The sequence below is a fragment of the Populus alba genome, chromosome 2, assembly GCF_005239225.2.
Source record: "Populus alba chromosome 2, ASM523922v2, whole genome shotgun sequence".
Taxonomy (NCBI): Eukaryota; Viridiplantae; Streptophyta; class Magnoliopsida; order Malpighiales; family Salicaceae; genus Populus; species Populus alba.
This window is the reverse complement of record NC_133285.1, coordinates 2092422-2220462: the sequence shown is the minus strand read 5'-3', so window position 1 is coordinate 2220462 and position 128041 is coordinate 2092422. Positions and strand designations below refer to the sequence as shown.

General features: G+C 36.1%; 17 protein-coding genes and 1 non-coding gene across 32 annotated transcripts; 9 read left to right on the top strand and 9 right to left on the bottom strand.

Moving 5' to 3' along the window:
* The first annotated feature begins 1756 nt into the window (after positions 1 to 1756).
* On the top strand, positions 1757 to 6450 carry LOC118052775 (BEL1-like homeodomain protein 7). The gene is made up of 5 exons (XM_073407291.1): positions 1757 to 2258; positions 2987 to 4120; positions 4677 to 5046; positions 5140 to 5200; positions 5392 to 6450. Exons 2-5 carry the CDS (start codon positions 3127 to 3129, stop codon positions 6070 to 6072), a joined length of 2106 nt encoding a protein of 701 aa, XP_073263392.1. The 5' UTR covers positions 1757 to 2258; positions 2987 to 3126; the 3' UTR covers positions 6073 to 6450.
* Positions 6451 to 8363: 1913 nt separating this feature from the next.
* On the top strand, positions 8364 to 11932 carry LOC118052773 (BEL1-like homeodomain protein 11). Of its 2 annotated transcripts, XM_035063820.2 has the most exons (5): positions 8364 to 10356; positions 10464 to 10843; positions 10921 to 10981; positions 11072 to 11175; positions 11681 to 11932. In XM_035063820.2, exons 1-4 carry the CDS (start codon positions 9556 to 9558, stop codon positions 11165 to 11167), a joined length of 1338 nt encoding a protein of 445 aa, XP_034919711.1. In that variant the 5' UTR covers positions 8364 to 9555; the 3' UTR covers positions 11168 to 11175; positions 11681 to 11932. The 2 variants fall into 2 exon arrangements, with proteins under 2 accessions (XP_034919711.1, XP_034919709.1); XM_035063818.2 differs by lacking the exon at positions 11681 to 11932 and having other exon boundaries at positions 11072 to 11176.
* A 153-nt stretch (positions 11933 to 12085) lies between these two features.
* LOC118052774 (probable ubiquitin-conjugating enzyme E2 18) lies at positions 12086 to 14229 on the top strand. The gene is made up of 6 exons (XM_035063821.2): positions 12086 to 12282; positions 12410 to 12513; positions 12601 to 12703; positions 12843 to 12906; positions 13705 to 13793; positions 13899 to 14229. The coding sequence occupies exons 1-6, from the start codon at positions 12253 to 12255 to the stop codon at positions 13992 to 13994; spliced, it is 486 nt and encodes a 161-aa protein (XP_034919712.1). The 5' UTR covers positions 12086 to 12252; the 3' UTR covers positions 13995 to 14229.
* Positions 14230 to 16086: 1857 nt separating this feature from the next.
* TRNAE-UUC (transfer RNA glutamic acid (anticodon UUC)) lies at positions 16087 to 16158 on the top strand. Its single transcript has one exon. It is a non-coding gene; the product is annotated as a tRNA-Glu (tRNA).
* Positions 16159 to 18534: 2376 nt separating this feature from the next.
* LOC118052772 (cytokinin dehydrogenase 5) lies at positions 18535 to 24374 on the bottom strand. The gene is made up of 5 exons (XM_035063817.2): positions 23260 to 24374; positions 22817 to 22944; positions 22241 to 22516; positions 20422 to 20687; positions 18535 to 19397 (listed from the first exon to the last, which is right to left on the bottom strand). Exons 1-5 carry the CDS (start codon positions 23852 to 23854, stop codon positions 19052 to 19054), a joined length of 1611 nt encoding a protein of 536 aa, XP_034919708.1. The 5' UTR covers positions 23855 to 24374; the 3' UTR covers positions 18535 to 19051.
* Positions 24375 to 58568: 34194 nt separating this feature from the next.
* LOC118052770 (jacalin-related lectin 3) lies at positions 58569 to 65981 on the bottom strand. Of its 4 annotated transcripts, XM_035063815.2 has the most exons (9): positions 63025 to 63173; positions 62758 to 62879; positions 61305 to 62649; positions 61007 to 61216; positions 60243 to 60842; positions 59909 to 60136; positions 59436 to 59804; positions 59123 to 59341; positions 58569 to 59033 (listed from the first exon to the last, which is right to left on the bottom strand). In XM_035063815.2, exons 3-9 carry the CDS (start codon positions 61311 to 61313, stop codon positions 58731 to 58733), a joined length of 1938 nt encoding a protein of 645 aa, XP_034919706.1. In that variant the 5' UTR covers positions 61314 to 62649; positions 62758 to 62879; positions 63025 to 63173; the 3' UTR covers positions 58569 to 58730. The 4 variants fall into 4 exon arrangements, 2 of the variants coding, with proteins under 2 accessions (XP_034919706.1, XP_034919707.1); XM_035063816.2 differs by lacking the exons at positions 61305 to 62649; positions 62758 to 62879; positions 63025 to 63173 and adding an exon at positions 63936 to 65973 and having other exon boundaries at positions 61007 to 61207; XR_004688260.2 differs by lacking the exons at positions 58569 to 59033; positions 59123 to 59341; positions 59436 to 59804; ... (1 more) ...; positions 60243 to 60842; positions 61007 to 61216 and having other exon boundaries at positions 62352 to 62649; positions 62758 to 62886; positions 63025 to 65981.
* Positions 65982 to 66753: 772 nt separating this feature from the next.
* On the bottom strand, positions 66754 to 68718 carry LOC118052631 (jacalin-related lectin 3). The gene is made up of 5 exons (XM_035063628.1): positions 68707 to 68718; positions 67922 to 68596; positions 67498 to 67818; positions 67243 to 67418; positions 66754 to 67126 (listed from the first exon to the last, which is right to left on the bottom strand). The coding sequence occupies exons 1-5, from the start codon at positions 68716 to 68718 to the stop codon at positions 66754 to 66756; spliced, it is 1557 nt and encodes a 518-aa protein (XP_034919519.1).
* A 2956-nt stretch (positions 68719 to 71674) lies between these two features.
* On the bottom strand, positions 71675 to 72983 carry LOC118052769 (thioredoxin H1). The gene is made up of 3 exons (XM_035063814.2): positions 72699 to 72983; positions 72179 to 72301; positions 71675 to 72069 (listed from the first exon to the last, which is right to left on the bottom strand). The coding sequence occupies exons 1-3, from the start codon at positions 72783 to 72785 to the stop codon at positions 71929 to 71931; spliced, it is 351 nt and encodes a 116-aa protein (XP_034919705.1). The 5' UTR covers positions 72786 to 72983; the 3' UTR covers positions 71675 to 71928.
* Positions 72984 to 77477: 4494 nt separating this feature from the next.
* LOC118052768 (uncharacterized) lies at positions 77478 to 78621 on the top strand. The gene has a single exon (XM_035063813.2). It carries the CDS (start codon positions 77643 to 77645, stop codon positions 78495 to 78497), a length of 855 nt encoding a protein of 284 aa, XP_034919704.1. The 5' UTR covers positions 77478 to 77642; the 3' UTR covers positions 78498 to 78621.
* Positions 78622 to 79350: 729 nt separating this feature from the next.
* On the bottom strand, positions 79351 to 80817 carry LOC140955282 (cysteine proteinase COT44-like). The gene is made up of 6 exons (XM_073407530.1): positions 80757 to 80817; positions 80194 to 80280; positions 80046 to 80112; positions 79769 to 79901; positions 79578 to 79677; positions 79351 to 79430 (listed from the first exon to the last, which is right to left on the bottom strand). Exons 1-6 carry the CDS (start codon positions 80815 to 80817, stop codon positions 79351 to 79353), a joined length of 528 nt encoding a protein of 175 aa, XP_073263631.1.
* Positions 80818 to 81811: 994 nt separating this feature from the next.
* Positions 81812 to 84173, top strand: LOC118052767 (uncharacterized). 2 transcript variants are annotated; one of them, XM_035063811.2, is made up of 7 exons: positions 81812 to 81978; positions 82258 to 82399; positions 82688 to 82835; positions 82917 to 82992; positions 83091 to 83202; positions 83346 to 83432; positions 83573 to 84173. In XM_035063811.2, the coding sequence occupies exons 1-7, from the start codon at positions 81946 to 81948 to the stop codon at positions 83632 to 83634; spliced, it is 660 nt and encodes a 219-aa protein (XP_034919702.1). In that variant the 5' UTR covers positions 81812 to 81945; the 3' UTR covers positions 83635 to 84173. The 2 variants fall into 2 exon arrangements, with proteins under 2 accessions (XP_034919702.1, XP_034919703.1); XM_035063812.2 differs by having other exon boundaries at positions 81813 to 81978; positions 83346 to 83437.
* Positions 84174 to 85160: 987 nt separating this feature from the next.
* On the top strand, positions 85161 to 89563 carry LOC118052766 (probable GTP-binding protein OBGC2). 2 transcript variants are annotated; one of them, XM_035063808.2, is made up of 9 exons: positions 85161 to 85792; positions 85887 to 85978; positions 86068 to 86151; positions 86569 to 86646; positions 86979 to 87179; positions 87257 to 87364; positions 87972 to 88046; positions 88164 to 88384; positions 89121 to 89563. In XM_035063808.2, the coding sequence occupies exons 1-9, from the start codon at positions 85204 to 85206 to the stop codon at positions 89230 to 89232; spliced, it is 1560 nt and encodes a 519-aa protein (XP_034919699.1). In that variant the 5' UTR covers positions 85161 to 85203; the 3' UTR covers positions 89233 to 89563. The 2 variants fall into 2 exon arrangements, with proteins under 2 accessions (XP_034919699.1, XP_034919701.1); XM_035063810.2 differs by having other exon boundaries at positions 85650 to 85788.
* A 1038-nt stretch (positions 89564 to 90601) lies between these two features.
* Positions 90602 to 92034, top strand: LOC118052765 (dehydration-responsive element-binding protein 2D). Its single transcript, XM_035063807.2, has one exon. The coding sequence runs from the start codon at positions 91128 to 91130 to the stop codon at positions 91836 to 91838; it is 711 nt and encodes a 236-aa protein (XP_034919698.1). The 5' UTR covers positions 90602 to 91127; the 3' UTR covers positions 91839 to 92034.
* A 2100-nt stretch (positions 92035 to 94134) lies between these two features.
* LOC118052764 (purple acid phosphatase 2) lies at positions 94135 to 97356 on the bottom strand. 3 transcript variants are annotated; one of them, XM_035063805.2, is made up of 8 exons: positions 96930 to 97352; positions 96644 to 96844; positions 96450 to 96561; positions 96100 to 96329; positions 95822 to 95960; positions 95464 to 95684; positions 94652 to 94773; positions 94135 to 94529 (listed from the first exon to the last, which is right to left on the bottom strand). In XM_035063805.2, exons 1-8 carry the CDS (start codon positions 97170 to 97172, stop codon positions 94331 to 94333), a joined length of 1467 nt encoding a protein of 488 aa, XP_034919696.1. In that variant the 5' UTR covers positions 97173 to 97352; the 3' UTR covers positions 94135 to 94330. The 3 variants fall into 3 exon arrangements, with proteins under 3 accessions (XP_034919696.1, XP_034919697.1, XP_073263438.1); XM_035063806.2 differs by lacking the exon at positions 94652 to 94773 and having other exon boundaries at positions 94348 to 94529; positions 96930 to 97355; XM_073407337.1 differs by lacking the exon at positions 94135 to 94529 and having other exon boundaries at positions 94652 to 95220; positions 96930 to 97356.
* Positions 97357 to 101328: 3972 nt separating this feature from the next.
* On the top strand, positions 101329 to 105983 carry LOC118052763 (protein NRT1/ PTR FAMILY 8.1). Of its 2 annotated transcripts, none has more exons than XM_035063804.2 (6): positions 101329 to 101457; positions 101562 to 101670; positions 101823 to 102040; positions 102704 to 103263; positions 103646 to 104517; positions 105584 to 105982. In XM_035063804.2, exons 1-6 carry the CDS (start codon positions 101404 to 101406, stop codon positions 105598 to 105600), a joined length of 1830 nt encoding a protein of 609 aa, XP_034919695.2. In that variant the 5' UTR covers positions 101329 to 101403; the 3' UTR covers positions 105601 to 105982. The 2 variants fall into 2 exon arrangements, with proteins under 2 accessions (XP_034919695.2, XP_034919694.2); XM_035063803.2 differs by having other exon boundaries at positions 101389 to 101457; positions 101559 to 101670; positions 105584 to 105983.
* Positions 105984 to 106104: 121 nt separating this feature from the next.
* Positions 106105 to 109149, bottom strand: LOC118052762 (protein WALLS ARE THIN 1). Its single transcript, XM_035063802.2, has 6 exons — positions 108843 to 109149; positions 108680 to 108742; positions 108454 to 108570; positions 107945 to 108350; positions 106967 to 107118; positions 106105 to 106636 (listed from the first exon to the last, which is right to left on the bottom strand). The coding sequence occupies exons 1-6, from the start codon at positions 109064 to 109066 to the stop codon at positions 106444 to 106446; spliced, it is 1155 nt and encodes a 384-aa protein (XP_034919693.1). The 5' UTR covers positions 109067 to 109149; the 3' UTR covers positions 106105 to 106443.
* A 7024-nt stretch (positions 109150 to 116173) lies between these two features.
* Positions 116174 to 123600, bottom strand: LOC118052758 (transcription initiation factor IIF subunit beta). Of its 6 annotated transcripts, XM_073407444.1 has the most exons (10): positions 123117 to 123600; positions 122738 to 122846; positions 121629 to 121759; positions 121475 to 121549; positions 121062 to 121211; positions 120786 to 120894; positions 118852 to 118937; positions 117887 to 117949; positions 117001 to 117221; positions 116174 to 116656 (listed from the first exon to the last, which is right to left on the bottom strand). In XM_073407444.1, the coding sequence occupies exons 1-7, from the start codon at positions 123327 to 123329 to the stop codon at positions 118915 to 118917; spliced, it is 810 nt and encodes a 269-aa protein (XP_073263545.1). In that variant the 5' UTR covers positions 123330 to 123600; the 3' UTR covers positions 116174 to 116656; positions 117001 to 117221; positions 117887 to 117949; positions 118852 to 118914. The 6 variants fall into 6 exon arrangements, with proteins under 6 accessions (XP_073263545.1, XP_073263543.1, XP_073263542.1 ...); XM_073407442.1 differs by having other exon boundaries at positions 117887 to 118937; XM_073407441.1 differs by having other exon boundaries at positions 117001 to 117949.
* Positions 123601 to 123912: 312 nt separating this feature from the next.
* Positions 123913 to 124594, bottom strand: LOC118052760 (histone H3.2). The gene has a single exon (XM_035063799.2). It carries the CDS (start codon positions 124505 to 124507, stop codon positions 124097 to 124099), a length of 411 nt encoding a protein of 136 aa, XP_034919690.1. The 5' UTR covers positions 124508 to 124594; the 3' UTR covers positions 123913 to 124096.
* Positions 124595 to 128041: the final 3447 nt, after the last annotated feature.

Sequence of the window (128041 nt, the reverse complement as noted above, 5' to 3'; positions counted from 1 at the left end):
TATATTTTTTTTTAATATAAAGTATATATATTAAAAAGTTTTAATTATAAACCAGTCCCTTTAGTTCATCAAAAACAAATAAATTAATCCGTAAACATGCAACAGTCCTTTCACCGTTAAATTACTAACAAATTAATATGTCGGTTTTAACATTTACACACAAGATACCATTTGATGCATGAACAGTGACTGACTGACTGACAGCAGTTATTTATGAATAGTATTGAAAATATAAGGACTTGATTGCAAAATATATGTTATGAAAATCATAAGGACTTAATTGAAACATTTGTGAAACTATGGAGATTGAATATAACTTTTGCTAAAAATTTCAACAGCTAATAAGATCAAAGCACCAACCCTTAAACCTTAAAAACACCCTTAATCATCATCAAACCAATCGTTTTTATCTTTTAAGACAACACCACAACATTAAAAAAAATCTTAAAACTTAATTTAAATACAAAAATTCAAAATTTCAATGTCCATTTCCAAAAATTTCTATGTCTTAAAACATGAAGTAGTATTAGGTCCAAATTTAGTATTAATAAACTCTTGAAGACTAGGAGTTTCATTTCATTGTGATTTTGACTCTGGTTATGGTTGTACAACGAAGTACTAATAATCTCTCTCTTCTCCTTCTTTTATCTTTTCGATTTTTTTGATGGATTGTTGTTATAATGGTAGAGCGAAGAGAAGAGTGAGGAAGAGGGGTGGAAGGGAAGGAGAGAGAGAGGATGAGGAAAAGCAGGAGAGATGAGGGGAGACAAGGAGGCAAGAAGAGAAATCTGATGAAATATAAAAAGTATTTTTGAAAAATAAATTACTAAACTAATAATATTTTATCGGTTTATTAGTAAGGAATTGACAAAGAAACTAGAGGTCCATTTAGAAAAACTGTGATCGTGGCTTTTAAAAAATGATAAATTATAAATTTTGAAAATAACATACGGAAAAAAATTTGATGTTAGCTTTTAAAATATTATCAAACATTTAAAATATTTAGTTGATGATTTCTAAACTAGCACTAAGTGATCGAAACTATAAGTATTATTTAATAATTTTATATAGCACAGGGATTAAATAATTTATTTCTACAGGGACTAATTTACCAAAAACTTCTTTCATTTTCCCGTCTTCTTGATTTCGAGAACTATAAAGTACTCTCTTGTAACATTTTTTTAGTTTACATGCATATGGCCATATAACTTAGTAATACAAATTTATTGGTGACATATAATTTTCAATGTCACCTGCAGAAACATAAAAAAGGAATGCGAAGTTTTGTACCATAATATATACCCTTAGAACTTTTTTAAGAAGTCTAATGAAAGCAAAGAAAAAAAAAATATATTCCAATTTCCAAGAGAAGAAAAAAGAAAGAAAGAGAGAAAAACAGGTACACCACTGGCGTGTATTTTCGTAATAGCCGTTAGCCGCGACTGGCGTGTAAAAGCAGACACGTGTAAGCTTGTCAAATTGTCACTTTCACCCACCCTGCTACTCAAACCACAGATAACACAAACAAGCTACCCTTTTTTATTTTATTTTCTCTCTCTTAAAATTAAAAAAAAAGAGAGAGAGAATATACTTTAGACATTCTTGAGGTGTTGCCGTGTTTGGTTCAGGAGGTCAACGGGTTCTGTTAAGAAACAAAACAAATAAAGAAAAAGACTTTGCTCTTAAGTTAGGTTTCATTTTTATCATTTCTCGGTGTAGAAAAAAGCTAAACAGGAAATATCAATATGAAAATAAAAAATAAAAAATAAAAAATAAAACGTTTAAGACGCTCCACAGCTCCACAACTCTATGATTTTAGGTCTACCAACTGGTGGTTATGGCTTGAAACTCTCTTAAGCAATGAAACACAAACAACCACCTTAACCATTGATTATCTTGTTGAAGAACTTTCTAGCTTGTTTTGCAGACATTGTTTAGATAAATGTTTTTTTTTTTATTTGTTTTACACGTGAAAAACTTAGAACGATATGACAGACATATATTCTTAAACATTTCAGTTTCTTGTTGAAATAAAATATTAATAGTAGTTGTTGTCGTCCATGTTTAAAAAACAACACTATAACTGCTGGATTCCAGTTATTATATATAATACAAGCGATTTAATTGGGTTGGTGTTATTGCACCACTCATAAGGAGGTTTGTTCTTTCTTAGAATAATTTCTCTTGGAATTGGTTTCTTGTGTTTATTGAGCTCTCTCTGTTCCCCGCCAAAGGAGCATCATTTTGAGAGCTATCAGGTTTTTCGCTGGACCCTTTTGCACTTTCTTTGCCTTTTGAGTTGTTAGTGGTGATTATTGATGCAGGGTTTGTCTGTGGTAGGCGTTTTTTGGATAGTTGATGGTGTTTGTGAATTGAGTGTAACTGGTGATGATGATCAAGGGAAGCTAATAGATAGCACAGTCATGAAAGTTTTGCTCTTTAATTTTGGTATTATTAAGCATCTTTTTGTAATTTATAGAAAAAAAAAAAAGATGATGTTTAATTTGGGGTTCTCTATATTATGCGTGTCGTGATTGACTTTTGATTTTTCTTGTGATTACACCGTTCTTTTGCTTTCACGATGATGCAGATGATGGTCACAAGGACCGGGGTGTTTGATTATTGGGATGTGTCAATCACTTTGGTTATTGCTTGTTGGTGTTCTAACTTGATGTGGGCTATTCTAAGATATCAAGATATTGATAGCAATATTACTTTCATGTGATTTTTTACCTTTGAACATGACTTTGATCTTGCATAAACCTCGAAACAGTCCTCGAAATCGTAATGATAGCAGAGATAATAAATATGGTTTTCTAAGCGAATAAGGATGCATGGCTGTGCACTGTGTGCTATGAATAATTTCTGTTTATTTTATTTGAATTATTTGAAAGCGATTCTGAAAAATCAAGCTCTTGAAGTTGTTGTAAAGTCTGAGAATCTGAAACATATCTTGATGGCTTTATCAATTCTTTTTTCTCTTTAGCTGTTGGAATTTGCTAGCTCATCTACATTTCGTGGGGCAATCACCGACAGTTTGCTGTTCCCTTGTGCGTCATTCGATTGATGGAAGGACATTGGGGGTGATGCTTTCCATCTGAGGTTTGAGAGGCAGAGAAAAATTTGATGGCTACCTATTATCCAACTTCAAGCTGTCAGAACAACAATCTGCAAACTTTTCTTACAGGGGACCAGAAACTTGCTTCTTATTCTGATCTGCCTTCCGATCTTGGAAGCATGAAAAGTTACACGAACCACACTCCAGCTGCAGGGTCATACTCTGACATATTGTATGGGGGTTCCTTGTCTTCTCAAAAGGGTGCTGAATTCTCATCCGGTGGAGCTAGAAATGAGATAATATTCATTCCACCTACAAGTGACACGATGAATTTACAATCTGTTGGTGGGCAGTTGAATACAGCAGCAGGTAACCTGGTTGGTGGCTCTGTTAGTGGAGATTCCCAGGCTGTTCCACCAAGGATGCACCTTGGCATTCCAGACTGTGAGCAGAATTTCCAGTCTCAGGGATTACCACTGAGGCTTGGCATGCAGGTGCAATCTGCAGTTTCTATGCCTTCACTTCAGTATCAGTATCTAAACCAAAATTTCCCTTCATCTCTGAGTTCACATCTGCTTGTGCCAGAGAAGTGGACTTTACCCTGTGAAGGTGATGGAAGCAATCAAAGCAAGGAGTTGAGAGAATATGAAGGATTGCCTGGATTTGCCGGAAGCAGCCATAACTCTATCAAAACAGAGTCTTCACACAATCCTCAGTACATGGTTGGCCTCAGAGATATGCATGCTGAAATGAATATGTATGGATTATCTGGTTATGCTAACACACTCTTGAACTCCAGACACCTCAAGTCAGTGCAACACTTGCTCGATGAGGTGGTTAATGTAAAAAAGGCTTTGAAGCAGCCTCAATCCAACAAATGTTCCGATGACTCCAAGGAGAGTGATAGGAGGCCGAGTAGCTGTTCTATGCTTCCCTCATCAAATGAGAAGCCACCGGATCCTACCGAGTCGACTGCTGACTCCACTCCTGAGCTATTTCCTGTAGAACGGCAGGACTTACTGGACAAAAAGACTAAGCTTCTGTCCATGCTGGAAGAGGTAGGTTCAATTCGTCCATACTTGTGCTAATTCGATGCTCCATTCATTTTTATCCAATGCTTGCATGATTTTGTAATGGAATCCCTGCCTTATTATCAAAGATCTCTGATTAAATGTATTTAGTACATAGTCTAAAAGGATGTACTGACAAAATATATAACCGAAATTCGCATTTTCATTAAAAATGTTTTGGAGCCGTACATGCTCTTGAGGGAAGAAATCCTTTTTCTGTTGAGCTTCATTAAATATTTTAGATCAGAAATGGTAGCATGTGAGAGAAGTTTCTAAGGAAAAGATACGGTGTTTCATGTAACTGGTTTGGTAGCTGGTATGATTCAGCTGGAGATACGAGTGGAAAATGAAGGATTGCAAGATAAATTACATCAAGTTCATAATAGCTCCTCCATGATTCCTTTGTTTTGCGAATGATTTGTGTTTACGCTTTATGGCTTTCTATATCCTCAGCCATCATATGGACGGAGCTGTTGTCTCTATGAACTTTTACTTTACTAAGGTTTATGACCTTTGTTGAAAGGTTTCTTGTACGTCTCTGTAGGTAGACAGAAAATACAAAGAGTATTACCATCAAATGCAAATTGTGGTGTTATATTTTGACACGGTGGCTGGTCATGGGGCAGCTAAATCATATACAGCACTCGCCCTCCAAACAATTTCTCGTCACTTTCGCTGTTTGCGCGATGCAATCAGTGGCCAAATAGAAGTTATCATGAAAAGGCTTGGGGAGCAAGGTAATTCACCAAATGGTCAAGGAGGTATACCACGTCTCCGTTATGTAGATCATCAGGCCAGACAACAGAGGGCTCTCCAGCAGCTTGGTGTGATGCGACATGCTTGGAGGCCTCAAAGGGGGCTCCCTGAGAGCTCTGTTTCAGTCCTTCGAGCATGGCTCTTTGAGCATTTCCTTCATCCGTATGTTACTGGATACTTGCTTTCCAAATAATATTTGTTCATTTTGAAAAAGGATATCTCATTAATTCTTTCTGAATTTGTTTGTTTCACCAGCTACCCGAGTGATTCAGAGAAAATCATGTTAGCAAGGCAGGCGGGCTTGACCAGAAGCCAGGTAGAGATCCTGTTAACTAGCAGATTAAACTTCTGTAAATATAAACTTGAAGTGCTTCAAAACATTTTCATTTTAGGAAACTTTCGTGGAGGGTCTCTTTGTGAGAGTGGTCATTCTTTAACCCACTCTGATATGAACCCTTCTTTCTCTTATCTTATCTTATGGCACGATCAATTTCCTATGTAAATCAGGTCGCGAACTGGTTTATAAATGCGCGGGTGCGTCTTTGGAAGCCCATGGTCGAGGACATGTACAAAGAAGAATTTGGTGATTCAGAGACCAACTCCAAATCTTCTTTGGACGAAACAACCAGAGCCCATGGAGATAAATCAGGCAATCACTTGACATCTGAGATTAGGCTACGAGAGTTGTATGAGAGTGTGACATCTACAGCTGCTGATATTTCCCAGCCAGGGCAGGCCCATGACATAAAATCTAGTCATATTCTTGAATTAGAAATGAAAGAACCTATGGCGAAAACAGTCCTTGAGAATGGTTCTCAGGGACCCAACGTGGCAGAATCTGATATTATGAAATTTCCACGGGACCGAAGGTTGAATATAGATGATGACCATAACTTCTGTAATATTCCGTGTGGCCAAAATGGTGATGGAAATCTCATGTCTGCTGCTGCTACATATGATGTATCACACTTGAATGGATTTGCAGTAGGCAGCCAGATGTCTCTTGCATTGGGATTGCAAAGTAACGACAGTGATTCATTTCCCACGTTTGATGGGGCCCATATGAGAGGCAACACCATATCAGCTTCCTCGGTGGGGCATACTGAGGTGGATTATCACTGTATGGATACAGGAAAGCAACAAGACAGGATTGCCAGTTCCCATCGGTTACATGATTTTGTGGTTTAAGAGAATCCTTCTAGCTTTACGAGGGAGTTTCATCAATCCTGCCAAGAGAAGGATTGATGGAGTTTTGGATTACATAAAGCAGAAGAAAACAAGCTCAGTGATACTGGTTTGCTATTCATTCAAGCCCCGTGCTCTTCTCTTGGTTTGAATAGAAGAAAACCAACACCCTTACAGCCACAGACATAGATGTAACATAAGGGCATGGTGCCTGCTTGTAATATACGTACAGATTACAGGGATTGTAGATATATCTGTGCATATACAATAAGATTTTTGTGATCTTTTGTACTCTAAAGCAATTTCTACAAGCTCTCCCTAATTGTGACGACACTGATGTATCATTTCATTCCTAATTCTGAAATAAATGTGATTTGCGAATTAGTTCGAGTTTCTGTGAGATGTTTTAATGGATGTGATCAATCCTTACTGCATCTGTTGATAACTTTGCTCTCTTTTCGTATTTTTCGTTATGTTGTTGCAGAATGGTATCATGCAAAGCAACCTTTCACCCCAAACCTGAAGTTTTGCTTAACCAAATTTCACCAACATCAAAATTGACTGAACTTTCTCTGCTCTTTCCTTCTCGTTTCGCGTCTTGTCTTGATCTCAGGCAGCTAATTTACTTGGCTGTGGTCCCAAAATCCAAATCTATGCTTGCTGCTATCTGGTTTCTTGGATTCTGTCGTCTTATTCCTCTAGTCTTTTTGATGCAGACGGAAAGTAAAAATAACGAACGAAGACAAAAATTTTAATGAGTGAAAGCGGTGCAGATGTGAATTTTAAATTCACATGTTTTATTTTTTCTAAAATAATAATTTTCAAAGTTCTATTTTTAGAAGATTTATAAAGTTTTAAATATACTAGAAATCCTACCTCAAATAATAAAAAAAAAAATTATAAATTATAAAAAAATATATAAAATCTGAAAATAACAATAAAAATCATAAAAATTATCAAACCCAGAGATTTTTAGAATTAAAAAAAAAGGCTTCGAAAACATTTATAAAAATTTAAATGTTTTTCAATAATCAAATTAAAAATTATAATTTTTTTAAATCACTATTTTAATCTAGCATGTCCAGATTTTTTCTTGGGCTTCAACCTTTCCCACTAATTTATAAATATATCTCCTAAATATAATCTGTTTATTGTAGATCATCGTGTCTTATTACAGTAGATTTATACTTAACTGTCTAAAATCACAGGGTAAAGGACAAGTCTAAAAATTACTTCACTTTTTCAGTCGTTTAATTTTTTTTTAATGAACATGTTGTTGGTTAATTTATAGACACCGCTTCCTTCCCACGTCCTTTACCCTGTATCTTTTTGTCTGCTGGTCACTATCTTACATGCTTCCTTTTTTAATTCTGATAGATGCATGAACCTCATTGCCATACCATGTGTTTTTAGCATATCGCTTTCCTCAAAGAGCTTGAGAGTGCCATTATTCGAAGAACCATATAGCAATACCTATCGCTCCATTAAATCATGAACCACGTCTCTTTACTGTGGATACGCTCACTTTCTACGCCCAAGTTTCTGTTTCTCGTTATTTAGATTTCTGGGCTCACCACCCTTCATCTGATCTATTTTTTCAGGCCATTATCGCCACCAACTAATCAGTTAAATTTTAAAACTGGGCACTTCAAAGATTGGGTTTATTAATTCCTGCGTGTGGCAATGGCCTGCTCAAGTGCTGTAAAGCTGACAGAATTTATACTTTTAAATTTGCTGGAATAATTCAGATAATGCAGACACTTTAATCTTACGAGTGTGGGCCTTTCAGTTCCAAGGTAAACAACAATGTTAGGAAACCAGAGAGCGACAACTGGAGGAGGCCAAAGGAACAAAGATAGCAATCATTAATAAAGCATCCAAAGGACTATCCCAAAGAATACACCGAGAACCAGTCTTATCAGCACATAGAAATCTATATTAGAGAATAATATAAATTATAGAAAAGTTGAGGTAATTTTATGATATGATATAGAATCGAATCTCACCTTCCCATTATCTCTAATTAAAACTATAATTTCAATAGAAAGTAGCGTGCATTTATGCAAATTTAAAGCCTAAAGATAGCACAAGTTTTTGGATAGAGAGAACACAGATGTAATTTTTATTTCTTACTTGCTCTTGAAAGATTGTGATATTCAGATTCAGTGTCCTTTCAACATCTCTATGATTGTAGCACCTAACAGGAAAAAGCTAGATATTCCTATATGGTCACAGTCTCAGAAACAGACAATCTTAAAACTGGGAGTGTGCAAAAGATTGCCAACTTTTTCTCTTTTACAGATGACAACAGTCCAGTGAACAGAACAATTGTTACATATCAAAGAACTCTCTTCCTTGTGACATGCTAGAGAGAGATAATTACACTATTTTTAGCTGACAGTACTTTTGAGTCTCCCAAAGAAATGTAAGTGCAAGCATTAAAGCTGAAGGATTGATGCATTTGCTTTTGGGTTTGTACACGAAGTTAGGGGTGGGGGGGCCATCTCCTGCCATCAGCTTCTGCATCTTTACTCACCCAAGTAGCTTCTCTTCGAGGGTTGTCTCTTAGCATTATAGCTTTCAGGTGCTTACATTTAGACCTGCTCATTTTTCACAGAGAGAGAGAGGGTCCTCACTTTCCTCTGGGAATTGTTATGCTCTAAGCAAAAGAATACAGGCGCTCACAGATTGGTGCATTTATAGCCCTAGACTTCTGGAATTCAATTTTTTTATGCTTATTACAGTTAACAGAACATTTTAGACTTCAGGGTAGGAGCTAGTTGGCAAAGACTAATTAAGATGTTGGTTTGACTTGTTTCTTCTGTTCTCCCTTTCCTGTGCTGTGCTTTTACCAGTTCTTATTTCGTATCCCCCCCCCCCAAGGGTTCCACATAGTGGAACTCTTAGAAAAATCTCTCTCTCTCTCTCTCTCTCTCTCTCCGTGTCTCCTCCTATTCCAATTATGTTCTGAAGAGTTCTTTCAGAAATTTGTTTTACTTACAGGTCTGGCTTCAATTTGCTGTTCCATAATCGCACTCAACTCGGTTTGGTATTATTGGATTTTTTGTTTGCCTGTAGTGATTCGCGTTATGATTGTGAACTTCATTTGGTTGTGACCTCTTGTCATGCCTATTAATGCAGCAACTCTTTATGGCTCTTGATTCCAGTTGCTTTAAGTGCAAGTTAGGACAGAATGCCACTTCAGAGCTGCAAGTCATAACTTGTGTGGCCTTCTTCTTAATGATCCACCAACATGTCTGTCTTCTTGTTATCCAGTTATAAATGCACGAGAAACCTAGGTTTTGCTTTCTTCCAAGCTTGATATTGCCTTTTTTTTTGGCTTGCCAGGCCATTATTTTGGAATCAAACCTGGTAGTTTGAGTTCTGATTCTTTCTTCGTTTATTCCATATTGACAAATCATGTTTTAGAATCTTCTCTGAAGTTGCAAATTAATACCTTTGTGCCTTCGCACTTTACTGGTACCTATGGGTTCACAAGACTCACCCCCAAATTCAGCTTCTGGCATGCTGCACCAATTCATTATCTCAGACTCCATTGCTAGTCAAAACCAATTTCAAAGTCAGAATTTCAGCGTTTTCGGTCCAGACTTGCGAGGCAGCAACACATTTTCTCAGTCTCATGGTGTATTGCCAAGCATAAAGTCTCTCGAGGAAAGAATGTCTAGGTCAATAGACCTAGTCCAAGTCCCTCCGGCAGTTCAAGAATCTGAGATTAGCCATACCAGACACTTAATGGATCTTCTTGGAGCGGCAAATGAGACTAATCATCAAGCTCAAAGGTTATCACTGTCTCTTGGTTCTCAGATGCTTGTTCCCCAATTTCAGTACAGGCAGAGATCCTTTAATTCGGATCTCATGAGTCCTAGTTACTTGGTTCCTAGAGAAGAAGCAAGGGAAGCATATAATCTTGGAGGTGAACAAGTAAACGACGACTATTCTCTCACTGGTAGTGGATTTCCTCAATCATCAACCTCATTAAGTAGACCTTCTACTTCTTACGGAACAGAATCTTTTGCGGTGGCTATAGGGAATTCAAGGTATTTAAAGCCTGCTCAGTCCCTGCTAGAAGAAATTGTGCATGTAAGTTGCCAGGCAGTTGAAATTAGCAATGCAAAGTATGTTGGGAAATTATTTCCTTGTGGCCAAAGAGGATCTCTAAGACTTTCTTCTGAATTAAAAGTAGAACTGTGGGGTATTGGGCTTGTTCAAGCCGAGAAACATGAACTCCAGCTTAAAATTGCAAAGCTTATAGCATTGTTGAAGGAGGTAAGTCCAAAACTCCACACTGTATTAAGTTTATATGTTCTGTGTCAGCAGGCTAACTTTGATCGCGTCCGAACTGGAAAACTGATGAGATATTTTGTTGATTTCAGGTTGAGGGAAGATATGAGAAATACTACCATCAAATGGAAGAAGTGGTATCATCATTTGAGGAAATAGCTGGTTTAGGAGCGGCCAAATCCTACACAGCTCTTGCGCTCCAAGCCATGTCCAAGCATTTCTGCAACTTGAGAGATGCCATAGTGTCCCAAATCGACGAGACAAAAAGAAAATTCTCTCGAGATTTACCGAAAATCAGCACAGAATTGTCACAGCTTAGCTTGTTTGATAAAGAGACCAAACATAACCGGATATCTCTTCAACAGCTTGGAATGATGCAAAGCCAAAGGCAAGCATGGAGACCCATCAGAGGGTTGCCAGAGACTTCTGTAACCATCCTTCGCTCTTGGCTTTTTGAACACTTCTTGCACCCGTAAGTGCTAGCGAAACTCGATGGTGATCATACTCTTACTAAAACTGTGATTTACCCACTTCATTTGTCACACACAGGTATCCAAATGATTATGAAAAACTAATGCTGGCATCGCAGACAGGCTTGACAAAGAATCAAGTAAGTTTTTGATCTTTCATTAACATGTTACGTTTCTTTATAGTTTAGCTTGACACCGATAAAGTTGCGGGCAATTCATCGTTGTTTTAGGTATCAAACTGGTTTATAAATGCTCGAGTACGGCTATGGAAGCCTATGATAGAAGAAATGTACAAAGAGGAGTTTGCAGATCACTCAGAGGACTGAAGGAAAAGGTTGATAGCTAAGTCAATTCCTTCTTCAAGCTGTGCTTCGTTGTATCTTTTATGCAATAGGAAATTAACATCCTCTTTAATCATTCATCCTTGAAAATCTGAGAACAGCCTAGACCTGTGATTTTCTGGAAAAGCACAAATTGCCATGGGAGCAGATCCTACGCAGCTAAGCTGTTTCAACTTTTGATGTTTATTTCTGTCACTGTTCAAAAAATTTGGTGAGGGCAACATGTCCATGCTAGCGAATGCTAAGCAGCTTGATAGGCATTGATTACTGCAGTACTAGGACACCTAGGAATCTTGTCAGTATCATACGTGATGGCAAATGCATGTATGTAACCTGGACTATTTGGGATCACTCTCAAGACCGAAACGGATAAAACACTGGCATTGGTAAAAACAAAAAAAAATTGTCACATCTTGTTGTCGGCTTGTCTTCTTTCCAATAAAACGTTTCCAGCATAAAACGTTCCAAAATTTCTCTCTCTTTTTCAATTATCTGCAGATCCAGAAGGCGTTGAGGAGAACTCCCCCATGAGTTGTTCAAGAAACCAAAGCCTATATTGGAGTAGAATTGAATTAGTAGTTAGCGGTGTTCTTTTCATTTTCTTTAATTGTGATCTTTTTGCTTCTGCTGTTAATTCTTGTTAGGTGTTCTAATTTGTACACATATTGTGGCAGAATGTAGTTGAATTTCCCTTGTCTTAGAACGACGTTGAAATTAATCTATTATGTTGGATTGGTGATGAAAAAATAATTAATACGTGTTTTTTTCTTAATTTTTTAAATTATGCTGATTCAAAACGAGTACCATTTAAAAAAACTTAATTGTCTGCAAGTTGATTAAAAAATATAGTTAAGTTAAAATATATAAAATAAAAAAATTAACATTGGGATAAAAATAACATATAACTCAGAACTAGGGGACCAAATACACCATTATCCCATAATACTCCATGTGCAAGGCAGATTTTATGAATTTCCCCAACTTTTATAAAACGACAACACCCCAAGTGCCCAGACAGACGGTCCTCTCTCCCTCGCTCTCTGTGCGCGAAAGAAAACAAGAAAGAAACCATGACAAGCAGCTCCGCTTCGTCACGCAAGGTCTCTCTATCAACCTGTACCCTCTCGACAATCTCCGCATATGCTTATTTTATGCCCTAATTTCTATTTTTTTGTGATCTTTGACTTTGTGTTCATTTTTAAATTTTTTGACTTCATTCTTGCGTAGGCTTTAAGCAAGATCGCTTGCAACAGACTGCAAAAAGAGCTTAAAGAATGGCAACTCAGTCCTCCTTCAGGTTTCAAGCATAAAGTCACCGATAATCTCAAACGGTACCGTTTCAATCACGATTTTAATTGATATAGCTTTGATTGGGGATTATAAATTTGGTTAATTCGGGATTATTTCTTCTCTAAAAGATGGGTGATTGAAGCGAATGGAGCCGCGGGCACCCTTTATGCCAATGAAACTTATCAGCTTCAAGTCGATTTCCCTGAACATTACCCTATGGAAGCACCTCAGGCCAGTGATTTCTTCTTTCTTTTTTTCTTCTAATGTTGTGATTTTTTTGCTAATGTCGTGATTTTTGCAAATTTTTACGAATTAATTATTTGAAAATGAGTGTGATTAATTATTTTATTCGGTTAAATTGATGACACAGGTAATTTTCGCTCCGCCGGCTCCTCTGCATCCTCACATCTATAGCAATGGACATATCTGTTTAGGTATTACTTAACTCGTAGTAGTAACGTTTATTGACATTTCTCTCCTCCGTGTTAGTTTATTGAATTAAAGCATTTCTTTACCTGTAACTATGTGTTATGATTATTGACTTAGGTATTGCCTAAGCTTTTAGCGCAAATTCCCTTAGGTTTTTGCTCCGATTGCAAGGTCCATGATGCGATTTTAAGATTCTTTGAATAAGTGCTGGCAAAGCACTGTCTCAAGGAGACTTTTAAGCGATGGTGGTTGTCTTAGGTGAGAAGGACGGGGCAGTGCGTGTGTCTTGCTTTTTTGACAAATGAGTTTTGTTTGAAACAATGGTGTGCGATGGTAGCTCGTACTATCATCAACTTATGGAAGGTCGGTTGTGGTACCTGGAAACAAAATTTACTCCGTCCATGTATTAGTTACTCTGTTAATTAAATGTTATGTTGGGCAGTAGAAGCTAAAAACAAATGTGAAATATAGAAAGCAAACTTTCAATTTGTTTTCTTCTCTGTTGTATTGCTTTCCATCTCAAAAAATCTATCAATTCAATGTTATCATTAGCATTATCTTATTAACCAAGTGGACCATACTTGGATTTTTCCTGGTTGCAAATATTATTTATCCGTGTGAAGGAGGGGTAGGGGTTTGTGCATTACTGCCCAAAGATTCATTACGCTTTTCCTTCTCGGAAGACAATGAAAATAATGTTATTTGACTTTTCATTTGCTTCCTTCTTGAACCAAGTACATAGTCTGCTGTGCCTGGAACAGATAAATTGTAATATTCTTGTCGTTTGTTCTTGGTTCTTGCAGATATACTGTATGATTCATGGTCCCCAGCTATGACTGTTAGTTCTATCTGTATCAGCATTCTGTCTATGTTATCCAGCGCAACCGTGAAGGTTAGGTTCAATTTTGTTGAGAGTTAAAAGCATTTTTTGTTCACTCTACCTTTTCTGTCAAGACTAGTATATAGCAATGCTCATATACACTGTGATGGTTCGCAGCAATGTCCTGCTGATAATGATCGTTATGTGAAGAACTGTAGGAGTGGACGATCTCCCAAGGAGACAAGATGGTGGTTCCATGATGACAAGGTTTAATTCTATTTTGTATTTGTTGTTTGTGTATAACAACAAGGCTACCCGTCCTATTTCTTGTGGATAGTGTGGAATGGGGCCTGGCACGGCTTTGAGCCCCCAAGGCCCTGGCAGTTTTCCTTTTTCCTTGGCCGTGAATCACGTACCTGATATTTTTACTTTGTATTTGGTGCCTCCCTTATGGGATCGCAGACAATCTATACTAATCAAGGAGAACAAATTATATGGATTCTCCTACTATCACTGTCTTATTAGGAACTAAAAACCACGTACAGCTAAGGTCATTAGATTTCCAACAGAACCTGCATATATTCTAATGGCGTCCGATGTATATCTTCCAGCAGAAACTATTGGAGATTCTGTGGTATGTATTGTCAAGTTAAAAATTTCATATCGCAGAATGGCATGAACACTTTCAGTTGAATGAACATGGAATTTTTAGCTTGAACGGTTCTGTGTGTCATGATGATTTTAAGCCTTTTATACATGTGGAAGTAAAGGAAAGTTGCTGAGCCTGCTGTCTCTGAATGGCCTAGGCGAAAGGGGTTAGCTTTGTGGTTCAAATCATTGTACAAGGTAGGCTTACCAGTGCTTGGGCAAGAGACTTCACATTTATCAGCAAAGGTTTCTCCTCGCCTGTTGCCTGAAAAAGAAGGCTTGTTGTCAATGTTTAAAGGTTCTCAAAGCGTCACCTTTCGATCTTCTTATGCTTCAAGTTTTTATGCCTTTGACAAGGCTCGTCACTTGTAAAAGAAAGGCACTAATCAAGCACCACTAAATAATAGTCACTGCGGTTGCCCCTAATTCTAATAATAATTTTTATATTTTTAATATCTATAAATGCTTCAATGAATTATTTTCCCTATATGTTCCGAAAAATTAATTTTATTGTGATACTCTATTTTCTTGAATTCGAAATGAGATGACAAGAATGTGATATCGCTTTCAAAGATGAATTGCAGATAAGTTCATGCTTAGGCATAGTGTACATAGCGTACAGTTTTGAGGAAGCCTGCATTATTGCTTCTTCCTTCCAAATTGCAAGTGGGGACAAGGTTTGTGCCCCTAGACATCCTCTTCTCTCTTTCAGAGGGAGTTTGATTTGTTGAGGTTTAGTTATTGGATCAAGTTGCGGCCACAATCAAGTTGCCAAATGGTTATATAAACCTATTATAATTAAGAAGTGGCATGAGATTACGACATTCTAACCTCGGAACTTTGCTTGCTAGAATGATGGAGACACAAATGATAAGTTTCTGGATTCTTTTGTTTCTAGCAATGGTAGCTCTTGAATTAAGAGGTGCAAGAACAGCGCTGCTCATACCCAGGTCAATGTCACTAATGCTTTAGATCCTACCGAGCTGCTAGGAACTCGTAACAAGACTTCTCATCCTGAAGTTGTGGTCAACGACAGCAAGAATAGATATGGTGGATACTATGGAGGAGGAGGTGGCGGCGGTGGAGATAAGTTTTTGATGCAGAAGGGGGGCGGAGGAGGAGGACGTAGCAGTGGTGGATGGGGATGGCCGGATGGGGAGGCAGAGTTGGTGGTGGCGGCTGGTATAAATGGGCTTGTTGTGGTGGGAAAGCGAAGGGAAGAGCACGGAGAAGCATGAACAACCCCCAATGCATAGGAGGGGAGTCTTCAGCAATGAGGACAACAGGCTTGGAGAGTTTGCGAAATGAATGGGCAGAGGAAGGTGTAGAGGCATGAGGTTGGATTGCCCTCTTCACTGTGGTGGACCTTGCTTCTATGACTGCCATTCTGCCACCATATGTGCAAGGCTCGTTATTTCTTATTTCTCTAGTTAATCCTACTTCTGGCCACTTCGAATCATTAATTTTGCACATGCAAATCATAATGGTGATTTGATGAACAATAGCCTTTTATCTGTGAATATGGGTTGATCAGGTATTGATTGGTTAAAGTATTGTGCAAGAAATTTTGTTCTAGATGTTTGAATGAGTCGTCTTTGATTGGCTTTGGTTTGAAAATACGAGGTTAATATATTTGCAAGCAAGGTGTTACGAGTGAGTGGAAATTTTGATGGATTATTGTATATTTATTATTTATCTGGTACAACTAACAAAAGCATCCGTTGTCGTCCAGCGGTTAGGATATCTGGCTTTCACCCAGGAGACCCGGGTTCGATTCCCGGCAACGGAATTTTTCACTAGCTGGCAGGGTAATTATTTATACCGTTAATTATGATTAATTTATGGTAAATCTAGCAAGAAAATTCTTTTGTTAATACCACCTAGTTAGAGTGTGACCCAAAAACTAATACTCATTAGTTATTGATTATGATATTAATGAAGTTTCAACACATTAATTTAATATAATTCAAAATTAATAATCATTCGTTTATGATTAACGTAAATTTAGCCTATCTGTCTAGGTGTCTTTCTCCTTTTATTTCAATATTAATTTTGGATTTTTGTTTATATTTTCGTTTTTTATTTAGCCTATGGTTAATTCGGGCAAGCTATTTAAACTCTTATTCCGGGATTTGAAACTTGTTATAAATTTCAAAAATATTATTGTGTTTTTTTTAGGATTAAGGCAGGGCTCTTCGGGTATTAAACTCTGCTGATGTAATCCTATCTGAAGATACAAGGCATTCTTGGAAATTACTTTACCATTATAATATCCGTACTCCTCTGGTGAGTTTTTGGCTTCCTACCTTGCCGTTTTGGAGATTTGTTTTGTTGTTAATTGTGTGGTTTAGATTTGCAGCTGAGTTGTCATAAATTTAATGAGTCTCATAGAGAACAGAAGGTGTTAAGGAGGTTGAAACAGGGCGAGGTTGTGGTTCTGATCAGAGACGCAGGGACACCTGGCATTGGTAATTGGTAAGCATTTTGTAAGTTTTTTAAACAAAGTTTCATCTCTTAGGTTGAAAGAATCCGTTGCGCATGTTTGGTTGCTTACGTGGGGTTTAATGGATGCTTGTTTGGAATATGGTTGTTGGCAAAGCTGTGCATGGATGAAAATATTCGGTAATTTTGAAGTAATTTTTTATTCTGATATTGTGTGTTGATATATTTCTGATGTTTTGCTAGCAGCAATAAGATCGTCGGAAACTGATTATACGAAGTATTGTGCTAGTTGGATTTCTTCCTAGGCATGGTCCATCCAGGAAAGAGAGGCTGATGGCCTCTGCAAATGAAGCAAGAACACAAATATTCTATGTTCTTCCACACAAGTTTTCTCAGTTTCTCAAAGAAATTTCATCGCTTAATTTTTGGTGTGTCGAGGTATATATGGCATATCCTCATTGTATAGCACTGTTGATTTTACACATCTTTGCTGTACTGTACAGTTCTTTCTCAAGTTCTTGAGGATATGCAAGCTCTTACTAGTTCTAGGGCAACACTAAAAAATGTATTGGTTTTATGTTGTAGGCTATTCCAGTTAGATGTGTATAATTCAGATTAAGCAAATTTCTGTGTGCTAGACTCTCTTTATATTAGTTCCAACCCTTTTCAATGCAGTGGTCCAAGTGATTGAAATTAAACCCTGCTATGAGTTCACTTTATGGGGATGGTGGGACTTGTTGATATTCTGACCTCTGACTATTTTTGGGTCCCGTTTTTGTGCGAGGGAGGGAGCAATGCATCGTGTGTGGCTACTAATCTCTCCTATCATATGCTCTTGCTCTGTTCTCCAACTGTGGTTATGATTCGCTCCGGTGTGCATGGGGGCAGTCGAATCGGTGGCTGAAGGAACGACTGTGAAGACAGAAAACAATATATTCGCTGGCATTGAAGAAATTTGAAAAGCAACTTGAAGCTGATGATGATTAATTTAGTTCATGTAACTTGCATTGAAGGAATTTTGTCATCGCTTTATTCGCTTTTTGAGTAGGGATGCCAGTTCTAATCCACTTCTGCATTCTCCCCTTGCTTCCAGAAGTCAGCAAGTGTACAATTATTGAACCAAATCGAAGAAAATGTTTTTTCCTCTAAGAAGTTGAGAGCGGGCAAGGTGAACCACCGAGAAGTTACTGCCGGCATGCTATTAAGGTTCCGGGGCAAGTCCTTTTTAGCCGAGAGGAATGAGGAAGCGGTGACCGAGAACTTAAACATGAAGGCGCTCCCTCCATATTGGCCAACTTTTGACCGAGATTTCTTACATATATCGGGTTTTTTGTCCACCTTCTAGCCTGTCTTGCATCATGGAATCGCTTTCATTGTTTACTAGGCTTCGTTTTGGTGGGAGATGGTATGCCTTTTATGGGTTCACTACCAGCATGTTTTTTTTAGACACTTGATTCTATAAAACTTGACCGATTGATCACCAAGTTGAATGGATCTGATCTCGTGGGATCATAGCCCATCAGTCTATGGAGTGCTGGATTGAAAAAAATTAATTTTTTTTTTCAATTTTCAATCACCGAAGAAATATACTCTCTTCCTCCTTTCACTCTTGATTAGAGTTGATCGGTGCATGGTACAGCAATAATTTGTTTCTATCCTCACTCGTTTGTTGTGCAACAATAATCGAGTCATAAACTTCAATAAAACGAATAGAAGATGAGGAGAAAGCAAAGCCGTGGAGAGCATTCCTGTTCCTTTCACAGATTTATATGGATAACAAAACGATGACGGGACCTTTATCCATTACAAAGTTGTCAAGAACTAAAAGAAGATATCACTGGGTCAATAGGGTCACAGTGAAGTGGGCTGGATCACGGATCTGGAACCAGCTGTGAGCCTGTAAGCACAAGCTCCAGAGAAGGGGATCGACATCACTGGGAGCCGCTACCTAGCATGGCATGTGTCCACCCACAGATTCTCATTGCCTGGAATGACAAATTACTCTCACGACCACCACCACTGTAAGAAAAACCCTCTTCGAAAACCCATCTTCGAAAACCCACAATATTCCTTTTCTTTTCTAGCTATATACTAAAATAAATTAAATCCAGACCACTGATACTGCTGAATGCTATTAATCCAGCGTCACTGATTAAACAAGGCTATATGTACAGGATTATTAACATCTAGAGGTTAGTATACTATGTTGTGTAGCACAAGTAGACTATCGTGTGTCATGATCACCATGGGGACACCGTCCTAGGAGGAGGAGGAGGAAAGGAGGGATTGAATATACGCTGGCCAGTTGCTAAAATATGCCGGGGATCAAATTCCATTTTCCTTCGAGAAAACTGGTCCCACTTATCTCCAAAGTGGTCCATCCATTCCTCTTGTGTAGTATAGTGAGGTAAATACTGTTTCACCTTGATCCCTGCATCATCGCAGAATCTGAGGATCTTATGGTTCTGATTTGTCAGGTACTCCAAGGACTGAGTCTCTTCACCATTATCCAACGCTGATCTTAACAATGCCACTAGATAAAACACATCCTCATCTGGGGTCACAACTGAGCTCCTTTGGTCCCACCTACACAAGGTCAAGAACACCAACACTAACGTTAAGAAAGATCATTCGCATTTAGCAAACAAGAAATAATTAAGACAGGACATCAAAGGTGGATCTTTCTCGACCGAGAGAGTTCACAACGCAGGGATTCGATGGATTTGAAGAAACCAGTGGGGCCTTTTCGGAACTCAATTGGACAGTATATTTAAACTTTATCTTGGTGCAAATATTGATGTCGATCAATCATGTTTTAGTTCTATTTGTTCATCAAAGGGCATGGTAGGAGTTTCGGAGGTGGACATGATACCATCTTCTAATGGAGGACCCATGAAGTAGATCGCCTGACAGGAGAATCTGTCATTTGGAGATCACTACCGTCAATTTGTTGGTTTCTAGTCAACAAAAGAGAAAAGTGTTTGTCAATCCCAGCTGGCCATTTAATACAAAACATTTCATCTGTTGTGCTGGCTCTTTTGCATGTGGGCCACGTGTATCCATATGATTCAGAGGACCACCATACGCATGGGTCTACCTGATTTTTTCCCCTGCATCTATCCCTCCTCTTCGTCTTTTCATTATCATATATATCATCTCTTTCAAGTCCTCAAGTAAGAACTCGTTTTATAATTAACTAACAACTTATTATTGGAAAAAGAAAGTATTATTGCAGTAATGCCTTGTATTATTGAAGGTTGATAGCTAGCTACCCCCCTACGTGAAGAGGTAATCTCTAGCTTAACTCTTGCTACCATAATTATAACTTGTTTTGTTCTTGTATTATTGGCAGGCAAGAGGGTTCCAGGCATGCCTGCTTGTCCACAAAATTTAAACGTACGTATACATGTGTTCGAAGCGTATAAAATACATAAACTATACGTGCCAGTGCTTAATTACGTGTACGGTTGGATGACAACAACATGAGGACACTTGATGAGAGCTAGCTATACATTAATATCTCCATGTTGCATGCATGCAGTCTCGAGTGGAAAGGATAAAGATGAGATGGATGTATCATGCTTTTTACTATAAAGTAAGAATTACTTACTTGCTTTTGTTCATAGGGTAAATTAGAATGGGTCCACTTGTCTTGTTATTCCCTAAAATGCCCTTAAAGACACCTCTGTCGAGGTCAGCCATCCTTGATTTGGGAACAAAAAGGTTGAGCCAAGGGTGCGGCACCTCCCAAAGTCCCTTGGCTCTTAGCCTTAACTCGGCCTTGTGGACACGATCCAAGAAATCAATATAGGGCAAATCTGTTGTGAAGACTGATGACGGTATAAAATTCAATCGTTTCATCAAAGCCTCCACTTCCTGCACACAGTGGAACCAACCACCAATTAATTGTAATTTGTTGGTGCCATTATAAGTACACTAGAGAAATATAATCAAATTACACAAAAATAAAAGCTGCTGCTGCTGCTAGACATAGTTGCTTTTGTCGGGTAAGTTTGAATCCAATTAATTAATACTTAATAAACTCTGGAAAGTGGAAAGGAGAGATTGATTAGAAGAGAATAATTTGGTGGGCAACCGGCTTATAAATTTATTGAGGCATGATATTCTAGTTGTTGTTGTTATTTTTTAAAGTATATTTTATTTATAAATGTATTAAAATAATTTTTTATTTTTAAAAAATTATTTTTAAAATCAACGCATTAAAATAATATAAAACACCAAAAAATATTAATTTAAAATAAAAAAAAATTAATTTTTTTAAAAATACATTTTAAGATACAAAAGCAAACAAAATTTAATGTTATAAGAAGATTGAAGAGTAGTGTTGGGTCTTGCTATCGAAAGGGACTATAGATTACACTAGATCTCCCATGTTTTCTTGTACGTGTCTTGTAGTATTTTTATATTAGCTAGTACGTATAAAAATATTTGCCAACTAATCACAATCATATAATCTAGGAATCGTGGGGAAACCTTGAGGGCAGCACATTGTTAAAAGTAGAGAGAATGTGTGGGTACGTACAATAATACAAAAGAATAACAGCGATGATAGTAGAAGGTTCTAACTTATTGTAAAATTAAATAAATTAATTGGATTAGCGTGCATTTCGAAACAAATTTGAATGAGTACAGACATTGGTAGTTTCAATGTTAAGAACCTGGACAGTCTGATGAATTTACTTGTAACCTGGTTTATTAATTATGTTATGGACTCGGTGAAAAAACCGACAACAGGTTAAAACCCCATCAAAAACCCTTTTTTTATATTAAAATTTTTATATAAAAAAATAAAATCAAAGCATCATTGTCTTGATGCTTCAAAAAAATAAAAATAAAAAGAGGTTAAATTAGATTAACCCTCTAATTCATCATCCAAGCCATACCCCGCGACAACCTCAATTCCGGTCTTAAAGCTTTAGGTAGTTTTCTAAATCAATTTTTAGCTGTTCTAGGAAGTCTTAACAGCATATATGGTTAGCACCAGAAAATAAAAACGCATCCTTCATGAGGGACGAAGGGAAAAATCCAATAAAATGCATGGTTTTCGGCTAATTGCTCTAAAACAGCTCGATCGCAAGGTATTTGTCGACTGCACTCGGCAGATTTATTAATTATTCGTAACATAGATAGGGTTGTTACCATCTTTGGAGAAAAACATTATAAATATTGTAATACTACATTATTATTCACATTTTCATTCTCTTAATTATGCTATGCACTTAAATAATTCAGTCATAGGGCCACTTGAGACGAGGTAGGCAGGCAGCTGGACGACCGGATTATTATTAAGTTCTCATTAGTATTTTTACGAAAAAAGCCATAGTTTTATAACCACTTTAGACAGTTTACCATGGTTAAGATCAAAAACAATACATCCACTTTCTGTGGACGAATTAAAGGGGTTTTACCTGATCGATGGTATCGGCAGTGGCATCATCGTAATTCTTGGTGATCTCTAGGCAGTACAGCACACCCCCATTAGCCGCGATGGAGCTAATCTTAACAGGATTACGAGGGGAAAAGAAAGAGGACCTCCAATTGTTAATAAGCCCTTCATCAACAATGACAAATCCTTCAACATAATCGAATTTCTGGCTGTAAGGGTTTCCATGCAAGGAAATGAGGTACTCTTGGTCCCCGGTGAAAGTGGAGAAGTTGGAGTAGAGTACTCTAATCCACCTCACCTACAATAATAAAACAAACAGAACATGAAAAAGAAAGAAAAGAACAAGTTAGCGGCAAAAGCAAGACGTCAACAACTTTGCCAGCTTTAGAACAGCCGTTTGATCGAATGGGTTCAAAAGCTTGCATGGACCCAACCTTAACTCATGGGTCATGAATAATGATGCGCTTTTCGTTTTATCATTAACTAATACTAGGAAATTTATGCCAAGTTACGAGCCCCACCGTGGAATGAACCAAAATCTGTTACCAACAAGTGAGGGAGGGAGGGAGGAGGGGGGGGGAGAGAGAGAGAGACATACCCGTTGAGGAGCTGGTTCAAGTGCAATTCTAGCCCTTGTGATGATTCCAAACTGTCCTAGACCACCAAGAACAGCATGGAACAGCTCTGAATTTTTTTCTCCTGAGCATGTCGAGAGCTCACCTTTGCCTGACATCCAGTAGCTGAATATTAATTACATCAATATAAAACAAATCCATCTCCCATTATATACAATTAAAGCAGGAAAAGGATAGAAAAAGGCAATTCGATACACACAAAATTATAAACACTTTCAAATGACCAAAAAACAGTCATGTGTCACCCAGTGTCAAAAAATACACATATAATTGTTAATGAAAAGAACAGAAAACCCAGAAGGCCAGAACTAAATTGTGATGAAAATGATTTACTATTAAAAAAAAACAAGAAATAGAGAAAAACCAGCCATGCAAGAAATGTCATGAATATTATTATATGACCAACCTGTAACAACGTCAAGCTCATAGACATTGCTAATTTGAGGTCCATGATTAAAAGCTTGCCCGCTGATTCCACCATTTGATAAGGTACCGCCTACTGAAAGATACAGATAATCTGTCCATGATTTCGGTGCTAGCCCATGCTCTAATGTACTCCTTAACACATCTATCCACAGCTCCCCTCCCCACACGTCTACGTGCTTCTCCTTTATTGATACTTGTGGCTTATCCAGCTGCCTCAATCCAAGCCGACTCCCTCTCGAGCCCCCACTCATTTCAATCACCACCCCGTTACTTGTCTGCGCCTGGCCGTTTATGGAATGCCCATGTCCCCTAGCCGAGACAGTGAATCCATGAGACGATACGTAAGCCGCTCGAACAAGCCGGGCGATGTCATCGGCGGAACAGGGGTGCAAGACTGCCATCGGCTCGGCTCGGGTAAGCAAGCCGAAGTCAAGCGACGCCGTTTCGACATCAAACTGGTCGACGCTAAGCTGACCGTCAGCCCCAATAAGGAGTAGTTCCGATGGGTCAACGGTCAAACCTACCGTCACAATTAGACGACAGATAGCAAATGTTAAAAGAAGCTTAGTAGTCATTTTAAGTTCTCTTGTTTTCTTGCTTTGGTCGTCTTGAACGTATGCAGGAGCAAAGAATCCTTTATAAAGAAAAAAATCAAGAAAGTGGTGGCTTATAGAAGAAGTTATAAGCGGCGGAAGTGGTGGTGGTAATGGAGGTGGTGGTGGGTTTTTATAAGGGTAAGAGGTAAAGGTAAAGAAATAAATCTGGTGACAGTGTTTGTGGTGGTGGAGGCTATCGTGGGGCTAACGTAAGATAGATAGCGCTTTAAAGATTTTCCACGCAAAACATGAAAATCCAGATTCCCTGCTAATCTTCTCTATACTCTTTTTGCACGTTGCACAGAAAATAACACAAGTGAATTAAACGAGGAAATCAAGAAAAAAAAATCAACGACAAAATATTTTTGCAGCAATAGGAAATAAATTAATTTCTTTTGTGTGTTGGGTTAGCAGAGAGAGAGAGAGAGAGAGGGAGAGAGAGAGAGACTGAGTCTGACTAACGTGTCTTTGGGTCGTTTGTGTGTTGTGTCTAGGATATAAGATACAGGTTCTCAATTTATAGGACAAAAATGGGGTGGAGAAAGTTGGAAGGGACACGTGGATGTTCACGTGCGAGAGGTGAGGTGACACGTGTGGAGGAAGAGAGTGAGGCTGGATGTGGGGGCCAGGTTTTTGAATAGAGGGCCCAGATATGGATACGGAAGATCTATGCAGGGACGGCTGCAAGGGAGGGTTCACGTGGTTGCAGAGGCTGGACGAATTGTGCAATTAGTTTAAATGGAAACGATCAATTGACACAGTACCAAGCAAGAAATTTTAGTGAAAGAGTACTTTTTTCCATGAAAGATACAATTGCTTTATTATAAACAATTATCGTAAACAAAGGCATGTATTTTAAAACCAGTCGTGAGCATTGAATTGGGTGTCGGGCGGTCAATGTTGAACTCCCAAAAAAATATATATATATATTTCATTACTACACGCGAGCCAAATTGCAAGGCTGGTTAGCATAGGCCCTAGTTTTGCCATTTATGGAGATATTATAATAGTAAAAAATATTACAAGAAAAGACGGTCCCAATCCATCAAGTGGATGTTTCTCCGGTAGGAGTCCATGACTGGTCAGCAAGGAATATGAGGATTCTTGGAGAGATAAGGTATCTAATCCTCCAAAATTAAGAGATAAGGAAGTTTCTTGTTGTGACTCTATCGGCAAATAGTAGATAAAAAAACTGAATGACAAAAGAGACTAGAGGGCAGGCAGTTCGTTTGTGACAGGCTGATGGTACAAGATAATGTTACAACTGGACATGAATCACAACAAACTTTGAAGACTTCCAGTAATCAAGGATTACACATTGTCCTTCCACATCACAAAGATTTAGAAGATCAATCCAAGATATTCTCAGCTACTAACAGTTGTCAACAGATTGTTGATCAAGGCAAATTATAGTTTATTTATAATTGGAACTTGTAGCGTTGATGAATTACTAACCAATTTTCATTATGTTTATCTTGGTGACTGATATTATGCAAGTTTGTTTTCGGTATCAATATAATTTGATATATGTTTAGATACTTTAAATTATCGTCTTCTCTGATTTGGACAATACTTCTCAACATTGTTGAAGCAGTACAACATGACCCGTGCTAACCAAATGTCATATCTCTCACGGCACGCGCGCAAGGTTAAAAGTATCAAGTTATCTATATATAACATCCATATAATCTATCAAGACATGTAAAAAACTTATATTAGATAATAAATTGAAACTAAATAATTAACATTTAAATAAGAAGAAAAATCAATACGTTTGCAATACATATTTGATACGATAGTTGTGCATCCAACTCATCCCAGTAAAACTCGTGGACATGAGTGAGATTTCACAGCCTAAAATGAGGGTTTCATCTATCAGAAAACAGGTCAACATGGCCACGTATTGGAGTATATGTGTTATCTCACCAACACATAAATAGAAGGTATATGTCTCGCAACTTTATCGCTTAACCAATGTTGCAATCAATACATGGTCAGAATGTATACGATACGACTGACTGATCTCAAAAAATCAGGCTCAATAACATACGGTCAGACCCTATCACAAAAAGATTATTAATCAAATTTATTTATTTCAGAACTAGTATTATTATTAGCATAATTCATATTTTAACTTAAATCAACACTAACTCTCCCATCACATAATTATGTTAATTCACAATAAATAACAACTAAAAAACATTGATTATTTAATAAAATAAACTAATTATCAACTTAAATATATATATATATATATATATATATATAATTAACGTAATCCATAATTTAGTCTAAATCAACACTAACTATTCAAACACATAATTTTATTAATTCACAGTGAATAACAACCTAAAATAATTGATTATTTAACAAAATAACCTAATCATACTAATTAACAACTTAATTTACATCTAATTAATTTAATTTATAATTTAAAACCCTAGCTTTCAATAAAATCAAATTAACACAAATTAAACACAAATTGCATCGAATTAATTTAGAGAAAATGTTCAATATATCTCTAAATATAGAATGTAAGTGGTGAGAGTAACTGATGGTTAATGTTTTGACTGGAAAAATAAAGAGCCACTTCTGGCAGAGAGAGAAAGAGATGCTAGCCGCAAGTAGAGCTAGAGAGAGATATTGGTGATGTAGCTATTATAGGTGTTTATGACGGCAGGAAGAGAGAGATTCAAGCGGTGATGAGAAGGGAGCGGCGGTGATTGTGGAGAGAGAAAGAGAGAGAGAGAGAGAGAAAGAAGAAGAAGCTAAATGGGTTTTGGGGTTAAAAATGCACATAAAAATATGCTAAATTTCTAGTTATTTTTTCAACCTTGTTATTTTACTATTTTTTTAACCATGCTAAAAAAACAAGAAAACTCACATAAAAAATCAGTACTAATGTGCCAAAATCAAAAGATCTGGACCTAGGAGCTACTCCATTACACAATCTACAAGACTCCGTCGATGTACAAGAGTTAAGTCTCCATCGGAGGCAATGGACAAATTTGAATGATGTTGAGCAGATTAGTGGGGCAAACGTAGAATTGGCTTTAACGAACCAAAACTCTCAGTGGAAAATGGGTTTGAGTGTGGTGTTTTGGCGTGCAATATTACAATGACTGGACAGACTGTAACAACTAACAATAAACATGTGGGGGCAAACCTAAGACGAGACCAAAGCTTTGAGTTTTGACTCCATCGATGCAAACACATTTACTTCCAGGAAACAGTCGACCCACGATTTTCTTTTTGTCATATGCATCTGCTCGGTTGGTGTGAACGGTTGATTTTCCTGGTCGTGTATTATTTCCTGTGTGCTTCTTCCTTGGAACTGGGTCCGAGTCTTTGGTCATTAGTCTAATCCATGTCTTGCATGCCAAAAATGTTTCCAGTTTATCACAGCTCCATGCTTTTTTGCTCGCTAAAATGACAAACAAAATAACTAAACTTTTATCTGCCATTTCTGGTTCCAGCAGGAAACCAAACAAATCAAATCAAATCCCAGTTGCATAGAGCGAGAGATCATACTTTGCAGGTTTTTTTGAACAATATTCTTAGTGGCTTGAGTAGGGTAGATTATCGTAACCCCAGGAAGCAGGATGGAGGATCAAACTTTTCAGAAATGTTTTTCTGGGAGGGTCAAAACTTGAATTTTACTTAGTTTTAGCTTTAAATTTTAAATTATTTATATAAAAAAAAAACATAGAAAAATTAGAGGTATCCGAGTCACCATCAAACTCTTCTGACTCCATCCCTGTTAGGGCAGCTCCAACAGAGCAGCCAAATGGAAAGTCAAACCTCATTTGTCTTTTATTTATTCACTATTTGTATTCCAACCGAAGAGCTAAATGGAAAGCCAAAATAACTATTTGTGCTCTTAATAGCCATTTTTATATTTAACTGTAGAAATGGTCAACGACTATTTTTATAGCCGTTGGCCAACAACTTTTTTTTTTTAAATATAGAAAATTTTTTCTATAAATACATGAAGAAAAAACTTGTAGTTTTAAATTTTTATATTGTGCCTCACCCTTCTCTCAAATTTAAAAAAACAAGAATCAATTATTCTCCGGTTAATTATTAACATCGGTTGTGTTAATTAGCTAAAACTAAAAGGTATGCCTGTTTAAAAGCTTTTTCTATTTTTGTTTTAATATCTCTTGATTTTTTAGACCTTTTGTTGTTAATTTAATATTTGTGATGAGTTTTTATTTCTTTATTATTTTATGTTTTTTAATATGGGTTAAGGAAGACAATTTTTATTTATGTTGTTATCTTTGATAAAAATTGAGAGGAATTAATAATGGTAGTTGATATTGATAAAAGATAGAGTTGCATATTTAAAATTTATTTTTGATTGTCTGTTTTAATTTGAGGTCAATTATATTTTATCTTCTTGAAAATGCAATTAAACCAGTATATTGATTCTTTTTTAGTTTCCAAAAAATGGTCAAATTATTATATTAGAACAAGTAGAAGGCAATGCTTATTATTAATTCACATGTATGAAAACTACAAAATTGCTAGACATTGAATGTGAGCTTCTTTTACACTCTTTTATAAGGTTTTAACTTGAGTTTTTTTTTTAATGTAGATGGATTCAAATTTTTCAAGCTCTTTTACCAACTTTCTTATGAGTGAGTCAGAAGATATTCTCTTTCAACCAAGTGATTCTAATCAATTAATTGATGACTTAACATGCTCGAATTTAAATGTCCATTCGAAAAAAAAATCACAAAGAAGTAAAAATTTCTCACCAGAGGAGAATTGTTTACTTGTCTCTGCATGGCTAAATACAAGCAGGGATCCAATTACAGGAGTTGATCAACAAACAAAACAGTTATGGGCTCGCATACATGCTTACTTTGTAGAGAATGGAGGAAACTTGAATAATCGTTCACAAATAAGCATCTCAAGTAGATGGCAAGAAATAAATAGAGAAGTCGGTAAATTTGTTGGATTTGTTACTCAAATTGAAAATCATCAGCAAAGTGGAATGACCGAAGAATCAAGGGTAATGTTAATATTCATTTCTATGTTGAATTGTTTAACATATATTTTAAAATTATTTAATTAATTTATTTTTTTACCAGATTAATGATGCTCGGTAAATGTATGCTTCTTGTGTCGGCAAGCGATTTCAACTAGAATATTGTTGTGTTATCTTAAAAAAAGAACCCAAATGGCAATTTTAGCGTGCAAGTCAACATCAAATGTCAACACAAGAAACAAAAAGGTCATGTCAATGCAAGTCTGGCTTCATCAACTCCATCTACCCCTAATTCTGTTAGTTTAGGAGAAGATAGTGAACCATTGATTTATCAAGATAGACCAATCGGTCAGAAGGCTGCAAAGGAACGACTTAAACGTAGACAATGAAAAGATAAAGTTGGGGATGCAACTGTAACGAATCTGTTACAACAATTCAGGGATACTCTAGTTGAAATTGAGGATTAGAAGAAACAAGACAGAAAAATTATGTTAGAGCAACAAGCCATGCTGATTCAACAAAATCAAGAGAAACAAGAATTGGACAGGATTGAGAAAGAAGAAGAAATTATGAAAATGGATATTTCTAATTTGGATCCATTTTTTGCAGCGTATTTTCAAAATAGAAAGTTAGAAATTATACAAAAGAGGGGTTTTGATTTTGAATTAACTTTGATTGATTTATTGTAATGTAATGTATTTTTAATTAAATATGTAGAAAATTCTTGGTTATTTTAAATACATTGTTATGAAATTGATATTAATTCGTAATACTTTTATAAGTTTGAATTTGAATTTACTTTTAAAAAAATTAAATTTTTAACAATAACATATAAAACTGAAAATTAAAAATATTCATATAAATAAATTTTAAATTATATTTTTTAACTTTCATATTACTTCATTAATTTTATATTACTTTTATAAATTACTCATATTAATTATATAATTAATAACATCATAATTATATTATATATAAAATATCTAAATTAGTTATATAATTATATTAAAATTAATTTAACATGAAAATATATTAAAATATAAATGACTTTTCTAAATAGCTTTTTACCATTGGAATGCACATAATTCAAAAAGTTATATTTACACTATTCAAAAAGTTATTTTTCTTCATTTGGCTCTTCAATATAGCATTTTTCATTGGAAATGCTATTAGAAAAGAGTCTTGTCCCTCGAAAATCATGTCTAATATCTTGTTTGGATGAAGCATAAAATCTAACTATATATTTAGATATTTCTCGTAGAACTAGATTTACAATAATATATTATAGAAGATTTACAAAATTTACAAACTAGATCCAATATTTAAATTTTGGAAGTCCAAGGAAGAACATATTCCCTTGAAGTTCTCTTAGATAATTCTATATATTTTTCTTGAATTTATAAGATATATTTAATTTGCTAGTAGAGATTACTGCACATGAGGGAAGGCATTATATTTCTCTTTACTTTATTACTTTTTCTTTATTTCTTTCTATTTGAAATTAATTTAATAACTTGTCGTTATGTAAGTCCACGAACAGTACTCTGTGCTGCGTATCTTCAAAAAGATTCAATCTTTTTTGAAGGACGAGAAGAGCTTCGTCAAGTCTTTTTTTTTTTTTTTTTTTTTCAATCAAGTGGGCTGCAGTCTCAATTCAACTTTTGTAGCCACTCTTTCCTTAAAAGAGGAGGAGGCAAAGTACTGTTCTCACTCCACATCTGTCCATTTTGCTCGGCAGCCTCTCTTCCAGCAGCCTGCACGGAAGAAACTTTGTTTATGATTTTTTTTTTTTTATGAAGATGGCTGGATTGCTTTAATTATATCAATGATACGTCAACTTTCTTTAACGCATTAAATCGGAAGAATTTAATATCTTAGCTTCGAATCTATTGGCTACAACTGCCGAGGTTGACTGCGACACTTCTCACTGCACTATGCTTGCTTTAATTTGAACTCGCATTTTTTAATATAAAAACAGATTACACAGTTCTTCGAGAGAGATTGGCTCTTTGGGGTTGGATTGGAGAGTATTACAAGTTATTTTTTAAAGTTTTTTATTTAAAAAATATATTAAAATAATATATTTTTATTTTTTTAAAATTTATTTTTAATATCAGTATATATTAAAATAATTTAAAAAATTAAAATTAAAAAAAAAATGATTAAATAACAAATACCAAACAGAATATTATATCAAGTATTAATGATACAATCAATCTACTAATTTATGACTATTTACATATTAAATAGGTTTCTCAAGCTGTGTAGGACATGTACTAACATCAAGATGAATGTGCTCATACATTCTATTTGGGCCACAGGAAAATATACAGTTCTTTAATTGTGAGATAATCATCTGGACCCTGGAATCAAGAACAATGCCTGTTATTGAACTTGTTTGTATTGAATTAAAAAGAGCAACTTTGAGGTGGTTGGAATGTTGTAGCAATCACGGCATAGATCCATAGCAAGTGGGCAACGCACCCTTCAACTTTATTTAATATATTAGTTTTTTCCTTCAGATTATCCCTCCAAACACTATATATATATATATATATATATATATATATATATATATATAGAGAGAGAGAGAGAGAGAGAGAGAGAGAGAGAGAGAGAGAGAGAGAGAGTCATGCATCCCAGCTCTTATTGTGTGAGGAAAGTATAGCAAAAAAGAAAAGAAAATGTTGCTTGTTTTCTTTTATTGCATATAAAAACAATTAAAAACATTTCTCTCATCTTCTTTAAACCAAATGAATTAAATTTAATTTCATAGTTTTCCCTTTTCTCCCCTTCACTCTCTTTAATTGCCCTTGTTTCCATTTATCTTTAGATTGCACACACTCTTAATCTTGGACATTATTACTAGTCTACAAATAACGTAACCATTACAAATTTGTTTAAAAAAAGAAAAAAATACTATAATTTAATGTAATGTGTTTATATAGCCTTGCTTGTAATTATAGCACTCGATCCATATTTTAGCATCTCAAGGTCCTGTGTTGAGTCGACGAAAGAAGAGCTGTCATGCATGAATTAGGTGATTTGCTTGATAATTCGGTCACGAGGTCATCGCATGTCAATCAATGAACAAAAAAAAAAAAAAAGATTGAAAACCACTAATTTAAGTTTCTTTCTGTATTTTTTAAGTGTTTTAAAATAATATTTTTTTATTTTTATTTTTGTTTGAATTTTTTATATATTTTTTATATTGTGTTTGATGTGTTGATGTTAAAAATAAATTTTTAAAAAATATAAATATATTATTTTAATATATTTTTAAGTATAAAATATTTTTAAAAATTAATTATTATTATAAAACGAATGACTATATTTCGCGGATTGGGTCTTGAATTATTGAAAAAAAAAATCAAGAAAAATTGGGAATTATGGGGACTTTAAAATCACATCAAAGTCAACTACATGTATAGCTAGCTTTCATAAATTCCTTGAAAAAACACAATTAAGATTTTTTTAATCCGAAATGAGTAGTGATCATGGCTTGATATGTCCCCCCTTCTTTTCTTTAACTCCAACCAAATACCGTAGTTTTTTGCTTTTGGTCGACTTAATTTTATCTTTACACCTAATTTCCAAAGCATGATTCCTCGTGCAAAAGGAAATTTGAACAATGTTCCAATCTTTCTCATCAAAATCTTAGTGTATCTCTTTTGTTTTCCCGGCCCTTTGGTATCTGCATCTCTTTTCTTTATCATACCATCATTTTGTCTTTCTTTTTAGTTAAAACCCATCTTTTACAGCAAAAGTTCGGCCTTCTTTCTCAATGTGCAAGGCAATATAGGAAGTAGGGACCCTCGCAAACCATCACTTTCTCGACAATGCTGTTTCGAAGCAAATCTACACCCACTTTTGTGCTAGTGACTTGGTGTTAAAAGGGAGAATCGGCCTTCCTTTTCTAGTTTTTGTGAAACAAAGACACTTAGCTTGTGTATAAGAATAGCTCTCTTATTATGTTTAGAAAATAACTCAAAACTAAACACTGCAAGCTTTCGTTGTGATCATTGTTACAACTCAACAATGATATTTATATCAATTCTAGTACAGCTTTCCTATTTCTATTAGAACTAGATAACTCCTAATTCTATTAGGATTACATCAAGCCTATCTTATCCTAACTACTCTTGTATAGGATATCTTAGGCTCTCCGTAATGTTGAAGCTTATCCAACATTCTCCCTCTTAAGCTTCAATTTAGCTTCGGTCATGTCTTGAACTCCTATCAAGCTTCTCATTTCTGCAAATTTGATCTTCGCCAATGCTTTAGTTAAGATGTCCGCCTTTTTGTTCAACTCCCGGTACGTGTTCCACATCAACAAGTTCCATCTCAATGCACTCTCGTATAAAATGGTAGCGTTTATGAATGTGTTTGCTTTTACCATGAAATACGGGGTTCTTGGTGAGTGCTATTGCTGATTTGTTATCAATCTTGATGATGATATGCTCGGTCTTCCATCCGGTGATCTCACTTAACAGGTCTTTGAAGCCAAAATGGCTTGTCTGGCTGCTTCCGTTGCTGCCATGAACTCAGCCTCACATGATGAAAGAGCAACCGTATTCTGTTTTTGTGAGCACCAAGTAATTGGTGAGGATCCAAAGAAGAATATATGACCCGTAGTGCTTCTTCCATCATCTTGATCAATATTGTGATTGCTATCGCTGAACCCAATGATTTTTCTTTGATCTCCCACGATTAAACTTCAAGCCAAATGCCACCGTTCCCTTCAGATACCGTAGTATGTGCTTTATTATTTCACCATGTGACTTGCGAGGGCTTTGCATATACTGCTAGCAACTCCAACAGAAAATGCCCAAATCGGGTCGTGTGTGTAATAAATACCGTAAGCACCCTACGTTCCTTCTATAACATGTAGGATCTATCTCTGCTTCTTCTTGTGCCTTTGACACTTTCAGTCCAAACTCCATAGGTACTTGAGTTGGATTGCAAGTTTTCTAAAACCAGCTTCTCTCAAGATCCTTCGCGCATAACCTTCTTGTTTAATTTCGATTCCATCTTCAACTTGTTTGTACTTCAATACCGAGATAATAGGTGAGCCTTCCAAGATCTGACATCTCAAACTTTGTTGACATCCCAGCCTTGAATTCACTTATGACTTTGAGAGTGTTGCCAGTCACAAACAAGTCATCTACGTAAATAGCAACAATGAGAAGAGTTCTTTCCTCTTCCTTGCGATACACGGAAGTTTCTTTTGAGCACCTCTTGAATCCCATCTCCTTCAAGATTTGATCTAATTTTGTGTTCCAAGCTCGAGGAGCTTGTCTCAAACCGTACAATGCTTTCGATAGTTTGTACACCTTTGTGTTCTTTACCTTTTACTTCAAAGCCTTCGGGTTGCTCAACATAAACATCTTCTTTTAATTCTCCATGTAAGAATGCTGTTTTCACATCTAAGTGATGAATTTCCCATCCATGCGATGCCGCCAATGCAATCAAACAATCGAATAGTTTCAATACGAGCAACTGGTGCAAAAACTTCATTGAAAATCTATGCCGGATTCTTGGACATATCCCTTAGCCACGAGCCTCGCCTTGTATTTGTTGATTAGTCCCATTCCACATTTTTTTTTTATTTTGAAGATCCACTTGAGACCAATAACTTTTGTCTCACTCGGTTTATCAATTAGAGACCATGTCTTGTTTTTGTTGATAGAATCGATCTCTTCTTTGCATGCTTGTCTCCATTTTGCTGAACCCTTTGCTTCTTTATAATGACTTGGCTCATCATTCATCGAAAGTAGAAGTCTCTCACATTCTACAGAGGCTTGAAGAACATAATCATCAAGGTAACGTGGTTGACTTACTTGACGAGTCGATTTTCTTAGCGGTTGCTCTGTTTGTTGGTGGTGCACATTACTCTCATTATCGTGATTGCTATGAGAGTCTTCGTCTGTGTTGTTGTCGTCTTCATGTTCATGATTATGATGCTCAAGATCATTTAACTCATTGCTTTCGGTTTTGTCATGATCTTGGTGTTGATCATTGGCTATTACCGTGGGTCCTTCTCCTGCATCCACAACTTCACCCCATCTCATGTAAAACATTCCCGGATCCCTCCTTGGTTCGTCTCTTGATTCATTCCAGCTCCATCTTGTCTTCTCATCAAATACCACATCACGACTTACAACAATTTTTCGTGTCGTTGGGTTATAAAGTCTATAGGCCTTGGATCCCGGCTCAATCCCAAGGTGCACTAGTGTCTTTGATCTGTCGTCCAGTTTCTTGAGGTTTGTAGCTTCAATTTTTGAGTATGCTACACAACCGAAAACCTTTAAATGTCCTAGGTTCGGTTTCTTCTCTCGCAAGCATTCGTAAGGAGTCATGTTTTCAAGGGCTCTTGTTGGTACCCTGTTGATTACATATGTAGAGTGGCGTACTGCTTCCCCCCATAGATAGTTTGGTACCTTCATTGCCCTTGAGAATGCTCCTTGTCATCTCCATCAACGTCCTATTCCTTCTTTCTACTACACCGTTTTGTTGTGGTGTGTAGGGTGCCGTGAGATGCCTCTTGATCCCGCTTTTCTCGCAAAATTCATGGAACTCCCTTGAAGTGAACTCACCTCCTCTATCAGTTCTAAGAGTTATGATTGTTTTCCCAAGATCCTTCTCTACTAGACTCTTAAATGCCTTGAATCTACCAAACGCTTCACCCTTTTCTTTTATCAAGATTGACCACATGTATCTTGAAAAGTCATCTATGATAACAAAATATATATTTGTTGTGAGCAATGGTTGGTGGTGTTATGGGACCACATAGGTCTGCGTGTAGGAGTTCTAGGGGTTTAGAGGCTCGAAACATAGATGTCTTTTGGAAAAGATTGACGAGCTTGTTTCCCGACTAAACACGACTCACACAATCTTTTTTCTTCTCTGATTTCCGGCAAGCCATGAACTATCATTTGTTGGGACATAGCTTTGATTGTTTTAAAAGCTTATATGTCCTAACCTTGCGTGCCACCTCCAAGTATCGTCTTCTATCCTCGTGTGTAAGCAGACCGGTTTTCCTATTTTTAGACTTATTTTGTAGAGTCTATTGGCTGAACGTATGACCTTTACCAAGAGTCTTCCACTTGGATCATGGGAGTGTCAAAGTAGTTTTGTCTCATCCTTACATCACACCCGGCTTCCGTAGCTTGTCCTAGGCTTAGGATATTGCTTTTAAGTACAGGAATGTAGTAGATATCGACAACAAGTTTTTGTTCCTCCGTTTTGCTTTTGAAAAAGAATTGAACCTTTCCCTCCTATTTCAACGCAAGATCCATCTCCGAATTTCACCTTCCCTTTTATGTTCTCGTTGAGTTCCAGGGAAATAAGTCTTGTTGCCGGTCATGTGGTTGCTTGCTTCCATTATCAAAGATACCAAACTCCGCCTTCTCCTTCGTTTGTTTCGTACTTCTTTTGGTATGACATTTTCTTCATTTAAGAAACACAACTTCGTGCATATAAAGGGCTGGATCGGCTTCTTCCGTTTCTACTTTATTTGCTTCTTGTATCCTTTGTGTTCTTTCAGGGCATGTGGAGGCAAAGTGACCAGGTCTATCACAGCGATTGCAGATTACTTTTGATCTATCTTTCTTTTCTCTTGTTTGGTTTTGATCACCTTGAGTTGTTGTCCGTTCTTGTGGGTTGAATCTTCCTCTGCCTCGTCCTCTGTGCCCTCTGTATCCTCTTCCACGTCCTCTCCCTCGTGATGCTGTAAAACTTTGTTGCTCTGAATTTGCGTATAGTAGCTTGCCTTGTGTTTCTCCGTGATTCTCCTCATTGAGAATTCGTTCTTCATAGGCTTTGAGTCAACAGGAGAAGGACCCACGGTAATAGCCAATGATCAACACCAAGATCATGACAAAACCGAAAGCAATGAGTTAAATGATCTTGAGCATCATAATCATGAACATGAAGACGACAACAACACAGACGAAGACTCTCATAGCAATCACGATAATGAGAGTAATGTGCACCACCAACAAACAGAGCAACCGCTAAGAAAATCGACTCGTCAAGTAAGTCAACCACGTTACCTTGATGATTATGTTCTTCAAGCCTCTGTAGAATGTGAGAGACTTCTACTTTCGATGAATGATGAGCCAAGTCATTATAAAGAAAGCAAAGGGTTCAGCAAAATGGAGACAAGCATGCAAAGAAGAGATCGATTCTATCAACAAAAACAAGACATGGTCTCTAATTGATAAACCGAGTGAGACAAAAGTTATTGGTCTCAAGTGGATCTTCAAAATAAAAAAAAATATGGATGGGACTATCAACAAATACAAAGGCGAGGCTCGTGGCTAAGGGATATGTCCAAGAATCCGGCATAGATTTCAATGAAGTTTTTTTGCACCAGTTGCTCGTATTGAAACTATTCGATTGTTGATTGCATTGGCGGCATCGCATGGATGGGAAATTTCATCACTTAGATGTGAAAAACAACATTCTTACATGGAGAATTAAAAGAAGATGTTTATGTTGAGCAACCCGAAGGCTTTGAAGTAAAAAGGTAAAGAACACAAGGTGTACAAACTATCGAAAGCATTGTACGGTTTGAGACAAGCTCCTCGAGCTTGGAACACAAAATTAGATCAAATCTTGAAGGAGATGGGATTCAAGAGGTGCTCAAAAGAAACTTCCGTGTATCGCAAGGAAGAGGAAAGAACTCTTCTCATTGTTGCTATTTACGTAGATGACTTGTTTGTGACTGGCAACACTCTCAAAGTCATAAGTGAATTCAAGGCTGGGATGTCAACAAAGTTTGAGATGTCAGATCTTGGAAGGCTCACCTATTTATCTCGGTATTGAAGTACAACAAGTTGAAGATGGAATCGAAATTAAACAAGAAGGTTATGCGCGAAGGATCTTGAGAGAAGCTGGTTTAGAAACTTGCAATCCAACTCAAGTACCTATGGAGTTTGGACTGAAAGTGTCAAAGGCACAAGAAGAAGCAGAGATAGATCCTACATGTTATAGAAGGAACGTAGGTGCTTACGGTATTTATTACACACACGACCCGATTTTGGCATTTTTCTGTTGGAGTTGCTAGCAGGTATATGCAAAGCCCTCGCAAGTCACATGGTGAAATAATGAAGCACATACTACGGTATCTGAAGGGAACGGTGGCATTTGGCTTGAAGTTTTAATCGTGGGAGATCAAAGAAAATCATTGGGTTCAGCGATAGCAATCACAATATTGATCAAGATGATGGAAGAAGCACTACGGGTCATATATTCTTCTTTGGATCCTCACCAATTACTTGGTGCTCACAAAAACAGAATTACGGTTGCTCTTTTCATCATGTGAGGCTGAGTTCATGGCAGCAACGGAAGCAGCCAGACAAGCCATTTGGCTTCAAGACCTGTTAAGTTGAGATCACCGGATGGAAGACCGAGCATATCATCATCAAGATTGATAACAAATCAGCAATAGCACTCACCAAGAACCCGTATTTCATGGTAAAAGCAAACACATTCATAAACGCTACCATTTTATACGAGAGTGCATTGAGATGGAACTTGTTTGATGTGGAACACGTACCGGGAGTTGAACAAAAGGCGGACATCTTAACTAAAGCATTGGCGAAGATCAAATTTGCAGAAATGAGAAGCTTGATAGGAGTTCAAGACATGACCGAAGCTAAATTGAAGCTTAAGAGGGAGAATGTTTTGGATAAGCTTCAACATTACGGAGAGCCCAAGATATCCTATACAAGAGTAGTTAGGATAAGATAGGCTTGATGTAATCCTAATAGAATTAGGAGTTTATCTAGTTCTAATAGAAATAGGAAAGCTGTACTAGAATTGATATAAATATCATTGTTGAGTTGTAACAATGATCACAACGAAAGCTTGCAGTGTTTAGTTTTGAGTTATTTTCTAAACATAATAAGAGAGCTATTCTTATACACAAGCTAAGTGTCTTTTGTTTCACAAAAACTAGAATTGGTATCAGAGCTGTAGGCGAATCGATCAAACAACTTGAAAACCAAACTATGGGAGACAACACCACTCCTCCGCAACCAAAGGAAGTCATCCCCTCTTCAATCCAATGCCCCATGTTAAACTCTACAAAACTATGCAGTATGGGCCATGAGGATGAGAGTTTTGTTTGCGAATTCATAAGGTATGGGAAACAATTGAACCTGGTTCAAAAGAATCCCACAAGAATGATGTCGCAAATAGGATTATTGTTTCAATCCATCCCGGAGACTCTTATCTTGCAAGTAGGCGAACAAGACTCTCCAAAAGAGATATGGGAATCAATCAAAACTCGTAACCTTGGTGCTGATCGTGTCAAGGAAGCAAGACTTCAAACTCTAATGTCTGAGTTTGAAAGAATCAAGATGAAGGACACGGATACAATAGATAACTTTGCGGGTAAGTTATCTGAGCTAGCGTCAAAGTCAACTTCACTTGGACAAAAGATTGAGGAACCAAAACTTCGTGAAGAAATTTCTCAATAGTTTGCCAAGAAGTAAATACATCCAAATCATAGCCTCTCTCGAGCAAGTTCTGGACTTGAACAAAACAGGATTTGAAGATATTATAGGCAGACTCAAAGCCTATGAAAGAACGAATTTCTCAATGAGGAGAATCACGGAGAAACACAAGGCAAGCTACTATACGCAAATTCAGAGCAAACAAAAGTTTTACATAGCATCACGAGGGAGAGGACGTGGAAGAGGATACAGAGGGCACAAGAGGACGAGGCAGAGGAAGATTCAACCCACAAGAACGGACAACAACTCAAGGTGATCAAAACCAAACAAGAGAAAAGAAAGATAGATCAAAAGTAATCTGCTATCGCTGTGATAGACCTGGTCACTTTGCCTCCACATGCCCTGAAAGAACACAAAGGATACAAGAACAAAATAAAGTAGAAACGGAAGAAGCCGATCCAGCCCTTTATATGCACGAAGTTGTGTTCTTAAATGAAGAAAATGTCATACCAAAGAAGTACGAAACAAACGAAGGAGAAGGCGGAGTTTGGTATCTTGATAATGGAGCAAGCAACCACATGACCGGCAACAAGACTTATTTCCTGGAACTCAACGAGAACATAAAAGGGAAGGTGAAATTCTATCAAATTCTATTAGGATACCAAATTGACAATGATATTTATATCAATTCTAGTACAGCTTTCCTATTTCTATTAGAACTAGATAACTCCTAATTCTATTAGGATTACATCAAGCCTATCTTATCCTAACTACTCTTGTATAGGATATCTTGGGCTCTCCGTAATGTTGAAGCTTATCCAACATTCTCCCTCTTAAGCTTCAATTTAGCTTCGGTCATGTCTTGAACTCCTATCAAGCTTCTCATTTCTGCAAATTTGATCTTCGCCAATGCTTTAGTTAAGATGTCCGCCTTTTGTTCAACTCCCGGTACGTGTTCCACATCAACAAGTTCCATCTCAATGCACTCTCGTATAAAATGGTAGCGTTTATGAATGTGTTTGCTTTTACCATGAAATACGGGGTTCTTGGTGAGTGCTATTGCTGATTTGTTATCAATCTTGATGATGATATGCTCGGTCTTCCATCCGGTGATCTCACTTAACAGGTCTTGAAGCCAAATGGCTTGTCTGGCTGCTTCCGTTGCTGCCATGAACTCAGCCTCACATGATGAAAGAGCAACCGTATTCTGTTTTTGTGAGCACCAAGTAATTGGTGAGGATCCAAAGAAGAATATATGACCCGTAGTGCTTCTCTTCCATCATCATCTTGATCAATATTGTGACTGCTATCGCTGAACCCAATGATTTTCTTTGATCTCCCACGATTAAACTTCAAGCCAAATGCCACCGTTCCCTTCAGATACCGTAGTATGTGCTTCATTATTTCACCATGTGACTTGCGAGGGCTTTGCATATACCTGCTAGCAACTCCAACAGAAAATGCCAAATCGGGTCGTGTGTGTAATAAATACCGTAAGCACCCTACGTTCCTTCTATAACATGTAGGATCTCTATCTCTGCTTCTTCTTGTGCCTTTGACACTTTCAGTCCAAACTCCATAGGTACTTGAGTTGGATTGCAAGTTTCTAAACCAGCTTCTCTCAAGATCCTTCGCGCATAACCTTCTTGTTTAATTTCGATTCCATCTTCAACTTGTTGTACTTCAATACCGAGATAATAGGTGAGCCTTCCAAGATCTGACATCTCAAACTTTGTTGACATCCCAGCCTTGAATTCACTTATGACTTTGAGAGTGTTGCCAGTCACAAACAAGTCATCTACGTAAATAGCAACAATGAGAAGAGTTCTTTTCCTCTTCCTTGCGATACACGGAAGTTTCTTTTGAGCACCTCTTTGAATCCCATCTCCTTCAAGATTTGATCTAATTTTGTGTTCCAAGCTCGAGGAGCTTGTCTCAAACCGTACAATGCTTTCGATAGTTTGTACACCTTGTGTTCTTTACCTTTTACTTCAAAGCCTTCGGGGTTGCTCACACATAAACATCTTCTTTTAATTCTCCATGTAAGAATGCTGTTTTCACATCTAAGTGATGAATTTCCCATCCATGCGATGCCGCCAATGCAATCAACAATCGAATAGTTTTCAATACGAGCAACTGGTGCAAAAACTTCATTGAAATCTATGCCGGATTCTTGGACATATCCCTTAGCCACGAGCCTCGCCTTGTATTTGTTGATAGTCCCATCCACATTTTTTTTTATTTTGAAGATCCACTTGAGACCAATAACTTTTGTCTCACTCGGTTTATCAATTAGAGACCATGTCTTGTTTTTGTTGATAGAATCGATCTCTTCTTTGCATGCTTGTCTCCATTTTGCTGAACCCTTTGCTTCTTTATAATGACTTGGCTCATCATTCATCGAAAGTAGAAGTCTCTCACATTCTACAGAGGCTTGAAGAACATAATCATCAAGGTAACGTGGTTGACTTACTTGACGAGTCGATTTTCTTAGCGGTTGCTCTGTTTTGTTGGTGGTGCACATTACTCTCATTATCGTGATTGCTATGAGAGTCTTCGTCTGTGTTGTTGTCGTCTTCATGTTCATGATTATGATGCTCAAGATCATTTAACTCATTGCTTTCGGTTTTGTCATGATCTTGGTGTTGATCATTGGCTATTACCGTGGGTCCTTCTCCTGCATCCACAACTTCACCCCATCTCATGTAAAACATTCCCGGATCCCTCCTTGGTTCGTCTCTTGATTCATTCCAGCTCCATCTTGTCTTCTCATCAAATACCACATCACGACTTACAACAATTTTTCGTGTCGTTGGGTTATAAAGTCTATAGGCCTTGGATCCCGGCTCAATCCCAAGGTGCACTAGTGTCTTTGATCTGTCGTCCAGTTTCTTGAGGTTTGTAGCTTCAATTTTTGAGTATGCTACACAACCGAAAACCTTTAAATGTCCTAGGTTCGGTTTCTTCTCTCGCAAGCATTCGTAAGGAGTCATGTTTTCAAGGGCTCTTGTTGGTACCCTGTTGATTACATATGTAGAGTGGCGTACTGCTTCCCCCCATAGATAGTTTGGTACCTTCATTGCCTTGAGAATGCTCCTTGTCATCTCCATCAACGTCCTATTCCTTCTTTCTACTACAAAGAATTGTTGTGGTGTGTAGGGTGCCGTGAGATGCCTCTTGATCCCGCTTTTCTCGCAAAATTCATGGAACTCCCTTGAAGTGAACTCACCTCCTCTATCAGTTCTAAGAGTTATGATTGTTTTCCCAAGATCCTTCTCTACTAGACTCTTAAATGCCTTGAATCTACCAAACGCTTCACCCTTTTCTTTTATCAAGATTGACCACATGTATCTTGAAAAGTCATCTATGATAACAAATATATATTTGTTGTGAGCAATGGTTGGTGGTGTTATGGGACCACATAGGTCTGCGTGTAGGAGTTCTAGGGTTTAGAGGCTCGAAACATAGATGTCTTTGGAAAAGATTGACGAGCTTGTTTCCCGACTAAACACGACTCACACAATCTTTTTTCTTCTCTGATTTCCGGCAAGCCATGAACTATCATTTGTTGGGACATAGCTTTGATTGTTTTAAAGCTTATATGTCCTAACCTTGCGTGCCACCTCCAAGTATCGTCTTCTATCCTCGTGTGTAAGCAGACCGGTTTTCCTATTTTTAGACTTATTTTGTAGAGTCTATTGGCTGAACGTATGACCTTTACCAAGAGTCTTCCACTTGGATCATGGAGTGTCAAGTAGTTTTGTCTCATCCTTACATCACACCCGGCTTCCGTAGCTTGTCCTAGGCTTAGGATATTGCTTTTAAGTACAGGAATGTAGTAGATATCGACAACAAGTTTTTTGTTCCTCCGTTTTGCTTTGAAAAAGAATTGAACCTTTCCCTCCTATTTCAACGCAAGATCCATCTCCGAATTTCACCTTCCCTTTTATGTTCTCGTTGAGTTCCAGGAAATAAGTCTTGTTGCCGGTCATGTGGTTGCTTGCTCCATTATCAAGATACCAAACTCCGCCTTCTCCTTCGTTTGTTTCGTACTTCTTTGGTATGACATTTTCTTCATTTAAGAACACAAACTTCGTGCATATAAAGGGCTGGATCGGCTTCTTCCGTTTCTACTTTATTTGCTTCTTGTATCCTTTGTGTTCTTTCAGGGCATGTGGAGGCAAAGTGACCAGGTCTATCACAGCGATAGCAGATTACTTTTGATCTATCTTTCTTTTCTCTTGTTTGGTTTTGATCACCTTGAGTTGTTGTCCGTTCTTGTGGGTTGAATCTTCCTCTGCCTCGTCCTCTGTGCCCTCTGTATCCTCTTCCACGTCCTCTCCCTCGTGATGCTGTAAAACTTTGTTGCTCTGAATTTGCGTATAGTAGCTTGCCTTGTGTTTCTCCGTGATTCTCCTCATTGAGAATTCGTTCTTCATAGGCTTTGAGTCTGCCTATAATATCTTCAAATCCTGTTTTGTTCAAGTCCAGAACTTGCTCGAGAGAGGCTATGATTTGGATGTATTTACTTCTTGGCAAACTATTGAGAAATTTCTTCACGAGTTTTGGTTCCTCAATCTTTTGTCCAAGTGAAGTTGACTTTGACGCTAGCTCAGATAACTTACCCGCAAAGTTATCTATTGTATCCGTGTCCTTCATCTTGATTCTTTCAAACTCAGACATTAGAGTTTGAAGTCTTGCTTCCTTGACACGATCAGCACCAAGGTTACGAGTTTTGATTGATTCCCATATCTCTTTTGGAGAGTCTTGTTCGCCTACTTGCAAGATAAGAGTCTCCGGGATGGATTGAAACAATAATCCTATTGCGACATCATTCTTGTGGGATTCTTTTGAACCAGGTTCAATTGTTTCCCATACCTTATGAATTCGCAACAAAACTCTCATCCTCATGGCCCATACTGCATAGTTTGTAGAGTTTAACATGGGGCATTGGATTGAAGAGGGGATGACTTCCTTTGGTTGCGGAGGAGTGGTGTTGTCTCCCATAGTTTGGTTTTCAAGTTGTTTGATCGATTCGCCTACAGCTCTGATACCAATTCTAGTTTTTAACATTACGGAGAGCCCAAAATTACGGAGAGCCCAAGATATCCTATACAAGAGTAGTTAGGATAAGATAGGCTTGATGTAATCCTAATAGAATTAGGAGTTATCTAGTTCTAATAGAAATAGGAAAGCTGTACTAGAATTGATATAAATATCATTGTTGAGTTGTAACAATGATCACAACGAAAGCTTGCAGTGTTTAGTTTTGAGTTATTTTCTAAACATAATAAGAGAGCTATTCTTATACACAAGCTAAGTGTCTTTGTTTCACAAAAACTAGAATTGGTATCAGAGCTGTAGGCGAATCGATCAAACAACTTGAAAAACCAAACTATGGGAGACAACACCACTCCTCCGCAACCAAAGGAAGTCATCCCCTCTTCAATCCAATGCCCATGTTAAACTCTACAAACTATGCAGTATGGGCCATGAGGATGAGAGTTTTGTTGCGAATTCATAAGGTATGGGAAACAATTGAACCTGGTTTCAAAAGAATCCCACAAGAATGATGTCGCAATAGGATTATTGTTTCAATCCATCCCGGAGACTCTTATCTTGCAAGTAGGCGAACAAGACTCTCCAAAAGAGATATGGGAATCAATCAAAACTCGTAACCTTGGTGCTGATCGTGTCAAGGAAGCAAGACTTCAAACTCTAATGTCTGAGTTTGAAAGAATCAAGATGAAGGACACGGATACAATAGATAACTTTGCGGGTAAGTTATCTGAGCTAGCGTCAAAGTCAACTTCACTTGGACAAAAGATTGAGGAACCAAAACTCGTGAAGAAATTTCTCAATAGTTTGCCAAGAAGTAAATACATCCAAATCATAGCCTCTCTCGAGCAAGTTCTGGACTTGAACAAAACAGGATTTGAAGATATTATAGGCAGACTCAAAGCCTATGAAGAACGAATTCTCAATGAGGAGAATCACGGAGAAACACAAGGCAAGCTACTATAACGCAAATTCAGAGCAACAAAGTTTTACAGCATCACGAGGGAGAGGACGTGGAAGAGGATACAGAGGGCACAGAGGACGAGGCAGAGGAAGATTCAACCCACAAGAACGGACAACAACTCAAGGTGATCAAAACCAAACAAGAGAAAAGAAAGATAGATCAAAAGTAATCTGCTATCGCTGTGATAGACCTGGTCACTTTGCCTCCACATGCCCTGAAAGAACACAAAGGATACAAGAAGCAAATAAAGTAGAAACGGAAGAAGCCGATCCAGCCCTTTATATGCACGAAGTTGTGTTCTTAAATGAAGAAAATGTCATACCAAAGAAGTACGAAACAAACGAAGGAGAAGGCGGAGTTTGGTATCTTGATAATGGAGCAAGCAACCACATGACCGGCAACAAGACTTATTTCCTGGAACTCAACGAGAACATAAAAGGGAAGGTGAAATTCGGAGATGGATCTTGCGTTGAAATAGGAGGAAAGGTTCAATTCTTTTTCAAAGCAAAACGGAGGAACAAAAACTTGTTGTCGATATCTACTACATTCCTGTACTTAAAAGCAATATCCTAAGCCTAGGACAAGCTACGGAAGCCGGGTGTGATGTAAGGATGAGACAAAACTACTTGACACTCCATGATCCAAGTGGAAGACTCTTGGTAAAGGTCATACGTTCAGCCAATAGACTCTACAAAATAAGTCTAAAAATAGGAAAACCGGTCTGCTTACACACGAGGATAGAAGACGATACTTGGAGGTGGCACGCAAGGTTAGGACATATAAGCTTTAAAACAATCAAAGCTATGTCCCAACAAATGATAGTTCATGGCTTGCCGGAAATCAGAGAAGAAAAAAGATTGTGTGAGTCGTGTTTAGTCGGGAAACAAGCTCGTCAATCTTTTCCAAAGACATCTATGTTTCGAGCCTCTAAACCCCTAGAACTCCTACACGCAGACCTATGTGGTCCCATAACACCACCAACCATTGCTCACAACAAATATATATTTGTTATCATAGATGACTTTTCAAGATACATGTGGTCAATCTTGATAAAAGAAAAGGGTGAAGCGTTTGGTAGATTCAAGGCATTTAAGAGTCTAGTAGAGAAGGATCTTGGGAAAACAATCATAACTCTTAGAACTGATAGAGGAGGTGAGTTCACTTCAAGGGAGTTCCATGAATTTTGCGAGAAAAGCGGATCAAGAGGCATCTCACGGCACCCTACACACCACAACAAAACGGTGTAGTAGAAAGAAGGAATAGGACGTTGATGGAGATGACAAGGAGCATTCTCAAGGCAATGAAGGTACCAAACTATCTATGGGGGGAAGCAGTACGCCACTCTACATATGTAATCAAACAGGGTACCAACAAGAGCCCTTGAAAACATGACTCCTTACGAATGCTTGCGAGAGAAGAAACCGAACCTAGGACATTTAAAGGTTTTCGGTTGTGTAGCATACTCAAAAAATTGAAGCTACAAACCTCAAGAAACTGGACGACAGATCAAAGACACTAGTGCACCTTGGGATTGAGCCGGGATCCAAGGCCTATAGACTTTATAACCCAACGACACGAAAAATTGTTGTAAGTCGTGATGTGGTATTTGATGAGAAGACAAGATGGAGCTGGAATGAATCAAGAGACGAACCAAGGAGGGATCCGGGAATGTTTTACATGAGATGGGGTGAAGTTGTGGATGCAGGAGAAGGACCCACGGTAATAGCCAATGATCAACACCAAGATCATGACAAAACCGAAAGCAATGAGTTAAATGATCTTGAGCATCATGATCTTGAGCATCATAATCATGAACATGAAGACGACAACAACACAGACGAAGACTCTCATAGCAATCACGATAATGAGAGTAATGTGCACCACCAACAAACAGAGCAACCGCTAAGAAAATCGACTCGTCAAGTAAGTCAACCACGTTACCTTGATGATTATGTTCTTCAAGCCTCTGTAGAATGTGAGAGACTTCTACTTTCGATGAATGATGAGCCAAGTCATTATAAAGAAGCAAAGGGTTCAGCAAAATGGAGACAAGCATGCAAAGAAGAGATCGATTCTATCAACAAAAACAAGACATGGTCTCTAATTGATAAACCGAGTGAGACAAAAGTTATTGGTCTCAAGTGGATCTTCAAAATAAAAAAAAATGTGGATGGGACTATCAACAAATACAAGGCGAGGGCTCGTGGCTAAGGGATATGTCCAAGAATCCGGCATAGATTTCAATGAAGTTTTTGCACCAGTTGCTCGTATTGAAACTATTCGATTGTTGATTGCATTGGCGGCATCGCATGGATGGGAAATTCATCACTTAGATGTGAAAACAGCATTCTTACATGGAGAATTAAAAGAAGATGTTTATGTTGAGCAACCCGAAGGCTTTGAAGTAAAAGGTAAAGAACACAAGGTGTACAAACTATCGAAAGCATTGTACGGTTTGAGACAAGCTCCTCGAGCTTGGAACACAAAATTAGATCAAATCTTGAAGGAGATGGGATTCAAGAGGTGCTCAAAAAGAAACTTCCGTGTATCGCAAGGAAGAGGAAAGAACTCTTCTCATTGTTGCTATTTACGTAGATGACTTGTTTGTGACTGGCAACACTCTCAAAGTCATAAGTGAATTCAAGGCTGGGATGTCAACAAAGTTTGAGATGTCAGATCTTGGAAGGCTCACCTATTATCTCGGTATTGAAGTACAACAAGTTGAAGATGGAATCGAAATTAAACAAGAAGGTTATGCGCGAAGGATCTTGAGAGAAGCTGGTTTAGAAACTTGCAATCCAACTCAAGTACCTATGGAGTTTGGACTGAAAGTGTCAAAGGCACAAGAAGAAGCAGAGATAGATCCTACATGTTATAGAAGGAACGTAGGGTGCTTACGGTATTTATTACACACACGACCCGATTTGGCATTTTTCTGTTGGAGTTGCTAGCAGGTATATGCAAAGCCCTCGCAAGTCACATGGTGAAATAATGAAGCACATACTACGGTATCTGAAGGGAACGGTGGCATTTGGCTTGAAGTTTAATCGTGGGAGATCAAAGAAAATCATTGGGTTCAGCGATAGCAGTCACAATATTGATCAAGATGATGGAAGAAGCACTACGGGTCATATATTCTTCTTTGGATCCTCACCAATTACTTGGTGCTCACAAAAACAGAATACGGTTGCTCTTTCATCATGTGAGGCTGAGTTCATGGCAGCAACGGAAGCAGCCAGACAAGCCATTTGGCTTCAAGACCTGTTAAGTGAGATCACCGGATGGAAGACCGAGCATATCATCATCAAGATTGATAACAAATCAGCAATAGCACTCACCAAGAACCCCGTATTTCATGGTAAAAGCAAACACATTCATAAACGCTACCATTTTATACGAGAGTGCATTGAGATGGAACTTGTTGATGTGGAACACGTACCGGGAGTTGAACAAAAGGCGGACATCTTAACTAAAGCATTGGCGAGTTATCTAGTTCTTATTATGTTTAGAAAATAACTCAAAACTAAACACTGCAAGCTTTCGTTGTGATCATTGTTACAACTCAACAATGATATTTATATCAATTCTAGTACAGCTTTCCTATTTCTATTAGAACTAGATAACTCCTAATTCTATTAGGATTACATCAAGCCTATCTTATCCTAACTACTCTTGTATAGGATATCTTGGGCTCTCCGTAATGTTGAAGCTTATCCAACATTCTCCCTCTTAAGCTTCAATTTAGCTTCGGTCATGTCTTGAACTCCTATCAAGCTTCTCATTTCTGCAAATTTGATCTTCGCCAATGCTTTAGTTAAGATGTCCGCCTTTTGTTCAACTCCCGGTACGTGTTCCACATCAACAAGTTCCATCTCAATGCACTCTCGTATAAAATGGTAGCGTTTATGAATGTGTTTGCTTTTACCATGAAATACGGGGTTCTTGGTGAGTGCTATTGCTGATTTGTTATCAATCTTGATGATGATATGCTCGGTCTTCCATCCGGTGATCTCACTTAACAGGTCTTGAAGCCAAATGGCTTGTCTGGCTGCTTCCGTTGCTGCCATGAACTCAGCCTCACATGATGAAAGAGCAACCGTATTCTGTTTTTGTGAGCACCAAGTAATTGGTGAGGATCCAAAGAAGAATATATGACCCGTAGTGCTTCTTCCATCATCTTGATCAATATTGTGATTGCTATCGCTGAACCCAATGATTTTCTTTGATCTCCCACGATTAAACTTCAAGCCAAATGCCATCGTTCCCTTCAGATACCGTAGTATGTGCTTCATTATTTCACCATGTGACTTGCGAGGGCTTTGCATATACCTGCTAGCAACTCCAACAGAAAATGCCAAATCGGGTCGTGTGTGTAATAAATACCGTAAGCACCCTACGTTCCTTCTATAACATGTAGGATCTATCTCTGCTTCTTCTTGTGCCTTTGACACTTTCAGTCCAAACTCCATAGGTACTTGAGTTGGATTGCAAGTTTCTAAACCAGCTTCTCTCAAGATCCTTCGCGCATAACCTTCTTGTTTAATTTCGATTCCATCTTCAACTTGTTGTACTTCAATACCGAGATAATAGGTGAGCCTTCCAAGATCTGACATCTCAAACTTTGTTGACATCCCAGCCTTTGAATTCACTTATGACTTTGAGAGTGTTGCCAGTCACAAACAAGTCATCTACGTAAATAGCAACAATGAGAAGAGTTCTTTCCTCTTCCTTGCGATACACGGAAGTTTCTTTTGAGCACCTCTTGAATCCCATCTCCTTCAAGATTTGATCTAATTTTGTGTTCCAAGCTCGAGGAGCTTGTCTCAAACCGTACAATGCTTTCGATAGTTTGTACACCTTGTGTTCTTTACCTTTTACTTCAAAGCCTTCGGGTTGCTCAACATAAACATCTTCTTTTAATTCTCCATGTAAGAATGCTGTTTTCACATCTAAGTGATGAATTTCCCATCCATGCGATGCCGCCAATGCAATCAACAATCGAATAGTTTCAATACGAGCAACTGGTGCAAAAACTTCATTGAAATCTATGCCGGATTCTTGGACATATCCCTTAGCCACGAGCCTCGCCTTGTATTTGTTGATAGTCCCATCCACATTTTTTTTTTATTTTGAAGATCCACTTGAGACCAATAACTTTTGTCTCACTCGGTTTATCAATTAGAGACCATGTCTTGTTTTTTGTTGATAGAATCGATCTCTTCTTTGCATGCTTGTCTCCATTTTGCTGAACCCTTTGCTTCTTTATAATGACTTGGCTCATCATTCATCGAAAGTAGAAGTCTCTCACATTCTACAGAGGCTTGAAGAACATAATCATCAAGGTAACGTGGTTGACTTACTTGACGAGTCGATTTTCTTAGCGGTTGCTCTGTTTGTTGGTGGTGCACATTACTCTCATTATCGTGATTGCTATGAGAGTCTTCGTCTGTGTTGTTGTCGTCTTCATGTTCATGATTATGATGCTCAAGATCATGATGCTCAAGATCATTTAACTCATTGCTTTCGGTTTTGTCATGATCTTGGTGTTGATCATTGGCTATTACCGTGGGTCCTTCTCCTGCATCCACAACTTCACCCCATCTCATGTAAAACATTCCCGGATCCCTCCTTGGTTCGTCTCTTGATTCATTCCAGCTCCATCTTGTCTTCTCATCAAATACCACATCACGACTTACAACAATTTTTCGTGTCGTTGGGTTATAAAGTCTATAGGCCTTGGATCCCGGCTCAATCCCAAGGTGCACTAGTGTCTTTGATCTGTCGTCCAGTTTCTTGAGGTTTGTAGCTTCAATTTTTTGAGTATGCTACACAACCGAAAACCTTTAAATGTCCTAGGTTCGGTTTCTTCTCTCGCAAGCATTCGTAAGGAGTCATGTTTTCAAGGGCTCTTGTTGGTACCCTGTTGATTACATATGTAGAGTGGCGTACTGCTTCCCCCATAGATAGTTTGGTACCTTCATTGCCTTGAGAATGCTCCTTGTCATCTCCATCAACGTCCTATTCCTTCTTTCTACTACACCGTTTTGTTGTGGTGTGTAGGGTGCCGTGAGATGCCTCTTGATCCCGCTTTTTCTCGCAAAATTCATGGAACTCCCTTGAAGTGAACTCACCTCCTCTATCAGTTCTAAGAGTTATGATTGTTTTCCCAAGATCCTTCTCTACTAGACTCTTAAATGCCTTGAATCTACCAAACGCTTCACCCTTTTCTTTTATCAAGATTGACCACATGTATCTTGAAAAGTCATCTATGATAACAAATATATATTTGTTGTGAGCAATGGTTGGTGGTGTTATGGGACCACATAGGTCTGCGTGTAGGAGTTCTAGGGGTTTAGAGGCTCGAAACATAGATGTCTTTGGAAAAGATTGACGAGCTTGTTTCCCGACTAAACACGACTCACACAATCTTTTTTCTTCTCTGATTTCCGGCAAGCCATGAACTATCATTTGTTGGGACATAGCTTTGATTGTTTTAAAGCTTATATGTCCTAACCTTGCGTGCCACTCCAAGTATCGTCTTCTATCCTCGTGTGTAAGCAGACCGGTTTTCCTATTTTTAGACTTATTTTGTAGAGTCTATTGGCTGAACGTATGACCTTTACCAAGAGTCTTCCACTTGGATCATGGAGTGTCAAGTAGTTTTGTCTCATCCTTACATCACACCCGGCTTCCGTAGCTTGTCCTAGGCTTAGGATATTGCTTTTAAGTACAGGAATGTAGTAGATATCGACAACAAGTTTTTGTTCCTCCGTTTTGCTTTGAAAAAGAATTGAACCTTTCCCTCCTATTTCAACGCAAGATCCATCTCCGAATTTCACCTTCCCTTTTATGTTCTCGTTGAGTTCCAGGAAATAAGTCTTGTTGCCGGTCATGTGGTTGCTTGCTCCATTATCAAGATACCAAACTCCGCCTTCTCCTTCGTTTGTTTCGTACTTCTTTGGTATGACATTTTCTTCATTTAAGAACACAACTTCGTGCATATAAAGGGCTGGATCGGCTTCTTCCGTTTCTACTTTATTTGCTTCTTGTATCCTTTGTGTTCTTTCAGGGCATGTGGAGGCAAAGTGACCAGGTCTATCACAGCGATAGCAGATTACTTTTGATCTATCTTTCTTTTCTCTTGTTTGGTTTTGATCACCTTGAGTTGTTGTCCGTTCTTGTGGGTTGAATCTTCCTCTGCCTCGTCCTCTGTGCCCTCTGTATCCTCTTCCACGTCCTCTCCCTCGTGATGCTGTAAAACTTTGTTGCTCTGAATTTGCGTATAGTAGCTTGCCTTGTGTTTCTCCGTGATTCTCCTCATTGAGAATTCGTTCTTCATAGGCTTTGAGTCTGCCTATAATATCTTCAAATCCTGTTTTGTTCAAGTCCAGAACTTGCTCGAGAGAGGCTATGATTTGGATGTATTTACTTCTTGGCAAACTATTGAGAAATTTCTTCACGAGTTTTGGTTCCTCAATCTTTTGTCCAAGTGAAGTTGACTTTGACGCTAGCTCAGATAACTTACCCGCAAAGTTATCTATTGTATCCGTGTCCTTCATCTTGATTCTTTCAAACTCAGACATTAGAGTTTGAAGTCTTGCTTCCTTGACACGATCAGCACCAAGGTTACGAGTTTTGATTGATTCCCATATCTCTTTTGGAGAGTCTTGTTCGCCTACTTGCAAGATAAGAGTCTCCGGGATGGATTGAAACAATAATCCTATTGCGACATCATTCTTGTGGGATTCTTTTGAACCAGGTTCAATTGTTTCCCATACCTTATGAATTCGCAACAAAACTCTCATCCTCATGGCCCATACTGCATAGTTTGTAGAGTTTAACATGGGGCATTGGATTGAAGAGGGGATGACTTCCTTTGGTTGCGGAGGAGTGGTGTTGTCTCCCATAGTTTGGTTTTCAAGTTGTTTGATCGATTCGCCTACAGCTCTGATACCAATTCTAGTTTTTGTGAAACAAAGACACTTAGCTTGTGTATAAGAATAGCTCTCTTATTATGTTTAGAAAATAACTCAAAACTAAACAAGAGAAAAGAAAGATAGATCAAAAGTAATCTGCTATCGCTGTGATAGACCTGGTCACTTTGCCTCCACAAGAGTAGTTAGGATAAGATAGGCTTGATGTAATCCTAATAGAATTAGGAGTTATCTAGTTCTAATAGAAATAGGATATCTCTTTTGGAGAGTCTTGTTCGCCTACTTGCAAGATAAGAGTCTCCGGGATGGATTGAAACAATAATCCTATTGCGACATCATTCTTGTGGGATTCTTTTGAACCAGGTTCAATTGTTTCCCATACCTTATGAATTCGCAACAAAACTCTCATCCTCATGGCCCATACTGCATAGTTTGTAGAGTTTAACATGGGGCATTGGATTGAAGAGGGGATGACTTCCTTTGGTTGCGGAGGAGTGGTGTTGTCTCCCATAGTTTGGTTTTCAAGTTGTTTGATCGATTCGCCTACAGCTCTGATACCAATTCTAGTTTTTGTGAAACAAAGACACTTAGCTTGTGTATAAGAATAGCTCTCTTATTATGTTTAGAAAATAACTCAAAACTAAACACTGCAAGCTTTCGTTGTGATCATTGTTACAACTCAACAATGATATTTATATCAATTCTAGTACAGCTTTCCTATTTCTATTAGAACTAGATAACTCCTAATTCTATTAGGATTACATCAAGCCTATCTTATCCTAACTACTCTTGTATAGGATATCTTGGGCTCTCCGTAATGTTGAAGCTTATCCAACACCTTTTTCCATGAATACCAATTATTGCCAAGATTAGATTCTTCTTCTTTCGTCCAGTTTATACGGCAGGCTCTATCGCTATAATTTTCTGCTAATGAAACCCTAGTCACTCAATGGACTTGATAGGCTTTAGAAAAAGGAGCTTGTGCAACAAATATGAGAATGAAAGTTCGTTCTAATTTCCTTGCTTTTCATTAACGTATCGTACAACTCGGTACAAAGTTTTTAACACTATTGTTACACCAGTACAACAGCTCTATGGTTTTGCTTGCTTGGCCAAGCAATCACCTTGATCTTCTTAGCCCTTAGGTTAAATTTTCTTCATGCTTGTTAGCGAAAGGGAAAAAAAAATGAGGAAGGAAGGAAGAAACATGTTCATTCACACTTGTACGAGACGAGTACAAAAAACAAAAAGGAGAACGTTCTAGTTAATCAAGTCCATGCCAAGGCCCATCCAAAACTCTTGGCTACAAAACGATAAGTTTTTATCTTGATGCTCAATTAAAAAGCGTTGAGAAATTATAGCAAAAGGAAGATGAAATATCTGACATTATCTTCAGGAAGATATTCGTACAATTATAGCAATTATTAGGACGATAATTTCAAAAGAGAGCTAGCTAGCATACACTAGCAAATGGAACAAAAAATGGATGAAGAATCGTGAATACAGGCCACGGCCAGCCTCTGCTAACTCAACTTTGTTGAATTTATCAGAATCACAACTGTAAACACACACGACATCATTTTCTCACCACCATGGTTTGATTTGTGGGCCGCCTACCTACCTAGACGACATGCATGCTGCCATATATAGATATCAAAGTCGGTAACGTAAGGACTTGGAGCACCTATGTTTAGTAGCAAATAAATGCATGCAGCTGGAAACTTGAATGGAGTAAAATGAAATTAGTGCAGGAGGAGCAATCAAGTTTCTTCGTTGCAGCCCTTTCATATCGTATAATTTCGAGGCTCCCTTTTCAATCCACAAATCAATGAGGTTACTTAACCAAGTGTGTTTGCTTTCATAATCAACGAAGGGCGATTTTTGGGTAGGAAAAGAAATATAATTTTGGGAATTTCCTTCTGCGATAAACCACCTAGAGATCGAGGCCGGGAGACATGTCGTCCAAAAGACGCTGCAGTACTGGCTTAGCTTGATAACATGCTGATGCATGCATGCATGGACTGTAAAAATCAGTAGCCATTGTCATGCTAATTGTGAGTACTAGACAATAATAATTTGGATGATTGACACTCATTACTCGCTGTTGTGACGTTCGGGTACATTTTTGTTTCTTGTATTGAACATGCTACATCTAGAAAACAAACACATAATCAAACAATATGTGAATAGTACTTAATTTGATTTGAATGTGGAGTGTTCCTCCCCTCAAGCTAGCAAATGGGTAGGCCATGGGAATAAAATCGAACAGGAAATCTTGGTCAATTATTAAGGATATCGATGACAATACCAGACGGGTTTTATCTATCGTTTCCAACATCATAGAAGGCAAAACAAACGGTCCCACCTCCCGTGTCATGTTCTTCTAATTAATGATCCACTACATGTATTGACCATGCATGTGAACTCGGTACTATGCTTCGAAATTATGCTGTGGTTGCATTATTCTACCGAATTTGTTTATACTTTGACAATACGCTACCTCAATTTCCCTTTTTACCGATCTTTCTTCTTACTCGGATTCATGGACGACGACACTATGCTTCGAATTATGCTGTGATTGCAATAAAATTCCACATAATTTGCAGGTTGTACTATGACACCACGTGAAGTTCCTTCCCTGTTTATTTTTTATATATAATATAATAACCGAGTTATTTATTTATTGATCTAACTTGCTAGTTAAATAATTTCTTTCAATATCCAAGACTCATCAAATTAAGATTCTCTATAGCTTTGCTGTTATTTTAAAATTTATAAAACACTGGTTTATTTGTTTTCATTATATGCTACTTTACTACCATTCACCACCCGCCTTGATTTTTGAAAATATTTATGGATAGATATATAAACATATATGTATTTATGGCGCCTCCCACGTCCTGTATGGGTTCCACCTTGGTTCACAAAACTAACCAGCTGGCTGCGATCATGTCATTAATGTTTACATACGGGATGCATCAGCCTGGTATCGCACAATAATTGTTGATTTGAAAGGCTGTTTAGACCTTACTTAGACAGCCAATGATTCCATGTACGATAATGGGACAGTAAAAAAAGCTTCTGTAATTCTTCATTTCACATTTTAAAAAAAATCTCAAGTCCCCCGCATGTCATAATCAAGCTAGCTAAATGCCCTTCCTATTAATCTTAATTTCTCTTAAAAATTATATTATCTACTCTCTATGTATCTTAGTGTTTCAAAACATAAAGTATAGATAAAAAAAACACCAAAATATGTCTGGTTAAATAAATAAAATAAATCTATTTCTTTTGCAGTTTCAAAGTAAATTTATCTACCAAACAAATTTCATATCTGGTGAAGTTATTAAATGTTGGTATATTAATAATAATAAAAAAGAACCTCGGAATTCCTTAGAAATTAACCATGAATATTCAAATTATTTTTGTGAAAATATATATAAGTTTGGTAGGATATGCGTGTAACGTTCAGGATTTGTTCAAGATTTTGGTCGACGGGATGTATATATGATGTCAGAGGAAGAATTATTTGAGGGATTTGGCTTCTAGTTGTGGTCTCCTAAGCTTCTTGGAGTGGGTGCCTGTTAATGGAGGAATCGTCTTTTCATGCACGACTTGTTTATATATTTACAGAGGAAGGATTATTAGAGAGATTTGCTTTCTATTTGTGGTCTCCTAAGCTACTTGTAGTGGCTGCCTATAAATAGAGAATCGCCTCAACTTGTTTATAACCATGGATAAAATGGTTGGCTAGCTGTCTTTTTAGCTACTCTAATAACAATAACTTTAAGAAATAGAAATAATAATTATAGAAATATTTTCTTATTCCCTCTCGTTCTTCATTTATCTTTGTTTTATAAAATAAATATTAATAACTACACTTAAAGTACTATTCTAAGATAAAATACTTATTTTATACATATAGACCTTTCCAAAAATATTATTCTGTTTTGAAGTATGACTATTCTATTATAATGTAAATAACACGCATATCCAAATTTAAATTTAATAATGTCAAGGCAACATTTATTATGATCTTATAGATTTTTGTCATTATTGTTGTTATTTAATTCATTATTAATAAATTTAATTAATTTTAGACTAGACAATAAAAAAAAGGCTATTTTCTATCTCTAAATTCTCACCTTATTATTTTAATATTTTTAATGTGGAATGCTGGATGCTCTCTTACCTATTGACTTAGAGCTATATTCAATGTAACCCCATATAATTATCAATCTCGTTGAATAAAATATAAAAAAGGAATAATAACCTTTTTTATGGGAATTAGATATGGAATTCTCCTTTCCTTTTTAAATATTATTTAATAAAATTGAATTAAATCGAGTATCTACACACACAAAATTCTTGATTTATTTTTTTTTTTATTTCATTTGAATCTTCTTAGCGCTTGCATGACCTAATTAATTTTATTGATTTAACATTACTTTTTATATATGGGCCTGTAATTGCCCTTGTTTTCATTTCCAGGCCCTTGCCTGTAAAGCCCATAAATACAGCTTACAGGTCCGAACAGTGATGGACCAATTTTAACTTTCAGGGGCCTTAAAGCTGAGTCAGATAGCCCGCACTATTTTGAGCCTCTAAATTTGTTAGCTAGTCTATACTGGTCCTGGGTCTTGCTTAGTCGATCCAAAATACCTTTCCAGGTTACTGGGCCTGCATTTTGCAGCACCGAAGTTATAGATACCTAGGCCTAAATTAATTGTACATGTAAAGTTAGATTAAAGAATTGTTGGACAATTTTTTCTTTTAATTTCTAGCATGGAGATCATTAATCATATAAGTTTATTATAGTAATGTGTTTAGGGAAAAAAAAATGCATCGGTGGCATTGATAGTGAATCAATCATGTGATAATTCTTAAACATAGTCTTGGAAAACCATAATACATCCTCCAAAATGGTAAAGAAATGGTAGCTTATGTTGAAAAATGCATTTTATTATACAAATTACTTGGTTAATGTAAAACTAATGGTGGATATAATTTAATGCATACAACAATCACTCATCTCGCAGCTTGTTTTTGGTTTTTTATTTGATTTTTTATATATAGATTAAAATTAATCAAACTAACTTGTAATCCAAGTTAATTCTTAAATAGAGTTTAATAATTATGTTTAATTTGTATATTCCCCCATCTCTTCTTTATTATCCCATATGATATTTTTGCACTCCAACAGTATAATACTTGCACCGTCAATTTGTAAGGTTTTATGTATGGATTTTTCCATTAAAAAAAAGGAAAAAAAAAAGAGGTCTTGAATCCGGAAAGAAAAGTTTTTTATTTTTTAGAACAGAAACAGTGTCAATGACAGAATCCGGGATGAGACCAACCTTTGAACCACAATACGCAATATCTAACACACGTGAAATATGGATTTATAGTTCGAGAATGCTGGTAAACCATTTTTTGTTATGGATCAACTGAAGATCTTAAACAGAGAAGAAGGCTTCGAGGATCTGTGATTTCCTAGCCAGTGTTGCATATGGACACCGATGGCATCCATGTATGCGCTGCTTCTTCCATGGAAGCCAACAACCTTGCCCTCAGTCGTAGTTGAAGTGAAAAATGTTCCAATTTCTTCACCGAATGGACCATACTTTCCTCGACTGGTATGGAAAGTAAGTGACTTGATAACTTTAGGGCTATTCCCATCGCTACCGATGGGACCATAATATCCTGATAAACATACAAGCACTTCATGGGGGCACTGCAATTTCACCTGCAGATTACATTTTAAAAGTAAGTGGAAAAGTTATACACAGGAAAGTAACTAAGCCTGCTGTCATTACATGGTAGGATGTTGATTACCCTATGTGTGGCAGTTCCTCCATTGCCTCCATGTTTTACAGACCAAACAGATTGGCCATTTCGATCATACTCAATCTGTATTGAACACATAGCTTCTGCTCTGGTAATAAATATCTGCTTAATCCCAGAAAATACTCCATCATCCCATGGCCGACCTCCATCTCCACCCCAAGGACCCGGTCCACATGGAGCTGGCTCTTTTATCACCCCACAAACAACCTGAGAAATTTAACAACCTTTAATAAATTTATATGAACTTAACTTCATATAATGTAGTGTTAATTATGTAAAAAGTAAGGTGATTGTGCATTACCTCCTCGGTTTGGCCTGGTCTTGCTGCTACTAGTTTATTAGACCATGGAGAATTATCTATCTCAGCAACATCTGCTTCAGCTTGTTTAATTGCATCAGAAAGGTGATGCTTTGCTGGTTTTACTGTTCCTTCCAACACATGTACCCCAATAGCGTCAAGAAGAAAACCCTCCCTCCCGTGGAATCCTATGATTTTCCCTTCATCAATTTTGTTCGTGAAGGTGGGACCTTGTTCTTCTCCAAATGGCCCGTGCTTCCCCTTGTTTGTGTAGAAAGTAAGAGACCTGATAATATTAGGCCCCATGTGCATTAAGGGTCCGTACGTTCCTGTCACCCGTGTGAGTATTTCATATGGATAGTCAAAGATTATCTGCAGGAAGTTCAGCAAGAAAACAATGAACTCGAGCCAATATTTCTTCTCAACTAGGAACTGGTATTGACATTGAAAAGAATTATTTCTTTAGAGTTTTTCACCTTGTCTGATTTAAATCCTCCACCTTTTCCATGTTTGCTTCCCCATATAGCCTGCCCATCACGATCATATTGAACTCTTATGGATGCAATTCCAACATGGCGTGATAAATGGATTTGCCTAATTCCAGTGTAGGTTCCATCGTCAAACTTGGAACCACCAACACCACCCCAGGGTCCATGTACAATCACCCCTTCAGTTTTTGAGGGCACCCTTTCGGTAGCAATTGTCTGAATCATGACTCAAATTTTAGTGGTCAAATGTAAGAAAGAAGAAGAAGATGAAGAATGGAATGCTACAGCCTCAAAACAACCTGCTGACGGAAGAATCTCTCACCTTGTTAGTTCCTGCATCGCTGAGTTCTCGAGAGATTGGTGTTGAAAGCTTGCTTGGCAGAAGGCTGCCAAAATCATCGTTTTTGTTGCTTTCTGAGTCACTGAACTCTCGAGAAATTTTTCTTGAGAGTTTGCTAGGCAGAGAGCTGCCAAAATCATCCTTTCTATTGGTTCCTCCACTACCGTACTCCAGAGAATTTTGAGTTGAGAGTTTGCCAAAATCATCGTTCTGCTTTACTGCAACAAGTATATCAAAACCATTTCCTGCACCCTGCATCATCGTATAGCTAATATTCTCAGTCCCGTTGTTAATGTAACTTTTTGATTGGACCAGAGCTTTCGAGGTCTTCTGTTTCTGTAGAGGTTTCAAATATATGCCAATTGCATCAAGGTACCAGCCACTCTTCCCATGGAACCCAACTATCTTCCCCCCGGACATTGGAAATGAAAAATAAGTTCCTTGCTCAACACCAAATGGTCCATAAGTTTTCTTGTTGCTTCGAAATGTGAGTGAGCGAATAAATACAGGGCCCCAACCATCCAAACTGCCATAATATCCATGGACTGAAGTAAGAAACTCATCTGGGCAGTCAAGCTTGACCTGCAAAATTTGACCATACAAGAATAATTGCTTCGCGTGCATGACATGATGGTGTTAATATAAAGCAACTACAACCAAGAAAACCAAAGATCTGTTGTGATTGCACTATTGTGACCGTTCAGAAGAAGAAACTAATATTCGTATCAGCATTAATACTGACTAACCGCTGTTTTCATGCCTCCATTGCCACCATGGATCTGTGACCATACTGAAGTCCCTTTCCTATCATACTCAACCTGGATCGAGTCAATACCTGCTCCATGGGCTATCACCAGCTGTTTTACTGTGGAGTGTACTCCATCATCCCAAAGAAATCCATCTTGACCACCCCATGGTCCAACAGCCACCGGTTTCTTCTCCCCGTCCTCGGAACTCTGTTGAAGCATCATTGTAATCTCAACTAATTAGTCAAACACAAAATATTGCATTAAAACAAGTAATGGAACTAAAAAACATTGTTACCATTTTCATAAGACTTAGTTGAAGCTGAACAGAACTACAAGTGTGAGGAATTGACACGGCGCAGGTGAGATTCGAAAGACATAGCTTGAATTTATCATAACAAAAGGGTGTTTTTATTCTATTTTTGTGCGTGATAGCTCTTTAAAATTGTTATCGAACTTTTTAGAAGGCACCAATTTGCTGTCCCACTAAGGATAGAAGAATCAGATCCAAGAAAAGAGCGTCGTCATCTTGTGCTCTAAAAGTTACCTGCATCTGTACCCCCGAAAGTTCCTTGCATATGTACCGTCAAAATCTCTTTTATTCAATAACCATTCTTTCTCTTACTTTCTTATTTTCGTTTGTTCCAATTTCAGAATATTTAGAGCTTCAAAATTAAGGTTTTTAATCATGTTCATGTATACAGGCAAATTCAACAGATGCCCTGGAAAAGAAGACATGACAGATGCCCAATAACAGATAAAAGAAAAGGAACACTCTTCTCGTAATATGGGTGTGGGTGATGGGTTGTCATCTGGTAACATATCCCAGAGAACAAAAACCTCCAGTGCGGGTCGCTTTACTTCATTCTGCACTCGGAGCTATGAACAAGAATCATGATGTGCCGTCTTCAATCAAAAGGCAGCAGAAGCTTTATGATCATGGTCAGAGAACCATGATTGGATAGGTTTTCGGTGCAAAGGGCTGGGCGGGAGTGTCTGCTACATGGAAAAGAAATCTCATTCCATGGTCTCAAGATGAGACATATTGTAACTGGTTCTTTCAAAGATTGGAAAGTCCATTTATCAGCAAACAAAACGAAGTATAGAGGGGGAAAATTCCTCAAGATAGGTTGAAAAGACGAACCACCACAGTCTGCACATGAGATCACGTTAGGTTCAAGTGCAGATCTTCAGGTAACATTTGTCCGCTGCTCACTGCTGTAACGACAAGTTCTTTTTCTGCATTACAAACAATCTCAAATTCCAAATAACCCAAACCAAGCCAACAGTCACAGAAACGAAAAAGATTTGCTCTGTGATTATCATTCAGAAAATATGAGAGAGCTGTGAGCAAAAATCAAGATTCCTTCAGAATTCAACCTCTATTAAGATTTCCTTTCAGAAATTCTTACACTTAGAAACAAATCAAGAGCCTGATTTAAAACCTTTATACAAACTGAAAGCTTACAAAACTGCATCAGCTAATGTTGATTTCTCGATGGTTTCAAGGCTTGCCTGCAACGGCTAGTGCTTTTTTTCTTAAAAAAAGAGAGTTTATGAGCTTTCTGACCATAGATTCCGCGAGAGTTATCTATCTGATTGCCAGTTATCTCAGCCCATTTCATAGGATGACCAAATGCTAGCTGCCAAAACAATAGAAAAGTTGAATCAATTGAATTCTTCTAGGGAAAGCATTCTTAGTGGGAACTAAAGCCGAAGTGCTTGAATTTGATAGGAACAACTTCTCACACCTGTCAACAAATATGGACGCAAAAGCATGCTCTTTAGTTAAAGAAAATATCTTCATGTTCACCAAAGAAACACAACTGCTTCATATAGAATATTTTGCAGTTTTTACATCTATCATATCCACCTGCAAACTAAACAAATTTAGTCAGTGTAGGACACACAAGTGAAAGAGGGTATGGGTTGAAAATAAACTCTACAATCTATCATATCAGATTTAGATAAATTGTTTAATATAAATTGCAAGAAAGCCGAGGTCTCAAACAAATCACCTTAAGCAAAACTGCTGCAACGAGGGCAAAAGCAATTATATTTAAGCCGCTCAAACAATATTCAGATTCCTAAAAAACTTGCAATCTTATATTTGAAACTTATCTCGCAAGCCAATTCACACGTCTTTAGTTTTCATCTTCTACTTTTACCAGTAATCACCACAGGAACAACACCCAGATTTAAAGTGGTGGAAGAAGTTTGAGTCACTCAAATATATTTCACATCCATGTTTAGCGGAGATGTATTTTGCCATCCTATGGCAATCTGCACACGTTCTAAGGTTTTTCACAATTCTTATACTTTGAGGTGCAGAAGGTGAGCGAATAATGGCAAAAGCAAGCGCAAGCTTTTCACTATGGATGCCAACAATTTCTTCCTTCTCTTCCTCCTCCTCCTCCTCGATGCAACACCCACAGTGCAGATCATGTACCTTGGCTTCCATTGATATTCTTTCTACCCAGGAAAAGAGGTCCGAGTATGATGTAGACTGATCACCCGCAACAAAAGAATGCACCGTGTTGTTGACTTCGATCCAGCTCTGTCCTTTAGGTTTTTGTACTTCGTTTCTTTTTTCAAGCTTCTTCACCTTTGGCGCATCTTCATGTTTTCCATGCATGGCATATGACTGCAAAATTGACTGGTGGATTGAAGAATTCCATGGTTCCAAATCAAGTAAACTTTCCCTTGCACGGATTGCCAAGTCAGAATTTCCATGATTCCTGCAGGCAGTTAGTAAGGCATACCAAACTGAGGATTGAGGCTTGATTGGCATATTGTCAATAAGTTCTATTGCTTCTTTGAGCCTGCCAGAACGACCATACAAATCTACCATAGCTGCATAATGTTCTGAAGCTGGTATAATCTGAAAGTCTTCTGTCATACTGGAGAATACTTGCCTCCCCTCATCCACCATTCCAGCAAGACTGTGTGCAAGGATAATATTCACAAGAGTACCTCTGTTGGGTTTAAGTCCCAACTCTCTCATCTGATCAAGGAGACCAAGCGCAGAGTCTGAACAACCATGAAAGACATACCCAGTAATCATTGAGTTCACAGTGATGAAATCTTTGGATGGGATTCTATCAAATATTGCTCTTGAATATTCTATTTTCCCTGATTTGGCATATGTGTCAATAAGGGAGTTTGAAATAGAGAGAACAGAAACTAGATTTCTGCGCAACACACAACCATGGATCTCTTTGACTTTTTTTAGCGCAACTAAACTTGCACAAGCTGGTAACATGCTCAAAATGGTAACAGGGTTGGGACTAATGCAGAACGATTGCATTTGTCGAAATATGCCTAATGCCTTGTCTTTTTTCCTAATTTGCATAAAACCAGCTATAAGAGAGTTCCATGATGCATTATCCCGCTTGATTTCTCCCTCCTTCTCCATCCTATGAAAGAGATCCATGGCTTGGTCCTCATCACCACTTTGAATATATCCCGATATCATTGTATTCCAAGTAACAACATTAGGTTGTACCTGAGACTTCTGCATCTTCGTGAATAGCACATAGGCCTTGCCACAATATCCAGCTTGACAATATCCTCCGATCATTGAGTTCCAGGTATAAAGATCCTTCTCTGACATCAAATCAAATACCAGCTGAGCAGCACCCAGCTGCCCACACTTCGAGTACATGTCAATGAGTGAATTCCCAACTAGCACGTCATTAACAAAACCCATCTTAACAGCAAGGGAATGAATTCCCAACCCCGTATTCAACACCTTCAAAGATGCACAAGCTGATAAAGCACTCGTAATGGTAACTCCATTTGGTTCAACCCCTGCCAAAATCATCTCCTTGTACAAATCCAACGCCTGACCGTTCCTGTTATTTTGAGCAAACCCCGAAATCATAGCAGTCCATGCAACAACATCAGGGCTAACCCCAAAACTGACCATCTTCTTCATCAAATTCATCGCAACATCACATTGCCCTTTCTGGTTATAACCAGCAATCAATATATTCCAAGTAACTAAACCCGGCTCAATCCCTTCTTCACACATTGCATCAAATAATCGATGTGCTTCCTCAACCTCACCCTTCAAACAATAACCAGACATCATAGCATTCCAAGCCACTATATCTCTCTCATCCATGCTCTCAAAAAACCTCCTCGCTAAACTCAACTTCCCACACTTTGAATACACAGCCAAAATCGAATTATTAACACGCGGAGAACTTCCCATCCCACATCTAACCACAAAAGAATGCAACAATTCTCCAGTCTTTACATCCCGACAATTCCCAACCGCTTGCAATATCTTAGGTAACAAAAACCCATCAGGCAAAACATTATCTTTCATCATCATATAATAAAGCTCCACAACTTCCTTCCACCTCTTCTCTCTACAACAGGCACCGATCATCGCCGACCACGTGAACAAACTTCTCTCAGACATTTCATCAAACACTTTGCGTGCATCCCTTAAATACCCACATTTCGCATACATACTAACTAACTTAGTTTCGATAACTGGAGATTTTTCCTGCACGACACTAATCCGAGCATGAAACTTTCGTCCCAGATTAATAGAATTGGTGTCAATGCAAGATTGGAGTAAATTCATGTAAGTCCTGGGTGTTACCTTGGACCCTTGTTGAGCTACGGAGTCAAGAACTGTTACGGCATCGTTTAAGTTTCCGTTTTTGCAGAGGGTGTCCAAGTGGGAGTCTATGAATTTTGGGAGAGGGTTTTTGGCGAAGGAGATTGAGGATTTGATGGGTTTTTGTGAGAATTCTGATAGACTCTCTTGCTTGCTCTGGATTGTTAGTGGAGGTTTTGAGATGCTTCGTATTATTACTAAGTTCTCCATTTCTTTCTTGTTTTTTCAGGTGAGAAATGGATAGTGAGAGGGAGAGAGTGCTGATTTGAGCAGAAGGAAGAAGAAGCTCAAATGGATAGCAGTAGAGATCCTCTGTAATCTTGTTCACACACAATCATCGGTGTTTATTTTTATTTTTGCCACGTGGAGTTTGTATAATTTTTATGGTGAGACAATTACCACTATGTGTCGGAGCACACGCCGTCTGTAGATTTCTTTTTTCTTTTATCTTTTTTGGGTTTTAAGGATTAAGGTATTTTCAAAGCAAGATTTTGGATAATACTAAAGCATATTTGAAAAAAAAAATTCATTTGAACGGAAAATATATTGAAATTGGTATTATTTTAAATATTTTCTTTATAAAATCTTATCATTTTTATATAATATCCTCCAAAAAATACAAAAAAAAAATATTGATTTTGATTTTTTAAAATGAAATATATTTTTTAAAAAAACTTCTCAACTACATTATTAAATATACATCAAATATTCTCTATTAACTCTTAAACATCTCAATTCTCAATCCATGAGATTTTTTTATATATATTAAATCAAATTTCGAGGATTTACATGTATAGTTAATCTAAGTATGGATGCCAAGTTTTCACAAACTATTTATTAGCAAATAATATTCTCATATAGATAACACACAATCTTTCATGTTATTAACATTCTAATGCTAATATAGAGAAATTAGATCTTTTCTTTCGACTATATTTGTTTTTATGGCTCAATTTATTTTTAAAGTATTTAAAAAAATATTTGAAAAAATATTGAATTAATAATTTTTTAAATAATTATTTTAATATTTTAATATAAAAAATTAAATAAATATATTTTTAATTACCCAACACATGTGATTCGCTAACATACATGAATGTGAAATCAAAATTAATTAAAAAAACTTGTTCATGATCATTTTGGCGGGGCCTCCCGGATCGCCTAGTCCTTGTTGGGATAAGTCATTGGACCGTTGCTGTAGATGAACTCTAATTGCATTCAAGTAACACCCACTCCTTCCATGGAACCCAACAATTTTTCCTCCAGTCTTTGAGGAAGTTAAAAATGTTCCTGTCTCCTCCCCATATGGTCCGTACCTGGCCTTGTTAGTATGGAATGTGAGGGATTTTATGACACCACCCTTGCCTTGATCATCTTCCATGAGAAAAGCGTAATAACCGCGAACACTTGTGAGGACTTCATTTAGGTAGTCAAATTTGATCTGGTTATTTAGCGCGGGTGTGTAGAAGAAGTTCATTAAAATCTCACTAGTAGATGTAGGAACGGTCAAGATTGAAATTGGATGAACATATAAAATTAGTATTATAAGCTGATAATTACAATATTAGAGCTTCCTTCACTACCACCTCCATGCCTAACTGACCAGACAGATTGGCCATTTCTGTCATACTTGATTTGTATACAATATATGGCTTCTCCTTTGGTCAAGAAAGTTTTCTTCACCCCAGAGAACACTCCGTCGTCCCAGGGCTTACCTCCACCCCCACCCCATGGCCCTGATACTGGTGGAGTTGCTTCCTTCGCCGCTCTAGGGATTACCTAATAAAACCACGATTTTTACTTGTATTTAGCATTATAAAGTCAAGAACACATGCCTCTGTAATCGAGGAATGCGTACCTCGTAATATACTTGAACTTCATTGCTATCAAAAGACTCGTAAGTAGGCCGAGGTATTGGTCTAGAGATCGGCAATGTTCCTTCTAGGACATGGACTCCAATGCTATCAATGAACCATCCCTTTCTTCCATGAAATCCAACAATGACTCCATTGTTAAATCCAGAGGAGAAAGAAATCCCCTGTTCATCTCCAAATGGTCCATACTTCCTTTCGTTGGTGTAAAATGTAAGTGATTTCACAATTGTAGGCCCTCTTAACATTGTTGATCCATAATATCCTGTTATGTGAGTCAAGATTTCGGACGAATAATCAAAAGCTATCTGTTATGGAACAACAAAAAGATTGACTTGTCAGCAAGCACCCCCCGCAATTCGACAGGAAAAAAACAATAACAGACAAGGTTTTGAAGCATGTTTGAGGCACCTTATCCAATCTAATTCCTCCACTTCCTCTATTTTTGCTTCCCCATATTGCTTGTCCATTTAGATTGTAGCAAACTCGAATGGAAACAACACCTCCATAACGTGTTAAATGAACTTCACGGACTCCTGTATAAACTCTATCATCAAGTATATTTCCACCATTACCACCCCAAGTTCCATGTGACACTGCTTGTTTTGTGTTCACAAATCCAATGGAATGAGCCTCTAGTCCACTAACAACAACTGGAAATATGTAAAGTCCATCTAGCTTAACGTGCTCCACCAAAATGGTACGAAAAGCAGATGTTATGTTACCAACCTTGTTGCTTAGTTCATCTTCAAGATCATAATTGTAGCCTTTGTTTTTCTCATTAGTCCCATTTGTTGTGTAGTATTGTGGACTACTGAAAGTATTCGATGGATTTCGTCGCAGGAGAGGCATCAAGTATACTCCAATGGAGTAGAGATACCAACTACTGCGGCCATGGAAACCAACTATCTTGCCTCCAGTCATTGGATTTGAAAAGTAGGTTCCGTAATGAATACCGAAAGGTCCATACTTCTTTTTGTTGGTTTCGAACATTAATGATCGAACAAGGACTGGACCGTACTCCACTAAACAACAAATATTGCCACTAATGGAAACAGGATATTCATCAGGATAATCAAGCTTAACCTGTAAATTTGAGCCCGGAATTCTACTTGGAAAAGCATTCTAGATTTTGTTAAGCAAATTAGTATGAAGTTTACAACTGATAATACTGACCTTATTTGTTTTCAAACAACCAGTTCCACCATGCTTCTCCGACCATACAGAGGACCCCCTCTCGTTATACTTAAATTGAATGGAATCTATAGCAGCTCCATGGCAGATCACCACTTGCCTTACAGTGCTGTAAACTCCATCATCCTGCCGCGCCCCGCTTTGCCCTCCCCAAAATTAGATCTTTTTATTTTTGTGTTTTAAAAATGTTTTTAAAAAAATATAAATTTTTTTTATTTTTTTATTAACTTCAAATTAATATATTTTTAATGTTTTTAAAATCATTTTGATATGATGATATCAAAAATAATTTTTAAAAAATCAAAAAAATCATTGGCATGCATTTTAACACGAAAAACTATTTGAAAAGCAACCGCAGTCACATTGCCAAACAAGTTCTTGATAAGTTATCACAGTTAAATAATATTTATTTAGTCTTATTTATTAAAAGTAGAATAGTATTTTCAATATAACCTATATATATTTTATTTGTATTTTGATTAAGACTATACATTATAACAGATTATTCAAAATTCTAATTTTCTTTTTATATTTGATCTCAATTAATTTAACATGGTATCAAGCTAACAAAATTTGAGCAAATGAAATATTTGAATGATGGCAACTTACCATTGTGATCCCAGGAGGGGAAGCACCGTATAAATGACAATGTGAGGAGTTTTCTGTCAAAGTTTAAGACATGGTGTAGGTAGATTTTTATAGGCAGCATCAAATTTGTTTAGTGCTGGGAAATTTATTCCAAAATTAATCAGAAAGGAGAGAATCCACTAATCCATGAGGAACCTTGTAAAAGTAGACTAATTTATCACAAACAACGCATCCATACAGGTCCCATCATCACCACCTTCTTCAGGATTAGACAGTGGTGTTGTCGGTATGAATTCTCAATTATAAATATACAGCCTTCCAGTAAATTAGAACTAGGATTTTTTAAATGTGCTCCTTGGCAAGACACCAGGAAAGAATTTTTTGGTGCACTTAACATATTCCCGTACTTTACAAGGCATTGCATTTAAAGATTTTTTTTATTCATTTTTGAAAATTTGTGATGTTGTCGTGATTCATGAAAGCTAGAAAGATTTTTTTCTTACTTAGTTTCATGAATTGGATTCAATCAATTCTAGTTTATCACAAGTACTCAGCTGATTTTCTAATATATCGTTTTAATTCAATCAAGGTTGTCATTCATTGCCTGGTTGGCATTTTGATTTTTTTTTTTTTTACCCAAAAAATAACTAAACTAATTTTTAAAAAAAAAAAATAAAAATTAAATTTAATTCAAACCAATCAATTTCAATTCAATTCTATTAATTAAAGTAAATAACCAGAAAATACCAAACCAACATTCATTTTTTCTCCAACAAACCAAAAAAACAAAGGCATCATCTTCAACCTTTTCAAAAGACCAACAATACAAGTTATTTTTATTTCCTTCCAATCAGCCCCTCTGATTTTTTTAAAATTAAAATCAATTCAAACTAATTAATTTTAATTCGGTTCTATTAGTCGAAGTAAGATATTGAAAAAAATTGAACCAGCCATCATTTTTTTCTCCAACAAACCAAAGAAACACGACATCATCTTCAACCTTTCCTAAAAAACCATCAATATACATTATTTTTGTTTTCTTCCATTCGTTATCAGCCCCTATTTTTCCTAAAAAAACAAGACCACCTTAAACCAAACTCTTGTACACTCTCTCTATAAATCTTATCAGAATTTTAAAACTAACTTAAAGTTGGAATTAGGTCATGCATAAGATAAAATAAGAGAAGGAAAAAACTTGAATAATTCAGTCAAAAACTCGAGTTGACCCGATAACTTGGTTAACCGATAAGATTCAATAAAAACTTAGTTACAACATGTTAATTATTTGTATTTTTTAATAAAAATAATGTTGTTTTATTTTATAAAAAAATAAATTGAAAATTAATTGGAATAACCTGATAATTTAATTAAAACCTTTTAACTAGATCTTGATCCAGATTGACTATTAAATCCGGATCAGATTTAATAACTATAATCCTTGCTGCCTCCCATCATCCTCCACTTTGTCATCACTAATTGTTGCCAGCACCAGCTACCACCACCCACGGCGGCAAAACACCGATACCTCGTTACATTTTTTTAAAAATATTTTTTAAAAATAAATAGGTTGCAAGTAGCTTCACTTAAGGGTTGTTGGCAGTTAGCATTTGGCACAAGTTCACCGTCACCCTTGTTACATCTATTTCCAGTGGAGAAGAAAAGAAAACGTTGAAACTTGAAACGAGGGAAAGGGAGACGTGAGATTGAAAGAAAGCTTGGGGGAGGAGGGCGGCTGAGTTTGATTCGCTTATGCGATTCGAAAAAAAGTTTATATTTATACTATTTTTTTATTGTTTATTAATTCAGTTTAATTGGTTTTATATTTTTAAAACCAAAACTAAACAGAAATAAATAATTTTTAGACGTTCTTTAATTTTTTCGATTAATTTTTATTTTTATTTTTTTGGTTTAATTGTTTTTTTTTACTAAACTGCACTTATATGTAAAAAAAAAAGGACAGGAAATAAATCTGTTTTATGTACTCTTGAAGCAGGTCTCCAAGCAGGATGGGAATAAAGACACATCTCTTAATTGCCAAAACCTGCAATTCTCGAGAAAAGTTATTTGGACACCCACGACGGCGAATAAGTTCAAAAGCAGCAAAACCATCAAGCAACAGAACAGAAGTCTCAACGAGGATGATTGGTTTCTAAAATTTTCGATCGGTTCCCCTGATTTGCGGAATTAAAAGGTCTTGTAGGATGCTGAATCCATCAAAAGGAAATTGTGGGTAATGACAATTTGGCTTGCAGTGCAGTTAATGGAAAATGGAGGTGGCAGATCACAGGGTCACATGCATCTACTAGAGGCCTCATTCTCGTCGTAGAGAGGATTCTTATCAATACAGAAGATGCCAAGGGAAAGGTCACACTGACAAAACGATAAACAAACAGTAGCCAGTTTCTCACAGTCAACACAGAGGTATCACAAGAGTCTTCCACATCCCAAGAAAAGAAAGATACAGCTTTACAATTACACGATCACGATCATCTGGACTTTATTATACATTGCAAACCAGCTTCTCAAGAGAAACAACTTAACACAAGACAATAAACATGCCAAATACATGCATATGATCCATAATTAAGTACTGACAGAAGGACATCGGAAACTACTGGGGAACAGACATCATCCCATTATGCAGTGGAAGCCGAGTGCTTCTCAACCAATGCTGGGAGGCCATCTTTATCAGCACCCACAATTTTGTCCACTAATTTTCCGTCTTTCAGGAAAATAAAAGTTGGCATCGCCTGCACTTCCCACTCCGCAGCAACAGGCTGCAAAACATACAGTAACATCAATTAGAAAGAAAAAAAGAAAAAGAAACACGGTTAGGCACGAGCCATTCACTTAGCATCAAGCAGGCAACGCCATATGATTTTTTACCTTCAATTCATCCACGTCCACCTTCAAGAAGGTGACGTTGGTGAACTTCTTGGCCAAATCCGCGAAAATTGGCGCAATGAATTTACATGGAGGACACCATGAAGCAGTAAAATCCACCACAATCTGTAAAAGCAAGTTTCTTAGTAAAATCCAGATAAAACAGAATCGTACGGCCAGCAAATTAGACAGATGCATCATTTTTATACACAAGTCTCAACCAATTTACCCATGAAAACTTCAGACTCCGCTTCAATCAATCAAAACCCAGATTCAATCTCTTTAAATCAAAATTACCATCAAATCAGGTGATTTGTTAAGGGAAAATAAAACCAACCCAAAAAAACCCATTAATTAAATTGGGGAAAAATCAAAGATTCCACGAAGAAAATACAATCCATGTAGATTTAACACACAAAACCCCCCACGAAATAAAAAGAAAGAGAGGGGGGAAATCCCAAACACAACACTAAAGGCTAATGGCAAATCCCAAAAAAAACCCGTTAATTAAATGGTTAAATACCAGCTTCTGAGTCCCTTTTCCCTTCTCGAATTGCTCTTTCCAGACATCAACGGTGTGGCAGGCAATCACTTGTCCTTCTTCTGCCATTCTCTTACCGAGACTGAAGCAACAAAATGTTTTTCCTATTTTCCCCGTTTTGAGTGTTTTGATTAGCAGCCTTGAGAATTGGAATGACTAGGCTCCTCTATATAGAGAGAGAGAGCCTCGGATTGTTCGATTACTATAATATAGAGGATTGGGGACGGGATTCCTTGCGACGGGTGCACGTAACGTATCCCTGTACGTCACGAGGAATTTATGTCTTTTTTTTTGTCGGCTGTGTTAACGAGAAGAAAGGACGGTGGTGTTTAAGACTGTTATTTTATTTAAAATAATATTTTTTTTATGTTTTAAAAAATATTTTTAATATTAATACATCAATAACTTAAAAATATAAAAATATATTTTTAAAATTTAAAAAATACATAATTTCACCGCATTCCAAGCATGCTCTATAAAGTAAACCTATTTGTTTACATAGCTACAACTGTATTTTTAATTAAAAAACAGATTTTAGCTATTTTGTAAAGATAAAAATAAGATTTATTGTTCATTAGTCCCACATTATTCTTGTGTCCGAAATGCAAAGAAAAAAAAGCAAGGAATTCCTTACTTTTTACACATTGTTCATGCAAATTACACTGTTCATGTTGGACTAGTTTCGGTCGGACAGGGTTCCGGTCCAAAGCTCAACATGTATAGAACCAGGTCCGGCCCAATAAAATAAAAAATAATTTTTTAAAATTTTAATTGTATTTTATTCAAAAAATTTGTGTTTAACATTATTCAATGACACTATGTAAATTAAATAGAGATCGTTTGATGATGTATCATTTACAAAATTTGATTGCAGTTCCAATTTTATTCCTAATTATATTTTACTTGATGTTGTTGCTCGCTTAATAAACCAAAAAAACTGAAGTCTTTGTCATATATATTTCATACGTGATGAAAATATAGATAGTTTAATGGAACAATGAAAAATATTTTATATAAAGTAATATTTATTTCATGATATAATAACAATAGTTAAACCTACAATATTTAAATTAAAAACCATGAATATTAATATATATTTTTAAAAATTATTTTATAACCTCAATTTCAAAAGCATTATTAACCAAACACATTAAATTATTTTTTGTTCAACCTCAATTTCAACCACAATTTTAACCAAACATACATAAATATCAAATCAACCTCAACTAAAAGTACTTTTTATAAAATAATTTTTTTTCAAATCACAACGACAACAGTTACTACAATATTAAACAAATAATTAATCAAATCTCTTTCAAGATGATACAGCATGCACTTGGCCATAGTTTTAAGACCCGGGCCGGTCCAAGGGCCGAATTCCGGGTTTTGACCAGGTCACCAGCTTAATTTTTTTTAAAAAAAATTAAAAGTTTTGGTAAGAAAAAAAAAAGTCAAACGGGTTTATTGTCGGGTCTTGCCGGGTCAACCCACCGGATCAGCCGGTCACATCAGGTTTTTTTTTTTTTTTTCTTCAACCAAGCCTATTTCCTTAGGTCCTGGGCTGGTCGGGTTTCAAAACACTGCACTCGGCTCTCATGTCTATAGTGATATTTTTTTCATACCTATGACATATAAGACATGTTTTAAAGTATTTTTATTTTAAAATATATTTAAATAATATATTTTTAATATTAATATATCTAGATTAATTTTTTTTAGGGGACATTATTTTTGCCGATATGCCCTTGTGCAACACAAAGTGCTCACGTGCCAGATTTTTCTGGGTGGGTTTTTATCGCGTGCTTTCTTTCTCCAGTTTGCTCTGTCTCCTATTGTGGTTAAAATGGATGGGGCCTAAGATTTACTGGGCTTCAAACAGTGGGCTTTAATGATGCAACTAAAACCCACGCTTTTGGTTCTTGACTTGCTGCTGCGTGCTGAGAATTTTAGAGGGTTTTTTTCTTAACAACAAAATTGGACTAGGTTAGGTTAGTTGAAATCCACATATTAAAGTTTAAGCCATCACCAAAATCCGTGTTCCTCAATTCTTATTCTAATTTCTTTTCATTAACACCAAAATCCGTGTTCCTCAATTCTTATTCTAATTTCTTTTCATTAACCTCTAACAACGTTGCAAAATTAGACTAGATTAGGGTACTCTTTTTTATATTTTCTTTTTTCTCACACGTTTCATTAAACCGAATTGAATATTAAATAATAATAATATGACTTTTTATATAGATCCAGTCTCCAGAATAATCTAACTAGGCATTGCTAGTGCCACGCCATGGGTTGTACTTTTTTCCATAAAAAACAATGTCTAAGTACCACAAATGTATTTCAAATAAATAAGAGAAATCAATGATTTGTGTTGTAGTATCGACCATATTTAATATGTTAGTTTTACTTTAATTAAACGAAATAATAGTTAAAAAATAATTTTTCTAAAAAAAAAACATGATACCTTGGGGAAAAAATCAATGAAATTACAAAATTAGATATAAAAAAAAACAAAAGAAGTTGAATCAACCTAAGATAGCATAATAAACATGTAAAGCGGATGAGAAAGGGAGAGTCAACTCAAGTTAACCTATAAAATCCATGATTTATGTCATGATATCAAAATAATTTTTCAGGAAAAAAGTTTGAATAAAACCACGAGATAATTATTTTTTTACAAACAAACTACTATTAAACCATGAAATAAAAAAAATAACAAAAAAAGATATTGATTCACATTAACTTTTCAAACTCATGACCTGAGTCATCAAACCGGAAACACCATGCATGAAAAATAGGTGAGACATAATTCCCAACAAATTAAAACATTGAAGAATGAAACAAAAAAATAAATTAACCACACAAAAAGGATAAAAAATAAAAAAAATCAATTAGAAGCAACAATTTTTTTTTTACTGGAGGGTTAAATTGAAAAGAAAAATAATTCCAACAAAAAAAATAAACGAGGACCAAATTGAAGATAATAACATGCATAAACTTGAATTGAAAGGTAAAATTTAAAACTAATAAAACTTTTATAAGAGAGTTAAGAAAAAAAGGATCAAAAGTCAAAAGAATAAGGATTGAATCAGAAACAAATAACATATAACAAATTGAATTTAAAGGATTGAATTGAAAAAATTAAAATTTTTACAAAAATAAGAAATTAAAAATAAAAAGGAAAAAAATGATTAAAGGGTTAAATTGAAAAGAACAATAACTCCTGCAAAATGAAAAAAAAAAAAAACCTAAAAGAAAAGGATTAAATTTTTTTAAAAAAAACAACACAACATAACTTGGATTAAATGATGAAATTAAAAAACAATAAAACTTTTATAAAAGAACTAAGAAAAAAATAAAAAAATCAAGAGAACAAGGACCGAATTGAAAAAATTAATATGTGATGAATTGAAATTGAATGACTAGATTGAAAAGAAATCAAACCCTTTACAGGGGACCAGGGACAAAAAAAAAATAAAGAAAAAGGACCGCAGTGGAAATATAAAAAACAAAGAAAACCAATATGCAATTTATGAAGCGGGGAGAGGGAAAAAAAAAGAAGAAAGGTTCATTGACGGCAAATCACCCAACCTTCACCAATATACGTCATACTATGAGGAAGCAGACATAATGGTGCATTCAACAACACGGCGTAAGGAGAGGTTCTACTGCCGGGAGGCACCGTAAAAGCCATCTAAAGTAAACATGCATCTTTCACACGTTAGTATATGTGATACTCATTCCGATAACTTTTTAAATTTTAATATTATTTAATAGTGGTTAGAAGATCATAATGCTATTAACAAAACAATAAACAACAAAAAGTAAACAACTCACGTGACATAAAAATAACCTTGACTTCGATGCTTGTTATTATTATTGTTATTGTTTTACTTTGAGGGTATTCAAGTGCTATGTATTCAAAAATAGAAAAATGGAATTATCCCTAGTGGTGAGGCATATAAATTTTATTTTACTTTTATCTTTCATGGTATTTAAGTACTTTTTATTGTTCATATAATATTTAAAAAGATTTTATTACCCGTCAAAAAAGTCAAATGTTATATAATTGAGTAGTGAAATCATAATTTTACTATATTAATCCATATAAATTAAATAAAATTGTTATTACATTAAAAATACTGTTTTGCACCTTATTTTTTTCCCTCTTAGTTTAGTTTATCTTGTTATTGTCATGTTATATTAAATACCAGAAGTGTTGGATGGGAAACAAAATTTTTAAAATTCAATCTCGTAAGTTTAGATATTGATTTTTCATGGAGGTCTAATTTGATCCATCACAATCAATAATAATAAAAATCCATGCCGGCGCATGACCCTCATTATTCCTTAACCATGAATTATAGATAAAATTCAATTTGAATATCAATTTAATTTAAAAATCTAGATTAATCTAATAATCTAAACTATATATATATATATATATATATAAGCTTGAATTCTCAACGACGCCGTTAAAGCAGCTTTCAAACCCAGAAGTCCATGAATTAACTTGATGAACCGGGTCAGGCCGGATCTTACATAAATATGCTTTTTAACGACTGACCTCTTAACCAACAAGATAAACACAGATTTTTTTGTGTTCAATTGAAAACGATTTGGCTAACAACAGCCACTGGGATGACACATTTGACGTTACCAACTACCAGGCACAAGATAACTCTACTCCCACGTGGGTAACTCCTTACCACACCACCAAATTCCCACCTTACCCCTGCCATTTTATCCACACTTCCCCTCCCCTTCTTAAAACCACCAGATCCGCTTGCAAACACCATAATCACATTAAAACAAATCACCATCGGACAACCTCCGGTAATCAATACATTTTACTCATGGAACTGAACTGAACTGATCTGAACCGAGCCGAACTAAAGTGTCCGTCCCTCAACATTCTTCCCCCAAATGGCTCTTCCACAGCTAATTTCCACTCACAAACCCTCGTTAAAACCCAACACCACTGCTCTTTCCTCATTAAACCCTAACAATCTCAATTCCCTCTCCAAATTGTCATCATCACTTGACTCGCTCCTCCACAGCCGCCGCCAAAAACGGCGAGCCGCCTCATTAAAATGCTCGGCCTCGTCATTCTCCGAGAAACACCACAACACAAACCATCCAAAATCAGACGACGTCGTTGAACTCCCACTATTTCCACTCCCGCTAGTTCTATTCCCAGGCGCAATCCTCCCTCTACAGATCTTCGAATTCCGCTACCGCATTATGATGCACACCCTCCTCCGCACCGACCTCCGTTTCGGCGTCATCTACTCCGACGCCGTCTCTGGCACCGCCGAAGTGGGCTGCGTCGGTGAAATCGTCAAGCACGAACGCCTCGTTGATGACCGATTCTTCCTCATTTGCAAAGGGCAGGAACGGTTTCGTGTAACCAATATAGTCCGTACGAAACCTTACCTTGTAGCGGAGGTGACTTGGCTGGAGGACAGGCCGTCAGGGGAGGAGGATGTGGATGCGTTAGCGACGGAAGTGGAGACGCACATGAAGGACGTTATAAGATTGTCGAATCGGTTAAATGGGAAGCCTGAAAAGGAAGCGCAGGATTTGAGACGGAATTTGTTCCCGACTCCGTTTTCATTCTTCGTAGGAAGTACTTTTGAGGGAGCTCCGAGAGAGCAGCAGGCCTTGCTTGAATTGGAGGATACCGCGACGAGGTTGAAGAGGGAGAAGGAGACTTTGAGGAACACTCTTAATTACTTGTCTGCTGCGTCTGCTGTAAAAGATGCCTTTCCCTCTTCATAGTGTAGGTAATCAATGCTTGGTGTTTTGACTCTGTTGGCAATTTTATACACAAGAAACTGCCTTTTTTTTTGTTAGATGTTGAACTGTGCATATTTTATAAAATGATTAAGATTTTTGCTCATAAGGGAAAGCTGTTTAACCGGTAATGTGATGTGTAATTGTTTACTTAATACTTTGGATTCGAGTGATTTGTGATTAGTCTCACATGTGTTGTGCTCTGCTCATGCTCTGCTAATCATAGAACTATGGAAGGTTGAAAAACCATTAGTGTTGATCATGTCAGATTTAGCATGGCGAGCTAGTGTTTGTATGGAATTGACCTGGCTTTACTCCAAAAATGATAATCATGATGTTCTAGATGATTTATGATAAAATTTTGTGTGCAGTGTGTTGTTTATTGTTGCATTTGAGTTAACTATCAAAGAAACTAGCTTTGGAGCATAAGAGCTTTGTTGCGATGTCCATCAAAAGTTTTGTACGCTCTACAAGATGCATCTTTCTTCGCACTTTCTTCTTGCATAACACAATTTGTAAATGGCTCAAGAACTATATGTGGCATTACTTGGACCACAAAATTCGGCATAGTTTTGTATCAGTTTCCAGGTTGAACGAGGAAAAATGATGCAGCTAACATCTCAAGCTTTCTGATGTAGATAATGTTTCTAGCAGGCTAGTTTTCATGTATTTGAAAGGCTTACAAGTTATCAGTTACCTAAGGCAATTCTTCTGGCCAGATGATTTTGAGACGTATATGTTGGTGCATCATGAACTATAGCTCTTCATCTCACCATCTAAATTTGCATCTATGGTTGTATTTTGATGAATCTTGACGGATACAGAAAACCCTACACCCTCATTGCTTCTTGTCGCATGCCACATGTGCTTCATACCTTTTAGGCAACTCTGTTATGGTATACAATGTTGAGATATAGACTAATGTTCACCAACACCAAGTACTAGAGCTTAAACCTGAACAAACAAGCTGGCCATTTCAGACAAGAACCAACAACTAAACAAAAATACCAAAATAAATTCGGGTCATTTGAGAAGAACTTTAAATTGAACTTAATAGAGCAATACAGAAGGATCGACTCCAAGGATCCACTCCATTTTCTGACCCATATCCTACAATTAATACAGCATGATCCAAAGTCGTTGAACAGGCGCCAGTGAAAATCCCCTATCACACAAAATAATCAGAACACTTCCAATCATAATCACATTTCCTTTTACAGATTTCACTACTCAGCCATATTGCCACAAGGACCAACCTTAGAATACATCTGAAATGCTCTCTCACTGCCGCATATACCCACACTCACGGGTTGAGCTGCCACAGCTTGTAAGAGCTGTTTCTCATTGTTTTGCGGCACATCAACATATTTATCAATAGTCACAACATGCCTCTTCAACTGCAATACAATAAGGCAAAGCATACATATTGAAAATAAAACACTACAAAAGTCTACATGCCAAGCAGCCAAGAACATACACATGCGTATGCAAGAGAAGAATCTGAACAAAAAACACGGGAAAAATAAAGCTCACCTTTTCCTTATTGCAGGTCCCATCCTGTGCTCAATAGGGATATTCTTCCTCAGTATCAATCCCGTGGCTGTTTACGACAAATTGGAATGCAAAGTCCACGAGTTCACCCTCACAGCCACTGTTGAAACTTCTATCACAGTCAACTAACTCTTGTTCCGAGAGGCTAACAAGAGATCCAGTGGCAATTTATCAATGGCTTCGACGGCTCTAGTAGCTGAGAACGACCAACAAGCACCTGGATAATACAGCAGCTGATTTAGTTCTAAAGTACATTAAGAAAAACTGAGTTCTGAAGTAACTGATGCAGTTTCCAAACTGAAAGGCTGTTCTGAAATACACTAAAACCAGCTGAATCTGCAATTCTATACCAAGCTAAGGACAGGCAGCAAATATTGCAGCATACATAATTTAGGGATGATAAAATAACTTGTAGGAAAATAGTAACACATTTAAGCTAGAATAAAAGTTAGTGCTCGCAATCAACAATAGTGTAAATTAGTAGACTTCCAGTCAAAACACAAATATTTGCAGGATATTACAAAAAATCAATAGCAACAAAATAGAAGGCAGTAAAAGTATATTTGCAGAATTATAACTAAAAGCAATAGGAGTAGTTACGAGGGCAAGCTGCAGACTAAAACCATTTCCTACAAGCCAACTTCAATAATTATCCTGGCGTCGATTAAGTTTTTTCAAAGATGAAGATGAGGCCCCCGGTAACAAGATCGAACACCGTGTAAAGAAACATCAAGCACCTAATAGCGTTAGCCATTATGCTATATTAGAAAATAAAAATTGAGTATAGTACTTGATTAAAATAATAAAAATATCAATTTAATATATTTTAAAATAAAAATACTTTTAAAACATAAAACAAAATAAAATTATAACAATCACTTCACAATCATTCACTAAACATCGTTCCTGTTCATGCCCAGGATGATTCCACGTCGCAAAACCATCCTCAATCATTTGATAGTCACAATTAAACATTGTTCATGTTCAAGCCCAAGATGAGTCCATGTAGAAAAACCGTCCTCAATCGACCGACAGCTACATTAAGCATTGCTACTTCTGAGAAATGTTGTGCTGATAGCCTGATATAACATGTAATTAGTTACATTATATTAATTACTTTATAAGACTGATTTTATATATATAAAAAAAAAGAGTAGAGAAAAACAATATAAATATTCTTACATTTTTTTGTTAAATAATTTTATTTTTTCTCCTTGTGTTTATTTCTTTTTTAAAATTGAATCTCAAGACATAACTAATATGATGTAATTATACATATTTTGTACATCATATAATTTTTTTTATGAATTTTATAGTTGTTAAATCTAATTTGATTGAATTTGATTTTAAAACTCAAATCTAAATTGAAATGAGATCAAATAGGAAGATTGAAGTTTAAAATTTTTTTATTCAAAAAAAAAAATTATTTTTATTTTTAAACATGAAAATAAATTATCTGAGTTCATCTCAATTAACTTTTTTAAATATATAACTTGTGTCATAAACCATATAAAATTTAATATTTTTAACTTGCGAATGTAAAAGATAAACAAGAAAATTAAATATCATATCACTTTAGGTGTTATTTGACATTGCAGTCTACTTTAGCATTTAATTTATTTTTTATTTTTTTATACTTGTATAGTTTTGATAAAAATAAATTTTAAAAAATAAAAAAATTATTTCACTGTATTATTAAAAAAAAAAAAAACACTTTCCAAAATAAAACTCAAACCCTTAACTACCGATCACGTTTTTATTCTTCTTCAAGCCAAGAGAGCCCTAAAAATCAGAACACCAACTGACAAGACAAACGCCACCATATCATCAAAACCTTAATCTTCTCTCCCTATCTGTAATCAGCTTCCTAATCCAATCAACCATGGATGTTGATCCTCGTCACTACGAACAAATTGTAAGTAATTGCTATCATTATAATCCTAGAATACCAGTTGTTTCTGTCATTTAACACTGCTACATCACACTCAATAATCATTCCTACTACTGATCGAAACCCTAATTTCTGTTTTACATCATTTGCTTTGCAAAATTGTTAATAGATGATTACGGGTATTATCAGCGATGTTGACTGACCAAATTGTTTGAAGCAATTGTTGGTAATAGTAATCAGGGTTTGAGGGTTATGCTTAATCTTTATAATGTACGGATGTTTTGCTTTTATGTGTTTTTACAGGCCATCAAAGATAGTGATATCCACAATATTGTGCTATCCTATCTGGTGCACAATTGCTATGGAGAAACTCTGGAATCGTTCGTGGCTTGTTCTGGGATGCCTGAGCCTGCAGATTATATCGAGGATATGGAGAAAAGAAAAGGTATGCGAATGTTTCCAGTTTTTGGCTGAGAAGCAGGATGCACAACTTTAAAGTATGTGAATTGCTGCACATAACCAGTTTCTTTATATATCTGTGTTTCTGGCGATGTTTGTTGTTTTTATGAAGATTGTTGGAAGAATTGGGTAGATATTTCTTGGCAAATGATATGCAATGATATGTAGTGTAGTTTTCCTGGATATAAATGATCTGACAATGATTTTCATTTTCTTTCCTCTGCTGATCTCTGTTCTTTATTATAGTGGTGCTAATTGTATGCTATGTGCTCAGGAATTGTCCATTGTGCTTTAGAGGGGAATGCACTCAAGGCAGTTGAGCTGACAGAACAGGTGGCATGTGACTTACTGGAGAATAACAAGGACTTGCATTTTGATCTTTTGAGCCTTCATTTTGCCGATCTTGTTTGTGCTAAGAAGTGGTAAGTAGTATAAGAGCTATACTTCTGAAACCGTGATGCGGCTGACTTCATATGTTAAATTGTTTGCATGTTTATGGACAGCACGGAAGCTTTGGAATTTGCTCAAAAGAAGTTGACACCATTTGGGAAGGAGAAGAAGTACGTTGAAAAACTTGAAGTATGTCCCTTATTGAGGAAACCGTTTTAAGCATACCTAACATGGCTGTTTTTAGTCTAATATTGTTGGGAATGAAAAGCCATTTCTTATTGCTGCAGGACTTCATGGCCCTGCTTGCTTACGAGGAACCTGAAAAATCACCAGTGTTTCATCTGCTTGGCTTGGAGTACCGTCAGCATGTAGCAGATAAATTGAATCGGGCTATTCTTGGTTGGTTTCGTCATTTTCTTCCTTGTTCCATGTTTTTTCCAGAAGATTCTCTACTAATAAATGTGCTTGTTGTTGATTTGATGCTTCTTTTAATAACTATCACTGACACACTTTATATATTTATTGGTCATGAATGATATCAGCTCATACAAACTTGCCAAGCTACACAGCAATCGAGAGGCTGATACAACAGACCACAGTAGTCAGGCAAAGCTTAAATCAAGATCACGGTAAGGTAGGGCATGTTGAAAGCATTAGAGGCTGAGGATGTTAGTTATTCTGCTGATATCTTAACTGTTCTTGATTTTCTTCTGGGCTAATTTGTTCTTTCTATATCAATGCTTCACTATGTTAATACATGATTTCATAGGATGGGATTCCACTATTTTCTCTGAAAGACTTTCTCAAAGGCTAGATTCTGGAAGTGATTAAAAGATTTCGGTGAGAGTAATGAAGGCACTTCGTATCTTGTTGCCACCGCATGGTTTTGGTTTAAGGTTTGTTCATGGGAAGATAACAGTTATCAATGCCTTCACATATGTGAAAGTTGTTGAGAAGGCTGTCAGCTGTCTCATGTGTCTGCTTCTCCCTGCATTTGGTGAGGTATGCCTCTTTTCATGATTGACCACAACACGAGTGCATTTGGGTGTGAGCCCTAAATTGGACGTCATCATCCACGATTTCGACAATCCAATGTCTTGTAAATTTTTGCTTGCATATTAATTAGAGACCAGGACTCTAGATTATTTGTGCCCAAACGTCAAATTAATTATGATTTGACGTTGCTAGAAGTCATGTCTAGTGGAGCAAGGTTGAAGTACTTAACAATATTGCTTGTAAAATTATTCACGGGGGCAAAAACTGCCATTGGTTGGCGTGCTTGCCTCCCTATTTCTATAACACGGTGTACATGGTGCATCTTAAAACGAATTGTAATTCTGGAATGTTGATGGTATTGTTCTTGCTGGTTCTCGATAATTTTAGTGATTAGGAAACTAGGTTTCGACCATTTGATTACATTAGCCGCTAGCCCGAGGCCCATGATAGAGGGTTCCGCAATCTATTCGTGCAAAACTACGGGCTATTGTTCTAGTTGGTTTACAAGTTGCTTGGAATAAGGCCAGTTGTAAGGTCTTGTTTGAAGTGGATTCTAACATGGTTTTACGTGCAATTCTTGGACGGGTCGGGTCGGGTAGATGTGGTTGCAGATGTTATCTTCTCATTAGCAGTACCAGATATTTGCAATCAAGAGACTGAGTTATTACAATGTATCTTATCATTGTGAGGCTAACTCCATCGTGGATTGGTCAGCTAACTCTGCCTCTGGTCCTTACTTGATGGTCCTTAGGTGTATCGGTTCTCTTTCAGTGAAACTAATGGGGCGTCGTTGCTTCGCTCGTGTCCTGGTTAGTTTCTGTTCCTATTTTCTTTTGTAACCACAATAAGGAAAAATAAATGTACGACCTGCTCGGCTTGTGATTCAATTTAGCAGGCTTGTTCAAAATGTAGTTTCATAAATTAAAAAAAAAAAACTTTGGTTGAACTGAGTTAATTGACTTGCCATCAGAGTTTTGGATTAGGTTGACCGGATTCGGTCTGGTCTCTTCACCTGGTAATCATCTCCAGTCCATATAGGAGGAACCAACTACAAATGATAGCCAAGGCATAACAAAAATTTCCTGATAAAACAATTTGAGAAATATTTAATTATAAATTTACTGGTATATTTCTCCTCAAATTATTAAAAGGAAAGGTATTCATTTCTCACATAAAAAATTGTCCAGCCTTAAATTTGACACAGGCATCATAACCACCAGTCCATATAAAATGACAGGTATTGATATTGTCATGGGCTATTTGGGCTTTAAAGCGTTTTGGGCTTCGAAATATCGAAACTGACCCAAATCATGAATGGGCTGAACCACGAACCGGTCCACATCTATAAAGACCCAGTGCTAACCCCCGAAAAAATCCATCTCAGCTCCCTTTCAAATTCGGATAATGCTGTCAATACCTGCAACTCCATCTTCTTTGCTTCTAAGCCTCCACTCGGGCAACGACACGTTGTCCCGCCCCGGTTTTCTCTCCAACAGGCACTCGTTTTCTAGGGTTTCAAAAAACTTCGAGCCAAACACTCCGAACTCAAGATTCTGCAGAATTACTTGCAGACTTGCTAAAGCCAAAGAGACTATTTCTACTACAAATCCTGATTCTTTAATTAAAGAGCCTCACAAGTACTTTGATCAAGTAATAGTAACCGTCCGATCAGGAGATGGAGGCCATGGATCAATCCTTAATATGCCTAACCAGAGGAATAATAATAATGGTAGCAAAGGAAAACAGGAGAAAAGGAGTAGACATAAGAGCTCGTATAAAAGAGATTTTCATGGATCGTTGATTCTTCCTGTGGGTGGACATGGAGGTGATGTAGTGATTTATGCCGATGAAGGAAAAGATTCGTTGCTGGAGCTTCATAATAAAAGTAGATTCAATGCAAAACGCGGAGGGAATGTTGATGCTATGGGCGTTTTAACTTCTCAATTGCATAATGGACTTGCCGCCCCGACTTTGCGTATTCCTGTGCCTGTAGGTTTGTACGTTAAGAATTACATCTTTTCTTTTTTGGCTAAAATTTTTAAAATTGTGTTTATGGTTTATGTTTTTTTTTTTTATTAATGGGATAGGTACGGTTGTGAAGCGTAAAAGAGGGATGTTATTGGCTGATTTAGCGCAGCCAGGGGATGAAATACTTGTTGCGAGGGGTGGACAAGGAGGGGTGAGGAATTTGCTTTTAAGATAGTGGAATGTGGAAAATTGTAACTTGGGTGTTCGGTTTTGGGATTCATTTTGTTGATTTTGCTGCAGATTAGTTTGATTGAAGCGCCAGAGCATAGAAAGAAAAGATTAATGACATTAACAACGAATGTGATGAGAGATGATAGTGATAAGGTGAAGAACATGCTCTTTGATTTATTTATTTAATATTGTATCATGTACCCAAGGTCATTATGGCAATTATACCTGCTCCGTGCTTGCTGCTAGATTTTGATACTTCTAGTGATGCCCAACTATGTAATGCATCTGCGCTTAGACTTGTGCTTGGCTTTAGTTGCTGAGGGAATCTCATTTAATTTTTCTTTTCTTGCATGCCATGATTGCAGTTCCATTTTTTGGTGTTATGGTCTTGTTTAAGAGTAAAATATATATGAAAAGATGATTATTAAAGAAGTTGCTCAATAAGAAATTCTAGACTTTGCTATAGAGTTATAAAATAATCAACAACTGTATCTATGGTTTATCGCTTCTCATGTTTGATTTTCCCTTCTTATCCTAACATGAGTTTTAAACATTTATGATTTACTGCAGGTTTTAATTCTCGGTCAATCTGGGGAGGAAGTCAGTTTAGAGCTAATTCTCCGAGTTGTTGCTGATGTTGGTCTAGTGGTACACGTCATTTCTTACTTAATTTTTATTTTTTGTAATGTATGCACGTGTCTAGGTTCTTTAAAATTTCAGTAATTGGATTTTTGTGGTTTTCATTTCATAAAAACTAACAATTTTCTTTAAGGCTACTAATTTATATCTGAATCAAAGATATTTGAACTTCAGTAATCTCCGTATAGTAGAATATGCAACCGGTATCATGGTAAACTAGAAATTTGCTTTATATGTTTTGTTGGGTAGCTGTGGCTGTGACCAACCCCACTCTTAATTAATATATTAATAGCAGCTTTTATAATCTTCTGATTGCCAGAGCTGTTAACTTGCTTGTGTAGGGACTTCCAAATGCTGGAAAATCAACCCTTTTAGCAGCCATTACACTTGCAAAGCCAGATATTGCTGATTATCCTTTCACAACATTGATGCCAAACCTTGGACGCCTCAATGGTGACCCAACTTTAGGTGCGGGGATGTATTCATCTGAAGCAACTTTGGCAGATTTGCCAGGCCTTATAGAAGGTGCTCATCTGGGAAAGGTACTGTATTTTCATATCTAACCCAACGGTTTATCAAAAGCTTCAGTAAGTAAAACTGAAATTTTCTTATCCTTCAGGGTCTTGGCCGCAATTTCTTGAGGCACCTTAGAAGGACTCGTGTGTTGGTCCATGTTGTTGATGCTGCTGCTGAGGACCCCGTGAATGATTATAGAACTGTCAAAGAAGTATATCTTTCCTTAATGTTATATTATTTCTGGTTTTATATATTTGCTTCGAAAATTGGATTTCAGCCTCACTAGTGTAGACAGATCTAGAAAGTACTGGTGTCTTTTCTGTGAGTTGATATGATTTGAATAGCAAACCCTCTATGGGTTTTGCTTGCCTATTTAAATCAAGATCTCAATTTTAAGATATCTATAAATAGCTCTAGGGAGTGATGGACTCAAGTCTAGGAATGAAGTTCACTCCCAAATCCTGCTAGGATGTGGATTGGACCTAATTGATGAAAATCCCAGAAGAAAACAGGGAAGAAAAAGGAAGGGCTGATGTGGAATGTCACAGCTGTTAGAGAGCTTTTGATCACAAAACAACTCATTAGATGATGAGGCTGATGTAAGGCTGAAAGGCAAGCTTCTTAGCTTAGACATGATCTTGAGTAGTGCTTGAAGGGTTGACTTGCCTTTTGTAATTTTATGCACGATTCATTATTTCCTTTCAAGAATGGAAAAACTAAAGAAGTTGTTTGTCCCCATTTATTGTCACCTGGACATTTCTTTTTTCTATTTGGTGTTATTTAGCTGATAGTAAACAAACCGTTCTTTGGTTCTGCAGGAATTGAGGATGTACAACCCTGAGTACCTTGAAAGACCATATGTAGTGGTGCTAAATAAGATTGACCTGCCTAAAGTATGTCCATATGCAGCTTCAATCCTTTGTTTTCATACATTCTTCCTTTCTGAGTATTTACATGTATTCATATAGAATGCCCACATCCTTGCTTCAATATATCAATTATTCTTTCAGGGAAGGGATAGGCTTCTATCTTTGACTGAAGAAATACTGAGAATTGGTTGCGATGAGGTGCCTTCTGAGCCAAAAATGACGTCAAAAGATGCAGTTCATTCGTTTTCAACTGAAGATGGCAATGCAGATAAGTTGCCTTCACAGATAACAAATGAAGATAAAAAGGATAAAGAGTTAGAGGACTATCCTCGTCCACTCGCTGTTGTGGGTGTCAGTGTTCTGTAAGTTAATCATTTTTTGTTGGACTTCACAAACATATTTTAGCTCATCATTCCCTCTCTAGAATTTGTGGCATCTTGCTTTCACTTTGTCTACTTTGCTCCATGCTTTTCTTTGTTAATCTGGATCTTTGTGATTGTATCATTCTTGGCTTATGTTATTTGGGAGAAAAGAAGTCGTTTACTGTTTCATCTTGTCATTAGAGTATTAGTCATTCATATAATGCTAGGTTTACTAGATAGAATATGCTATAAACTTTGATCGGACCTAATTGTTGGCAATGATGCACACAATGTTGCCTTTGACAACTCATTCATCTCTAGATTTTCATGACAAATAAGTATCATAGTGATGTGTGGGATGATCTCTTCTAGGAAAATCAAAATATGCTGGTTCATTGTGAATTTTGCCTTTCTAACTCTGCAGAAATCATTGTCCTCTTTCTTATCTTCAAATCTGTCGTATATTTTTCTTTCCTAACCTGGATCTACACTATTGCCAGTGACAATTCTTCTATCCGTGATTTCAAGTCAAATAAAAGTCTAGTAAAATGACCGAATCATCTCATGCAGGAAGATTGATTTCGTTGAATCTGCACTTCACTTATTCTATTTGTCTATACATAAACAATCGTTCATTTCCCCAAGAATTTGACCCGGATCTGGCTCTTGGCTTTGTTTGAACAAGTCAGATAGGAAATTGTTTCATGCGTTTTTTTTCTTTTCTTGGTTTTGTCAGGAAAGGAATCAGAGTAAATGAGATGTTGAAGGAGATACGGGCTGCCTTAAGGAAGTGCAGAGATTCTCATGAGGCATTGGAACCAAGTACGAAGACTGTGAGAGCAATGTAGTTGCAAATGTCCAACGGCCATCGGTTTGTCAACTAAAGCTTAACATGGATTGATGGATAAACCGTATAATCATGTTAGCTTCTTGTCGCTCAAGATCTGCCAACTTGCAGAATTGCAATATATATCCTGAAATTCTCACCAAGCTGGATCTGCAACTCATCCTCAGGTGCTCACCATGACCCAATTTTTGTTGCCCTTTCATAACAACCAACGCTTCATTTTGGGCCCAAACGAGACCGTTCTCACTAGCCTCGATGCAACGTTTATGTAGATATTTTGTACCGAAACTGCATTTTTGTGTATTACAGATCGGCGTACTTGTCAGTGTGTATCTTTCTGACTTACATCTCATCTCATGCCCACTAAAATTTTATTTGGCCTGTTTGTGTTTGTTTTTGTTTTAGAACTGTTTTTGAAAAAAAAAAAAAAATTTAATTTTTTTTAATTTTAAATTAATATATTTTTAGTGTTTTAAAATTATTTTAATGTGTTAATATTAAAAATAATTTTTAAAAATTAAAAAAATATCTTTAATATTTATTTTAACATAAAAAATTATTTAAAAAACAATCTTATAACAATACTGTTAAACAAGCACTACAGCTGAAGACAAACATTTCTGTCTATATAGCTCAATGCTAGAAAAGTTGCTGAACACCTTCAAAACATTTAGGGAGGACAAAGCGAGGAGCCCAAGTCAACTTAGTTTGGGCCTTTAATGCTGTATTAGAGTTTATAATGGGGGCTGCCCGACAGTTATTGTCTCACTTCTTTTGGTATTTATATTTTAATTGAAAATATATTAAACTGATTTTTTATTATTTTTAATATCAATATATTAAATCCACTAAAAAAATAAAAATGTATTAATTTAATTTTCTTAGGCCAAAAAACAATTTAAAAATTATTTTACAAAAACAAATACTTAACTAGCTCTTCGTTATATCTGTAGATTGCAAAGTGCTGGGTGGTTTTTATTCCTGTCAGAAAGCTTGCGGTTTTTTTTAACTCCCACGCACCATCTTATCAACAGCCAAGAAGGCTAACAGATTCATGCACTAAAAATTTGAAAGTGCATGACCCAAGCTGGAATATGAATGCCATGTATAAGCAGTCAGTAGCTGTATGCATTAATGCACTATTTTTCAGTGCACGAACCTACTTGGAATCTGATCCTATGGATCGACCCAAAGGGCGAGATTCAGTGTACGGCATCAATGTAAAAAATCTGCTTGTGGGCCTTTTATTGAAGTCATTTGATATTGTTATACTTATTATTTTTTAAAATATTTTTTTAATGTTTTAAAATAAATTATTTATTTATTTTTAAAATGAGTATATTAAAACAATCTAAAAATATATAAAAAAAATCAAATTTTTTCAAAAATATTTCCGCATTTCAAAAACAAAATGTGTGATGTTGGTGCATGAATATGGCAGCTGCGTTCCCACAGAACAGAATTCCAAGCCCCCGCCACCTCGCAAGAGTTGAAAGTCCCAAGTACCAAACAGCCGTTGCAAAAGTTTGTGATGTGGGTGTTTTGGGAACTCCAATGTGTTCTTATCCCCAACCCTTTGCAGCATTCACACCGCACCCACCCAGTAGCAACTAAATTAACAATAAAAGGCGACCCTAAAATTCTCCTATGTTTGCCACCTGAGCTTGTGTGCGGACAAATACTATTTGCCAAGTGTTTTCCATGTAAGAAAAGCTTGAGCTTAGCAGTACTGGACACGATTGTACAAGCCCATTCGGAGACACGTTTCGATATCCTTAATTGCCTCTTGACTGCATTCAAGCGCTTATCCTCGCATACTGCCATATAAATAGTCCCTCTGCTGCACAATGTGCTTATCAACAGCGTTACTTTTTCGCTTATTTTCTTGTGTTCTTTATGGGAGGAATGTCAAAATCAATCATGAGTGGTTTTGGAGAGAAAAAACAGTTCAAGAAGCCTGCGCAGGCTAGTTCTAGGAAAGGGTGCTTGAGAGGCAAAGGAGGACCAGAGAACGCTCTCTGCACTTACAAGGGTGTACGCCAGAGAACTTGGGGCAAATGGGTGGCCGAAATTCGGGAGCCCAACCGTGGTGCTCGTCTCTGGCTTGGCACCTATGACACCTCCCATGAAGCTGCCATGGCTTACGATGCTGCTGCTCGTAAACTATATGGCCCTGAGGCAATGCTCAACTTACCTGAGTTACAAGTTAATAGTAGCCAGTTTCCAGCCTCTCCTGCCAATTCTCAGGTGATCCAAATGACAAACCAACCCTCTCATCTCTTTCAAAATTCTAGTCCTACATCTACATGTTCATCAAATATCCCAAATATGGAGTCAAATGAGGCGAAGCCAATCATGTCTTTCTCTAATGAAAGCGTTGATTCGAATGGAATGGAGGTAGAAAATGACGCAAATTTTGGGCGAAGTGGAGACGTAATCAAAGAATTTTCGGCGAATCTCAACGTGAACATGACTTTCAATGATTCAATTTGGGCAGAGGCGGCATTGTCGATAAATTTTCCAGTGATGGACGATCCCGGAATTTTTGCTAGCAATCTCACGGAAGGATCTGGTTGGGACACATTGCAGACTCCGTGGTGCATGTAAATTGAACCACAATTAATGTTCTTCTGGGTCAAAGGAGGCTAGAGACAGAAAAAACAGAATCCTTGCATACATGTTTAGTATATAGTCTAGTTATAGAGCACTGAAGCCACATGGGTTTTTGGCTCGTGTACATATGTATGTTATCTTTGTGACGGTCAGGTGCTTTGTTTTACACTGCATGGTAATTTAACTTGAATCTGATACATATTTATATGAATAAATAAGTTTTTTTTAATAATTATTTTATTAATGGATAATGAATAATTTTTTTAAATTATTAATGAATTAATAAATAAGGTATAACTATTTGTTAAACTTAATTCAAATTCAATCTTAGTCATTGGCTTCCTGATGATAATTTTACTTCAAAATGATAAATATTTATCTAAATAAATATGTATTTTTTAAAATTTTTATTTTATAATAAATAATGAATAAGGTTTTAAACTCCAGGTGTAGTTTCAATCTTATATATATATTTATTTGCATAAGTAATTTTTTAATAATTTTTTTTATTAATATAAAATGAATAAGATATAAATATCTGTTAAATTTAACTCAAAACTCAATTATTTTGGTGGTTTATACTACTTTAGTAATAGGATGGAAATTTAAATTTGAATATATATATATATATATTAATAAAGGATTTTTTTAATAACTATTTTAATAATAGATAATAAATAAAGTATAAATATTTGTTAAGTTTAACCCAAACTCAATTTAGATTTAATTCAAAATATTTACATAGTATCAAAATATTACACACACACATAACATTTATAATTTTATCATTTAATATTTATATGCATATTTTAAATATACCTTTAATTATATCTAAATAAATATTTAAAATCTGATGAATATAAAATAAATATATAATTTTTTATTTAATAAATAATTGGTAAAATATCTATATAATAGAAATTCAATTCTCGAGTAACTTAGTGATCTCTAGTATACAAGCTACCAAAAATAAATAAATAATACCAACAGCACAGTAGAGGGAAAAAAATTGATGTTAATAAAATTGTATGCAGGACCCATGGTCTGGATTGAAGTTGATTTTTATAATAAAATTTATAATTTTCATCGTACTTCATTAAAAAAAATTCCCACAGGTTGTCCAAGATTTTGCATCAATTTATTTATTTATTTTTTTAATTTCTCCGCTTCGTACAATTCTTTTTGCCTCTATACTAATTCCTGTGGCCGCTTTCCTTGGATTTGTTTTTTGGCTTTCTCCAACTTTCAGATTCTCTTCTTATAATAATAATAATAATAATAAAAAAACTTCCAGATATTTTTCAACTAACTTTTGAATTTTGGAAAGTTCGTTAGCTGGACATCTGTCGGTTTTTTAGACTTGCAGTAGTATTTTCTAAATGGTTCATTTTCTCTTTGACTGCAATATCTCAAAGGAAGTTTGGCCATATATCCATATTTAATTAAGGGATTGTTTGTTTTTATATTTTAAAAATATTGAAAAAAAAATTAATTTTTTTATTTATATCAAATTAATATATTTTTAGTATTTTAAATAATTTTGATGTGCTGATGTCAAAAATAATTTTTTTTTTTTAATATATTATTATTATATATTTTAACACAAAAAATTATTTAAAGAATAATCATAATTATACTAACAGTATGAAATCACAGAAGAGTTGGAAGCCGGGTCTTGATGAACTCAGTTGGGCTGAAGAATAATATGCAGAAGAGAAGTTTTTCGTCATTTCCCGGAACGTTACTGTATATGGCATTTGGATGAACGAAATACGAGGGTTCATGGAGGAAAGGATTCGACTCTTGCTGATTTGATTACTTGGATTATGAAGATTTATTACTATAGTTTTCAGAACACAAATATTCTGCATAAAATTAGCCTTATGTCAGTCCCAGTTTTTTTCTATATGTTCAAATTGGAGGTTAGGTTGTCTTGATGTGCTTCAGCTTTTGCAATCCTGAACTTCCCATATTCCATCGCCGTTCACTTTTGTAAGTGCTGCAGGCTAACGTAACAATCAGATTCCGACAGCAATTTTCAACCCACAACAGGTTTGAACAATATTGATCAATGTTGACCCTTTGACCTGAGAGTTGACCGATGAAAATAAAACATGCTAGTTCACATCCGGCTGGAAAGATTTTGGTGTACCTCTGATTGGGTTTGAATTTTACTTTGGCTTAGCCTACACAAACTATTTCATGCTTTTCATCGAAGTTCTGCAGGTCAGGTCTTCGATTTCAATTGTTTAGAACAGACAAAAGCCTTAAGATCTTTAGAGTGACAAAGTTGTTACGTTTTGAAGGAAACATGCTTACAAAACCGTCAAGACATTATCTGCAAGGTTGTCCATATTACACAGGATTTTGAATTATATGGAGAAGGCTTCTCGAATATTGTGAATGAAACTAGAATAGTCAAGCCAAGTTTATTAGATGTGTTAGGTAATGTTTCAGCCATTAACTTGTCAAAGCTTAGGATCTCATCATATTGCTGCAACGGATGAAGCTTTGAAGGGGTTCCAAAATCTGTTCTGCAGCCATAAAGAATCAGCCTCTACAGGATACCCATCTTGATTACGATACCAGCTGAAATATGCATGGGTCCTGTTCTTTATATCAAGAATACCATGACCGAAACTAGCTTCACGAAAAGCTGTGTAGCTTGGCTGTGGCTCTGTCATGCTGCAAAAAAAAAAAGAAAAAGAAAAAGGAAAGATAACCATTAACCATTGACATTTTATTCCAACCATGTACTTGCTAACTAAACTATTCGTGAAACACAAATAAAAATAATCAGCAAGTACTTGGTCGCTAATCCTTCTAGATTTCCTCCATCTCCAATGGTTATGTAAATGGGGGCAGATTCATCTCTTGTGGGAGTGCACGGACCAGCGACGATTCTATATGCAATGTTTGATATACGATACTGCAATGAAAAGCAATTCAACGCTGTTATATGCTAGAAACATGTAGTTTGTGATTCCTCACGCTTTCCTTCTCCTGAACAGAACAATTTACTCAATAAACATTCGTATTTGGTCCCACGTTGATAGCAGTGTTAGCACCTGAAATCTTTAAATATAATTTGGCATCTGTGTCTTATGGCTTCGTGTCACGAGTGCATGGCAGTGTCTTTTTCTAATATTCTAAACTTATCTTAACTAGCAGAAGGAAAAGGGCAAAGCAACTTCACTTTGAGATTTATGCTTGTTCTGCATCATCCAAAAGGAAGACTCTCTATAAAGTAAAATTAGGAAAATGTGTGAAGAACAAGTTCTTCACGGAAAGAGCCTAAACAAGAGAGTGGTTGATTCCTTGATGGCAGGATCCATGCTGTCTGCCAGTACAGCATAAGCAATAAAGGGGATGATACCTGCACAGCTGAGACTAGCTACTATAAACTTATCTTCATAAATCTTTCATTTCAGCCACTGGTACACGTTATTTAAATGATTCCAAATCAAGAATAGGAGATGGATTGAGAGAAATCAAATAACATGACGCAAATCAGTTGAAAAGTTGAGGCACGTGCATTATTCACTGATGTCACTGCAGTCCAAAATGATCGAAATGCTTTCTGAAGGGAAAATATCATATATGGAGAATGTGCACTTACAGATCGCTCATAAGCATGAACATGGCCGGCAAAGACAATATCGACTTTGTTCTCCACAAACCAGGGCTCATACATTACTCTCATGGTTTCCCCTTCCATGTAATGATTTACATAACTGTTATACATTGGAGAATGCATAAGAACAATAAGCCATGGTGTCTCAGTCCTGTTTACTTTAGGCAGCTCGTTTTTTAGCCATCTGTATTGAGGAGTGTATTTTCCTGCAAAATATAAAGTTTAAGTAGAGCACTCTACTGAGAGACTCTTACCAGTTTTAAGTCTTTGGCAGACATACAAGCAATGTACGCTCAATCTCTCTTCAACGGAGTATAAAAAGGGACCGAGAATGAAAAATTACCATAAGCTGAGTAGGAGGACATGACAATGATGTATGTTGAAGCTCTTTTGATGGAGTACCACAGAGGAGATGTGCTACCTGATGCTATATACGGGACATGATAGCGGTGGGTATAAGGCTTAAATGGTTTGCTTTCACCCTGCAATGAAATTACCAAGGATTGATCAAGAAAATCATGGTTGAAACCACAGAGAAACACAAAATATAAGCACCAATCTCTCAATAAAAATTGGAAAACAAGAGGCTAAAAGCAAACCAAGAATACTCATGATGCATACAATTTCAGGAGCAAAGTCAATTTCATGATTCCCAGCGGTCCAAATCCAAGGTTGATAAGCAGCAACTCTTTCCACGAACCTTCCCCATGTATCCCACCTTCTGTTGTCATGAAATGGATAATCATTTGCGTAAGACAGATCACCGACAAACAACAATGTCTGTCCCTTTGCCGGATTTAATTCATAGTGGGTAAGTGTCCTGTTTGAATCACTAGTTTGACCAAGATCCCCTGCTCAAAATTATTTTAGATTAAGTGAGATGAAGATACAATCTTACAGAAACACTAACACAGGAATAAATAAATTACTATGTTTTCTTGAAATTGAAAAAAAAAAAATCTGAACTATACCTATGAGACCAAAAGTGTAAGGAACATCAGGACCAGGTTTAGGAGGAGTAAGAAACCAGAACTGTCTTGTTGTGTTTCCAATTCCAACCTCATAGTAATATTTGGTATCAAACTGCAATCATAGTAAAACTTAATCAGAGATTACAAGTTCACAAAGAATATTCTTGAGTGAGAATCTTGAGCATGCTGCATACCTCCAAATCCTCAATGGTGCAGTGGTGAATATAACCAGAAGTGTAATTGTAGTATTTATACGTCTCTATAGAACCTTCTGCAAGTTTTTTGAGCCCGCCATTTTCAGCCCAGTAAAGCACCGTCTTTGAACCAGGCTCGTCTTGTGTAACCCAGGAAACAATCACACCCTTCCCTTCATGGTCTCCTTGTGTTATATGAACCTCCGATCATCACATAAAAAATGAAAAACAGAGCACCATGGTATATTATGTAGAAACATTCAGAATCTGGAGAAGCAATACTCACCTGTTGAGGAGCGTTATAACCAGGAGGGACTCTAAACACGTCACTGTCTAATGGCATATCAAGAGAAAAGTCAGCATCTCTTACGTAACTACTTGTTATTCCTCCATTAACAATCTCTGCACAACTCAATATCAAACACGCCACAAAAAGAAGAGAATCCCATCTCCTTTCCGTCTCTGCTCTACCTGACCGCTTCCAATTTTCAGGGACTCTAATAAAATTCTCATAGACCATCTCTACCATGGCAGACGAGCTGGATTTTTATTTTTTAAATTTTTTATTTTCTGCTGATTCTAGTATATGGAGCGAGGATTATTCATACTTTGGTACGGATATTTAAGCATGGAGTAAGGCCCCCGCCTTTATTGATGTCCTGAAACTACCCTTCAGACATTGCTTAACGTTTTGGACTGATAAGTGAAGAAGAGCGTTCGACTTTATCTATCTATGTATTTATTTATTTATTAACAAGACCATATATTAGTTTTTAGTGTTAAAAATAAGCATAAATCAGATTTAACATTTATCACGACAAAAGATTATTTTAATTAATATAGTAAAGATGATGAAACTACCTTTTATCATTGTTTTACATGAAATGCAAACAATTTCCATTTTTATCATATGTTTATAATTATCTATATATTTTTTAGTTAACTAAAAAAAGATTATTGAGTTTTGAATTACATAATAGAAGTCAGTCCTTTTCATTATATAGTATATATAAACTAAGATTTTCGATAGATTTTAGGTTACATAATAAATGATAATCCTCTCTTCTTACATGTTCAATTAAATAAATTAAAATCATTAAAACTTGAATATGCTTTCCATACAATAAATTTTCAAATACACAAACATTAGTTATTACTTCTAGTAAAAACATTAAATAAGTTGGACTTAAATCACCTTCTTGCACTTCAAATGAACAGGGCAATCAGGTGCCTCTCTTTCTTCTTCCTTTCTTTCATCAGTTTTTTTTTTTTGTTTTTTTTTTTAATTTTTTTAATATTTAAATAATTTGAAAATAAATATTCATAAAATCAAGCACCAATTAAGCATCGAGATGTTTATTTAAAAATTAAAATAACCTTATAAAAAAATCAAAATAAAATTATTAAATTCAGTAGAGTCCATAATCAAGGTTGGAGGTTTGGTAGGTTAACTAACAAAGTTTGGATTGATTCAATATATTATTTGTTTAATATTAAAAAAAATATTATTTTTAATTTTTTAAAGCCTAATCACATTTTTAACTGTTATTCAAATTGTTTTTGGAATCGTCAATTTAACTAAATCACGTCGATGTAATTTTTAAATAATTTAATTTAAAACTTGAGTTAAATAAAAAATTAAGTTAAAAAATTTAAAATTAACTCGTAAGATTGAATCTAATAATAATATAAAAAATTCCTTATTGACTGAATATTTATTTTAGATTTAAATTTTATTTTATGAAATCCGCAGCTTAGTGTGTGTACAGTATACTAGTTTATTTTTATTAAATTTAAACAATTTCTCAACTTGTACGTCATCCGTATGATAACAACCAGCGCCCCGTTATCAAGTGTACCAACCAACCAAAGGATAGAAGAGTTGTTAGATTGAATGAAGGAGATGAGAAAGTGGTTGTCAGCGGACACGCCAAGTGAACGGTCAGTCAAAGAAGCCACGTGCCAATCATTTGACCTACGCAATTTTTCCTTAGAACGACCTGTAGTCTATCTCGTGATCAGTTGATCTTGCGGCGAGGACAGGTCGTCTATGCGCCATGTCTTGTCTTCTAAACACGACACCAGCCCTTTTAGTCGCCTTCGCCAAATCCTGACAGAAATGAGATGGAGAAAAAGAAAGGAGCGATCAGTCAATAAATAGATGAATGCCATAGATATTTTCAGAACCCTTTAAAAATGAATCCACTATTATATACAAATAATAGTTATCAAACCTAACTTAAGAATCTACCATTTAAATTTATTTTAATATTAATCCAATTAAACCCAAATAACCTAGTTAATTAACCGGATAAAAACTAAAGAATTTTATTTAAGAAAAAAAATTGCAACAAAATTATTTTGATAAAAAAATATCACAAACCACTCCCAGAATTCATAGGGATTTCTTTTCTTTTGACAGTGATCTTAATTACAGAGATGAGATTGGTCTAGTTCGTCTCCAGAAAGGATTTTAATATCAAGGATTTTAAAAATTATTTTTTAAAAAAATGTTTTTAAAATACAAAAAATAATAAATTGTTTAAACTGTTTTTGGATGGTTGAAAAAAATAGATGTAGACAAAATCAAAATTATTCTTCTGAGAGGACATGGTATTTGCTGGTTTAATTTAATGTGTCTCGAGCTTTTATGCCTATACAATTATTAAACTTAGGACAGGAATTGACTGAACAATTCTCCTCCTTAGTTTCTTGCAATGGACCCTTAAAAAATCTTGCCTTGGATGATAAGTGTTGAGGTCAAAAAACTTCTGTTGGAAGACAACGAACAACGTTTGGACCGATGGTTGTGGGACAGCATGATGCCTTGCAACAGGGCAAAGCAACAATGTGGTGTCATTTTTACTCGTGCTCAACATACGATATACAAAATGCAGTCTCATCCATTCATCATATTGGATTTTGTTCTCTTTTATATGCCTCTAGTTGACCATCAAAGTATTAAAAAAATGGAGAAAAGAAAAGATTAAACAATAAAAAAAAAAAGAAGAAGGAAGTTTTCCCGACCAATTTGTAATCAAACTGAAGCTTCCAAGGTCTTTTGCATGAAATTTGATAAAATTGAGGTCTGTTATCGAATAAAAGAATAAAGAGCATATCTTTGATTTACCTTTAAATTATTACGATATTCCCAGTCCTGCATCCAAGTTGTTGATTGTATTCCTTTTAACACCAAGTTATTTTGATTTCTAAATAAAAATTTCTTTATAATACGAAAAGCATTAATCTTTTTATAAAATAAGTAAGATTTGAGCTTAAATTCGCTTGGGTTGAGGCATGAATTTAGATTTGAATTTGGGTTTATATTAAAATAATATTTTAGATCATAGACTGAAATATGAATTTAAACTTGATTTATAAAGAATTATTTTTTTCCAACTTATTATTTATCCGGTCCAACCTGTGAATATTAACAATCTTTTTTATAAGCTTTTATTACAAATTTAAACAGTTATATTAACACTATGTTTTTAATAATATGAGATTAATTTTGATTATTATCTGAATTAATTCTTTGATTTTTTAACTTATAAAATCCACTATAAAAAGGAGTGAAGAAAGAATTTTCAATGTTTTTTAATATTTTTATGCACTTTTCCTCACTTTACATATTATTTTTTTTTTATTATTTATACTTCACTTTTTTTTTTATATCTACAGTTTAGACTCATCTTATTAAAAAAGATTTGAGTTAAATAATTTTTAGTTTACAATCTAAACTAATATGGTGTTGTTAGAATCTTATGAGATATATCACAAACATTCCTAATTATACAAATAAAAATTAATAAAACTTTAAAGTCAAATGATTCTTTCTTGACAACAATAAAAAAAAAATTATTACTTTTAAAGTGTTTTAATAGGTAAGTTCCTTTTTTATTTTAATTTAAATATAGTTATTTTTACTATTAATACACATACTTAGACTTTAATTTTGTATCAATTGCAAGTGTGAATTGATGCTAGCATGCTAGTATTTTTTTTATTATATTTATATTAAAAGCATGTTTAACATAAATTTTATTATTGCGTATTTATAGATTTAAAATTATATGCCCTCTAGGATTTCATTAAATAATTTTTTTATGTTTTGAATACTTTGTGATAGTAAATTTAACATCATTACTTACTAATCCAATACATTTATAACATTGAAAAACAAACTTCACTTTGCTATGGTTTTGAGAGATGGTTCTCCCATTCATTTGATTTAGTTTTTTCATATCCAGGCAATATTTTCTTCTGTTCAATTTTGGCTGATTATGCTAAGAATAAGTGTTATAGATTGATTCCACAAGAGAGCCAGAATATTGCAGATTGTTTTCTACCATTTTTTTCACCTTAGTGTAAGAGTTTGGGCGGCATTTTGAATAGTTCCAACATTTTAGCGCATGTCTACTCTGCCATTTTTCCAAATTGAGTATCAAAGCATTTGCAAAGCCAGCAAAGGGCCTCCAAGCACAAATCCGAAAAGGGTTAAAAAATTACCATTAAATTGTTCCATCAAGACAAGTGATTAAGGATGTGAGACCAATAGCGGACTTGGCTCTCATGAAGACAAGAAGTCCCCAGCTTAATGCCACTTGTTATCTGAACTCCACAGTAAGATACCCTACGGCCTACTCAATAAATTAACTTTAAAGCTAGTCGCAGAGAGAATAGATTCTACGTCGTCCTGCGATTGGAATCTTGATCCATCTTTCAAAAGGCAGAGAATTGAACTTCTCTATCAATCTTTTATGCAACAACCACTAGAGAAATTCCCACAAGAGCTCCAACATCAGACGACTATGGTAATGGTTCTTCTCGTAATTTCAAGTATGTTTTTGATTCACATTACACACCCTGCTTACTTCTCTTTATAGTAACGTAAGATTTTGGGTGATGATTTTAGCAGGAAGAAAGCATGCCAACGAGTTTGGTAGGCAATGGCTGTGTTGATATTCGAGGCAGAACTGCAGACAAGCGAACTACTGGAGGATGGAAAGCTGCTCCTTTTATTATAGGTTCTTAGTTAAACCAGCTTCTTGCAACTGTGTCAATGGTTTCAGGAACAATAGAGTCTGATGTGTTTAGTTTCATGTTTATGATTTTTGTTTAACCTTCAACTTGGCTTCTTGGCCAGCAGAGGCTGATTTCTTTTTTCTTCTTTTTGTAGTGAATGAAGTTGCTGAGAGGCTAGCATTCTTTGCTATAGCTGTGAACATGGTGGCTTACTTGGTCTTTGAAATGCATCAGTCACTTCCAAATGCTGCAGCTCATGTGACTGACTGGATTGGAGCTGCCTATGTCCTCACTCTCTTTGGAGCGTTTTGTGCTGATGCTTACCTCGGCCGATTCAGGACCATCATTGTTTTCTCTTGCATCTATACAGTAGTAATAAATCAGGATTTCCCCTTTTATTATTTTACTTTCCACATGGCCTGTGACTAAGGTAGTCTTTGTTGCTGTTTTTTTAAATATTTTTTATTTGAAAATATATAAAAATATTATTTTTTTATTATTTTTAAAATTTATTTTTGATATTAACACATAAAAAAATTAAAAAAAAAACTAATTTCAAGCCAAAATAATTAAAATTTTATAAAATATGATTTTTACCGCAAATACAAACAAGTTTTAAGAATCTGTTTTTTTTTTTTAAGTATTTTTTTTTAAAAAAATATGAAGTTTTTTTTTTTTCAAATTAATTTTTTAAGTGTTTTTAGATTATTTTGATATGCTAATATTAAAAATAAATTTTAAAAAATAAATAAATATTATTATTTTAATATATTTCTAAATAAAAAAAAATAATTATTAAAATACCATAATTTTAGCCAGTGCTCAGCCTAATGTTCAATTGGGCTTCTAATGTTACACAATTAAGGCTCTGTATTCTGTACCTGCAAATCATCTGAATTGGATTCGAGATGATCTTTTCTTTTTCATTTTCGGTTTTGCATTTATGGGCTTTAAAAAATCCAGAGCAGTGCTTGAGAAATGAGATTGGTCTAAATTTGCAGTTTGACCGAATTGTGTTTTTGGTCTGGACCGCAGGGAATGGTATTATTGATACTCTCAGCTTCTATAGACAGCTTACGTCCACCAAAATGCATTGTAAGGCTATGCCCACAAGCAACCGACGGGCAGACAGGGTTCCTCTACGGTGCACTGGCCCTTATTGCCCTGGGAACCGGCGGTATCAAGCCATGTGTCTCATCTTTTGGGGCTGATCAATTCGACGAGGCTGACGTGGAAGAAGTGCCAAAGAAATATGCTTTCTTCAACTGGTTCTTCTTTGCTATAAACATGGGTGCTATCTTGGGTATAACAGTCTTGGTATACATAAGAGAAAATAAGGGATGGGCCTTAGGTTTTGGGCTACCCACGGGGGCCATGGTTATTTCTACCATCATTTTAGCAGCTGGCATTCCTTTTTATCGTTTCCAAAGGCCCATGGGGAGCCCTTTCACCAGGTTTGTTCAGGTCATGGTGGCTTCTGTAAGGAATCATTTCAATGGAGTCCAGGTTCCACATCAAACCGAGCTTTACGAGGTTAATACCAAGGAATCTGATATCAAGGGCTCCCAAAAGCTGTTTCACACCTTACAGTACAGGTAAAATTTTAACAAAACGTTGTCTTGTTGTCCCCTCCCTGAAATGCAATTGGTCGTGTCTATGTACACAGTCTAAAGTCCACTGGTGCTAATTTTTACAATAATCTTGCTTTAGTTTTTGAATTAGAGCTAAAACGCCAACCTTCAACATCAACGAAGTCCAATTCAGTCCCTTGAGATTATCTGAGAAGATAAGAGTTGATCAGATTTTCATTTGAAGTTCTCATACTTAAACTTGATATCTCACATGTTTAATAAAACGTGATAATGTCATCTTTAATTATCTTTCATGGATCTATAATTGCTAATTGATCATGATGTTCATTCGTCCGGAACTTTTTTTTCCTGCTAAAATTCAAGGGACTTGTATATTATGGTGCAGTTTCTTGGACAAGGCAGCGGTTGTGACAGATTCTGAGGCTGACACAGGGAACCGTTGGAGACTTTGCACGGTAACACAAGTAGAAGAATTCAAGTCTTTTATCAGAATCCTCCCAGTATGGGCATCCACAATTGCACTCTCCATCTCCTTTGCTCAGCTCTCGACCTTCTTCATCAGCCAGGCCAACATCATGGACCGAAAACTCAGCTCCGACTTCAAAATTCCAGCAGCTTCTGTCCCCGTTTTCAGTGCCCTCAATGCCCTCATCCTCGTCCCCATCTACGAAAAAGTAATGGTCCCTATCCTACGTAAACGCACCGGCCACACCCGCGGCATCACATCATTGCAACGCATAGGAGTTGGTTTATTTATTTCTATATTTGCACTGATAGCTGCAGCATTGGTAGAAAAAAAGAGACGCGACAGTCCTAACCCTTCAGGCATGAGTGTGTTTTGGTTGTTTCCACAGTTCGTTTTAATAGGCAGTGCAGAAGTTTTCACCTACGTAGGACAGCTAGAATTTTTCTACGACGAAGCAACTGATGGGACAAGAAGTATTAGTGGTGCAGTGTTTCTTAGTGAGATCGGGATTGGAAGTTGGTTGAGCACTGCAATAGTTAAGATCATCGAAAGTGCCACTGGTGGAGAAGACAAAGGGTGGTTAAGGAACAATCTTAATAAAAGCAGGCTTGATTATTTGTACTGGGTGTTAACTGTGATTAATGCGGTTAATTTCGTAGTTTATTTGTGGATTACTGTTGTTTATAAGAGTAGAGGTGGTGCAGTCGGGACGGTGAGAGACGAGGGTGTCGTTGACATGGGTGATGATGGTGCATTTATGGAAAAAGAGGAGCGTAGAGGTGAATTCCGAGGTGAGGCCTTATAAGTAATTGCATTTGCTTGATTTGGTTTCTTTCAATATTTCTACTGTTAACTTGTTTCGCTTGAATGTAAGATTTTATAATTTTAGTTTTATTCGCGTCTATTCAGTCTTTTTTTTTTTTTTTTTTTCTCAACCACATAGAAAACATTACTTTGGTAGTTAAAGAGCTTCTATTTTTTACATTAATTTCTATATTTAATTATATTTTAAATTTTAATTATATAAAAGTTGAAATAACATAATAGCATCAATGAATATATTTTTTAAAATATAATCACTAAGGATACTGCAATGTCGAACATGTACAAGGGTTCAACTTTTGGGATTGAGATTTTTCTTTAATGATCTCTGGCAGGAAGAGTGATTAGACACGAAATGTTTTTTTTTTTTTTTTTTTTTGAAGAAGGGAAAAGTTGTTAAAGATAGGATGGATGCGATTCACGTCATGATTAAAAGGGAAATGAAGAATCCTGTTGTAAATTAAAAGAATTGCTTTTGGAAAAGTAATATTGCTCCATGATAATTCTTTGTGGACGGTAATTATTAATCATCATCTTTAATGATGTGATCTTGGGATCCGTCAACCCTCCCTTAATCTAACCTAGAATTTTGTCAGTTTGCTTCTTTCTTTTAGCCTCCGATTGTAGAAAAGTTCATGTAGTAAAATTGGAGTACTGAGGCACAGGCACTTCCAGCTGGAGGTTGACTAGAAATAGTCTCCGAACTCAGGAGTTGCTTTTGCCTGATGGAGGAGCTCCCGACCAAGGAGAGATCAGGAGCTTATATCATATTCTATGCCTTCCCCATATGATAAAATATTACCCCAAACCTTCTTCGACAGATCGCTAGTACGTACAGTCTAAATTAACTTGCGTTAATTCATCGAAAATAATGATTCATTTTACTATTGGGGCTGTGAGTCCTATATAGATCAACTATATTTTTATTGTTTGCTCATTAAAATTCTAATATCATATTAAAAACTTATATCAATTCAATATTTTAAACTATTAAATGACAGATTATTTTTTTTAATTTCTTTTACTTTAAACCAGGTGCAGGTGATTTATGAATATGCTACAAGATCTTTCTAATCTTGGCCTAAATACAAGTGTAATTACTGAAATTCGAAATCAATATATCCAAGAGAAATGCTCAAGTCCCAAACAAAGCTTAACCATGCCACAACTCCAAAAAAGATTGATCGAAATCAACAGTGATCTGAAGTACTGGAAAACGAAGTGAAGACTTGGCATGCAAATCTCGCACTCATTTCTTGTAGGTCAATTCTCGCACCCCCTCGTGGAACACATTAAAAATATATTCTTCTCTGTCCTGTGTGGACACCAGAGGCTAAACGGCCTCGTATCTTAATAATGCGGTCGATGTTTTACATGCATATATCACTGTACATCATCATGATGAAATAAAATGATCAGTACTTTCCGACCAAAATTATTTTCAACAAGGGCAATGTCAAGACGGCAATATGAAGACGAGCGTGCTTGTAAAATGAAAATGGGTATCAAAATTAGTAAAGTGGGGGTCGAATCCATGATGATCTTGGAGCATTAGCTTTTTGCAATCTGCATATCTTTATAATTTCGTAAAACAAACCATAATTTAACATATATATATATATATATATATAAAGAAAGCACAGGGGATTTCAGGCCTTTAGGGGCACATTAGTGATGATAATCATAATGTCCATCCCCTCAAAATCTCCCCTTTCTCAACCTCGATCCTACTAACATGAAATGACTGAAACATACGGAAAAAAATTAAAAGAACTTCTTCATACACACACAAGCCATCTTAATTAATAGAGCAGTACTGCCTTTTTTTCTCTTCTTTTTCATGGGATCTTGGCTCCCGGCCACCTGTGTGGTTAAGAGTTAAGAGGCTTTGCCAGTCAAACATTTTCCGTTGACGAGGGGAGAAGTGGCTGAGTGAGGGAGGTCTTGATGTGGGTTTGAACCCTGCTGATTCCATGCTCAGGAGTGGACTGAATGGCAGCCTTTTCCAAAGCCAAGAACTTCTTTTCCTCACTTTTGCCCCATAGGACCAGGTACAGCCCTATAATGATCAACACTGCCCCAATGATCCTGTACACACAATCATAGCATACAAACAAGCATATCCCATCAGGAAAAAAAAATAAAAAATCTACACACACTCCTGTGTGATCAATACTGTTCCTTCTCCTGTGCCCTAAGCAGTTGTCTGACCTAGCTCTACCACAGACCCTTGTGACCTTGTCCCTTGAGAAGGGATAAACAGAAGAAATACCACTAAATGGAAAGGATATTTTGGTCATTTAAGTTTGTCAAAGATCAGCTAAAAATCCCAAAAACTAATCCTTGTGGCTGGGGATAGACGTGGAGCCAATAGAATTGATGATTAAAAAATAATAAATAAATGAACAAGGGACCTACCCTCCTAAATAGAATTCTTCCCCTAAAGCAATGGAGGCCATAATAGCGACAACAAGAGTTTGAACAGGTTGATAAACAGCCACAAAGACAGGGCCACCTCTGTCAATGCACCATATCTGTACAGCGAAGGCAATCCCTGATGCCACCACTCCCTGCAATTTTCCAACAAAAAAAGAAGTTTCTTGCTCACTTCATTTTCAAAACACCCACCACTCTACATTATTGCGCGCATAGCCACTTTTGGATCATATCATATAACAACTAGAGAGAAGCTTACAATGTATATGGAGAAAACTAAAAAAAATATAGTGTATCAATAAAGATAAAGGTGCATATGACTGATCAGCAACTGGGGCTCGCACTTGTACACAGACCACAACAAAGCTACCCTTTTATCTCTGATCTAAGACTTGACAGGATTTTAAAGCACACCCTGGACTGGAGTGGTAGTTTTTTTTATTTTTTCTTAATATTTTTTAAAAATATATATTACTTGAAAATATATTAAATTAATGCTTTATTTAGTGTCATTTTGTAGTTTTAACATGTTAATCTATTTTCACGCAATCATACAGGCACTAAAATTCAACAAGCTATTTTTCCATAATTAAAAAAAAAAAAAGAAGCAGCAAAAACAATAACCATGGAAACTTTAAATCAATAAAAATAAATAAATATTTATGTTAGAAAGGATTTCATATTAAAAAATAATAAAAACTGTATTTAGTTATTAAAAAAAAAGGTGACTAGTGAATAAATATTAAGACCCTTGATTTGATTTATCTGACTTGCTCTCGGTTGTCATGATTAATGTTCCCAAACAGGAAAAAGCAGGAATACCTAAGTAAGTTCAAGTTAATTAAACTGACTAATCTCATGCTGTGTCTACCATAATGTTCGGTTTAGGAAATTAATTAGCTTATCAGAGCAGGAGACTGAATTATCTCAAAGAGGGATACGGGTGAGATAGATACTAACTGCATAGAGGATAGTGAAGAGTTCTCCACCAGAGTGGAAAATCCAAGCCTGTGGGTCTCTCTCCATGAAGGCAGCAATAATCAAGAACTGAATAAGCCCAAAGAAACAAGTGTAAGAGGTGACCGAGAGCCTAGCAGGGTACTTCTTCAGAACTGGTGCCTGCAACACAAGCCAACCAGACCAGGACAGGCAATGGCCGATGAGGTAGATGCAACCAAGGGTCCAGTTCTTGCCCCTGGCATCTCCAAGTGAAACAAACATAGGTGCGGGTCTGTTTAGATGCGGGGCTGGGCTGTATATGACCGGACCATTATATAGAGTGATCACTGAGGCCCCTGCTACACAGCAGATGGTTCCTAGTACTTTTGCTATTCCATCTCTTCTGTTTATTCTAACTTTCTCTATCCTGCAAAATAAAAGAAAATAACACATTTGTGTGTGTACTAAATTAAAAGTTTGATTCGATGTGAGACTAAGAGAGAGAGGAGAGGTAAGGAAAGGGGGCTTGCCGCAGTAGAGCTGCCATGAGAAAGGTGATGGCAGGGACAGAGTTTTGGATTGCTGATGCGAAAGTTGGAGATGTGTTTTCCAGGCCCAGCAAGTAGAATCCTTGGTTTGCTGTTATTCTGCTCATCACACAGGAAACAAAAGACCAAAATGAGTTATATATAGTTCTTTTTTGGAATCTTGATTTTCTTCCTTTTTTTCAATTTTGAGTTATATATTGAGTCATACCCGACAAGGGCAAGGAGGAAGAACTGGAGGACAAAGTTGAGGGTAAGTGCTGGCCTCTCCTTCCTGAGTAAGGAAAAAAGAAGAAAATTATATTCCTAAAACGCATACATAACGGATGACTGATGTGAGAAAATAGTTAGATTAATGGATATCAGTGCTGTACTTTTCTAGAAAATATGCAAAGGGAAGGAGCAGAAGCAAAGCGATGGTGTTCCTATAAACTGGGAAAACAAGCTTGCTAACTCCCATATTTAGGGCAGCCCTGGAGACCACATGGAAACCAGCATAACCAAACTGCAAGGCCAACATGGCCAGGTGCAGTTGGAATCTTTCAGGAACAGAACACCGCATTCTGCTCGAAGAGGCTGAACCACCAACATCAGCCATTGTAAACCAAGACTTGAAAAAAACTAGCAATAAAGGGATGGGTTGAAGAAAGACGTGAAGGGAAGCTGTGGAGAGAAAAGGATGAACTGGGGTGGTATAAATAGGTTGGAAGTGAGTGAAAGAAAAGGTAACGTGGAAGGTAATGGCCCACAAGGGCCCATGGAAAGGGCCCACATGGGCCCTTAAAAGACGTTATGTCAACTGTTAATAGCCTTCAAATGTTCTTGATGGTCTCCCTCTAGTCTTTTCTATTCCAATTCCACCCTCCTTAGCTGACGCGACAACCTCTGTTCCACTAGCTTACTAATCAAGAGATGGAGAATGTAGAGAGAGGGGAGCGAGATTATTATTATTATCTAGCAGGCGAGCTATGTTTTGGCACCATGCCATTAATGATGATAATTGTTAAGGGAGGGAAGAGCCGCCATTGATAGATAGCGCGCACGAGCGGAGGGGCGTGGTGGTTACCCCACGCGTCCTCACCCCCCATGAAACCCCCACCATACCACCTCCACATTTACACACGTTACTAGAGCTTTTTTTATCTTGTAATTGATGTTTATAGAGTACCATATTGTATCGAACAGTCTATTTTTCTATTTGATAAGGCAGACCCTTTATTTTTATTTAGGAAAATTACCTTGACCCTTTGTTGACCTTTCACTATTCTCTTAGAAATTACATTTATATTCTATAGTTTATAATTTGATAAACATGCAGGCCAAAAATAATCAACAAGAAAGATTGAATTATTTATAGATTGAGAATGTTTTTTGTAATTTTCAAAACAATTAAGGTAAAGTGTAAAATAGAGTAACTCTAGGATGCTTAAAATATATTTTTTATTTTTTTATTATATATCCACTCCCATGGAAGTCATTTGCATGCTGAAGTACCTTGATCAACACTTTAGGTTTATTTTTTTGTATATATATTGGATATTTATGAACCATTTTGAAACCACAGATGATGATAAATAATAATAAGAAGAAATATAAGAAAAAGTTTCAAAATAACTGATTCATTAATGGATCTAATGGTGGGTTCCACAAATGTGATACTTTAACCCATGGTTACGAGTTTTTTTAAAAAAATATTATTTATTTTATTATTTAACATCCCCTAAATAGTCACATCAAACACATTAATCCCTTATCATCAGTTATGATCCGGCCGGAAACCAAGAATCCGAACGATGCCACAAGTGATTCTGAAAAAACAAGATGGCTACCCAGTAGAATAGATCGATTGTGCAAAAGATTAATCCACGAAGAAATTAAAGAGGAAAACTTAAGCAATTAAAATCTCCAATTTGACTTGTTAAACATTCTCGTCAGCTACTAGACCGAGATTCTTGATAGGCGAAGCCTCCTTCGAATTTAGATGCAGGTCCACCATTGTTAGAAAGAAAGGGGGGAAATGTTTATCACTTTGGGCAAAGCACCATAGTATAGAAAAAAGTAGCTGCCAACAGGAGGAATCCCCCTTTTTTGCTCGCGATCCTTTTTATTTAATTAGTAGCTTGAACAAGATACAATTAGGAGAATTAAAGTATGGATTATGATTAGTTTTATAAGAAGCTGATCCTGCTCTGAAGGGACCTAATGAAGTATTTCCACTAAGGTTCCCACTCTCAAAGGTTGATCTGATGTGGGCTGTGTTCTGCGATCAACTAGCCTTGCTTTAAGAGACATGCTGCCCCCCCCTCCATTGATCGAGACCACCATCATTCTAAAATTCAAAAGAAGAGGCCCTGCCCTGGAAGATTATATTAAGCCTTTTTCATCTTTAGAAAGTGTTTCTAGCTGACACAGAATGCTTTTATTAATTATAAGGTCATATGTACGTATGCATAGCATATAATAATGAAAGTCGGGTCTTGCAAGAGAAGAGCTTGGTCTGACCCCGGCCGGCATGAACCCGTCGGACACCACCCTGACCGTTCCAGCTGTGATCTTGATTGCATTCTCCCAGCTTCATTAATTCTCTTTTGGGTCACATAAGTAGATGCCTGGCAGCTAGAGTAGATATTGCTTAAACGAGATAATCTTCAAAGCCAGTGTGTTTGCCTGTCTAGGTTCGAGTCGACTCAATCGGTTGACTCAAACTTAAACTAATTAAACATATTACATTTTCTCTTCCTTTCATTAAAAGTAAAGGGCAAAGAATTTGACATAATAATGATACTTCTATAGTGATGTTTATTTTAATAGAAAAAGGTTAAGAAACATGGGATTTCATTTTTCTCTTTAATTATCAGCCTTTATTTCGTTTTTGGAGCAGAAAGCAAGAGATCCCAAATATTCAGAATGGTAGGGGCACAAGGCAGGGGAGAAATTAGAAAAGAGTGTAGTGGACTTTCATTTATCCATGATTCCTCCTAGACATAGAAAAAAGTTGAAAGATCCTGCCTAAAAAAATCATAAGGGAGAATATCCGTACTTGAAGGCCATTGATTAAAGAACTTATTGATCATGGAAATTCTCTTCTTGAATAAAAACCATGCTTTAATATACCAATACTAATTTTATTTTTCCAATCAAACTAAATAAATATAGACTATTCAATGAAGAGAGTAAAAATCCATCAGATTTTTACGTTATACTATAATTTGGGATTTGAATAAAAAAAAAACACATTGATTACTTTATGGTTAGTATTTATTTTTTCTTATGATAGCTTTTATAGTTATAGTTTGAGAAAATAGAATTAAAAAAATTATAATTTTTTTCAACTAAAGTTTCAAGAGAGAGTATTCTTTTATAAAATCATTATGTATATTAATTAACTAATTACTCTTAAATATGTAATTGGGACAAAATCAAGAATTATGCCCCACATAAATAAGCATAGCCTTCATGGTTAAAAAAGAAATACTACGCAAGAGATACCTAAGATTCCATCTTCTTCTTCAACTTCTTCTTTTCTATGGTGACACTACCAACATTACATGTGCTTATTGAGAGGTAGGGTGTGGTCCAAAATCGTATCACCGGCTAAGCTTGAAATCCCTGTCCAAGAAACCATGCGGTGCTTGCTTGAACTTTCGTTAAACTTCATCATCAGAAGTTGATTAAAGATCTGTGATCAGTTTTGGCTAGCCATTGATGACCTCTACAGTTTAGCTTCCGACAAGATGTTGTATAGAAAAAGACTCGGATCTATATTAGCTTACCACGGGAAATTATTGGTGTTTGTGGGAGTCAAGCTGGGCCTGTCCTTGTTGACCTTCTGCTCTGTTAGCGTAATCAACTCACCTTAAATAGTACGGACCTGTTTAATTATGAGTTCAAGCACGCACGGTTCTCCTTGCTGCATGTTATTATCCGTTATGATGCACATTAACTTTTTTTTTTTTTTAGGAATATTATGTCCATGTTAGCTCTAGTATAAGCTAAGTTTTTCAATTAGCCTTTTTAAATTTCAGTGTAATATCAAATAAAAAAATGAAAAATTGTAAAAAAATGAGAGTTTATGTATAGTTCGATATTTTTTTTTATGGAGTAATAGCACCAATAAATAATTATCCAGCGTTTTAGATAACAATATAAATCATATCTTGACGTCTAATCTAATAGTTTAAGTTTTGGATTGAAATAATTTGTTAATGTGATATTAAAGCTTTGTTAATTAAATAGTCACGAATTTAAACCTAACAACTCTCATTTTATTTAATAAAAATTAAGCACAAGATAGTGTGAGTTTTTGCAAGTTTCAAATCCAAAAAAATTTCACTTGAAAAAATATAATAGAAAATAATATAAATTATATTTTAAAATTTCACTTAATAATTTAAGTTTTTAAATCAAAAAGTTCTTTGATACTAGATTCATTAAATTTATAAAGTTCTTTGACATGAAATACATGATCAAGCTCTAAGTATTGATGTCATGGAGATTAGGAAGGCAATTTAATTTTATTGATGACTATTATCTTTAAAATTTCTTCTTTTAAAAAAAGAATTTGATCCGTTATAATCAAATAAATATGATACATAGTATGTGCTTAAATTTCCATGTATCAATAAGCATTTATTCTTGAATTTTATGCTTAGATAGTATAGAATTTGTTTCTCAACATTATCACTAAGAGTTTGAAATTTATATATACAAATACACACACACACACACACACATATATAAAAACTACAAATAATGTTCTTTTTAAAAGAAAATACTAGTTTAAATATAAATAATTTATTTAAAATCTAAATAAAAAATAATTTAGTTTCAACATCAAAATGGTATTTTTTAAAAAAAATATTTTATTTTTTATATTAATAAATTAAAACTATTCAAAAATAAACACACGCGCAAAATAATAACATGAAAGAACAACATGAGTCATGTAATTAAATAGATTAAGAGGGGGGTAGCGTAATCAACAAGCCCATATCAAGTTTTAAACAGCCATGACTAAGACATTAGATGAGAGCATTGAATTTCAACAAGAGTGATGATGAACTAGTTGAATGAATCTTGAACCATTTCCCTCACGCCTTAACATCATGTTGAGCACTTTGTGGACAACGTGAAGCTCTGTGTTCCCATTAATCAATTTGCATGGACAACGTTGCCTTGATAATTCCGATGATTCATCAATATCAAATTGATTGCTCATGTCAAGTCCCCTTCGCTGTGCCTGTTCTCTCCCCATTACTTAACATTTGGTTACACTCTAGAGATCTAGAGATCGTTCATTTTAGACCCATCGAAAGCTTGCAAAGCTGCCTCTTATCTTGCAGACATGGGCCAGCTGCTGAATTTCTGCCCCTGCTGTGGCTGGGTCGGGTCGTTGCTGAATGCTACCTTACATTGGAAATTTATTAGGATATATTTGAAAATAACGCAAACTAATAAGGGCTATAGAGTATAGTTAATTATTTGAGGATGCAAAGTGTAAATATTTTCCAAAATATGCCTTCAATTGAAGGGTGTCTTTAAAGACTCTGCAAGTCTAGGATTAATACAAGAACATTATCTAATTTTGGGGATGCCATGGTCCCTCCTGGGGTTGAAAAATGTGGCAACGAAATTCATTCTGTTTTTATTTTAGTATCGCCTTGTTCATGGTGAATAAATTATTATTCAGTCTCTTTTTTATAATTTCGCATGAAAATCATAAGATAGTTCCGGAGATGACTGTTTAATCTACATCTCCCAGAAAATCATAAGATATTTTATATTATTTTTTAACTTTTTTAAAATAAAAAAACTGAGTAGATTAATGTGAAAATGTTGACTAGATTTTCGATAGTTCTACTTCCAGAGGGTCTTTCGGCTTTTCTGGGAGATGTGGAGTGGGAACTCGCCTTTCCACAATATAAAAGTTAAAACACATAATTGAACATCAATATTGAGAAGGCATGAGTGAAGAAGACAGGAGAGCGAACAGTGGAGGTACGATGTAAACTGTTAATACAGTGAAAGTGCTTTGATCGTTTTCACTTGCGAAAGCTTATGCGAGTGCCCTGTCCTGTGCCCTTGATTTATTTGTTATACAGTCCATATACAACGTCAATTCTCTAGTATTCAAACAGCATGTCATGTGCCTGAATTTCTTTGGCTGATATGATATTTGAACGATAGCCTCCATGCACCTTGTGACTAATTAATGGATCAAGTTGCTAATTTAGTTAACAAGCTCTCTCTCTCTCTCTCTCTCTCTCTCTCTCTCCATAATGCTATGAGAATTCAAGAGAAAATTTGGTAAACTCTGCGTGTAGTTCCTCGGACACAGACCTGATGTGCCGATATATTCCTGAATTTCTAGTCCGAATCAAGGGCATGTTCTGATGCGGTAATTCTGGAACAATGCGGCAACATCTTTAATCCCTTTTAGTATTGGTTTTTTTTTTTTTTTTTCTGCTGCTGCTAGCTACTTATTCTTTTTGTTGTTGCTGCTTATTCAGAAAAATATTCTAGAGAATGACTAAATTACCAGGTTTTGTTTGCTTATTTTCATTATTTTCAAAAAATAAAGATTAAATTTAACAAATAAAAAAAGTTAGAAAATAATAAAATTTTTAAAAATAATAATTTAATAAATTATTTCAAATAAATAAATAACAATTAAAATAATGAATACTAAATCTGACAAATTAAAAAAATAAAAGATGATAAAATTAAAAAAATACAATTTCATAAATTATTTCAAATAAAATAAATACAATTAAAAGAATAGGGATCAATCTACAAAATAAAAAATTTCAATTAATAAAAAAAAAACAAATAACAATCAAAAAATTATGATCAAAAATTCATATAAAAATCAAATTAAATGAAATTCTAAGGGATGGAATTAAATAGAGAAAAATATTCAAAATAAAATATATAATAATCAAAAGATTGATGATTAAATTTGACATAATCAACAAATAACAAGATAATTTTAAGTTTTTTCACAACTAAAAAATATTTTCTGCACAAAATAAAAAGAAAATATTTTACTGAAACTAGACTAAATTTACTTTTGATTGGAAATTATTTTTTATTAATTAAATTTTTTTAATGGTAAATAAGTAAAAAATAATATTTAGAAAATCACAACGAAATGAAATAAGCGAGGGATTATAACCAAACCAGCTTCCATCCTTTGGAAAGATCCCTCTAGCTTTATGTGGGTTGGCTCTTTCCTGGTTTTCACACACTAGCAGATATGAACGCACTAGTGATTCTTTATTGCTTTTGTTTGGCTCTTTAGGCACATAAAGTGAATCCACCCACCACGACATCACAATCAAAGAGGTTAAGACATAGTGATATTTGGTGAAAATAGTTTCAAATGCTTTTTTCAACACCCAACATGATGAGATAGATTCGATTAATCTCAAGAATTGCGTGTGATATGGTCCATTGAATTCAAATTAATAAAGGGTCTTTGTACCCTATAGGAAAAAAACTAATAAAGGTTTTGATCAATCTTTTATGCATTGATGTCTATCGTTAAATCCCTCCTTTTTTACTGCAACTCTTTATTTGTGATTTGAGGCATCAAGAGACATCAAAATTGACTAGCTTGTTCATCTGCGTGGCTCCATGCTGCTTTTCGGCTTCTGCTTAGCTTTACTTCTACAAATCGATAAATTTCTAAGGTAAAAAGAAAATCTTCTTAGAATGACACCTAAAGCACTGATTAAATACCATATCAACAGAACCATATGTTGGCTTTGGTTTTGCCTGCTGAACGTATGCATCAAACATCACAGACAAGACTTCAATCAAACTATCAAGATGGTGTATATTTGAACCAATGGTGTTACACCAGCACGCGCCAAAAGGGAAGAGAAGATGCTCTCCATAATTTTATTCCTGCTAGGAGTTATGTGCACGAGTGATGATCTGATGTGGCGCTTGAAAGCCAGTTCTGAGAATACAAGGTGCTTGGAGGGGAGAGTTGTGGAAGGAAAGGGAAACAACAGCTTGGGAAAGGGAAACCCACCCAATATGCAATCTTTTTCCTTTCAAAGCCGTCGATATTATGCAACCTTATCTGTTCATCAAGATCAATCTTTCCTCATCTAGCCCACAACTCCAACAGTTGCCGGACATCAAATAGTGGACTTGGTAGAGAAGTCAATTCCAATAGTTGCTGGACACAGATAACATTATGGAACAAGTATAAATCCCAGGGCTAAAGAAAATATCAAAAGCCATAGAAACAATTTTCACAGTTCACACATATACACATGAACAAGCACAAACAGAAAAATTCATAGCTTGTGTATTTGCTACATCAGTCAATTCCAATAGTTGCCAGACGCCAAAGAGCGTGGGGAACAAGAAAATCCCATGGTGAAACAAAATATCAAAATCTTCATATTGTTATATCCAATAACAACTACGAGTACACAAGCCTGGTGCAATTTGACTCAGGGTCTTCTAGCAAAACAAAAACACAGGAATGACAATTCAGAAAAAAAGTGCCATGCTTACCTTGTAGGGAAAACGTTTTAGCATCTAAGATATATTGTGGCTTGAAACTTCGATACTATCCTCAATCAAAACCTTCTTTGACTCTTTCTCTCTCTCTTCATTTATTGCTTTTCCACTTTTGAATCCACGTTCATGGGAGTCACAAGTCTCCGTTACCATTCCCTTTAAACTGCACCATTGTGAAAATGGTCCCTTTACTGGGGTACCCCAAGCCCACCACACTATAAGAGTCCAAGTTGATGAAAGCATTCAATTGCATGCTCATTCACTTTGAGAAGATAGTATTGGAATTTTGAGCAAAAGATGCTGTGAAAATCTTCCATGGGTGACAAAGAAGATTCCTAGTTGGTCATTTTCAAGATCCTCATCACCCATCGCTGGGTCTCAGAGGCAGAATCAGTGGCTGTTCACACTAGACAAGCTGATTTAAGGCATGATATTGCGTTCAACATCCACTCAATAAGGCACTTCTTTGTATTCATGAAACAATCTCAATGTCAATAAGAATTACAAGTTGGTGCACATGAGTAGTCATATCACAGCAAATCCATGCATCTAATGAGCTATTAGAGATGCAATGACCTCTACATAATCACCTGAAAAACTTATTTAGGGTTTTACTTTAACATAAAAATGATTTATACAAGGTCTACCCTAATAGTAGCATCAAGAATAAGATATGTGGCTCTTACATAAATTCGTTGATTATTTTAATCCTTTTGAAAGAAAAATCCATGACCGATTGACATTCAAATTTGCTTGAACTTCTCTGTTTTTTCCATGACATACAATTAAAGGAAGCACCTGCTTACAAGTAGGTTACAGGTGATCGTTTTAGAGTATAAGTATTTCACAAATTTAACAAGCCTTCCTCATACTTTCTTACCAGATTATAGAAAAGGAGTACATGTTCTACTGCATCCATAAAAAGCCAGTCTCTCACCATTTGCTACCAAAGACACAACTCAAACTCCATTAATATACATAATCCAATATTTTCTTCACCTAATTAAAATTATGGCAATGAGACAATCTGGTTCCATTCATTGAAAGCATTGTAAGGAGATCAATATTTAGAGATATGGATGGATCAGGGGTTAGAATAATAGAAAGTTTGATGAATGACCTGATTAAGTTGATGCTAACACCGCATTATCGTAGAAATGCGCGCAATGATGATATACGAGAAAATTAAGACAGCAGCACCTGACCTTTTCAAACTATCAATGTGCATTTTCATCTAGTGGATGACAATCATGGATGATAGAACCCTAATTATTTAGGTTCATTTCATATCATGTTGACACATCATATTTTTACACTAAAAAGTAGTCGAAACAAAGAGATGCTCAATCCTTCTTTTATGATAAAAACATTGAACTTACCAAGGTAAATCTCAAGTTCTAAAAAATTATCAACTTAACACCAGATCAGTCTAGAGATTCATTCAAGCAAGTAGTGTATTTTATTGTTTCATACATGGTTAATTAAGGAATTTAGCGTCTTAATTTTCAATTTTTTTTCTTCCCCTAAATGCCATGACCAAGCATTTATATGTTCATATTAGGAGATTAGAATTAATACTCTTAAAAGGGTCCTTCTAGTATATGTTTCCATTGCTAATACGTTTTCCCCTAAATTCAATAGCCTGGTTCCATTTGGTTTCTCATTTCTTAGGCACGTTTAGATCAGTAAAAAAGGAAAAGCAATAATCACCAAATGGGACCAATACTATTACAAATCAAGACATGATTCTGAATTAGTATTGGAATGCCTAGATATATAGGAAACGATTCCCTTCGCTAAGAGAAATTTCGAGACAAGCCTAAATGCAATAGGAAGGGCACTTACTGGGAGTCCCACAGCACAGAAGACGTCCACTTCCAGACTATAGGCACAAGCCCTTGTTTGCAGCTAGCAAGCACCCTGTGTTGAATCTGCAATATTAACCATCAGGAAAGAGTGGCATAGCATGGTCAGTAATAAATATCTCAGAACGAGCTTGTAAAGTAGATGGACGAGAAATCAGACATCGTTGGTACTGACACAACTGTATCGATCATTCTTCCAACAACCTTAAAAAGAAGACATTGTTCTTATCTTGTTTCCACTGGTATTCACTTCATCACGCGTTTGATAAAGTCGATAGATGCATGAATTGCAGGGGAGTCAAGGCGTTGCCTTGCAGGTCATACAATGATCCCTCGTTTTGGTTTTCTGGGAGTTGTAATGGGTTCTTGCCTCTTCAGTTTTCGAGGTTGTGCAAAATAAATAAACAGTAGTGGACTGGTTTCTCCGAGGCGGACCTCAGCCTAAACCTCGCTTAAAATGCATCCATCGTGCATACAAGAGCCCGTCCATCCCGTCCTTAATTCACCGAAGCCCAATTTCTAAGTTTTATGTGATTCCTTTTTGGTCGAGGAAGTTAGTTGTAAGTGATCGGTGTAGACCAGCACAAAAGGTTAAGGGACCATTGCGCCACTTCAAACAATAGGCTTCAGATAAAAACCCAATCTCCATAGGGAGATGGAAACCTAGGACTCGCAGCTAGTTGGCTGGGAGCCCTATCAGCCCACCTTATTATATTGCCTAATGTTTGTCTTCCTCGTAGTTTATTTTTTTTATTTTTTGGATTAAGCTATGTTCAGGGGAGGAAAATCATTACCCAACCAAAAGAACATTTACAAGTTATCAACCTTTTATTTTCTAGAATTTTACAAACAATGTTCTCGCCTCCCTGGGTTTATTAGGAAACTCCCAATTCCGAAATGGGCCTCCAGCTCCAAACTTGAGGCCTCCATTATAAACTGCAAATCCGACTAATAAGTTTGCATAAGATTCAAACAACCGTTTAGTTAGTCTCAGATTGGCGAGGCGACTGTGCATTTAATACAATTCGCTGGCCTCTATGATAATAGGCTATTAGCTGGTTCTCTCACAAGGCTTAATAAAAAACCTTTTGAGGCCCAAAATCATTTTTAGCCAATCATGTTGAAAGACCTAGAAGTTCAATAAAATTACACTAGCTGTGATTTATTTCGTTTAACTTCTTGCCGTGCTACGTGGCATTACTCATTTCTTTAGCATTTACTCGGTCGTCATGTTCAATCTGTCCTCCTAGTACCTTAACAAGGCCAGACAGGGACACCCTAACTGGAAATTCACAATAACGTAGGTTAGTGAAGACAAAATTCACTGGAGAATCAATGTTACAGAAGATTCAGCCAAGCAGTGGCAAAAGTCATGAATGGCATTGCCTTACGGCCTGGAACATATACCATAAAACACCTACAAATTTCTGAAAGCTTTCAATTTTAGGTTTAACACATAATGAAGAGAATGGGAAGAAGCTCTCAACAACATATTATGCTTCTTCTATTGCCAAAGAGATGAATAAGCAGTTAAGCACTATTGTAAACAATTCATGCCGCAGGCAAATTCAACATACACACCATCCAAATCAAATCTTTCATGTTACTTCAGGAACGATTATGAAACCATGGACCCCTGTGAAGGGTTATATTAACCAACCCCATAAATTGTGTCCCTATATAAGTCTCCGCCGCCTATTGAATTTCACAATCATGAAATTGAAGAACCATAAGCATATTCTGAAGCCCCGGTACTTCCAAGTAAGACATTCCCACCCTCCTGCCCAACTTATTTCTTTTTCCATTTTTTGTTTTGTTTCCTCCCTTAATGGTTTGCTACTAGCTTATATCTGTCAGGGAAAAAATAGTAAAGTTTTGATGATACAAAGAGAAATGTGAAAGATTAATCAGCACCTGTATCCTCAGCAGTTTTCTTATATTCTGGTTTTAGCTCATAAGTTCCTTGGTTTGTTCCCCGCTTATTATACACGCAAAGCTCATTCAGTATCTCTTTCAAGAATTGCTGCACTCAAAAGAAAACAACAAAAAAATTTGACACGTGAATACCCTGGAACAATATTTTGCTATAATAATACACACAGTCGATTTGACAATCATCCCTCTCAGATAAAAAAAAATAAGAAGAAGAAAAAACCTATCATCTATATCAGCCTGAGTAGAAAAGCATACCGCAGGTTGATCTGTTTCTTGAACAAGCTGCTTTAACGCCCAATTTGGCTGCCTTTCAAATAACTTGAACATGATATCCTCCAATTCACCACGATCCCTCCTGGTTCTCTTCACATCTGATTGTTTAACTGGTTGTGTTCTCTTCTTATCCTGCTCGAAAATAATTGATAATAAAGATTAAAGAGGTTTATTCTTAAAAGCAGAAAGCATGGGTCTTTGGCTAAAAAAGGACCGCCATTATACTTGAGAGAAGAAGTGTGCACACAGGAAAACACTGCTCAGAAAGTATAGATGTTATCTATTCCCATTACTATGAAATGTTATTATTCATAACTCCATTTAAAGCAGATTAAACGAGAACTAATTTACAAACATCCTAATACCAACGTATCCAAAGGAGAAAGGGAATATACCTTGGAGGTAGATGAAATCAAGCCAACCATTCCAGGCATGGGCCTCATGTGCACCCCACGGTCATTATCAATCACCTTTAAAAGCAATCAAGGAGGCAAAAGTTATATGCATGTGTTTGAAAATATCAAAGTAAATAACAATCCAATCCTCTACCCGTATCTGCCTATTCTTGATCATAGACTTTTTCGTCCTGTCGCGGCATAATTTACTATATTCCTCAATGTTTTCCTCGTGAGGCTTCATGTCAAATTTATGTTCCACTTTTCCTTCCATGGAAACCCTCCCTATAAATAATTGAAAAGATAATAAAAAAAAATCAAAAACAAGAAGTAAATAACAATGGTATGAAGAAAAGTAAATATCACAGTGCAGAGCATAAGATCATGGATTATATAAAAGACGTGTAGGATGCATCTGTTTGAAACATCCTATTTGAATACTCGTGATTCATGAACTACAAGTACCTTCAAGAGTGTTATGTTCATATACAATAAACATGCATAAAGGCACTTGACAACCATGATACAGGATAATTCATGAGGAGAAGGCAAAACAATAATGCGGGCCAGGTATCAAAGCTTATTTAAGACAGTAAAATCTTATTCTGCTCCAACTTCTATAACACTTTCTGGAAGCAGCAACTGCTCTTGAAGAAACCCTTGTGTTATTCCTCCAAGATGCAAAACACACAAAGAACAGAAATCAAGCTTCAGAGAACCACTTTAAAACAAGTTAATATTCAAGATAATCTGATGTTTACTCAGGAATATTACGGTCCCACTTTCTAGTAAAGATAAGATCAACACGATTATTGAAAGTAACTATGATTCACGGAGCAACTCCGCTGTTGAAAACTGAACATGTTAAGACAATGCACAAGTCCATCACTGACAAACACCCACAAGAACTAAGTATAAGAATTTATCTTCCCCTGCCAAAACATGCAAAGAACACAGTGGTGTTTCACGATTTTTCTTAAACAATTTTATTGTACATAGAACGAGAAGTCCCTTGTTCATATTTCTGCAAGTTGCAATGTTCAACAGTAGTCTTCATGTCAATGCAACACACTTGAGTTCATAATAGCAAATGACAAAAGATCATTATCGTAAGTTAAGGTAAATTACAAAGGATTCAAAAATAAACACCCATCAACACCAGTGAAAGGGCTCACCAATTAAAGGATCGCACGATTTTTTACGGATTGAGAAAAATCATGTTCATTAAAAAGAAAAATCATCCACAAACCAGATCCTCCTCACCTTGAGGTGTCTCCGAAAAGACACCCATCGGAACAAAGTCCTTAAACATATTCAAAGAATAACTCTTCGGCACATTCCCAGTCTCAGTGCGAGCCATCTCCATAGTGAACTGATTACCATTTAAAATCACGTAAGAGAGATGAAACGTTGAATAACATATCATTCAACAACAATCAACCAGAGAAAAACTAAATATTTTAACCTAACATCGCAGTTAAAATCAACAGATCCAAGCAAAAATAGGCCGCTGAGTAAAATAAACCAGGGTTAGAAGAGTTAAGAAATAGTCACCAGTGACCATCAAATAGGCGAAACCTGATTAGGAAAGATATTTCAAAAATCAAAAGGGTTGCGTGCAAATTCAGACGAGAAAAAGTACCTGAAGAGCAGAGGGATCGTCAGATTGGAGAGGATCGAGGGAGAGAACGACTTTAGCGAGAGGAGCGGAATCTGAAGAAGAGGTGTGATGACATTTCCATGACTTTGCAACCACTACTGGACACTTCATTAGCCAAACAGCTTTATCAGCCTTCGATGTTTCTAAATTACCGCTGCTGCTGCTATTTCCACCATTACTGTGATCTTCCTCCATTTCTTTGTTTTCTTTTTTCGCCTTGTTTTTTGATGTCCAGTTTTTGGAATCCAGTTTTACTGCCTTTTTTTATAGTTTTGGAGAGTTTTTTACTACTTTGCTTTCTAGTTTCTAGTCTTCGTCTCGTCTTCTGCTCTCGAAAAAGCCTCCTCTGCGGACAGCGTTGTCTTATATACCGAGGGCCAACCCGGACAAACAATTCTCAAACCTGGCTCGAATAGGCATACGCGTCCGCTGATGATCGGAGATGCTTTTATCTCACGGCTACACATTAAACCTTTTTTCTTCCTTGTCTGACTACTAAATGCCTAGACAAAATAGCATCACATGTAGCCCAAAGACTGGGCTTTAGCCCTCCACGGCCCATTTGTTTTTGTAGCTGCAAAGAGTTGATATTAGAAAAGATATTTTTACTACAAAAAAAAAGCGACCACTGGGGTGCATCACAATTGACTGCACAATTGATGGCAGATTTTCATTGTCTTGCAATGGAAAGACAAGAAAACGACTGGTCATTCATAACAAAACAAGGGAATGATTCAGGTTCTAACTGGGGCAAATTAACAAACAGGTAGAATGCAAAAAGTACGTTTCCCATTTGCATTTAAAACGATTACATCTTTCAGTACTGAAACCAAGATCACTAGTTAAGGAAATGATACTAGTAGTAGATCTAGCCAGATCCATGCTTCCCTAGAAATTAGCAACAAAGAAAACGATAAACCCTAAAAACATGAAACCAGGACAATATTAACAAGCCACACAACTTAAGCCCTTTCGCCCCTGATCCTTCTAGCCAACTGGATATCCTTGGGCATGATGGTAACCCTCTTGGCATGAATAGCACACAGATTTGTATCCTCAAACAGACCCACGAGATAAGCCTCGGCTGCTTCTTGAAGAGCTGCGACAGCACTGCTCTGGAACCTGAGATCGGTCTTGAAATCCTGAGCAATTTCTCTCACGAGCCTTTGGAAGGGAAGCTTGCGGATCAAGAGCTCGGTACTCTTTTGGTACTTCCTGATTTCTCTCAAGGCCACAGTTCCTGGCCTGAAACGATGGGGTTTCTTCACACCTCCGGTTGCTGGAGCAGATTTGCGGGCAGCCTTTGTTGCGAGCTGCTTACGAGGTGCCTTGCCTCCGGTGGATTTTCTTGCAGTCTGCTTGGTACGTGCCATTGAAAGAGATTTGCAAGTAAAAGAAGAGAATTTGTTTTTTGCTTTTGCTTGTTGAGAAGTCGGTGTAAATGACTAAGATTTGGGGGTAATTTAAAGGGTAGACATGGGTAGGCGGGAATTTGAAATTGAAGTGGTTCTTTGGAGGGATTTGGAAAGGAGAGAAAAACGAGGATAGTGGATGTGAGCCGTTGATTAGTGAGTTATCGACGGGTAGGAAGGTTTGGGAAATCGTGACGCGGATTGCGATCCGCATGCGTTGTAAGTGGACCAATGGGAGATGTTTCTAAGGCGGGATTGAGTTTTTTGTGTTTTTAAAAGGCGCGAAATTCTGAACCGTGGATTGATGAGTAATGGACTGTGGATATTTGGTGGAGGGAGTGGTATGGAATCGCCATCTGTCAGGGCGTGTGTGGCTGGCTAGTAAAGAGCTTAGTTTATGCTTTGTGTAATTAAGATTTTAATTAAATGAAAAAACTCCTCTTTTATAATTTTTTTTATCAATAATCGTAATAATCATCGCATTATCCAATTTCAAATCTATGTTAATTGCAACATATGTACACAAATCCATGACCATGTTAAGTGAACAGAGACTCCTTACCATGATTCTTTCAGCCAATAACCAAATTGATTGCTCTTCGCAGATGAAAATGTAATAACATAGTTTGGAGTCTTCTTTCTTGATAATACATTTGATAGAAGGAATTCTCTCGCGAATATTATTAGTAGCTTGACAATGACATCGGCACTGTTTGTTTTAGCAATACAAAAACGTTTTTGAAATGATTGGAAAAAAATTACTTTAAATTATTTTTTGTTTCTTTTTAGATTATTTAAATGTGATAATATCTTGAATAAATTTTAAAAAATAATTATTTTAAAATATTATTAAATAAAAAACATTTTAAAAATAATTATTATTACAGTACAAACAGATACTCTTCTTGAGACAAGTCATGCAAAATAGGGATTGACAACTTTAATATAGAAATAAAGTCTAACATAGTAATTCCACCTGAATTCAACATGGACGAGAAGTAAATGCATAAAAAACTCCATGTGATAGTTTGTTTTTGTGTTATAATATATTTTAAATTTTGTTTTTATCTTTAAAAAATCAAATTGGTATTTTTTAGGTGTATTTTAATGATGTAAATAAATAAATAAAAATATCATTCTAATATAATTTTAATAAAAAAAAATGCTCTTGAAAAGCATTATATACCACTGTACTGGATACACAATAAATTGGAAACACAAATTAAGAATCACAAAAAAATAAGAAACTAAAAAAAATGAAAGTCATTAACAAACATATCAATATACCAACATTTTATCAATATATATTTATATGTTTTTATTGAAAAATATTGGATTAAAAAGAACATACGGGTATAATTTTTTCTGAACACAAACACATTTAGTGGCTACCGTTCCTAGCAAGTGCATTTCTTGACGATCAAACTTGTGTTTTTACTTTTATAGATTATAGCGGTGTCTTAATTGCTAGATCAATGCTTTGTTAGTATATTTTATGCTATTTTAAATAAATATAAGGGTCCTTTCAGTGAAAAGATATGATTTTTATAATAAAAATAATTTATAAATTAAAAGCTGGACAGTCAGGATTGTTGATTCAGTTAGTTTCCTCATGTATTCCAAGCTGTAACTCTTGTGAAAAGGAATCCAGCTTCCTTTCAATGTGCCTGCGTTGAACAACCTTCGCATGGTTATCTATTGAGACAACCTCTGAATCAATATCAAGAATAATAAAAAAGGAATTCCAAAACATATCGCTAAATTTATCATACTTATATGCTTCAAGAGTCAAAATAATGCGTGTCCGAGTGAATCTATGCGACGAGAAACTGCCATGTTTCAGCCCTTGTAATATCACATCATGCATGGAGACCTTGGAAGTTGAGTTTAGTTTTGTGGGGATTATATAACTTATAGTTGTTATTGTTTTTAAAATATTTTTTATTTTTTAAAAATTATTTTTAATATTACTACACTAAAACGATTTAAAAATACCAAAAAAATATTAATTTAAAACAAAAAAATAAAAAAAATTAATTTTTTAAAAAAAATACTTTTAAAACACAAAAACAAATAGGAACAATAATTATAAGCATTTTTTTATAGACACAATAATTGTTATAAGTTATTAATTAAATTCAATTTTTCTTACTAATTGAATTTAATTAAACATGCAATTTAATTTCAAACAAAGGGCTAATCCCATTTCATGTGGGTTAGATTTCGCAAACAAATAATTATACCAAATACACAAACAAATGCATAAAATAAATTGATCACAAGAACATCAAATCTACATGAAAAACCCACACGTGTCGATGAGAGGAAAAAGACACGGGGCTAATATTGAGATAATTCATTATAATTAAGAAGGCAACACGATCGCTTAAAGTTACCTCTTTAAATAAACTTGATTATGCTTTGAAAACCTAGAATCCACTAAAAATCCTTGTGGAGATGATAGTTTTTAGATCTGATTTGGTTAAAGGTTTAGGTTTCAGGTTTAATTAGGTCATCGAGCCGCCTGGGTGAATTCTTTTTTTTTTTTAAATCAAAACAATATTGTTTTAGTAAAAAAGATTAGCAGGTTGTAATCGGGTTTTTGATCAGGTTTTGCTAGGTCAATCCAAATTGTTTCTTCTCCTATTTATTTTTTTATCCGGTTCGAATCCAGATCTAAATCGATTATATTTTAGGTCAACTTGCTGGATCAGCCGGATTTTAAAACTATAGTTCAAACATAATCAAATATTATTTAGAGATCATCACAACCTTGAGCACCACAATTTTATAATATGATTGTAGTACACAAAAATCAATATCAAAGAAAACACTCATTTTGTACACTGAAAAATCCTTCTTTTTTTCGCCACAACTACCGGACACAGTTCCAAGAATAAATCCCCGATAAAACCCTAATATACTATGCACAAAAAACATTACTCCCTTGCTACAACAATCTACAAAAATAAACGGAAGAAAATCCAGTTTTTTTTCTCGCTCGTGTTGCTTTCTGTTTGTAACAGCTGAGGAAGAAAGACGAAATTCTTTCTTACATACGTGAACAAGAAAAAACATTTTTACTTTTTTATAACACCTCCATGAATGCACACAATATATATCCTTTCATCTCTTCGATTTTTTTTTTTCTTTTTAATCTAACTTATTTCCATATCATAGCAAAACAAGTTAAAATAATTCATTTTACATAAAAAAAAATATTTTTTTAAAAAACATAATTATGCCTCAACAGGGCTAAGAGGCCGTTTGGCACTGCAGTCCAACCTGTTTTTTTTACAGAATTTCAATTTTTTTTTTCTAAAATTGAGTGCGGTTTGTACTTTCTGGATCGTTTTAATGTATTGATATCAAAAATAATTTTTAAAAAATAAAAAAATATTATTGACATGCTTCTCGGCACAAAAAGCTATTTAAAAAGCAACCGCTACTACATTCTGGTGTTTGGGAGTGTGGTAGCTGTTGCTTTTCAAATAG

What these genes read in the sequence shown, in the direction of transcription:
- LOC118052775 (XM_073407291.1), top strand. Translation starts at nt 3,127, where the DNA reads ATGGCTACCTATTATCCAACTTCAAGCTGTCAGAACAACAATCTGCAA. An exon ending in GTCCATGCTGGAAGAGGTAG is followed by an intron (nt 4,121 to 4,676) that starts GTTCAATTCGTC and finishes CTCTGTAGGTAG; the next exon opens with ACAGAAAATACAAAGAGTAT. An exon ending in TTTGAGCATTTCCTTCATCC is followed by an intron (nt 5,047 to 5,139) that starts GTATGTTACTGG and finishes TTGTTTCACCAG; the next exon opens with CTACCCGAGTGATTCAGAGA.
- LOC118052773 (XM_035063820.2), top strand. Translation starts at nt 9,556, where the DNA reads ATGGGTTCACAAGACTCACCCCCAAATTCAGCTTCTGGCATGCTGCAC. An exon ending in TTTGAACACTTCTTGCACCC is followed by an intron (nt 10,844 to 10,920) that starts GTAAGTGCTAGC and finishes TGTCACACACAG; the next exon opens with GTATCCAAATGATTATGAAA. An exon ending in CAGGCTTGACAAAGAATCAA is followed by an intron (nt 10,982 to 11,071) that starts GTAAGTTTTTGA and finishes TCGTTGTTTTAG; the next exon opens with GTATCAAACTGGTTTATAAA.
- LOC118052774 (XM_035063821.2), top strand. Translation starts at nt 12,253, where the DNA reads ATGACAAGCAGCTCCGCTTCGTCACGCAAG. An exon ending in GCTCCGCTTCGTCACGCAAG is followed by an intron (nt 12,283 to 12,409) that starts GTCTCTCTATCA and finishes ATTCTTGCGTAG; the next exon opens with GCTTTAAGCAAGATCGCTTG. An exon ending in ACCCTATGGAAGCACCTCAG is followed by an intron (nt 12,704 to 12,842) that starts GCCAGTGATTTC and finishes TTGATGACACAG; the next exon opens with GTAATTTTCGCTCCGCCGGC.
- LOC118052772 (XM_035063817.2), bottom strand. Translation starts at nt 23,854, where the DNA reads ATGACTACTAAGCTTCTTTTAACATTTGCTATCTGTCGTCTAATTGTG. An exon ending in CTGCCGATACCATCGATCAG is followed by an intron (nt 20,688 to 22,240) that starts GTAAAACCCCTT and finishes CACTGTGTGCAG; the next exon opens with GAAGTGGAGGCTTTGATGAA. An exon ending in TACCCTATGAACAAAAGCAA is followed by an intron (nt 19,398 to 20,421) that starts GTAAGTAATTCT and finishes GACCTTGTGTAG; the next exon opens with GTGGGACCAAAGGAGCTCAG.
- LOC118052770 (XM_035063816.2), bottom strand. Translation starts at nt 65,849, where the DNA reads ATGGAGAACTTAGTAATAATACGAAGCATCTCAAAACCTCCACTAACA. An exon ending in ATGGAGGCATGAAAACAGCG is followed by an intron (nt 60,843 to 61,006) that starts GTTAGTCAGTAT and finishes CAAATTTTGCAG; the next exon opens with GTCAAGCTTGACTGCCCAGA. An exon ending in GAGGATTTAAATCAGACAAG is followed by an intron (nt 59,805 to 59,908) that starts GTGAAAAACTCT and finishes AACTTCCTGCAG; the next exon opens with ATAATCTTTGACTATCCATA.
- LOC118052631 (XM_035063628.1), bottom strand. An exon ending in AAGTTCAAGTATATTACGAG is followed by an intron (nt 67,419 to 67,497) that starts GTACGCATTCCT and finishes TGGTTTTATTAG; the next exon opens with GTAATCCCTAGAGCGGCGAA. An exon ending in AGAAATGGCCAATCTGTCTG is followed by an intron (nt 67,127 to 67,242) that starts GTCAGTTAGGCA and finishes TACATCTACTAG; the next exon opens with TGAGATTTTAATGAACTTCT.
- LOC118052769 (XM_035063814.2), bottom strand. Translation starts at nt 72,785, where the DNA reads ATGGCAGAAGAAGGACAAGTGATTGCCTGCCACACCGTTGATGTCTGG. An exon ending in GAAAAGGGACTCAGAAGCTG is followed by an intron (nt 72,302 to 72,698) that starts GTATTTAACCAT and finishes TTGCTTTTACAG; the next exon opens with ATTGTGGTGGATTTTACTGC. An exon ending in TGGACGTGGATGAATTGAAG is followed by an intron (nt 72,070 to 72,178) that starts GTAAAAAATCAT and finishes TATGTTTTGCAG; the next exon opens with CCTGTTGCTGCGGAGTGGGA.
- LOC118052768 (XM_035063813.2), top strand. Translation starts at nt 77,643, where the DNA reads ATGGCTCTTCCACAGCTAATTTCCACTCACAAACCCTCGTTAAAACCC.
- LOC140955282 (XM_073407530.1), bottom strand. Translation starts at nt 80,817, where the DNA reads ATGGCTAACGCTATTAGGTGCTTGATGTTTCTTTACACGGTGTTCGAT. An exon ending in GTTAGCCTCTCGGAACAAGA is followed by an intron (nt 80,113 to 80,193) that starts GTTAGTTGACTG and finishes TGTCGTAAACAG; the next exon opens with CCACGGGATTGATACTGAGG. An exon ending in CATTTCAGATGTATTCTAAG is followed by an intron (nt 79,678 to 79,768) that starts GTTGGTCCTTGT and finishes TTTGTGTGATAG; the next exon opens with GGGATTTTCACTGGCGCCTG.
- LOC118052767 (XM_035063811.2), top strand. Translation starts at nt 81,946, where the DNA reads ATGGATGTTGATCCTCGTCACTACGAACAAATT. An exon ending in CTTGTTTGTGCTAAGAAGTG is followed by an intron (nt 82,836 to 82,916) that starts GTAAGTAGTATA and finishes GTTTATGGACAG; the next exon opens with CACGGAAGCTTTGGAATTTG. An exon ending in AGTACGTTGAAAAACTTGAA is followed by an intron (nt 82,993 to 83,090) that starts GTATGTCCCTTA and finishes TTATTGCTGCAG; the next exon opens with GACTTCATGGCCCTGCTTGC.
- LOC118052766 (XM_035063808.2), top strand. Translation starts at nt 85,204, where the DNA reads ATGCTGTCAATACCTGCAACTCCATCTTCTTTGCTTCTAAGCCTCCAC. An exon ending in TGAGAGATGATAGTGATAAG is followed by an intron (nt 86,152 to 86,568) that starts GTGAAGAACATG and finishes GATTTACTGCAG; the next exon opens with GTTTTAATTCTCGGTCAATC. An exon ending in GTTGTGGGTGTCAGTGTTCT is followed by an intron (nt 88,385 to 89,120) that starts GTAAGTTAATCA and finishes TGGTTTTGTCAG; the next exon opens with GAAAGGAATCAGAGTAAATG.
- LOC118052765 (XM_035063807.2), top strand. Translation starts at nt 91,128, where the DNA reads ATGGGAGGAATGTCAAAATCAATCATGAGTGGTTTTGGAGAGAAAAAA.
- LOC118052764 (XM_035063805.2), bottom strand. Translation starts at nt 97,172, where the DNA reads ATGGTAGAGATGGTCTATGAGAATTTTATTAGAGTCCCTGAAAATTGG. An exon ending in GTTATAACGCTCCTCAACAG is followed by an intron (nt 96,845 to 96,929) that starts GTGAGTATTGCT and finishes TGATGATCGGAG; the next exon opens with GTTCATATAACACAAGGAGA. An exon ending in TTACACTTTTGGTCTCATAG is followed by an intron (nt 96,330 to 96,449) that starts GTATAGTTCAGA and finishes AATTTTGAGCAG; the next exon opens with GGGATCTTGGTCAAACTAGT.
- LOC118052763 (XM_035063803.2), top strand. Translation starts at nt 101,404, where the DNA reads ATGCAACAACCACTAGAGAAATTCCCACAAGAGCTCCAACATCAGACG. An exon ending in TCCAACATCAGACGACTATG is followed by an intron (nt 101,458 to 101,558) that starts GTAATGGTTCTT and finishes TGATGATTTTAG; the next exon opens with CAGGAAGAAAGCATGCCAAC. An exon ending in AGCTGCTCCTTTTATTATAG is followed by an intron (nt 101,671 to 101,822) that starts GTTCTTAGTTAA and finishes TTCTTTTTGTAG; the next exon opens with TGAATGAAGTTGCTGAGAGG.
- LOC118052762 (XM_035063802.2), bottom strand. Translation starts at nt 109,066, where the DNA reads ATGGCTGATGTTGGTGGTTCAGCCTCTTCGAGCAGAATGCGGTGTTCT. An exon ending in TTTGCATATTTTCTAGAAAA is followed by an intron (nt 108,743 to 108,842) that starts GTACAGCACTGA and finishes TTCCTTACTCAG; the next exon opens with GAAGGAGAGGCCAGCACTTA. An exon ending in GAAGAATTCTATTTAGGAGG is followed by an intron (nt 106,637 to 106,966) that starts GTAGGTCCCTTG and finishes TTGTGTGTACAG; the next exon opens with GATCATTGGGGCAGTGTTGA.
- LOC118052758 (XM_073407440.1), bottom strand. Translation starts at nt 123,329, where the DNA reads ATGGAGGAAGATCACAGTAATGGTGGAAATAGCAGCAGCAGCGGTAAT. An exon ending in TGATTTCATCTACCTCCAAG is followed by an intron (nt 121,212 to 121,474) that starts GTATATTCCCTT and finishes ATTTTCGAGCAG; the next exon opens with GATAAGAAGAGAACACAACC. An exon ending in AAGAAACAGATCAACCTGCG is followed by an intron (nt 120,895 to 121,061) that starts GTATGCTTTTCT and finishes TTTTGAGTGCAG; the next exon opens with CAATTCTTGAAAGAGATACT.
- LOC118052760 (XM_035063799.2), bottom strand. Translation starts at nt 124,507, where the DNA reads ATGGCACGTACCAAGCAGACTGCAAGAAAATCCACCGGAGGCAAGGCA.